The following is a 132,812-nucleotide window of genomic DNA, read 5'->3' on the forward strand; positions in this document are numbered from 1 at the left end:
ACTGACTCATATACCTACTGTTGTTCTTCATACTAGCAGTGTTGTTTCTGCCTTTGACGTTATGTAATCAAAATTGTCGGCCTTCAAATATTTAAAGTGTTCTTTTAAAAAGTGGCAAATAAGTGTTCCCAAGGTTGATTGCTATCCAACCGCAATTCCTGCTTGGCTATTTTTCTGATTTAATCTTAGTAATTATGCAACTTTACTTGGAAAGAAAGTAAGGTTAAAGGAAGTCCCTTACTTGCCGTGGGTCAAATTATTCGATACCCGACAAGAGATTATTATGATGGCCATGACACAAAAATATTGCCAGGGAATACTGGTCCTCTTTTATTAGTCACTTAACTGCATTCGAATTCCGCACAATCCTCAACCTTCATAATTCTATTAAACCAATGCAATTATTATTTCATTCTAGTTTTTATGTTGAGAATTTTTGTTGACTTGTTGTACCATCATGACAAGGTTGTCATCTACCAAAAACAGAGAAACAAGTGAAAACCGCAACACAAGATGGCTGTTTGCACCTTGCAATAGAGAAAAGAGACACACCGAACTGCCGAAAGCATCATGATCTACATTCTACAAGACATGCATGTACATAATGATAGTACAATGAATACATTATACATATAATTTGGAAAAGGCTCTTCTAAATAAGATTGTTTTCAAAATAAGCAGCAAATGTTAGTAAAATAAGTTATATGAATTAACTGAGTATGACATGATTGGTGTATCGTACATTTCGAAAAATTATATAAAAAAAATGATTTAAAGACTATGTAAATATGGAATTATACAATTCAAAATAACTTAAAAGAATTAATTGAAACCACCTATACCGATAAAATGTATTTACTTTTTTTAGTCTATCACGTAAGAATTTCACAGTTAATTGTATTTGACTTGCAGTAATTAAGAGATAGGTGACCTTCTTGAAGGTTTTACAGATAGCATATGAATAAGAACAAAATACGCTGTTGGTTAAATTCTCATGTTGGCTTGTGAGGACAGTCATTGATCCTAAAAGTAGATAGAACTGATTGTCAAAATAGAATGCAAACCATTGAAAAATTGACAATCAAGAATATTATAATTAGTAAATAACTTTATTTCTTAAGTGATTAAGACTTGATCTTAATCGATACGGCTAAAAAACATACATTTAAATTTAAAAAATATCAACCCTTAAATAAATATCAAAAAATTAATCTTTCGCTTTCGGTCAAAGAATACTAGTTCACCCAAAAGAATAAGATAATATATGCATTTTAAATTAAGTTAAATGATATAGTTTTAAAAATATAATGAAGAATGTGGCTAGGCTACTTTGCTTGCGAAGTTCAAGTTACATTCTCTTGGACTTGAGAGTTTCGTCTGGTATTACGAATTAAAATAGGATACTTTTAAAAATTTTCTTTTTTTCTTTGGAACTCATGTTTATTAATCGTGTTCATAATTTCATTAATTTGTCAAGAAAGTAAGTATAACTTGTATTACACTTACGGTCAATAATGGTCAAACTATATATTGATTAGACTGTAATCGACATAAATTGAATGGATTGCATACAACCAGAACTACGTGTAACTGATTGTTGGAGTTCTTTTGGGTCGAGTTTGATTTTCAAGATTAATTAGTGCCAAAATTGACTCATTGCCATTCCATTTGGGACAAGAATGTTACAAGTCCTGAAACATTTAATGAATGTATGCGAAGTCATTATTTTGGACATTTTTTTTCTGTAAAACTTTTTAAAGAAATTAATAAAATCAAGCGATTTTTTTTAAATAAAATAAACTGAAAGTTAGATGATATTGATGTTTGGATACATAGTCATTTTCGTTATTGAATATGTAAAGCGCAGATAAATTCGTCTTTGAAAGATAAAAAAAATTCAAATTTGAGTATCGAAAGGTAAATAAAAAAAGTGCGACAAATTCGATCATATGTTAACTTTCCTTTGTTACCCGTTAATAAAAGAGCCTACATCGCATAGAAAGACAAAAATATTGCAAAATAATATTTGTCAGTGTTGAATAGATTGGAGAAAAATGTCATAAATTTCAATGGGACTAATTCATTAGATCTTAATTTTTATTTCATTTAAAGGCATAATATAATTTAATCTTCATTTTCTCCCCTTTTGTTTATTTTGAAAATTTTCTATTTTGATAACATTAGGTAATGATAAAATCAAGTTAAGTCTCATTTTTTGTAATGACTAAGTTAATGATTATGTATTTTTATTTAAGTTTCATATTTTGGATAAAGTACTCTCACATTAGACATTTTAGACTAACAGATAAATTATGCTTATTAATCAATATTATGTTTATTGTTATGTTTGTTCTAACTTATGCTTGTTTTTCTATATTTTTAAGTGTTTATTGTAATGTTATGCTTGTAACAATAAAAAAAAAAAGAGAAAAAAAATGAAGATTAAATTATATTTTACCCTTAAATAAAATGAAATTTGAGATCTGACAAATTAGTTTAATGAAAACTTATTGATATTTTGGTCCAATTTATTCAGTCATGTTGGTAATCATTTTTGTGATATTTTTGTTTCTTTGTACTATATAGACTCTTTCGTTAACGATAATAGACGAAAGTTAATGGATGATGGATTTGTCGTATTTTTTTTTTTTACTTTTGAGACTAAAATTTGAATTTTTATATTTCAGAACAAATTTATGAACACTTTACACATTTAAAAATAAAAATGACTATTTAGCTATCATAAAACATGATACTAAAGAATTTACTTAGTCAAAGTAATGGCAACATAATGGAATAGGGCATCTTGTAGTTGTAAAGCTGCTAGGAAATGGTTTCTGGTGACCCTTTCTGACCATGGTCCCTCACCCCATGTGTGCAATCATAGCTAGCATTCTGAAATTCGTTGTTGTAACTTACGCCATCATCAAGCTCTTAACCACCATGATTATTGATTCAAAATGAGTTGGCATCGACTTAATTGAACACCAACAGAAGTGTGCAAGATTGGGAACTGAGAAGGTTGATCACTCGGTACTTGATCTCAGCCTCATTATTGTTCTAACTGAAGTCGGATTGTTTGATGAGAATTGAAAGAACAATTCAGCGAACACAATGAACTAACAATAATTGCTAAACTAAACCTACGGTACACTAATTGATGATTACATATTTACATTAACATATCCCAAACCAAGAGGTACATAATAACTTTATAAAGTAAGACTTCATGGGTAATACTTCGAACTAGATGTAACTACTTGGATACGATGAGTACAGTAGCACATATGTAGGTCTAGAAAAAAATTAAACGCAATCTCCAATCACTCACAAAATGTTATGAATGACACTTTACAACACATTAAATTTTGGTTGATGATAACTGGGGGGTTGGGGTCCCAATTTTAGTTTCATTAGTAGTTCTGCTGCCTTTTCCTTTATTTTTTCTTTTTTCTGATTTCCGCCGTTAGTAAAGTGCATGCATATATAATGCATGTATGTGGCATTCATATGAGAAAAAGCTTCTGGCCCACCAAAGAACTGACGGACCTTTAGGCCATTTGCTTAAGAAAGCACATGCAGTAGTTGAGGGTACTGCTTCATTTCCATATTTGTTTATCTTTCCCTATCATTTTACCCTCCATTCACATGATCATATAAAATTATAAATCAACTCTTTGGGGGCATCATACGTGAACGAGTGCAACTGAGAGTAAAAATTAGACTGATTATTTTGTCACATCTATTCATTAAAGAGATATAAAGTTGATTAAATGATTAAGAAAAAAGAAAAGAAGAGAAAAGTGATAGGTTTGATTCCTATTACGGGAAAAAAAAATTAACAAATTAACAATTATTATTTGTCAAAAAATAAAATATAGTAATTAAAAAAAAAAGGAAAAGTAAGTAAGGAACCATAGAAAAGCAGGAAACAAAGAGAGGAGGGTAACACTAGCAATGTAGCATGCACGTGCACAATCGTGCTAACTGGAATTGACAAACAAGTTGAGTTCCAATCTGTTCCAAAGAGACAAAAGATGCCAAAGGAAGAAAATTTTACAACAATTTACTCAAGTTAAAAATAAATCTCATTGAGGTGTTGGTCTGTTCTTCTGAATTTCAAAGTAGTAATTGACATCCAAGTAGCATTTTCGATCGTCGTCTACAAACTGAAGCAAGAAAATTGAGTTAGTTCTTCTCTTCCTATTTGTCAAACAAGAGTATTCCACTCAAAGTTTAAAAAAGAAAACAAATAGCTGTCAACTTTCTAAGTTTGACTGAATATTATTTTACCTTGGTTCTTGCTGCATAGGTTCCCCTGACGAACATGCCAGAAGGGATAGTTTCTTCTTCCAATTCAAATGTATATGGTTCCTGCTGAGGACTAAAAGTTCCCAACATCTTTTTTCTGCTGTCCACTGTAACAAGAAAAAATAAATTACAGTCAACATTATGTAATCAATTAAAGTAAATTCCACCCAGAAAAAAAAGAAAAAAAAAATCAAAGTAAACACGACAGAGTATTCTCACCTCTAACGCCAGTTTTCCAAACAACGTTTGTGTATTTGAGACCAGAAACGATGTTGTTGGAGACAGTGAAGGTGAATTTCATTTGGCATTTGCTTCCTTCCTTAAGGATGAAAAGACTCTTCTTAGGATCAGTAGTAAATGGAATTGGCAGGGTGAGGTCAGGCTTATCTGGGCTTGTAATAATGAGGCTCAATATCTTCACTTCAGGGTCTTTGCATTCTGGATTAGTGAATTCCAACACAAACTATGTTCAACATTTTTCTTTGAAAATTGTCATCTTCAAAACAATTTGACATTTATCATAAACGTAAAAAAAAGGCTGGGGCCAACCTAAGAAAACAGGAAGGCTATGCTAAATTAAGTTTATTTCACTTAATGTTTCAAAGCAAATGACTTATCTTGTTTTTACTTTTTTTTTTTCTTTTTTGAAAAAGCAAAGCATCTCAGCTGTGTTTAGAATTGGTTAGGTGAAATAATGAGAAGAGGACCATCTTCAGCAGCTTTCAATAAAGAGGCAATGTTCCATTCAAGTTAAATGTCACGTTATCTCAGTTAAACAATCATTAGAGAATTGGTAAACAAGAGTTTAGAGAAAACAAAAATGAGACAACCGGAGAAGTTGAAGAGAAAAACCAAGTACCACTTCCAACGACAGACATGTCAACACTTCCCAGAAGTTGCTCCTTCCATTTTCTCAAACTTTCATCATCCTTTGAATGCAAAAGAAAAAGGCTTTCATAAAAAAAGGCAGCTGCAAAACCAAAGGGTGTGAAGAAACATTTGAAAAATAAAAGGAAAAGAAAATCTTACTTTGTCTTTCTCAAGCTGTTCCTTGAGAGTGAATTGAGGGCCAAGATCCAAATCTTTGTTAGATTCCAACTTGGAGTCATCATCTTCCTCTGGCTCAGTTTCTTCAGCAACATCAGAGTTGGCACCATCATTGTAAGGGGGCTGGTCTGATTCCCCACCAACGTTGTTCTTCTTCTTGTTGTTTGTTGCTTTGTTTTTGAGCTCTTCCTCTAAATGAGGGGTTGTGGAGGACACAGCAGCAGACATTTTTCAACCTCAGAATCAGAACCCTCCCAAGAAGAGAATGTGTGAACCCTCAAGTTCAAGGAAAAAGACACCAAGGGTTCAGAGTTGGTTGGTAACTGGTGCCAAATTTAGAACTTTCTTCTTTGCTAAACTTGGGAGGATAGTTTGCTTTGTTGTATTTGTATCCCTTGGCAATGACCAATGGAATTGATATAGACGCCACCACGGGGTTGAGACTCAAGACTTTGAAATGTAATGCATCTATCTGTATCACCATGACAATTTATAATGAGACTCCAAGTTGTATTTAAAGGGACACATGGCCAATGTGGGCCTGTGAATGTTATAGTAACCTAAAGCAGTTGAAATAAAAACCGCTGATGGTGGAGGTCAGATTTCATAGAAACTTGGCCCATTTTTATGAATCAATCATTTACATTTCGTGACCATATTTATTTTGTCCTAGGTAACTTGCTCATAAATCACAAATATATAGAATGAATGAATGAATGCTTGATGTGAGACTTTTTATATTTGGTCACATTCGGATAGGGGCTCAAAATTAGAACAGCACAATTACAAAAATTCCACAGCCTAGATTACGCGCCTTTAAATAGCACGAGAATCCGAATCTATAATTCACAAGCCAACTTTGGTTTGTGTGAGAAATATCTAATCTATGTGCTACCTTTCTGATTATGGATTAACCTATGCTTAGGAGTGGATAATATTGTAGTACTGAACCACGTGGTTCAAGTTGTTAAAAAATAGTAAGATGAAATGAATGGTTGAGACTGTAAGCTTAGGTTTTACCCATACATGTTACCATCACTTTCCTTTATCATAAAAATAACAATTTTGGAGTCCCAAGTTCAAGTTGGCCTCATCTTCTATCCGTTTTGATGTTTAGCTCAGTGATGCAAGTTAAAGGTCTCTTGCTTGATGTTTAGCTAATCCCCCCAGCCTTTAATTTGTCTTTTTGAAGGCTGTTTTAGGAGGGATCTTAATTCCTGATGCTTCTGATAAATTGTTCTATCAAAATGAACAAAAAAATAATGCACATCTTATTCCAGTTCATTGTGTTCATTTATTACGAGTTGTGTCCTTGATGCTCTTTAGTATGCCTCAACCCAACTTTTTTTATTTATCCACCTAGAATTTATGAATTTCTTATAATGATTTTGAAATTTCAGATTTCAGTTTATTAAATTTCTCCCGAAGCACCGGCCTCAATTGATATGATATGGCATTGATTAATAAACATTTTAATGATGCTAAAATTAAATTATAAAATGTAATACTAGTTGAACCTAGATGGCTAGATGCTGAAGTGTAAGAGTAACGAGAACTAAGCAAGCTATTTTTTTTTTTTTTTGTTATATCTGAAGGCAGTGTAAGAGGGACATATTTGCCTTAATAAAATTTATAAAGCATTAATACGGTAAGTTTGACATTTTATAAAATCAGGTACATGAATGTTTTTAATTTTTTAATAAATTAATTTTACAATAAAATTTATATCTGAAACATATTTTTTTGGGAGTAAGTTAGTAATTAGTTTGATATGATAAAAATATTTAAAAGTGAATATGCTATTCAATTTGTTTATTTATGAATCCAAGAAAAATAATAAAAAAATGTTTATTTATCTTTCTGACTCAAAGTGTAAGTGCTGTTCCGACAACAGAGGTGAAAGAAACCAACTATGGCGGCCCCTGTTGTAGTGTCTACCTCTGTATCTGTGTGTTCCAACTATGGCTATCATCGTCGTCCATCCCTTTCCGCTCTCTCTTATTATTCGAACTCAATCTCCAACGCAAACCTAAAACTGAGTTCGCAATGTTTCTCCAACTTGCTTCGTTCGAATTCAAAAGCCCCGATTTATTGTCGCAAGTTTGTTGCTCGCACTTCAATTGGAGAGAATGAGAGTGAGAGTGAGAGTGAGAAGGATTTAGGGTTAGTAGGGGAGGACTCTGCGGCGTTTGAATTGGGCAAACAGAAAATATCTTCGTGGATTTATTTCACCGCTATTTTAGGAGTCGTTCTCTGCGTTCTCAACGTCGCATGGATTGATAATTCAACTGGCTACGGCAAAGCTTTTATTGACGCCGTTTCTACCCTTTCCGATTCTCACGAGGTCGTATTCATTTATTCCAACCATTCCCACTGTTTTCTACTGTATTGTGTTCTATTTCTATGAATTAGGTAGGTCACACTCACTCACTAGTGTTCTTAGAAATAAAGACGGATAATTTGTTTTTGTTTTTCTTTGAAATTTGGTATGTTTGGCGGATGGATGAGTTTAGAGTGACCTTTCATTTTAAGTTAAAAAGAAGGGTGGGTTGACTTGTCATTTTCAATTATAAGAATGAATATAGGATGCCCGAAGTTTAGTTTACATCATAATCTTTCATTTTACTCAAGGTTCTTTTTTATAAAAAAATCCCGAATAATGATAATGATAATTATATAAAAGAAGCCCTGCCATCCCTTCCCCTACAAACATAACCTTCTGGTGGTTGTAATGGATATGGCAGTCTCTTTCCAAGGAAAACCTTTTGATCCCTGTAAAGTCATGGACCATGCTATCTTTCTAGCTTGGTCTTGGTTAAAGGCTAAGGATAAAGATTTTAGTACTAGTTTCAATCATTGGTCCTCTAATATATCCAGTTTTGTTGCTTAGTGGGGCTGGATCTGGTTGTTCCTTGACTGTTTTGCTGTTTTTTGGAGGGTAGCACCTTGGTGCTTTGTATTCTCTTGTTATGGTACCACTGGTACTCGTTCTCTTATTAATAATATATATATTTTCAGCCTTCCAAAAAAAAAAACAGGGTTTGAGCAAGGTCCATAGGCATAGTCCCATGTTAGCTGTTTGTGATTTGTTCTGATTGAGACACACGGTTCCAATTATTAACTTTTAGTGGAATTGGATTGAATTTGATAGCTCTTCCCACTTGTTAGACGTGCTAGGCTTGTAGTACTCAGCTTTAGAGCCAGTTTGGATAGAACTCCTTAACAAGCACTTAGAGAAGAAGAAAATAAAATAATTCAAGGATGTAAATGAATCAAACTTTTTTCTGTAAGTTAAAATCAACTTATGTTCCTCAAATTTTCAGAAGTTCCTTCATTTAACTTCTTCATAAGTTGAGGTGCATAAGTTAATTTTAACTTATGGTAGAAAGTTAGTTGATTGTATTTTCTTCTCCTGTGAGTGTTTGTTTAGTTTATACAATCTGGCTTTATTCTTCATCAACTGGTAATTCTGTTTATCCTTAAGAAAAAGTGGAAAGGTGATTGTTGAAAATATGCCAACTTGCCTGGGAAAAAAAAGAAGTAAAAGTAAAGTGTGTCAATTAGAAGGGATGAACTTCCCCAAAAATCTACAACATTCGTCACGTGAAAATGGTATGGACTATGGAGTACAAACTTGATAGGATCACAGGACTAATCATGGCCAAAGGGAAACAACATAGGACCAAAGGGTAGGACTGGGACCATGTATAGCATATAGTGGTAACTCTGGTTTTTTCCACAATGGCTTGAGATCATCATGAAGGTGCTTGTTTTGTAGCCACACACCCTCTAACATAATGCATATGCAGATCATTGCTTTTCTTTAAGCAGGATTGGTTGTCTAGTTCTGTGTGTCATTCAATTAACTTATTTGAAAGAAGCAATAGTATCTCTTATCATTTAAATAACATATTTGAAGGTTGCAATAGTGCTTGGTTGGTAACTGACTCTTGATATGGTATTCTGCAGGTGGTAATGTTGATTCTAATTCTTATATTTGCTGGTGTTCATAGTGGCTTAGCTAGCTTCCGGAACACTGGCGAGAAACTCATTGGAGAAAGACCTTTCCGTGTAATTTTTGCAGGGATATCACTACCTTTGGCTGTCAGTACTGTTGTGAGTTACTACTTTGTATCCCCTAATAACTGATGTCATCTCTCCTTCTACACAAACAAATGTTTTATTTAATTTGGATCTCTGGCATTTTGTTGTGACAAGGGAAGACTTGAAGCTGATTCAACTAAATTACTTTGCCTTGTTTGGCGTCATGATGCAGGTGTATTTTATTAACCACAGATATGATGGACTTCAACTCTGGCTGCTCCAGGATGCTCCTGGGCTTCATCAACTTCTGTGGCTTTCGAATTTCATTTCTTTCTTTTTCCTATATCCTTCAACTTTCAATCTTTTAGAGGTTGCAGCTGTTGACAAGCCTAAATTACATCTATGGGAAACTGGGATCATAAGAATAACCCGGCATCCACAGGTATATATCTAATACTCTAACTAGATGTAGTATGATACTGATGAATTTGGCCACCTTCATGATTTTTGTGGTCTTGATAACTTGGATCAATAAATAATCTATTTTTGATGCAGAACTTTCTCTTTTCTTTGGTAATGCGTCTCTTGTTTTTCTTGATGCATAGGCTAACTTAGTTGAAGTAGTAATACCTTACTATCTTAATATTAAGAGTAATTTTATATCTTCTAAAAAAACCCTCCTAATTCATGTTTTATACACACTGTAACCTCTTGCCCCATCTGCTTTTACTTCAGACATATTTCTTGCACTTGACATTTGCTCTTCAGATGGTTGGCCAGGTTATCTGGTGTCTTGCTCATACGATTTGGATCGGAAATTCCGTGGCTGTTGCAGCTTCAATTGGCTTAATTGCACATCATCTATTTGGTGTCTGGAATGGAGACAGGCGACTGGCTATAAGATATGGGGAGGATTTTGAATTAGTCAAGAGTCGAACAAGTGTTGTCCCTTTTGCAGCAATCCTTGATGGCCGACAAAAGCTACCTAAAGATTTCTACAAGGAGTTTATTCGACTGCCATACTTGACAGTTACTGCACTAACTTTAGGTGCTTACTTTGCACACCCGCTTATGCAGACTGCTAGTTTCAATCTTCATTGGTAGGTTGAACACAGCAAATCCTGTTGCTTTTGTGTAAAATCTACTGTTTGTCAATAGGCGGAGATGAAGATATTAAAGAAAAGAAAATAATATGAAGCAATAGGTTATTATCACAAAGTTGCACCTGGTGTTTTGGATGCGCATGTTATATCAGTTTTTTACAGCAGCTGCAACTTTGTGACACCCACACATTACATTCTTCAATTATACGGAGTAAATGTACATGTTGTTAGCAGTGCTTACTAAAGTGCTCCTTTAACATTTCTCCCCAAAATGTATTAATATTCTCAAAGTGAAATCAGAAAATATCTATGATTGATTTTCTGAAATCGGTTTTTTTATCCTACGTAGTAAGTGCATTAGTTAGTGAACTAAAAATAATAGAAAGGGTACGTACAATGCAATAAATGATTGTTGGCATTTTTTATTTTGGACCCCTCAAACTATATGTCCCTAGTGCAAAGGATAGAAAAGTTCTAGTAAAATTGATTATGATAGTTAATTTTAGGATTAATTGTGTAATTTTGATTCCCTAAAATTTTGATTCAATTTTAAGTTTCTCTATTTTCAAAACTAATCAATTTTCAGGTCTTGCTGTCAACTTTGTTTTTCCTACAAAACCGTGAAAATATTATTATCTATCTAAATATGTAAATAGATTTGGAATACAGATAATTTAAAAGGCTTAAAATAAAATAAAATAAAATAAAAACAGTGGAATTTTGATAAAAGTGTGAAGTTTTTTACGGATATGAGATTAAGAATGAAAAAAGGGGAAGTCGATCATAAGAGTGAATTTTTAAGTTTTAGTTGAAAATATTAGGAAGAAAAATAATAATAATTTATTGAAAATAATAAAAATTTATAAGTCCCATATCATATTTAATATTTTTCTCTCTTGATCTTATAGTTTTTAATAGATTTTAACAATTTAGAAGAAAAAAGAATGTAAAGAAGTGTGCTTAAAAAATATGTTTGAATCATTTCAGTACTGCACTAAAAAAATGTGAGTTCAATCATTTAGATTATATCCTGTAAAAGTTGAGAGGCATGTTACTGGGATGAATTCCATCATTTCAGTACTGCACTAAAAAATATATCAAAAAAAGTAATGCACTCAAAAAAAGTTTGATGCGCCTGGGTGGGGGCGACGGTGTTACAAAGAAAAATTATTATACGCATGTCATAATAACATGCGATCAGCATCCAGTTCTTTTCAGAACCGTTGAGGACTTAACACTAATTATTTATTTATTACTTTTTTAATCAAAATATTTAAAGTGTTGTTGGAATTTGTTCAATGAATGACAACTCTTAAGATTAAAAAACACACCTGTTGGAATTTGTTCTTAAGTTGTGGAGGATCGATTCAGTTAGAAATTAAAAAAAAATGTGTTATGTAATATCTAGTACGTCATGAACACTTACAAAATAGACATGAACACACACAAAAAAAGGAGTATAAGTTATTCCATTTTCAAGAATAATCACTTAATAAATTCATATTCATAATTCATAATATTTACAAAGAGAGATTATAGGAGACTTGTTTTGAAAGGAGGCGTAATTACTGCGTGCGTGCATAAAAGTACTGTTTGTAAGTTGTGGTCTTTTTCTCATTTTATTTTATCTTGGTATTGAATTGATTACGTGATTGGCATTTTCTTTCATTAGTCCACGTGAGATTCTGCGACGGTGGTTGAAACATGGATATATATGGTAGTTGTAACTTCTTGGCATATTGGAATTTATACAATAGTCTTAAAGTGAATTGGAGATCTTTTAATTTGTGTGCTAAGAATCTAGAACTTTATATTCAGTTCTTTTTCAGATTTGCAGAATTTGGCGTGGAATAAATTTTGTAAACTTAAAAGCAAAGTTCTCTGGGATTCTTCCAATGACGTTGACGTCCCTCAGATAAGTTGGAATCGATCGACACAAAAGTATTAGAAGCAATAGAAATCCAAATCCAATACTTTTGTTTCGGGGTAGAATGGGAAACCAAATTAAGAAATAGAATTCCAATATTGGATTTGGATAATTAACTGGAGCATCTAATCCAATATGCCCAATATTTTTTTATTCGTGAAAATAAAAAACAATATTAGGATTTCCAATAACTCACTTATCCTATTAAACCAAATTGCCTTAGACAATATATCTAACATTTGCACAAACAATTAAATACATATGCATTAACTGTTTTAATCATAATTAATTTTCCAACGTCACACCAGCAATGCACAACGAAGTTGTTTTCATTAATTATCCAAGGTATCATATCCATACAGAGTCACCAGGTACAAGATTTACTAGTACATATGTATATATACGTATACAGATCTCATATATAGAAAGTTCAAGAAGGGGGATGCGTATGCTGCTGAATCATTCCTTGTGCCTCAAGTTATGTGATTGAAGATTTTTGAGTAGTAACTGTGAGGAGGAAATGGTGCCCATCACGGCAAGAACAAAGCCGAATATGATGAGAAAGAGGTTTAGGAGTAAGAGAGGCTTTGATATCTGACCCCAACATATCTTAACGTAGAAAGCACAAGGCAAAATTAAACAAACGGCAACACTAACAAGGGAACCAGTGAGACTTAGTACATGCTCAAAATATGGAACCGAGAGAGCAAGGGTTAGTATGACCAAAAGTGAAAATGAACCTATGCAGCCTCTAATTATCGTTTTGGTCCTGGCACTCATGGAACTTGGAAGTGCATGCTCTAGTTGAATTGCAAATGGGGTGAATTCTAGCGCATATTTGGTCATGGGTGCCACCACGGTTGCCCACAGAGCAATCTTTGTTACGATGTGCTCCGGTGCCATGCTAAGTGTGATCTGAGACTTCACATCCTTACCAAACATCTTCGCACCCATGAACCCCAATGTCGTGTAAATTGCTGTAACTACCGCGAAGCTCACTATAGAAACCTGAAATTTCCAAACAAAAACATTTTATTAATTGCTATAATGCTTTAACATTATAAAACAGAACAAATTCTCAACGTGCACGGGCCCTCGCACAAATATAATATGTACAGAGTTAACATACCATTTGGTCCCTGAATGTGTTACCTTGATCATATTTTAGTCTTTTTAGAGACTAATTAGTCTTCAAAAATGTAAATATATAATCTCCAAATGTATTCATATTGCTCATATTTATTCACATTCTGATTATATATTTGTGATAAAAGGACTAAACTATGAGTAAGTTAATACCTTTGAAGTTTGAAGACTAAGTGAGTATTTAGATTATGGTTGGTGATCCATATATCTCACTAAACTATCATGTCAAAAAACACACGATAAATTGTTCACATAATTAAACACTTTTAGAGACCAAAAATAAATATGATGTCGATTTCCGGATCAAATTATACTTATTTAAAGTTTTGATTAAGCAAATAATTAAGTTTGTAAAATTTCATGAAGTTGGGTACCTTGGTAAATTTGGAGGGGTCTTTCATGGCTGTATATAATTCAGGGAAAACAATATGTCCTCCATAGCCGAAAACGTAAAGGCCAGATACGGATGGAATATTATGGAGGTGGAGGACAGGTATGGTATGATTAGATTGGACATATCCTAAGAGTGCAGTGGCTGCTACACACAGGAAAATGAGCAGAGACATGAGAATGCCAACACTTGAAAGGAAAGATATGGAAGAAAGGTCTCTGATCCACAAACTAGGCATGGCAATCAAGACTGCCACCACGGTTAGGAGCTGGGATGAAGAAAAGTTAGGCAAGTGCAGATTCAAATTTGTCCCCAAAAAGACTGTGGTCAAATTATCATGTAGTGAGATGGTGTAGGAAACGAGGGCCATGAAGATTTCCATGTAGATGATTGTTGCAGCCACGTTTCTTCCTTTTGATCCAAATGCATGCTTCCCAATATCCACGAAACTTGTTAACTTGGGATTCTTTCTAAGGCATATTCCAAGTATGTGAGAACTATAAGCACACATCATCCCTAGTCCCATAAGCAAGAATGCAGATGACCACCCTCCATTTTCTACAGCATATGGAGTTGACAGTTGCCCCAAACCTGAAAGATATATATCAAGTTGAGCACACATATTCTCCATTTCGAATTAATGTAAAAATTTCAAAAACGACAACCAAGTTAATTAGAATCTCCGCTATGACCTTATGCAAACTAATCAAACTCCTTACCATTAAGCCGATCCTAGTAGGTTATAAGAGTAGTAAATTACAATATTGATTGTGATTATGACTAATTTAAATTGGTGGCTATGTCCAATTTTAGACGTGCCAGTTGGATTTAGAGACAGAATTGGTGATCTAGCAAATCTTAGATGCACCACCCGAATTGGAAGAGTTTTAGTATATATTCTAAACATCTCGTGCTGATGAAGTTGGGTAAAAGTAAATCAAGGGAATAACCTCACGCATGATGGTTATGTTAAAAAGTAAACTTACTAAAGTTAATCAAGTCCCTGGTCATTCTCATATTGGAAAATCATTTTTTATACTGTTTAATACAAAAAAAAACCACATGTTTCAAAATAAATTTATGAATAATGCTAATAGCATACTTTCTAACATACTTTTCACACATTCTATTATTATTGGTTGAAAATTTTTGAAAACTATAAAATTATGAGAAAGAGAGTCATTTAATTTAATAAGATGTGACCCATATTTTTTATATTTTTCAATAAATTTTGAGTAATAAAAAAAGGTGTGTTCAAAGGAGTGTATTTGAATAGTTACTAGCATTTCTCTAAATTTATAACTGAAACTAATTTGAACATATACATCCTAATTATTGCCCACCCAACAAAATATCCATCCTAATTATGTTAACGGTTCAGAATTAATTTTACGAAAACTAATTATGTTGAGGTTGATAAGGAGTTGAAAGTCAATTTTATACGAGGGACAGAAAAGTAAAAAACCAAATATTTTTCAGTTTCTGCAATTATCTTTCAATAGAAAATATTAAAATATTTTTTTTTGAAAGACACAATCATATATACATATATATATATATGAATTTTGTTTACTCTTTTGACTAATTCGAATACTGTAAATAGAAAAAATATAATTAGAATTAAAATAAGGTAATTAATTAATTTTTTTTGGAGATTAGTCATCAATAAAATAAAATAAGTAAATATTTTATATAAATATCATGGTTAAAAAAATTACTCTTTTGAAATGATGGATGCATTTAAGAAGATAAACTATGCATTTAAGAAGTTTTATATCTATTCATGGAATTGTATGCAATTAAGCAGCATAAAAAAAGCAAATGTTAGTTAATATCCTTAAAAATATTGGTTAAAAAATTAAAATAAAAAATATTGTTATTAAAATACTTAAAATTATATTGTTTATGATTTTTTTATATTCTTATATGATTTTCATAATAATTTTTTTTCTTTTAATTCCTTAACTACTCTAGGAGCACTTGTTAGTCAAGAAAAAAAAAAAACATGCAAAAGTACGTTTACCTATGAGCATCCCCACCATGTTAATGACAGCATGAGTGAAAGAACTGTTGGCGTTAGCATCACGCTGGGCGTCGACATTACTTGCGCCTTCTGCGGCATTAATGTGGTCACAATTGCTTTCCTCTATGCAACACTTGCAATTTGCCCACTGCACACCATGCACTGACACACTACTATCAACTTCACTCTTTCGAGAATTCATACACTTCTGTTGAAGGCTTATGAGACTTTTCCTTATGGATTTCAATATCTTGCCCCACATGTTAATTAATTATAAACTTTCAAGAGGAAACTGATCAATATAATTAACAGTACCAGTTAGCTAGCAGGCACTCAAGCAATGCAAGGTGTCTTGCTAACCAAATGCCATGCAAGACACGTATTTATAGTTGGATAAATAAAGATGCATGGCATCAGCCAATATTCGTGAGATTCCTACTTAGGATATCAGAATTTCACTGCCAAAGTATATATATATATATATATATATATATATATATATATATATATATATAAGCCACTGCCATATACACTGCCAAAGTATATGAAAGTGAAAAACATAATGCTAACTTAATTTTAAGTTACAGGAAAAATATAATTACTGCATAGTTATCAAAGTGAGAGATTGGCGCCAATTATTTGATTCAAGATTTTTCTACAGAGACACCTCAGTGTATTTTATCAGTTCATTTGTATCAATAAAAAAATTCAAATAATGTGCATCTTAAATAAAAGAAATTTAAATAACATAAAATGAAATTTGAATATGATGGAAATTAATTAAATTTTAACAAAGAACTTGAAACATAAAATAAATGAATTAGTTTTTTTTTTTTGAAAAAAACAAATTGAAGTAATTAAAATTTTATACTTTTTAATTTCTTATAAATGTTAAAATCTGTTATCCAAACAGTAAATTTACTACAGAGCTGGGGAATTTGGGTGAAGTTAGTTGGATGGTACAAGGTATTCCATTCTTTTGGAAATATTTGGAATCATATGCTCAACGTACTCTCCCATCCCCGGAAATCACAGTCATCAAATTAAATTACAAATACGACTTCAAAGTTCTGACATAAATACTGTACAAACAGTGCACAACACAAATTTAAGAGTATGTGAAAACTGAATAGAAAGTCTTGCCAAGTTGAATGGCAGCATTTGATGTATACTTGATACACGTATCTGATCAGTAGATTAAAACATTTATTAGGTTGATCTGCATCTGCTTCGAATATATGGCATCATAAGTTGGTGCCAAGAGCACAAAAACGCTTCACCTACTCGAATTTCATTTCACGTTTGTTCCCAATCACGTATATATGATATTCTTGTGGGGGAAATATTCCACGTAGTACCCTTCAGAAAGAACTTTATTTTGTTAATGGAAAATGCACCACTTATTGGGGTATCTAAATACAAATGGATTGAAAATTGAAAATTAAAAAATCAATTAATCAAATTGATTGGTTTTACATTTGTTTGGATGATTTTTTTTTCTTAAATCCACCGGTTAGGTTTCATTTAAGATTTGTATTTTTTAAATAAAATCAAACCAAAATACTAAAACTTATATTACTTTTTATATATATATTATTTGAGTTTCACAATATTTTATAGTGTTATATATATGAATTTATATAATGTATATCATTTTTTTAGGCAATTTTATTAAGATATATTTGATTAAAAATTGATAAAAATTTGACAAATTTTTATTGTAGAAGACTTAGCATATATATTAATAACTTTTGTAGATTGTTATTAACAATTTTTTAAATGAAATTTAATTTATAAAAATTGAAAAGAAAGGATATAAATTTTAATAAAATAATATTTTAATAAAAATCAAACTAAATTAGACAAAAATATTAATTTGGTTTGATTTGAATTTTATTTTAAATAAAAATTACACCAAATCAAACCACATATTTTTTTTTTACGTCTGATTCAAGTAATTTTTTTTATGAAAAATCAAACCAGAAATCAAATTAGAATTTCTCCTGCCACTGTACTGTTGGTTGGTTGAGAGAAGGAATTTTATTTTGTTAATGGAAAATGCACCACTGCTATAACACATGACGTGACGATACCCATTAATCATAGCTTTGTGCATGTACGAATATACCGAATATATTGATCTAGTTAAAATCACTTCACAATTTATTTATTCTTTTGAACAAATGACTAGACATTTATCCAATTAGAATTGTTACAAAATGAGTCGAGTCAGGTATGTTTTAGACTTTTATAACTCCGGGTAATTTTTTTATATAGTCATTTGTTTATACTTAAATTGGATATGACGATGATTTAATAATGAGTTTTTTTCCCAATAATAATATATGAGATAAGATTAGATCAGCTTAATTTATAGACATAATATGTGATGAGTATGGTTGATCAGCTAACAACACAGTTTGAATTTATGAGGAAAAAAAATTGATTCCGCATAATACCTTTTGAGGAGGATAGTACTGTAGTTTAAGTGTTATAAAGTCTCAAACTGAAAATTAATTAGTTTGTTTGAATTCAAGCTAAAAGAACTTTTGAGTATATATGTGAGAATATATTAAGATCTCATCGAAGAATCAAATGCTTTAATTTAAAGACATAATAGTATTAATTTTATCATTGTTATAATAGATTGTAGAATTAAAAAATTGTAAAATTTAAATTTAAATATATTTTTAAGTATATAAACATAATATTTTGTTATATAAAACGTTATTCATATTCTGTCATGAAGTCTTATTATTAATCTTTATATAAGAAAGTCTTATTATTATAAAATTATTATTATTAATATATATATATATATATATATATATATATATATATATATATATATATATATATATATATAACTCACACAATAACTCAAAGGATAATTAAATTCATCTTTTAATTATCAAATCTAATTTTTAAAACTCAAACTCATCAGAATAAAATTCTAAAGTTAGGATAGGTTAATAGATATGGACAATAAACACCTGTTATGTCCAACTCATTGGTAAGCGAAAAGCCGAAAAGGTAACTTCACGCATCCAACCAAATGATACATACGTGCTATGCTATTTATTCTTGCCCTAGCTTGGTGGTTTATTAATATAATGAATAATTATGTACATCATCACCAGAAGAAAAATAATCATTTTATTCTAAGTGAAAGTTAATTAAATAACAATAATATAGCTAATGCGTATTGTTTTAGACGATAATTTTTTATGGTTTATCATATTGTCTTCATTCTTGAACTTGAATTTGCTGTGAGATGTTTCTTGAAGTTTAATCATGAAATGTAAAATCTTCAAATTTGCTGGGTGTCAAAACTGATATATACCTATCATAAAATACAGAAAATTACAATAGAATTACTTGGACACAAGGGCTCCTGGCCTAGGTTTAGTTAGCCAGTTAACCCATTTTCCATTGACCAAACCGTCGATTATCATGATTTTTATGTTTGTTAGAAGATTTTTGTGCTAGAAGATTTCTGTGACTACGTAAACATCCATTTCAATTTTTTATCACTCAATTTCATCTTATTTTTTTCTCTATTTCTCTCTATCTTTTTTTTTTATCACATCACATCATGTATTAAATCTATCAGTTTATCTCTCTATCTCTCTATCTCTCTCCTTCATCCACCCTAAAATGGGATGGATGAATATCATTGCTCCTAGATAAAGGTATATAAACATTGTGAACTATATCTGTTGAAGTATAAGTGTGAGATAAAGTCACATATCATGTAGGAATGATTTCACTCAAGGGGGAGACTGTCATGTGTATGAGATTCACACACCTAATAGGAATATTGTTAGAGTACAAGTATGAGATGAAACCTCATACCGTGTAGGAATGAGAATGTTGAATATCATTTAAGTAAAGACAAGATCCATAAATTTGAGTCTTAAGATTTTAAATTAAAATGTAGTGTCAGATTCACTTATGTAGTTGTTCAAGGCTCAAGGTTCACTTATGTGCTTGCTCAACCTTCTCATTCCATCTAATGTATGATTTCACCTCACACTTGTATTTCAACAATATTCAATCTCAAATGCTAAAAATCAAGCCTTATGTAAAAGCATGTAACTTGTGCTAGTTACTATATTTATATAAACCATTGACTCGGACCAAATTCATCATAAATCAACCCTCCACTACTGGACAAAACACTTTCTATGTCCGTTAAAAAGTACATTCAAGAAAGTCTTCACTTTTTACGATGATTCTATAAAAATTCATCTTAGAATGATAGACTTTCTAAGATAGTTTCTTAGAAAACTGACTTAGAATATATTTTTTTAATTATAAATTATAAAATACATGGAAAAAAAACGTAACAAGGGATGACAAACACACTAACCATATAGTGCATCTCCTTTTTTCTCATGGCCAAACTCAGAAAGAGGCATCACTATGGATTGCAACTTCACTTTTCCACCTCGTTTGTTCTTAAAATTACATTAACACACACACACACACAAAAATCTCAGTATCACTTTCTAGAAGATAAGATTCAAAATTTGCATATTCAATTGACACATGCAACATATTCTCGAAGATTGAAAGCTGTAATTTATACTTGATATTCCATTAATTTCTCAGCATGCACCCTTTCCTCTTCGCTTGACTCCTTGAAAACCCTGTAATAATCACAATCATTAATGAACTTCACAAGGTAAATCAAAACACTACATAGCAAAATCCATAAATATATAATGAAATCATTACTTGGCAAGACCCTTGAGCGCGACATTATCCCTATCAAAGTAGGCAAATATCACATGATAAACATACGAAACATTGTACTCCACGCTGCAAAGTGAAAAAAAAATTAAAGACCATCAAACAAGATAAACCCATAAACTGATAAAAAAACCTTTTTCATCTCACACCCATAAAAGTCATGTTAATTTATAGCGACTCATGAGTATAACCAAAAGGAGACTTAATTTGTTAATTTTTTTGAAGTGAGAAAAGAAAAAAAAATAAAGAGGAGAAAAGTTAGAAGCAAGGTAACACACCTGATTTGTTCTTTTATGGTAGCCTTGTAGTCATTGGTGTATTTTTTACGAGCAAGGGAAGCTTGTGGGACGGTGGGAACAAGGTTGAGCTCCTTCTTGACCTCTTCAAAGGGTTCAAAAATGACATCGGTTAAGGGGTGGTTGTTGGAGTCCTTGGTAGCGCATGGAACCAAGTTTTTGCCCTGAGACTGAGAATAGCAAATAATACCAGAAAAAGAAAAGTTGGGGAGAGGGAGTATATGGTCGGTGTTGGCTTTGAGGAGAGAGAAAGAGGAAAATATTTACATCAACCAATGCTTGTCAAGCTTCCTGCAGCTCATCATTACTCTCACGCTCTTTAATGACTATTGTTTGGTTCAATGCATCTAAGTCGTGAGGGTGATAGGGATCGGATCTTGCATGGTAGAATCTTGATCTTGGTTAGGGTTGGGGGAATTATGATTGGGGAGGCTTAGGGTTTCAAGGAATTGGGGATCAGTCTGTGGTGGTGGTGGTTCTTGTTATGGGTAATGTTCGGTGGTGGTGTTAGGATTTAGGATTTTGTCGAGGATTTGAGTCTTTGATATTATGTTGGTCATGGTGAGAGGGAAGACTTTTTCAAAAGGGTGAGAGACTGAGGTGACAGAGAACAAAGACACGGGTTTGATATTTGGAAGAGAGAAAGAAATGGAGTGGATAGTCACTTTTGTACTCTTTGAACCTCCTTTGGAAGCTAGCGACGACCATGGCCTTTACAAGGAAGAAGATGGACTGAGTGGAAGATGAAAAGAACAAGGGGTCCTAGGGTTTGTGAATGAAAATGAGGGTCGGAGTGAGAGGGAGAGTAAAAAGAGTAGAGAGTACTTTCAATGAATACGATTTTTACAAAACCGTCTTATAATAATAATTTTCTAAGACGGTTTTCATGAAATCGTCTCAGAATAATGGTAGTTTCTAAGACGATTTTTGTAAAATCATTTTTGTTGAAAAATCTGTTATTTACAAAATTGTCACCGCCTTATATACTAAGATGATTTTCGAGAACCGTAGTTGAAGGTGCGTTGTAAAAAAATATTTTTTTTAGTAGTGCTCCAAAGCTTACCATAAACATTGATGCTAAGCATCACCTTTTTTTTTTTGTTCATATGCATCACCAAAGTTAAGAAAATTGGTGAACAAAATATATTACAAAAAAATTATATTTTTCGTCAAAGGAAACAAAAAAGTATAAGGCTTCACAAAAGACAAGACCCACATGGCTTGCTATTTGTATATGCAATCTTAACTTAATTAGAAAAAACAAAAATTGGGCTTTTTTTCTTATATGTTTTTGTAGATTATGTCCAGCTATAGTTAGATATAAGATTAGGATAGTTTATTGCTAGTTTGTTACTGATTCTATTGCCATACCGTTCCATCGTGTATATAATGGCCGGTGTATATATAGCATTCTCTAACATGAAATATATTGAGATATACTTCTCTAAAACTATTAGATATCAGATTATTTTTTCTACTGGGGTTTATATTTAATTGGATATAGTTTTAGTAAGAAATAGGATGGGTTTTCAAGTCATGTGCACTAACAGCTGTAGTCACTGTTAATACTCCGTATTTTTTCTTTCCCATGTGTAGCATTCTAAAATTACGAGTAATTAGCATTCTACTTATACACAACACTGACAATAGGGCTACTTTAGTTAGTAATTTGAGATTTCTTCTCTTAAAAACCCTTTTTTTTTTCATTCAACTTAAAGTAGAGACCTTACTAAAAAAATTTAAACTTAATTTCATCCGGACCAACATAATGTTGGAAATTTTTAAAAAATCGAAAACTAATATCACGAGAATGTTCTTAAAATTTGTTGATCGAAACTGATAAATGTACATGATGACACCAAAAACTAATAAATTGTCAAAATATAAAATGGATTTATAAAATCAATATTTATTTTGGTAATCAAGATATTGATTAATCTTACTAAACGACTCTAAGTTTTCTCAGAAAAAAACTTGATGTTGAACTCTTTCTTTAATGTAATATTTTTGCTTAAAAATATTATTACATTTAATTTACTTATCAATTTTTAATTTGTTTAAAATGTTTCGTTGGTTCTAATAAACAATTGTTGGGGGAAGTGCAAAGCCTTAAAAATGTCTAGCCAAGTCGTATTTGTGTTTGTAAACCCATTGGAATTGACAAAGAAGATTCAAGTACAATAGAGTTTGGACTCATTGAATTATTGTGACACTTTTACTCATTGATTACCGAATTCTCTTTGTGGGTTTTCTCCTAATTACGGAGAAGCTGAGAGTGACATGCATATGACAGACTCATAGGGATTGAATGTGTCATAAGTAATGCATATAAATGTGGCCACATGATCTTATCATCACCTGCTTTACCGTGCAATTCACCTCTTGTCGTTTAAATAGATAATACAACGACGGCCATATTCACCTCCGAGCATTCATATAAGTAATACCGATTTGAAAAGGAAAAGAAAATGAAAAAGGCAAGTCCTATAGTACCAGTAAAAGATCAGCAACATGGGGTGCTATGAAAATTATTTATTTTTTGAATGTGAAAAGGTGCATTATAGAGGTGAAATTCATTTTGAATGAAAGTCTATATAAGTGATGGTTTAGTGCGTCATTGGTTTTATGTAGAAAAATTAATTTCTTATCCAGAATTAATTTTAGATCAATTTTATATGTTTGGTTTTATGTTAAAAAGTTTACGACTCATTATGTTAAAAAGTTTACGACTTCAACAAGTAATTTTTACATTAAATAAGAAAATTTATAGTAAATTTTACTTTAAAATTAATTATAACCAAAATCATCCAATCGAATACTATTACTTCAAAATCACTTCTAATTAAAATTAATTTTACAAAATCAATTTTATTTGAAATTAATTTTGTGAACGCTCACTCATCTAAACACACACTTGATGAAATTGATTTTGAATAAATTGATTTTGGTTAAAACTAATTTTGAAATTGTATGATTTATGTTTAGATATTTTTATTATAATATTAATTTGGAGTAAATTTTAGTATACATTTTTTTATCTAACTCATAAATTATCTAAAGTTATTTAAACTCAAAATTAATTATGAATTCATAATTAATTTTAAACTCTTCTTTCATGTGAAGTTAAACATGTAAAATTTATCTAAACTCAATTTTAGACTCATTATCAAAATTAATTCTTTAAGGTGACATCAAACATATACCAAAAGATGTCAAGAATTGTTCACAAGATTTTTTTCAGTTGTATATGAAATTATGAATCATTTCTATAATTTTTTTTTATAAATAAACCAATGCTACAATTATCAATCACAATTTTTAATAAAATGAAATAAAACGCTTTATATATATCTATGTTCTTCAGACTTGAGCTCATGGAACGTAATATAAAAGAGATAATTTCGTGTATATTTGGATTGAAGTTGAAAACAGTACGAAATTAAAAGTAAAAACTCTGATTCTATAGTGAAATTATTTTTGTTTCAAAAGTAATTTTTTAACCTTAAAATCAAGCATGCAACTTATATCAGATGCAACATGGAAAGTGTGGGGACAAACAAGCTTCTTTTCGACAAAGCTGATTTATATATGTTCATCGCATGACTGATATAGACGAGTCAGTAAAATTCTTTCTTTTAATCACAGTTTTAATTTTATCATGGAGTCTTCATGGGGGTGAATGTGTGAACAAATTTGTTTAAACATTTAGAATTTTTCCCTAGTGATTGCCCCACAATCTCTAATTCAGATCTGAACCTCAACTACCATTGACTAATTAGATGCATGTTAGTTGCATTTTAATTTGCAATAAGGATTGAAATTCATGTCAAGAGTTCATTAATTGAACAAGAAATTACATGCATACCCATGACTGAAATATAAATTGGACATATTTTGATGGAAATTAATTAGCTTTGCCAAATTATAATTATTGTTGTGGATCGGATTCTGAACAAAATTGGATAATTTAATTATGTTTGAAAGAAGAAAAAAAATACATAATAGAGCTGAATCGGGTGGGACATATGCAGTGTTTTGACATTCCGCTCTTTGGTTTGTGTGGTGGTTGAGATCTTTAGATGGCCTCAATAATTTCTCTCAAAAAAGAAACTAGGATATGAATTAACAAATGACCGGCAGTGAGAGGTTTTAAACCGGATGAAAAAAATGAAAATTATATTAAAATGATTAAAAATTAATAATCATTAAAAGTTTTAACGTTTTTTTTCCTCTTTCTCTTTTATTTTTTCCGTGAAGATCCATTCCATGAAATTTCCTCCTCCTCCTCCGCTCAACCCAAACCAAGATCAAGATCTACGATCTGTGATCAAGATCCATTCCATTGAACATTATAATAATATATCCTACGGTTATTTTTATTGCTTCATGGGTGTACCAGTAAATTAGATACTTCACTTTAGAATTCACCCAAGGTTGAACCCTCTCTAATCTTGATTATTTTATTTTCAATTTTCAATTTTCATGTGGATGAACCACCTATGACCTATGTAGAATCTGCTACATCTTAAAAAGGTAATGCCAAATTTGGAATAAGGTTGTCATTATTATTGATGCTGATGTTGTTCACCTTAAAATGGTAAAGCATCTGACATCTCTATGCGTCTTTGCCACGCTTCCTTCGACATTATCACTCCTTATTGGTTGGTCCCCACCTTCAATTTCATCTTTCTCTCTTCTCATCAAATTTCTTTCCCTTCATCCACATCAACATTAATCAATCAAGTTTGTTTTTGTTTTTCTCTGACTTCTCCCACTTCATCTTTCAATTTCGATTCTCATGTATTTATGATGATAAATAAAAGGATGAAATTCAAATACAATATCGTGCATGATTATTATCAATAATTAAAATATTTAGAGTCATGTAATTAAGAAACCCCGAACGAACTAAAACTAAATTTAGCATTTCACTCTCACATTACATTTTTGATGCTGTCATATTATATTATATATATGAATTCTTAACCATATTCATTCATTATTGATTGTGCTTATCTGTAATGTGTACTAAGGAACAAAAGTGAACTCATGATATATACTTGGGTGGTGCCCATGATGCACAGAATGCGAGTGCAGAGTGCTGGGTCCCCATGATGTTTGTATCTCGGATTTGGTATGAGACTTGAGATTGCTCACTTCACTGTTCCTCCTCTCCTCGATCAACCGCAACATTCATATACGATTCATTATGCATGCCCATATATATGCAGTTCACGTCAATCCCCCTTTAGGATTTATCACATACCACTGAATCTGAGTGAGTGAAAGATAGATTGGTGTGGTGGAGGATGAAATGGAGAGAGATGGAGTGGAAGGGAAGTTATTCCTTTCATTTGTAAAAATTGAAATGAAACATATATAATATTGGAAGATTTTATAGGTAACTATGATAATGATATAGAATATTCATCAATTTTTTTAATGATTAATTTTTACTATAAAATTTAGTTGATCTTTTTAGTAAGGTGTTTTTTTCAATCACTTTTTTTTTATCCAATTTAAACTTAATATCTTATTTAAGAAGATTGAATCTAAAACAAAACAAAAGATAATGATCATAATTCATTCCATTCCATTATTTCATCCTAGTTTTCTTCCCACAAATTTGGGATGTCCTTAATGAAATAAAGCTTTTAGATTATAACATATAACTATTTTATCTTTATAATTTTTATTTTAATAATTAATGTCTTAAAGATAATATATTTAAATAAAGATAATTTAGGAATCAAAAAGAACTTAAATACATTTTTCTTTCTCCAATTTTGTTCGATATGTAATTTTAGATTTTTTATTTTAAAATAAAAACATTTGATCTCTTTATTTTAAAAAATCTATAATTTTAAAATTTATCTCTATTTTATTTCTTTTATTTTGGTTTGAACCCTATAGACTTAACATTAATTTCATTTAAGGTGTCATTAAAAAATTATTTAATTAATTAAAATGTAATAAATAAATATAAATAAAATTAAGGATTGATCAAAATTAATAATTTTATAAAATAAGAGAACCAAATATAACTATTTTAAAATAATGAAACCAATATTATTAATTAAAAAATAGAAAAATTAAAATTGTATTTAAATCAATTAAAAATTATGACTAATTCCGTTCCAAATAATGGAATGAAAATTTTGTTTGGTTCCATTATAAAACATCCAAACAATATAACGACATTTTTATTCTATCTCATTCTATTATATTTCAGTTCATATTTCATTCACTTCCACCGGTCCAAACATAACCTTATCATTTAAACAACAACCATCAGTCCATTTTTTTTCCAAAAGAAATTGTCTTCGTCGCTGTCCTAAAATTACTGACTATCACTTGCCACCATCAACTTCAAATGGCTTACACATAGCATAGCATTGTTTTCCTTTCACCGAGACACAAATACCAATTAAAATGACAAAGATAGCAATTAGCATGGTTTGCGACTAGCCTAATTGCAAATTTCATGAACACTGATCATTAGAAAAGAATTAAAACCAAAGATTAAATTGAGAGAATTTTACAGTTTAAGGATTGAATTGAATATTTGGCTTTAATTACTAGTCATATTGTATAAATTATGACATAAAGTATAAATTAAGGATTATTGGCAAAAGGCAAAATTGGCTAGAGTTTTCATACTTCAAGTTAAAAGAGTTATTATTGTAATTGCTTTATGTATACAAACACCACACATACACTGGTAACCTTCTGACAAAACAACTAATTTGGCATGTCATGAATTAGAAGCATGCTGGGTTTCCAAAATTTTCCACAAAACAAGGTGTCAAGAACTATAATCCTAGAAACGCGTGTTTTGGCTGCAAGGGTAATAACATGTCTAGTTGATAGGAGTACGTTTTTCTCTCCTCATATTAAACAGAACACGATCTCGATCGTACCGTTTTAAGAATTGTTCTAATTCAGTTAAATGTGCTATATATATATATAAGTCGATCGCCATTCGGTAAATGCCCCTTCAAAGATAGGGCATGCATGGTGGAATTTAAGGTTTTATTATTAGCAGTTTGCAATAAAAAGTTAATATGGCTATTGAGGCCTTTTTATCTTGGGTTTCAGAAAACAGGGTTAATATATTCATTACAATGGAATTTTGAGATAAAAATTCTGGAAAGGTACGCAATTGCGTAATACGCAATTGTTATGTCATTTTCTTATGACTCCAGCAAAATGCCAAACTGGTTTGCAATGGTGAGAAGCGTATTTCAATGAAAAAGAAGAGTCTGTTATTAAATTTAAATTGACGTGCTGAACTGACATTTCGATTTCAAATTGACCTCAAGAACAAGAGAACGCGTAAACATTATTTGTTCTTCATTTATTTCTATGGTTGAAGTGATCTTAAGATTTGTTCTTGAATAAAAAAATATTTAATGTTCATTAAGTATCTTCCATAAAAATATCTTTTTCGCCTCTTGATTTAGTTATTTATTAATATTATTGTAAGTGTTTACATAAGTTCGTGATTTATCGTAACTTTAGAATTATTGAATCAAAGTTCTATGATCCTAAACATGTTTACACCTAGCTAGTTGTTAAAAAAATCAACTTTCATTAAGATTCCTTGTTTACTTTTAAAATTCAACTTTTAAATTTTTTATGTCATTCACTTTAATATCGTGCAATACACATTATTAATCCCAAATTATAGTCTGTAAATAATTGTAAGGAAAGTATAAAATATTATGCAACGACAATTTTCATTGAGTGTTAGACGTTTATTTATAAACTTACCAAAACAAAGGCGTTTATGGTAATTAAAAACACAAGAGTTTAAGTTTTATATCAATTTAAAAAAAAATTGTTTCAAATATAACTCTTAAAGTAATTATTATTATTATAAAAATTATTATTCTCATCATATATATAAGATAATCTATAACTAGATGAGAATATAATTTTTTTTTAAAATATTAATCCATTTTTATTAAATCCAAATATATCTATGAAACAATTGGGGTACTTGGGTAAATGCATCATGTAACATACGAACTACCTACGACTATGAGGGTTCACCTTCTTTAAGGTTAGTTCCTGAATCCGTCAGCAGAAAATCGAGTCCTCTCCCACTTCACATTTCGACACGTGGCACTGTTGTGACATATTCTCTCCAATCATCGTTAGTCATCAGTGACCCTATTTAGGGCTTCTCCCATTTTTCTTCCAAATTTCCATTACCAACCCCTCGTTAATCTCCTTTGCTCTTTCTTTATCCACCGTCTGATCCCTTCCTACTTTTCTATCAACTGTGCTCCCACCTATGTGTTTGAATTTAAGTTAGAAATACAGTACATGTGATTTCATGTAAATTTAATGGATAAAAATAAGTTGAAAAGAAAAACTAGAGTAATGATGCTTCTCCAAAGGTATGTTTGTCTCGAAAGTACGTTTGTAATTTTCTACTCAAACACACTTTTAATATCTATTTTATACTTAATTTTGAATTTTAAGAATAAATAATTAAATTTGTTCTTAAAAATATGAGATGTTAATAAATTAATCCTAAAAAATAAAAAATTTAAATTTAATCTATGAATATATACAAAATAAGATAAATTAGTTATGTAGATAATTTAATGACAAATTAATTCCTAAATTTTATAATTTAATGTTAAACTTTTAAAAAAAATATTTTTTTTATCAAATTGATAAGTGAGTATTATAACTTAATAATAAAATAATCTTACAAATTTATATTAATTTATCATACTTTTAACATGAATAAATTTATATTTTTTATTTTTCAACAACAATTTGTTACCGAATCAAATTTTGGAAAACAAATTTAATTATTTATTCAAATTTTGATTTGAGCAGTTTCCTTGGCCCGGTCCTTATCATTAATCAAAGCACAGGCCACAGGTGATGTATGAAGCAAATTAAGCCAAGAGAAAAAGACAGGTAGAGAGAGAAATTTGATTTTGGTTTTGGAGTTAGCATCCATTACCATTCCCATTTGACCTGATAAGGATGCTTTTGCTGGGATTCTTAATTAAGGAGGTAGAATACAATTAATTAACAATACACGTACCTCTTAGTATCACACTTTAGACTTAACATTTTCAAAATATATTTCTAGATACATGTTATATACAAGGCCTACATATATATATTATAGAGATTTTATACATTCTAAATTTTGTGAGTGTGGACATACTCTGAGCGTGAGAAAGAGAAGGGGAAGAAAGAGAGAGAGTGATGGGAAGGGGAAGAGTGGAGTTGAAGAGAATTGAGAACAAGATCAACAGGCAAGTGACCTTTGCAAAACGAAGGAACGGGCTTTTGAAGAAAGCTTATGAGCTTTCCGTTCTTTGTGATGCCGAGGTTGCTCTCATCATCTTCTCCAATAGAGGAAAGCAGTACGAGTTTTGCAGCGGTTCAAGGTATTTTCCCCCCCACCAAAATGCAAAAACAAAAATGGATAATTATAAACACATGGAATGGACACAACATAGCATAACCAAGAAAAAAAAAAAATCCTTTCTCTCTCTCTCTCTCTCCTTTTGTTTACTTCTTCAAACACATATGGTTATATGTGCACATAAAACATACTATCACCGAAAAAGGAACCGCAGGACCTTTCTAGTTCTCATCCACACCTTTCTCTCTTCCTTTGATTTTTGCTGTTTTCAGTGATTCAAGACCACCAGCTAGCGTTTGCCACCTTCTCAATTTTTATTTTTTTTTATGCAAACAACATGAAAAAAGTTGAGTTTCTTTTTTCACTGTTTTGAGTTTTTCCGTTTCTGTGAATGTCTCGGCGTTTTTAGCAGGTTGAGTGTTTCTGTGGTCTTGTTGATGTTAGATCTGCAACTGGAAATGCAAAGAAATATAAATACAATAAAACAACATGAGAGATTATTACTGTTGTATTGACTGTTCTATTCTATGTATGTGCTAGTTTTTTTTTCTTCCTTCTTCTCTAATTTTGTTTTCCCCCAACCCTTTACCACCATTCTCTTTCTTACCCTCTTTTGGCTCTCAACCCAGTGATCCAAAATTTATTTATTTTTGCTTCATTTGTGTTAAGTTTCAAGCAGATCTGGTTTTAAAGTTTTCCCCAAAAGCAATTTGGGATCTGCTCATCAGGCTTCTGTTTCTGTGCAATTAAGTGTTGTGTAAAGATGCACATCATTATTTTTTTTTCCATGTCAAGTTTTAGCAGCCAGTGTCTGCTTTTGGCTTCAGTGTTTAAGAATCAGTCGAAAAACCTAACCCATGTCTCCTTTTTCATTTTCTTATTTCACCCAAGGCAAGGTACTATCGTTTACATATATCTCTGGGCCTAGCTAGGGTTTCTTTTATTTCTACAATTAGTTCTTAGTTTCCTCAGTATATATATCTGTCCATTTCTTCCCTTTTCATGTATTATTTAAAAGTTATATTTTTTTATTATTATTTGCGTTGGCTTACTATTTTTCCTATATTATTTATTTACTCATCAAGCTTTATGATGGTACTAATTCTCTGCCCTAATTTACTCATTTCTTTTTTTTTTTTCAGTTGTATACATATGTTATGTTATTGAAAGCAGATGTACATTTGATATGTTTTTTCAATTGATAATTATCATGATGAATTTAATTATTACAGGTTGATATGCTTATGCTACTAAATCAGGATTAGATCGAATGGTCTTTTCTTATAGGGCATCTAGTATAGTATAGTGGATAATTTGACCTCTATCTCCTTAAGCATAAACGCACTGCCACATTTTTCAATTCATTCAGTTGTATATGTTTCGATGCCTAGCTAATAGCTAGACATACCAAGATTTTCTTTCTGGATATATATTGGCTTCTCAGTACAAATTTTCTTCTTCCAAAACTAGCTGCTCTCTCTCTCTCTCGTTCAGAAATCAACAGTGGTCCATTAGGTCAGGATCTCAATGTACGGTAATCGAACAATGATATGTTCCCTGTATCTACTTCTGGGCGTTTAAGAAGTGTCACATAAATTAAATGAGCTATATATCTCATTTATTATCCATAGGATATATATCCGATCGATTTCTTTCTCTTGCCACATTTAGTTTGTTACTAGCTTTTATCTAGCGATAGATGAATAGTATGTTTGGGGTGACACTAAGATCAACCAAAATCAATTATCAAATCACAGTAAAGTAAATGTGAAATAATATATAATTCTTTTGGAAAAATCATGGTGATATTGCTTGTGTGAAACGGGATTTCTATTTGATTCCCAAACACACTAGAAAGGGGTCTCAATTATATATTCACATCTTAAACTACTAATTAGTTATCGATCCTGCTCACACAAGGTGTATTCTGACGTCTCTCTCCATTTATTACCGGGTTAATTGGTTTCTCATCACTATAAGTTGTTCACCGCTTGAGAAAACATAATCTTTTGGCTAGGTGGAGTTGGACTTACAGAAAATTTGAAGTCAAAAGATGTTTCAAGAGAAGACACAATTTATACTTAATAATATTATTAATTTTGAAACCCTTACTAAAGAAAGTACGTTAATTAATTATGCAGTAATTAACTTACTATAGTTTTCCTTTTTTAAAAACTTTCTTGGATGCGTAAGTACTACTGATTGTGCATCTGTCCTGTAGTAATGGAATTATACATTTAATTGGTACTTATATGATATTCTAAATGTTTGTACATAATTTTATATATGTCAACGTGCAGCATGCTCAAAACGCTGGAGAGGTACCAGAAATGCAACTATGGAGCGCCTGAGGACAATGTGGCAACAAAGGAAGCCTTGGTATTGGTGATAATCCCATACGCCCTAAATATTTAATTAATTGAGTATTTGTGCATTTAAATTGCCGAATTTGATCACAGCATTTTTTGTTTAATTTCTTTTTTGTCTCTTGTACATACAGCGGAATATGGATCTATTTAACATATATTTTTTTTATCTGAATAAAATAAAAGGGAATGTGGAGCATAACCATAACTGTTCTAGTATCCTTTTTTGCATAAAGCTATATTTGCAGTAGTGTTTGTGTTAAGAAAATCAAGTTGAAGCAATGCAATGATCCCTTTAATCTTCAGGCATTGTTTGGATGGAATGGTTTTCAGCGAGTGGCCGGGAGGGGGTAATTTTTCATTTTCATATTGAGAAAGTTATAATTTATAAAAATAAACAAAGAATGTTTATTGATATATAGGGTCTGGAGCGAAACATTTATAGCCTAATTAACTACATGTTTATGGAAACAATTTGTTACATGCCTGCTTCAGGGAGCACCAGTTTATTATCAATGCACAATTCATTCAGCTTTTGTAACAGCTATGATTTTTGCTTCCATGACTATATATAGGAGTTAAGCAGTCAACAAGAATACTTGAGGCTGAAAGCACGTTATGAAGCTCTACAACGTTCTCAAAGGTAAAGATGGTCGACTATGTCTAGAATTATATGCACATATATAATACGAACTGATGAGTTATTAATATATATTTGACTGATTGATGATCATTAGGAACCTTATGGGAGAAGATCTTGGCCCTCTAAGCAGCAAAGAGCTTGAATCACTTGAAAGGCAGCTAGATTCGTCTTTGAAGCAAATCAGATCAATAAGGGTACTTTCCAAAGTTGCCAATTTCCATTTTGAAATAATTTAGAAAAATCGGATCACACATTAATTCCCAATCACGAATCACCTCCACAGCTAATTCCATTTTAGACATATATATATATATATATATATATATATATATATATATATATATATATATATATATATATATATATATATATTTATTAATTGAGCTGTGTCCAATAAAGAATAGAAGAAATTAATTTATCTTTCTCAAAAAGTTATAAGCTATATGATCGATGGTCGATATGTCAACTTTTCTCATAACATTCTATATATACAGACCCAATTCATGCTGGATCAGCTTTCTGATCTACAACGTAAGGTATGAGGTCAATTATCCTTTTTCTTTAATTAATTTGTCAATGTTTAACTGCTATTCTTCTTCTTCCGCATATTTCCCTTGCTCACCGGTTCAATTATGCATGTCACTTGTGAAGGAACACTTTCTAGGTGAGTCAAACAGAGATCTCAGACAAAGGGTAAGAAACATTTCAACCTACTTAAAATTAACTAGTCACTCAAATTACGGTTTATAGCTCTACCAATTGGAATATATATATATATATATATATATATATATATATATATATATATATATATATATATATATATATATATATATATATATATATATATATATCACCAAATTAAACAATTTGCATTAAGATATATATGATTTAGCAATTCAACTTTGCCCTCCTCAACTACTACAAGTGAAATCTTAATTAAGAGCGAGTTGCGCTGCTGTTTTTTGCAGTTGGAAGAGTTTCAAATAAATCCACTCCAACTGAATCCCAGTGCTGAAGATATGGGGTATGGACGCCATCCAGGTCAGCCCCAAGGCCATGCTCTCTTTCAACCATTGGAGTGTGAGCCAACCTTGCAAATTGGGTATTATTTTCCTCTTCATTCAAATATTAATTCATTCATATATAGTTGTGGTTGTACATATATTATTTCGTAACTAGCATGCATGCAATATGAAAGAATTAATGCATGATTTAAGAGATTGTGTGGTGTACATAGTATATATGGGATTTGATACAGACTATTAGAAACTACAAATATTGCGTAACAATTTAAAATTCCCAATCATGAATCATGTTGATTAACGAGTAACGGGTTTTAGATTTTGATAATAATTTTAATTTGTTTGATCGCAGATATCATCCTGATCCAGTATCAGTGGTGACAGAAGGCCCAAGCATGAATAATTACATGGCAGGATGGTTACCATGAAAGAGTGTCAAGTGTGGAGCATAATTAAAGATCCTGCCGTTTAATTTCAAATTTATTTGAAGTTAAGGAAAACGGAAATTTGTAATAGCACGTAATGGACTTACACTAGACTCTACCTTCTAATTAAGCTAGGAACAATATAAGCAGTGATTTTGTGTGTGAGCTTTCATAAACAGTACCTAGCTAGCCTCTTCCTTGTTTCAATAATCACTTCTTCCTTTTCCTAATTAATAAAACTATCGTATGCACCCTTTGCCTTTACATTACCTTGTATTACCTACCAATGACCTCACATGTTTGCTTTTGTCACTCTATAAAATTAGTGTTTAATTTTCTCTTCCAGGCATAGCCATTATTTGATGGGGTGAAAATGCTTGTATTATGAAAATATACATTTCTCAATTGAAAACTTATCACATGATAGTAAACTAAGTGGTTATAGAAAAAAAATAGTTAAATGCACAAAAATAATGAAAGGCTGCTAGTCACTCAAATTTTATAAAGAATTTATAAGTGAGAAGTCTACAAACACTTTTTTAATAAGGTGAATTGTTTCGTAATTAATTTCATTTCGTTTAAAAAAATAATTTGTAACACGTTAATTAATTTTACTATTAAAAAGATTAAATTATATCATAACTAATTAAATTTCAATTAAAACATTTATTGTATCATAATTTCAATTAAAAAATTTATTGTATCATAATTAATTTTAATATTAAAAGGATAAATTATATCATAACTAATCATTTAGTTTTGTTAAAGATTATTAATGATAAATGCTCCTGTGTCTCGTATAAGTTATACAACGAAAACAATTTTGTTGAAAAAAGACACATTAAAAACTTATTTTTATAAAAAAAAAATTGTCCAAAACAAAATTGAGGTGTAAATTTAGAGAAAACATTTGTTTCCAGCACTCCGACTATTATATTCTGTATCTCTAATTATATATTGGAAAATCCATTTTGACATAAAAATTTATATTTTAGAATAAACTTTTCAGCGTGCAATTATAGATACAAGATGCAATAACTTTTAGAGTGTGTTTGGATGAGATAATTTTAAATTCTAAAAAATTTTAAATTTTAAGAATTTCAAATACTTCGATTTAAATTCCCATTTTTAAAATTTGTGTTTGGATTCAAAGCGTTGGTTCAGAGTATGTGGTTCCACACGGTTAAAAGTGATTGTTGCTGTTGATATAAGAGGTTGATGGCGCACAATTCTGATTCCTTCATTCGATCATTGATGGAATTGAATTTGAAGGAAGAGGGTGTTGAGAAGAGTTGGTGGAAATCAATGATTGAGAAGAAGAGGAGGAGGAAGAAGAAAGCGAGCCGAGGATTGCGATAATGTACTTCTTTTGGAGCGTGAAGCTCACGCAGCAGAAGCTCGAAGAAAGTTCTTTGACGTAGAATGTGGCGGTAGGGGGAGGGGACGATGGCTTGCGGTGGTCGTTGTCGACGAGGTTGTGGTGATCGTCTTCCTCGTCGGAGGAAGAGTCCATTTGTAATGATTTGTGGTTGATCATAGTGGAGAGTGAGTTAGGGATGAATTCGAGTCACTAACTCGTTCGCGCGTGTGTGTCGGTTGGGTTTGTGAGTGACACTGGGCGAGTCATGACAATGATAAACAATAAAAAAACATGTGTGCAGAGAAAAAGATACCAACAAAGGAAGCAAAAATGAGTCGTTAGTTAAAGATAGAATTTGAAATTCTATTCTTTCAACTAACTAAAATCATTTTTAAAATTCTAAAATTTTAAATTCATTTTACTAAAATATCCAAATAATTACGTTTAATAAAAAAAATTTAATTTCCTATAAAAAATATATTATCTAATTAAATTACCCTATTCAACTCTTAGAGAAAAAGAGAATGATAATAACATGGGCCTCTTCACACCGTGCACATGCCTTGGATTTGCAAGTAATTGTGAATCAGGGTTAGCTGAAATAGGATCCTCGGGACAACGGGCCTCAGCAACTGTATTGACGGACTTGATCGTAATGATTTATTAAATTGATGAGAAACTTTATTTATAAACTATTTTATTTGAGTTTAAAATCTTTGCAAAAGAAAATTTATTGGTATAATTTTTAAAAATATTATAATAAAAATCAACAAAATAACTACACATAACAATTTATAATTGAATAATAATAAAAAGAAGTTCTTGTGAGTAAATACATTATTCACTCATTGTATTATTCTCAACAAATATTTTCAGTAACAAATAACAACAATAATAATTGTTATAGTAGATTAATGATTATGTAAGAGAGAATTTTAATGGTTATCGTGACACGCATACTCTGCATCAAACAATATTTTGAGTTTTGACTATCGAATAAGGCCAAGCAGACTTCACCATAACATGCCAGACGCCTGGACCCAAGCCAAGACCAAGAGCTCGCAAACATTGTTTTGTTTTTTTTTCAACAAAATCAGTAGTTGCTGCTACCACTTCACCTTCATGGTTCCAAGCATCTCTTGTCATATGCTCCTTCATTTTGATTCTGGACATGTGATCACTCCATGTTTCACAACTGGGAGGATTTCTCCATTTTGCCAGAGCTGCAACTCTCCAAATCTTCAAGTAAAATTATGAGGGTTCTTAAAGTTAACAAGTAATAAAAAGTGTAAAATGATAAATAAAGAATTAATATTTATTTTTTAAAAAAAATTGATAAATATATTAAAAATTAAAAATTAACGTTTAAAAAATATTAAAATTACTAAAAAAAACTTATTTATCAAATAATTAAACTAGACTTTAATTATTAAAAAAATTAATTAAAATATTTTATCAAACATAACTCTTCCATACCATAAGAATAATATTTGTTTAGTTTATTTTTACATTTATCGGTAATATTCAGTTTTAATTTGATTTTGACTGTATTTTATTATAGTATAGTATAGTAAATGAAGGGGTTACAAATAAAATTAAGCTGGGTGACGTGTATCCGATCTGAATGATATGATCTTGTAGAGTTGTTGGTTCCTTCCAGACAAAGTAGTCTGTATCGAAATCATCCACATGGCTATTGCTGTTCAACGCAACCAATCCAAAACCATTTCTCTTTTCCATTGATTCGTATATATCCGCGTCATTCATTTTTCTCTGACCCTCAAACACAACAAAGGTCAATCCAATCACAACAACTTTATCCAATTGCCTCGTTTCTACCAATAGCCCAACACAACCAACTCTTTTTTATTTATTTCCACCAATTCTTTTCTTTTTTTTGTTTTTCATTCTGCTTCATCGGATAAGCATAAGACACCATCTTATTCATATGATGAGGGGAAGAAGGAGACATCAAGATGAGCAATCTCGCGCTTTGTACGACCTCTCCTCTCTCGTTCTCAACCTCCTTCGCTCGCCTCTGACGTTCTCCGACGAGGTTCCGCCAGCGTCACGGCGTCCGGGCCAGGCTCAGATATCCCCGGCGGGATTCGCGTCGTTGCTGCTGGGAATATCCCTGGCGTTGATGCTGTGTGGATCTGTGACGTTCTTCATCGGGTTCGTATTGATGCCGTGGGTTCTGGGATTGGTCATGCTCTTCTACGTCGCCGGAATCCTCTCCACCCTCTCCGTCTTCGGCCGCTCCATTCTCTGCTACGCCACCTCCCCACCCTCGCCGCGTAAGGACATTCCCGGTAAGACTACTTATCTCAATTCCAAGTTTTTTTTCTGTTCATGTAAATGGGAAAGTTATTTTTGTTTCCAATCCACCGGATTCCCATTATTAATATGTATATGTTTAATTCCAGAAGATTGATGATGAACAAAGTCAATGTATAATTGGCACTTATAACATATTGTAGTTAACAAATCCCTTAAATCCAAAATTGAAGGATTAAATTCTTAAAGATTAATTTATAACTTTTGAGTTAAAACACGTCCTTGATTTCAAAAAAGAAAAAAACTCAACAACAAAGTTCTTTTTTTGACCGGTTTTTGCTTGGTTCTAAGAACGGATCTTTAAAGGTTTGGATTTTGGTTGGTTGGTTGGTTAGTTGGGCTGGCTGTCCGCATATGGGGCCCACCATTTGTTGGAGGTTAGGTTTGATTAAAATTGGATAATTTTGATATAATAACTTTTAAATTATTTAATATAATAAATATGTGTGTTTTAATTTATTTTAGTCATAGATTTTATATTAGAATATACGTCAAGGGATAGCATTAAGTTTCATTATGTTGTTTTCTTGAAAAATAATTGTGGTGGAGAAACATTGTCATATTGATGCATGGTATCCTCATTCCCCGCCACAGCAATTGTAGATTTCTCGTTAACTTTACATTCAGGCAGGGGTCTCTCATAAGCATGAAAACAAAGGATGTGCAGTAGTATTAGTTATTTTTTAAATTATTTCGACTTTGAATATACATTGAGTAAATCATATCTAGCTAGTTTCTTTTTTGGATTTATATTCTTATTGGGAAATCATTGTTAATTTGTTATTCAACTTACGACAAGAAGATGGCACCATATGGTGAGATGTTAAACATGGCTCTTATACAAGACTGTTAGGAGTGTGTAATATTTTTTTTTTATATATGGTAACACCACTCACTCAAATTCAAGACTCATTTACCTGAACAAAAATATACCAAGTTGGAGAAGATTTGGATGTCACCCGCAGGCCAGAGCTGGTCCCTGCCTCAGCCTAGCTAATTCGTTAAATTTGGCGTGGCTTGGAGTATTAATTTATTTTTCTTTTTAACATACATACTTTGTTTTATGTCCATAAATTGGTTTTGATTCATAGCCTACATAAACTGCAACTATAATGAGCTTCCCCTTGGAAAAAGAAAATTTTGTAGTAGTTTTGAATATCATGTTCTTTTCGTAAACTTCAATTTCAATGTTGCCTGTTCTGAATTCACCCCTTGTTGTGGAGTCGTGTTTATTTACTTTTATTTGGCATTTATCTGCATGACGGCTTAATTCTAAATTTTGGTTGTTGCATGCAGCATGGAAGCTTATGTGAAGTGACCAAATGAAGAATGAAAATGAGTTGTACGATGGTGCATGTGGGGGTTTTGTGCTGCCTACAGATGCAGGAATCGTAGTTAAATGGGTTTTAAGCTACTGAAGTGAACTATGTGGATATGGCTTCTTGTGCATTAGAAATAGCCAAGTAAAATTCTGAAGAACTACTTACTACCTTGGTATTGAGATTGAGGGGTTGTTCTGTTCCCAGCTTCCTTCTTCCTTCCGTTATCAATTATTTTATTTAACTCTATCGCACCTTGCTAAAATTCTTAAGCTTAGGCTGTTGAATTTCCTTTTGTTCAATTATAGAAAGAGAAGGAAAATATATTGATTTGACTCCTGAGAAACAGGGGTTGTACCGGATCAAGAAAAATGTTTTGGAATCGGATGGTTGTTTGTTGTGCCTAATTGTCTATAGCAGCTGATATTATTTATTCACATATCATTTCTGCTGTTGAGTTGAGCGTGGTAGATGAATGATGAGGATTCTTATTGTGGCCCATATGCTATGGATTAATGCCTTGTCGCTAGTGTCACTAATTCATACCAATTTTAGTTTTTTTCTTGTTAAACAAAGTTAAATAAAAAAAGCTTTTTGTATAAATGATGTGGAATCTCTGGTGATACGAGTATTATAAGATGCTTAAAAATATTAGTCTAGACTAAAGTGGTATGAAAAAAAATATTCAAGAGTATTATTTGGTTGTATTCGATGTAAATTACATTTAAAGGTCCGTTAATAATCAGAATAAACATGTCATTTATTATAAATTTCTGGTTTAGGAAAAATTTAATCTCATCTGATGATTATGTGTAATTATTATTATTATTATCATTCTATATAATGAGCATCCGTTATATACTCTGAAACACCATTTTCATTCAATAATTCTTATGTTTTCTCCTATTTTAACCGTCTAAAATTAATCAATTAAGACTTTTTGACAAAAAATTGGTAAAAATAAGGTTTATTTACGTAAGGTGTAGTATGAAAGCTACTCATATGACATGAATAATTGTCTTTTTATTTTAAAAAAAATGATTTTTTACATTGGTTGAAAATATAACCGTAAAAAGTGACTTTTTATATCAATAATTATAATCAATTTAAAAAAGCAAAATCACTGAATAGTTTTCATATTACATTATGCAAATAATTTTTATCTATTTTTTGCAAAAAAAAAATCCTAAAATTAATTTTACCAAAATTTAAATTAAATGGATCATAAGTATTGGATAACTGCACTTGATTCCATGTTTTTTTAGCGTCAAAGTGGATATCCATTACCCAACAACTAGAATAAAGTTCTCGATTTAGGTGCTTGCTATATATACTTTTATTATAAAAAAAATACTTAAGCAGAATAAAAGTAGTTTTTTTACAGGAGGGATAAAAGTATTTTCGATGATAAAATATAATTATAAATCCAAATAAATAAAAAAGTAATTTAAAATGAGTCTTTTTTTTTACTATGCATAAAAAATTGTCTTTTGTTAGTCCTTTTTGTACCCAAAAAAGTGTTTTATGAAAGAAAAAAAAAAAAGAGAGTGAGAGAAATTGATGTGGCATTCGTATGAGAGTTAATTTAAAACAATTATAGGCATTAAACAAAAGGGATTTTAAGGGTTCAGCTTGAGAGTCAATTATAGTTAATCAAATCACCACTCATATAATTAAATAACACCAGATTTTGTTCCTTTTTTCTTCGTTTTCAACTACACGCATGGGAGGGATTCAAGTATGAAAAGAAAATGAATAAAATGATTGGTCAGTACGTAAATAATTTGATTGAAGAGAACGACCATGAAAGCATAAAACATCAAGCCATGTGATATGATATCAGTGTGTGCAGTGCCAGTGATTCCATTCTATGACTCTATACTAACCAAGGTTGTCCTAATCTTGGAATCTCAAAGACTAAAGAGAAGTAGAGTTATTATTCGATGAGGACATGAGAAATGGGAAACCACAATCAACTAACCTTAAAAGAATAACAAGATAAAAATTTACTAAACCTTTAACCAAAAAGAGAATAGAATAAAGCCTAGCCAGTGTAGATATGCACACCAATAGCAATAAGAAAGATGGTAATGAGACCAAAGAAGATGATTGTGTGGACCAAGATAGAAATTGCACTGGTTTGCATGTTCCCAAACTCTACCACTCTGCTCCTCCCTGGCAATTGAAACAGAAGACCAGGGCTAAGCAACACAAACAGCACCACTGCTATCACCACTGGACCCCAATCCGCCATTATATATATGTATTATGAGTGATTACTTGTTGCTTCTTGAACCTTAATTTACAACACAGACAAAGGTGTATTAGACAATAGAAAGCTAGCTAGCTAGCTACAACTTCATACACATTATCTAGTGTTCAATCAATATTGCTAGTAATATACTAATATAGGGAATTGAAGATGATCGATCTTAGAATAAAAAAAATAAAAATAAAAAGTGAATGGAAATTAAATAGGGATAACTCAAGCAAGAAATAAATTAAAAAGAGCTACCTAGCTACTAGCTAGCATCAACTAAATATAGAAATAGCTTAATTTCGTTGTTTCGGTGCATGTCATAGTCATGGTGGGGTGCCTTATTGATGGAACTTGCTAGCATATACGTGCCAGCATATCCAAAATCTAGTTTTTGGTGTGGCTTTTCATTAATGGAACTTGCTAGCAAGATAAGATCGAATCAATTATAGTTTTTGTCTCGGTAGTTGAAAAGCGACGAATGAATAACAGATTGGTGTTGAGTAGGTGGACACGTTAGTTACCCTGTAGCCTCAGCGAGGAGATTAATTATATTATTTTTTTTGTTTGTATAAGAGAAAATTAAGTTTTTGGACATTTGGTGGATATCACAGTTCATGTATATTTTTTTAAGAAAAAAAATAAATAGAATTTGATATAAAAAAAATCTTATTTTATCTTATCAAAAGGATGTAACTAAAACAACATGTAAATACAACAATATATGTGCATATATATATGGTATATTATATTATCACAGTTTCACTATAAGACCGTTAAACTCTATTATTTTCACGAGAATTTTCTTAAATTTAATAGAAAATAAAGCAAAAACACTCCCAAATGAATTTAACGTTTGAAATGCTATTCATTGAATAACATTTTGATACTTGGTCAGATATATACTTATGTACAGTGACATATATCAATGAAGATCAAGAATAACGAGCATCGATCAAATCAAAGGTATTTTTAATTTAACGCTTGAAAAATGTTTATAAATATTAGGCGTGAGTTGAAGAGCTCCACGCATATATACAATAAAAGATTATGAAGTTTGAGTTGTAAAATGCCGCTTCCATGCGTTATTATACCTGTAGCACTATGGATAACGGTTGTGTTGGGGAAGCTTGTAGGGGATAATAATAGAAAGGTTTAATTTAATCTCAAGCTCTCAGCAAAAAGATACACGTCCCAATATATTTATTATGCAGTACAGGCAAATGAAAGAAAATACAAAGGCTTGACCCAAGCCATATTTATTTTTTTCCCCACAAATAAGAACATGAACATAGCAATGGATGATTATAAGAAAAAGGAAAAAGTGAAGCAAACATAAACGTACAACGTAGCTGGCCGATGTAGTAGTGGAGCTTAATGGCAAACAAAAAAAGAGAAATGAGAGCAAAGTAGAGGAGGCACCACCGGAAAACACGAATAACACTTTTCTACTCTTCCAATTTATGTGTATTGATAATAACACACAGCTAGCTCTTCCCTTGTTCTGTGAATCACTGGGGGGGATTTGAGATCTTATGTTCAAACGTCAGGGAGACCATAGAGTAATATATACTATGCATGTAAACGTGGGTGATTAAGCTACGTTTGGATTCACCGCCATTGTGCACGTGGTACTTGTGATTCAGATTTGGATTAAGGATAACTTGTTTCACATCATAAATTCTAACTATTATGCATGTGCTTCACCTTTCACCGATTATTTCATGTTCAAGCAAGGAATTATATAAATTAAATTAATTATAGCCAGACATATGATACTTTTGCTTAGAAATTAGGAACTTGACTTGGTTTGGGTTTGGGTTTGGGTTTGGGTGGTCTGGTTGGTGCTCTGTTCATTTATGTTCAGTTCCATAGTTCATAAATCTTCACTATAAGGACAAGAATAAATCTTTTAGAAAAACAAATGATATACTTTTTTTTATAAAAAAAATTGCTGTAAAAGATCGCAGGGAATTTCTTGCAAATCTCAGCTTATAAGAAATAAATTATTCGTGAAGATTAAAAAAAAAAGTTTCCTGTGAATTTTCATGGAAATTCCATAGTAAAATTCACAAGAAATCAACAAATTTAACAGTGGGTGTTAATTTTTACAAAAAAAAAGAGTTTGAAACTATTAAAAGTATAAAAATATTTTTTAAAATTTTGTAAAGTTACGCATATAATTGATTCTTTTAAGTAGAAAAACTAATCAGTTGATACAAAATTATTTCTATTTTTAAAAAATAAAAAAGATATTTTAAAACTGTAAAAATATACTCCTATATTAAAGACTAAAATACAAAATTTAAAGGACTGAGAATTTCACTCTCCTAACATTTATAATTGAACATTTTTTATATTCTTGATCTCTTTCGTCTCTCTTTTGGTCCAATTCAGACATTGTCTCTCCAATCAGCAAAAACAAAAATGTATCTATTGCATCACTTAAATAAATTGAAGCGTATGCATAATATTAAAAGTTTTAGTCAAGTTGATCACTGAGGTGGCATCTTCTGTTTCAATTCCTATTTTCTTTATTTGAAAAAACGAGATAAAAATAAAATAACAAATTAGTATTTTAAGTTTTAACATTAATATCTCAATTAATAATTGTGAAATTGTATATCAACTAAGCTCAAATAATCAAAAGAAGATATATCTTAATCGTTTAGAAAATATCTTTGATTTAGTTGAGTTACAAGTTTGTGAATTAAAAAAAATTGTAAGGTTATAGATTGAAAAGATGTTTAGAAAAAAATATAGGATTTATGTCAATATGCATTAAAATATTTAATTAAGGATTAAATTAAACAGCTAGGTAAGACTTAGATTAATTAACAAAATGAGTTGAAACAAAAAAAAAAAGTTAATAAAATGAGTAGGAAGGTACTGGAAGTAGAAGTGGGGAGTGGGGTTGCAGCGAACCAAGAACATAGTAGTAGACTCGAGTTTGGGCCTTCGAAGAAAAAAAGTTGTAATGAATCTTAACTATTGGGCTGAAAAAAATAATTAAAGTCCACTTCAGTAACTTACACAGCCTTCAGAAAAAAAGTTGCAATAAATCTAATTATTTTTTAAAATAATTTTTGTTAACCATTTTAAATTGAATTGTTTATAAATAATTTGTTGCATATGATCCCTACTTAAGAGGTGCTTGGTTATGTTCGTAATTCCCAAATTCCTGAACTGTTACCATTGCATAGTTCAGCCATATGAAGTTATGAACAGAATTGTGACACAAAGACTTCATCAATAGTTGAGCGTTTAATTTCTATGCATTTGTCAGTATCAAAATAATTAGATTAGTAATTATTAAAATTCATAATTTATATCACATTTAAATTAATTATTATAAAAGTTAATAAATTTTTCATACATAAATAATTATTCTATAAAATATTTTCTCATAATAGAGAATATCTAATCTAAAGCACTCAAGGGAAACATATTGCTTAACTTGTCCTAGGTTATGAGAGAGATATTTATTGTTATTCATTGCATGTCTTCCCACCCCCCCCCCCCCAATGATCACAAGGGATCATGGCATTATAGCATATCAAAATGTTATGTTATATCCCGTGGATTTTGGTGTGTGATTATGCATATGTCAGTTATATATCGTGTTTGTACCTTTGACAATGGTTGAATTAGACATCAATCCCCTAAGTAAATGATCATTATAAGGGTCGACCTAGGGGAATCTTGGTTATAAGGATCAAGTTCCTACTTGATCTGGAGGGTACACAGTATTTCAGTCTCAAACATTTGGTGTGTAAAACCTAAGTACTAAGGATCTAATAAAATGTAGAGATTGAGATACAATCTTATCTAGAGGGTACATAATCTTTCAACCTCAAACATTGGATATATAGAACCTAAGTCATAAGGATCGAATATAATGTAGAGATTGGGATACAATCCGATCAGAAAGCTATATAGTCCTTCAACTTCATGCATTGTGTGTATAGAGGCTAAACTTTATGGATTGGGATATGAAACGTTTCAGAGGATATACAACCCTCCAACTTCAAAAATTGGATGTGTAAAAGCTAAATTATATGGATTGGGATATGATTTAATCCAAAAGGTGCATTTTATTTTTTTTTGCATTAGTAAGTGCATACACTTTTTAAAAAAACTCCCCTCATCCCCTTAAGCTTGTTTGACTTTATTTTGCATATAAAATATTGCAAAATTCTACGAGGTTGCCCACCTATTCTCTTTTCGTACTTATTTAGTCTTTATAACAATTAAGGATTTGGTTTTATTAGGTATAGTTGTAGTGATAGCGAGCAAGTTGCAATTTTCTATTTCATTTTAAGTTAATAGGAAATTTAGTCTCTGAGATTGTATCCATTTTGCATATTAGTCTCTAACTTAATGTTAAATTCAAAATAGTCTTTATCTTTTCATAAATGTTGTAAAATAGTCCTTCCGTTAAATTTTAAAGTAACGTTATTAGTGAGATCAATTTTAGTGCCACGTGGACTATCCAACGTGACACTAAAGGATGATGTGGCATGGCACGTGGATGTGCCTCTTAAAAGATGTCACGTCATTTGATGATAACAAAACGAGTAAATAAATAATTTAGTCTCTGACTTTGTATCCTTGTTGCATATTAGTCCCTAACTTAATGAAAAATTCAAAATAGCCCTTATCTTTGCATAAGTGTTGCAAAATAGTCTTTCTGTTAAATTTTAAAGTAACGTTGTTAGTGAGGTCAATTTTAGTGTCACGTCATTTGATGATGATAGAATAAGTGGCTTCTTCAAATCTGATGGTTCTGAACCAATTGAGGCATATATAAGAAAAAGAACCCACATACACTTACACAAATAAAAAGTATCAAAAATCCACAACAATAACCTTATCACTGCAGCCGTCAACACCAATGGACGAGGTCTGCATAACCATTTTCTTTTCTTTTTTTTTCTTCAATTACCATCAATGTATCATTCCAGGTTCTGATTTTTTTTTTGTGTTCTGAATAGGAAGAGAAAAAATCAGAGGAAAACAAAGTGGAGGAGAAAAAAGCAGAGGAAAAAGAAAAGAAAGAAGAAGAGAAAAAATCAGAGGAATAAAAAGATGACAAGGAATCCAAAAAGGAATCTGCGTCGCTAGAAATTGTGCAAGGCATAACCTCCGCAATGCATGAACATTTTAAGCATGATTTATGACATCTTTTAAATTAGGGACCATTTTACAATACTTATGTAAAAATAGAGATTATTTTGAATTTTTCATTAAGTTAGAGACTAATATGCAATATGTGTACAAAGTTAGAGACTAAATTGCATATTTACTTGTTTTGTTATCATCAAATGCGACATCTTTTAAAAGACACGTCCACGTGTCATGTCACGTCATCCTTTAGTGTCACGTTGGATAGTCCACATGGCACTAAAATTGACCTCACAAATAACGTTAAAATTTAACAGAAGAACTATCGTGCAACATTTATGCAAAGATATGAACTATTTTGAATTTAACATTAAGTTAGAGACTAATATACAAAATTGCTACAATCTCTCAAACTCAATTGTCTATTCATTCATTTTATTTTGATTGAAAGTCGTGTACTGTATGTTGACATGTTGACATGTTGACACAGACAGGGAAATCAAAGGCAAGTGGAGTTCAAAACGAATGATTAAACGTCATCCACTAACTATGTCTATAGGGAAGAAATTCAAAAAGCAAAGAATGGTACATGTTAACTAATTGTCATATTTTCACACGATGAGGGTGGAGCCTTGGATTTTGACTACTACGGTGGAAGATGAAGTCAAGGTAAGCTCAAGAAGCAAAGTGTGACACTTACGACTTATTCCGAGCGAGGTCATTCTCAACGAGCTCATGCTATTATTCTTATTACTGATTCACGTTACTCACGGGTTCTCTTCATATGTGGTATGAATCTTCATTTGTTCACACTGCAAGTGAAGTGCTACACAACAACACTTAACTCTCCGTCCTGGTGAACTCGAACGAAATTTCCTCCGACAGTTTCAAAATTCAAAACATTCATACTTAAGTTAAAAATGTTTTTAACAAATATTCATAAAATTTTCATAAATAATAACTAGAATACATTGACATTATAAATATTCATTATACTACCATCTAATCCGCCTCGAGCAAATAAGACTACTAGAAAGTAGAAACAATTAGACTCTTTCTGGTTATTTAAGGTAATTACAAACTATTACTTTTATTTTTCAAATTTTTAGTATAATTTTGAGAGTCAGAATTAATTTATCCAAACATATTATAAAACATTCGATGTAAATGTAAGGTAGTGATTGATGAAAGAATTTTTCTTTTTTATTTTTAATCCTTTGTTTCATCATGAAAAAATGATCTAATTCATTTGAAGTTCGATTGCACAATAAGGAAAGTCTAGACTAAAACTATTTCCGTCAAAAGATCATGTTTGAAAATTCAATCTTTAACTTTAACGAATTAAAATCACTTGGTTACTAAGAAAAAGAATTAGTAATGTGTGTTTAGAATTAGACAAAATAAAAGTGTAGGTAAGACAGAAGGAAAAAAGTAAACAAGAAACATTCTGGTTCTCTTAGGTGATTGCAAATGCTCAGAATTAATTGGGGGTATAAAATAATGACACCAAACCTTTTTCAACCAAGTTATCTCTGTCTGTCAGTGGGCCAGTTCAAGTCTGAGAAAAGGCCGGTGCTTGTGTTGTGTGTTGTGGCTTGTTTAACTCTACAATAATATATCATCATCAACTTTTTCATTCCTTAGGTTTGTGTTTGTGGAGAAGCTAGTGCTATTTCTCCAATTTTAGTTCCCCTATCCTCTCCGCGATTAATTACTATGCCACCTGGTAAGACCTTTCTCTTCATATTGCTCCCTTCCGCTTTTCAGTTTTACTGGGGATTAGCGATGCTTAATCAAATCTCAATATTGTTGTGTTTGGTTTGACGATAATACTCTAGTAGAACTCCAATTGATGGCCAAATAGAAACAAACTTTTGTTTCTGTGAATCTAGACTTAATTTGATTGTAAATTTATGCTTGTTAATGCTTCACACCTTTTTTTTGGAAAATACGGTTGGGAGTTGGGAATCGAGAGTTAAGACAGTACTCTACAGTTCACTTTTGCTACCACACAACTTTTACTTCATGGACCCAATTTTTGTCCTTCTTACTCACACGAGGGAATAATTGATTGGACTGATATTACAGAGATAGAAAAGAGGATTATTAAGTTCTTACTTCTTAGTGTGTGTGATCACACTTAGGTTCTGCATGATTCCCTTGTCCCTACCAACCAAGACAGAAGATAGGAAGTAACAATAGGATGAGTTATGAATTGTTGGACTAATTTGACATTGTCATGGCAGGTTTGGAGTACAATATCGATGATCTGTTTCAAGAAGCTAAGAGGAGATGGCTCAAGCCTGTGGAAGTGCTTTACATTTTACGGAATCACGACCAGTGCGAGTTCACCCACCAGCCCCCTCATCAGCCAGCTGGTAACACCCGTGCTCTCTTTGTTGAAATTTATGAAAGAAACGAAGGACAGTTTTTTCCGACTCTTATCTGCTACTGGATTATGGGTTACTGATTGTCGAAAATGTTGCCAATTGACTTTCTTAACAGGTGGATCCCTGCTTCTGTTTAATCGAAGAATCATGCGTTTCTTCCGTAAAGATGGTCATAACTGGCGGAAGAAAAAAGATGGCAAAACTGTGGGAGAAGCGCATGAACGGCTTAAGGTCTGTTATTAGTGTCTTATGGTGTTGTGATAATTAAAATTACCTACAATGATCATTAAATTTTTTCACACGAGGGTGAGGCATGGTGCAACTGTAAGGTTACTACCTTGTGACCTTAAAGGTCACAAGTTCAAATCCAAGAAATAGCCTCTTCACAGGCTACATGCATCTACCCTCCCAAAACCTCTCCAAGCGGGAACCTTGTCTGCTAGGCTGTCCTTTTTTTATTTGACATCTATTTGTCTTGCTGCAGCTCATGTCAGCCACTATCATCTGCCCACTTTTGACATGCTTTATGTTTTATGCAAATGCTTCAATTTGCCCTCTAATTTGGACCAAGCTCCTTCCTTTCTTTTAGTCTCAACTGTCAAATAAGAACAACGCAGAAAAAAAGAGAAGATGAAACATACAATAATCATACCATACTAACAGCTTGAAATTTTCATACCAAAGGAAATTAGAGCTTCTTCTACTTCATCACTTTCTTTATACTTGGATTTGGTTTATTTTCTTGCTTTAATTGCAAAAGTCTGCTAAGGTTTCAAGCAGGTCTGAGTGATTAAATTATAGTTCATAAATGTAGTAAATTATTAGGAAGAAGTATTCAAATTTCAGGCATATTGAAACAAAGTATTATTCGAAACTAATTAATGATCCTCATTGGAAATTTCATTTTCAAATCTATCTCCTAATCTGCTCTGTGCCATATATAGCTTCCAAAAAGCTTTTGGAAAAAATAGTAAGTATTTAGTTTGTCCAGCACTCATTATGTGCATGAGCTGTAACAGAACATTGAGATACAACCAATTTGTTGTTTAATAGTTTTACTGGTATGGAGCTTTTTTCTTTTTTAATTATAATTCACTTATTTTTGCTATGTTGATGCCTTTGTGCCAACATTTGTTTTGCCATAGAATTCTATGTATTGATTTTCTCAATCTGATTGATCATTCTAATCTGCATGGTTAGGTTGGCAATGTTGAAATCCTAAACTGTTACTATGCACATGGAGAGGAGAACCGTACTTTTCAGAGACGGAGCTATTGGATGTTGGAGCCGTGAGTAAATTTTAACTATTAGCTGGATACCAACCATATTATTATGTTACCACTACTTGTATTGTATCTTTTAAGATCTACCTACACACTTACAAAGCTATATTAAAAGGCAACTTTAATTACCAAGATTAAATTATCTCGACTGTGAAACAAAATCAACTTTCAGTATATGTAACTTGTATTAAGATGGGTTCATTTATATGCCAATATGTTATTGTAGTGCATGTTCATATTTGCTCATACACTATTGTTTCTTGACAGGGAATATGACCATATTGTTCTTGTGCATTATAGAGAAACTAGTGAGGTGAGTTTCCAGAACATGATATCAGATAAACATAATATGGTACTTGCAGCTTATTATGAGTGTGAAAAGGTGGGAATCCCTTTTGTGCAACACATCTCACTGTCCTACACTCCTACCCTGTTTCTGAAAACTAAAATAAAACTTTAAGCACATCTTCCCTTTTCAGTGTTCAGATTTGAAGCTTCAATTAAATAATTTTGTTTGTTTGTTTTTCTTATGAAATTTCAACCCTCTTTAGTATTTCTTATGAATACTGCATTTCTGTATTCTCTAATTCTTTACTTTGTGTAAATGACTTACAAAGTAGTCCATGAGCTGTTTATATTTCTTCCATAAGTTCAACTCTCTCTCTCACACAATCACATTTTTCAGTTCTAAAACTCTCCAATAAATTAACATGTGTATTTCCAAAGTAAATTAAATTGTGATGAAATAGACATTTGCAATATCTTAACTTCTTGAAACTTTGTTTATATCCTCCTCTTGAAATGTACTTTTCTTTATGCTCAGCGGCATTACTCTCTAACTACATAGATCTCCTCGCTACAGTCTACTTTCTCAGTGTAAAGGGCCATTTCCTCTTGTATTTGGAATTCTCCTCTTGTATCTCGTTCCTTAGATAACAGTTTCACTCTTCCTTTCACATCTGTTCCTATCTCTCTCCTATTTCTTTATTTTGTTCGTTGCTTGAGAATTGTATCAGCAACCTAAGGTTGAGTTTGACATTACTGTTTACTCTCATTTTACAGGGGAAATCCAAATCTGAACATGTCACACAATTGTCATCAGGTTCCTCTCCTGTTTTTAGTCAGAGTCATAGCTCGTATACTACTCACAACCCAGGAACAGCATCCATGTTTGGTGATTCATGTGAACCTAATCAGAAATTTTCTAGTTCTGGGTCTTTAGAAGATACATCCGAAGCACAAGCCTTGCGCCAATTGGAAGAACAGCTGAGTTTGAATGAGGACATTTTCAATGAAATTGCACTTGATTTAATCCCAGGTCAAGATCAAAGGGTGGTTTATAAGCAAGATAACTCTGTAGCTTTGTCTGGACCAAATGATCCAGGACAACCTTGTGATGGATATAATGGAAGAGAAGGTAATTTAGACAAACTTGAGCTGTTAATGTTTTTTTTCGAGGGGGGAATAAAATTAATATATGTTTGAAGTTAGTGAAACATTTGAATTATTATTCTATTTTATGCTTTTATCTTGTATTGTGTTTTGATTTGTTCAGTTATAGATGCTTGTCTTCTACTTATGCAACATATGAAGATGGCTTCTTCAGCCCTCACAGCTAATTTGCCGTGACTGTTGAGTTAAATTTATAACATAACTGCTTATTTTAAGTTGTCCAAGGCTATCATAGCTATATATATCAGTATGACCATACTTCTATTCTTCTAATTTGTCTATGGTACCCTTCTGTATGATAGATTTTCTTTAAGTGAAACCTAATTCCCCAATTGTTATATGCTGGTTGTTTCATTTGAATCTATCATCCACTCAACCTTTTTTTTTCAAACTGTCACATTCAGCTTTATATCAGACTCAAATTTATTTCATAAGATCTTTATAGTTTGTTTTCGCTACTCCTTATTATAATTAAACAACAACTGTAGAGAGAGGAAAGCAAAATCTTCTGAAATTATTGTATTTTCTGTAGATGACAGTGGTACATATTATCATGACTTTCTTGATGATTGTCCTGGTGGAAATGAAAAAACTATATACTGGACTGAAGTGCTGGAATCGTGTAAGCCCTTATCTGTGACCAAATTACCAGATCAACATGCATATGACGCGATTGAAAATGTGAGTATTCCTAAGATATACTTCATGTCATCAAGAGTTTATAATTCATTTTTCTTTTGCAACTTGCAAAGAAATAAAATCTCTATGCTTAAAACAGGGAAAGTCATTATTTTCTTCAGGAAGAGGAATGATTGCCAACCGGGAAAAAAATCAGTGGCTAAACTCCAACAGTAATAATGTTGAAAACTGTATGACTTACTTCTGCCTTAACTTGAAAATTTCCCTTTTTGTTGCATATAATGAAATTTCTTCCATCTCTCTTTGATGTTCCATATCACCAGCTGTTTTCTTGTTTCCTCAAGACATTGGAGTCAAATTTCCTCCATATTCTATGGTAGAAACTCCAGGAACTAACTATGACTACTATGAAACCTGTTTTGATCAATTCCAAAATCAAGAACCTCTGGGTGTAGATTCAAGCTTCACTGTTGTGCAGAAACAGAAATTTACAATTAGGGCAGTTTCCCCAGAATACTGTTATGCCACTGAGACTACAAAGGTTTGGGCCTTTTAATTTCAACACTTGTTATGTCCTATGTAATGATTTATCACTCTTTGCACTAGGGAATTTATCTGCTGCTTCTTGGTGCTTATTACTCAGCTTTACCTATGTTCTTGAAGAGCTTTAAAATGCATACACAACATGGTTCAAATATGTATGCATTTTTTGTATAATGTAATTATATATGTAATAACTAGTTATATATATAATAACTAGGGAGTTAAAAATGAAAGCTCTTAGCTTTTGATTTCAATACCATTTGGGGCATATACATTGTTTCTACTCTCTTTCCATTTGAAATTTTAATATTTTATATGATACAAATACTGTTGATGTTGTCTATATTTGAATCCTAATTTCCCAAGTTATATGCATAGGTGATCATTATTGGGTCATTTCTATGCCATGACTCGGATTCTACCTGGGCCTGTATGTTTGGTGATGTTGAAGTTCCTGCAGAGATAATTCAGGATGGTGTAATCTGTTGTGAAGCTCCATCTTATCTTCTTGGGAAGGTTAATTTGTGTGTTACTTCAGGAAATAGGGTGCCATGCAGTGAAGTGAGGGGGTTTGAGTTTCGAAATAAGACTACTAGTTGCACTCGCTGTAATTCATTGGAAACAGAAGGCAGCAAAAGTCTAGAAGATCTGTTATTACTTGTTCGATTTGCAGAGATGCTCCTTTCTGCTTCAACTACAAAGGATGACAGAATAGAATCTGGAAGTTATCTTTCAACAGAACAGAAAGATGATGATGATTCATGGAGCCATATTATTATAGACACTCTTCTAGATGGCACCAGAACATCATCTGATACTGTTAACTGGCTTCTTGAAGAGCTGCTGAAGGATAAGTTGCAGCTCTGGCTTTCTAACCGAAGAGATGAAGGGACAGGCTGTTCTTTTTCCAGGAAAGAACAGGGGATAATACACATGATTTCTGGGTTGGGTTTTGAGTGGGCCTTGAGCCCCATTCTTAGTTGTGGTGTGAATATAAATTTCCGTGACATCAATGGGTGGACCGCTCTTCATTGGGCTGCTAGGTTTGGGAGGTAATAGAAAACTGAGTTGTTGATATTGATATGCAATTGTGATAGCATTTTGTTTGAAAGCCTTGAATAATATACTTGATAAAATCTGTTTAGAAACCTTTACAAATCCTTGGGAGAAGGGAATACCAATGCAAAGAAATAGAACAAGAAGGACAAGTAAAGCCTTTAATACCTACCCAGCAAACATTAGAAATTGATGGCTGCATTTAAGGAGTAATAACCACATCTAACAGTATGCTTCACATGCAACAGGATGTTTCAATCATTCTTGAACATGTATATAAAGCCTAATCAATCAAAGCCAAATGTTTAGTTTTTTATTTGAACAAAAATGCCTTTTTCCCACCATATGGGATCAGCTACATTAATTAAATTATGACATTGTGTTGGACCAAAAACTGAATTTTAAGAAATGTCATTTAAATCAAAATGTTTTTAAACGGTTTCTCTGGAGTTCTCGTTGGTCTTCCGCTATCTCTATTGATCAGACTGCCCTCCATATAATTAATTCGCCTTACCTAGGCCTCTATTGGTCTTCTCACATGATCAAACAATCTTATTAGACCAAATTCTGTCATAAATGATCATATCAAGGTTGAAACTCTTGCTTTTAAAAGCCTTTATAAATGATCTATCCATTCTAATTGTTCTGGGAATTTGGGCCACTGAAATATTTTGTTTCATGATAGGGAAAAAATGGTTGCTTCGCTTATAGCTTCTGGTGCATCTGCTGGAGCAGTGACAGATCCAAGTTCACAAGATCCAACAGGTAAAACTGCTGCATCTATTGCAGCTAGCCATGGCCATAAGGGACTGGCAGGTTATCTTTCAGAGGTAGACCTAACAAGCCATCTGTCATCCCTCACATTGGAAGAGAGTGAGCTTTCTAAAGGATCTTCTGAGCTTGAAGCCGAGTTAACTGTCAGTAGTGTCTCTAAAGAAAATCTTGTGGCCAGTGAGGATCAGGTTTCACTACAAGCTTTCCTGGATGCTGTTAGAAATGCAGCTCAGGCAGCTGCACGGATACAAGCTGCTTTTCGTGCACATTCTTTTAGAAAACGGAAAGAAAGAGAAGCTGCTGCTGACGCTGGTCTAGATGGATATTGTATTGATGCAGGTAGCATTGATAATAACATTTCAGTGCTTTCTGCCGTGTCAAAACTTAGTTCTCAGAGCTGTCGTGATTACAATTTAGCTGCCTTATCGATTCAGAAGAAATATCGAGGCTGGAAAGGTCGTAAAGAATTCTTAGCATTGCGCCAGAAAGTAGTTAAGATACAGGTAACCGTAATAGAAATTGTTAATACAGTTTTACTATACTAATTGAATTCCAAGAGTTCTGCATGTACCTGTATATTGGCAGTGTAGAAGTGTAGGTACTTTGTAAAGTGAATAAATAATAAATTTTTTTATAAATTGGAATGAGGGGGGAGATAAAAGATAGCTAGACATGCACATGCATACATCAAGAACTTACTTTTAACTATTTACTAGTATTAACCTTGGTTTTTCTAAATTTATTTGGGCAGGCTTGTGTAAGGGGATACCAGGTTCGGAAGCAATACAAGTTAATATTATGGGCAGTTGGAATCTTGGACAAGGTTGTGCTACGATGGCGCAGAAAACGAATTGGTATACGAAGTGTCCGGCAAGAAATGGAATCAAATGAAGAAGAAAGTGATGATGAAGATTTTCTCAGCGTGTTCCGGAAAGAGAAAGTAAATGCAGCAATTGAAAAGGCTTTGAAGCAGGTGCTTTCCATGGTCCATTCCTCTGGTGCTCGTCAGCAATATAGGCGCTTGCTTTTGTTGTATCGTCAAGCCAAGGCCAAGGTAAATACGCTAATAAAAGCAAAAAATAAATTATAGGTCTGGGATAACACCGGTTAACATCTCTGGTATCTGTTAGTTATACCACTTTTTGCATTCAGATTGATCAAATAAGAAGTAAGTGTTGAGCATAGCTTTCATAGTCCATTTCTAATTTTCTTTACTGAGTAAGATAACTGTAACGCTAGCAAGTAGCAACACGATATTCTGTTTGGACACACTATTTATTACTAGATGAAACCCAATTCTAGTTTCTCATAAAATGTTGAAAATCAGAATATAATCTGATCCCATTCTTTATTAGTGGGGCCAGCAGCATAAGGTTTTACTCAACAATAAAAGTGTCAAATAGTGGGTTGCTAATCATAAAGTAATTAGGACCTAATTAAACATGCTAAGCTAGCATTTAGCAATGTTTTTTATGTGAGGAGAGGTTCCCTGTTTTGTACAATGCATAACTTGTTGATTCTTTTACAGACTGAACGTGGCAGCACGAGTGATGAAGCACCCTTATCAACTTCGGAAGAGGAAGTTTCCAATATGGAAGATGATGATTTGTGTCAATTTTGGGAAACGTTCTGGCCTTCCTAGTTTTATTTCTCTTTGGGGATAAATTTCTGACTTCCCAGCTTATATGGTGTGAGTATTTGGATGTGTAGAATAAGCTTGATTGAGCTTTTAGTTTGTAAATCAGTCTAGGTTGTATAGTGATAATGGCGATGGACACTTTCTCTTTTTATGTAAAACTGGCCTTCAATGCTCTGGTGGTATATAGGGTTTCAAATACAGTGAAGTTTTTATTTCTTATTTCTTGTCTTACATTTCATCAGAAGAACTAGACAGAAGAAACCACAAAGATAAAAATGTTATATTATTAAGATATTAATCTGGTTTAAAATGATTAAGTACCATTTCCCATTTTAAGGAGGATTCAAATTAATATAATTTATCATTGAGTATTCCTTGAATGTGCAACATCATTTTCTTTTTATCAATTTTGTGTAACTTTAAATTATTTTTAAAAAATAATATTAAAAAATTTAGATCATTTGAAAAAGTTTAATATAGAATATTACTATTTTTTAAATAAAATTATGGAAAGGCGACGCGGTTAAATTAAGGAAAAATATTTTTTATGCATTATATGTAGTTTAAGAAAATTGCTTATCTAAAGAGTTTGAATTATATTATAAAACTTTAAACTTAAGCTAGCTTTTGCAACCATTCTTTAGATATGTAATTTAAGAAAATTGCTTGATAAAAGTTTACACTCTAATCTACATAATTGTGCATTACTAAATCATTGAATATGAAGCTGTAATAGATAATTTGGTAACAGCGTAATGATTTTCATATCAATAATAGCATATTAAATCAAAAGAATAGCATCTATAATTACAACATGTTAAAAAAAAAAAAAAACTAACTGTAGTGGATGAACAATTTTTACGCAAGTACTATACTCTTCTCCAAGATAATTATTTAAATATAGATATAAGTTAAGAACCACATATGGAAGAGTCAACATAAGGACCCCACTCTCCCACTTATTATGTGGTGAGGCTAAGTCATCGTGTTGTGTATAGACAAGTTTCCCATGAAAAGGTAAGAAGCACTAACGCCACTTCCCAAAGTTGGATGATGCTAGAGATGAGGAGAAGACCCAAAAAACAAAACCAAAACGCCACGTCTCTTGTGGTTTTCATTCAATAATACACCTCTTGTCGGTGGCCGATGGGTGAGAACAGAGAAAGACCCTTTTATTATTATTGAAGTCCAAACAACATACAAGCATGGAACAAGATCGAAGGTTTGAGCTCATCGACCAAGCAATTCAGAAGCTTGTACACGACAACACCAACAAAGTCCAAGAATCCCTCCATAACAATGATGCTCAATACCAACACCCTCTTTCCCACCTTCTCTCTGTCTCTCAGGTATATTTGCAATTCATGCATATTGATATGCTCATATGCAAAAACTAGTTTCAAATTTTATTCTTGCATATGGTGTTTGTTTATTATATGCATAGTTTGTCAATCTTCCTTAAAACTTTATTTTAATATTAATGGTATAGGTAGCACTGACACAGAAGTGCTGAATTTATTGGCAGTTGAAAATGTTGAAAGGAGAAGAGATACTTGAGCAATTCGAAGCTTCTAGTTCTTCTGAGCCGGTGGCTTCTATAACTCAGGAAACAGAAAGTGAAAATGAGGATGCTGGGGAAAGTAAGGGAAGTGAAAATGATGAGATAATCAAAGAACTGAAGAAGTTGAAGAGGCAGAACTTCGTGACTCATTGTCTTCTTTCGGTGATGATTGTTCTCACTGTGGCTTGGCAACTATCGGAGGTTTCTCTTATTTTGAAAGTCAAAGATGGAATAAGCCACCCTTTTAGATCATTTGGAAATATGCTCAAAGGGATGGTGAAAGTCCCTAACATGAATGGCCAGGAAGCTGATGACAAAGAACACCCATCTGAATCTCCATCCATTCCTTCAATGATCATTCCAAATATGTCTCATAATGGAAACTAGTGAAACTTGCCATTTTCTTGTGGTGTTTAATCTATTCTAAATTGGTTGAAAGTAATATAACAAAGGAAATGACCTTTGCAAGTGCGGACAGGCGTTGTGTCTTATTGTAGCACACTCATGAATCATACATTACCATTGTATCCAATTTGCCATATTTCTCCTGTAGATTTAGACGGGAACTGATAGGAAGCAAGACCTTCATGTCAAAGTCACTTGGTTTAGAATCTTAATCGGATTCTGCACGTAGTAAGAAAAATCCAAATTCCCTGAAAGTCAAATAGGTTTGTATCTTTATTTTGATTTTTTTATTTTACATAGCCTTATTATTTTGTGGTTGGCGTAGGTTAGTCATTCAATGGAAACGTTCAATTTGGACCGCGCAACTGGATTTTATATGAACCCTGACGAAAAGTTGGAAGGGAAAGGCCGAAAGGGAAAAGAGCCCTTGGGGTCACAATTTAGAAAATGTCCAATGATTATCTTCATCATAGTTTTCACCAAACTAAGAGGACAGGACCTAGTTGACATTCCATTATCCTAATCCATGACTAATTCTAGTGTTGTACACAAGTTTGTTGCATCTCATTATCCCGATTCATTGATTCCTCCCTGACCTGTGCTTCTCTTAGAAGTTTGAACTCTGATTCGGTCAGGGTAACAGCATGAGAAATCTAAGAAGGCAACAGTGTAACTGATATTCAACATTAAGCACTGAGCAATGCATCTGACACCAAATTTGATTCACATCACTGACACCTGCAACATTAGCTCTTCAGCACCTAGCAATGCATTCTGTTTAATGGGAAGGCACTTTTTTTTTTTCTGGGGGTAGAGGAAAAAGGTAGATTTGCTGGAGACTTCGAAATGACTGCTACTCATTTCCGTCATCTATTGGCATTCGGTGTCCGGAGCATGGTCCTCAAGTAACTGATACCAATACGTCCCACAAGGAACCAAAAGGTATACCGGTGTAGCATCTATAGTCATCAGTTGATTACTTTTAAAACCACTTAACCACGGTTATTTGAAAATTACCACACATATATGGCGATTATAGTTGTTCACCAAGTATAAATTTCAGTACAGAAAAGAAAAGGAAATTCGCCCCTTGTCCATCTTAGAAGGATAATCAAGCTACTGCTAGCTCACACGACATCAGAGATGGAAAGTGAAAGCAACATTTAAATTTGACAATAGAATCAAATACAACAAAAAATATAAGACATGCATAAACAAACTTTCACGGGATTTTGGAAGCAAATATATAAAAGTTTTGACCCTCCAATTTGCATAAATCTTTTAACAATTTATCCTTGAAAGCGTTTTGACCAATCGCAACAGAAAATTCTAAACTGAAGAGGCACAATTATGCGTTCAACACGAACCAAGATGGATTCATTCTCAAATGCAAAAGTCTGAAGCAAAACAGCTGTAGGCAAAGCGAATATGGCCTTTTCATGTCAACATACTCAAAGGTCTGTCTTCACGCATAGTTCAACCGGAATATGTCATTCAACACATAATAGCTTCCCTGTGGTGTTGGTATCAAATGGAACATCTGACAACAAAAAGATCAACAAGTTTAGTCCTCATGAATAATAAATAATAACAACATAAATTAGGTAATTAGTAGTAGATTAGCAGACAAACTAAAGCAGCCAAGAAATGACATTGATGACCAATTGACCATCAAGTTACCTTGATGCTTCTACAGCAAATAATCGCAGTTCTATCTGAGCAATAATAATTGGCAATTGCAATCATATCAAAAATCCTTTACTCCACTCCTTTACATAATCCAAAGACACGTGTCTACATAGATACTACTCCACTTAGGTTTTCAAACTACGCGAGACACCCCTAAAATAATACGTTTTGCCTCGGAGGAATTAAGAGGAACGCAAAAGCATGAGTCAACAAACACATCCAAAAACCAGTAAGTGTTCAGGAATATCGAGTTATCTGTACCCAAGACCCAAGAGGAAAACCATTGGTACAAGAATTGTTTATCAGAGCTCAATTTATTTACTCTTAATTCAACTTCACTCACGCAAGCCAAATCTTAACAATAGAAAATAGTACAAAGTAACACACCCCAAAAGCCTAATTTAGCAAAAAACGAAATTTTTATTTAAATCGTAAAAGAACATTATGGAACACAGCCGCAAGATCAACAAGCTGAACCAAAGTGAGTTTGGTTATGTTTGGACAAACTTCCCAACAAGCACTTATAAGAGAGAAGAAAACTAGAACATGAAATGAATTTTAAGCTTCTACCATAATGTAAAGGTGAAATTATGTATAAGTTGGGTGTAATAAGTTGAAGTAAATAAATTGATTTAAACATAAGTGAAAAGTTTAAGGCTCTATCTAGCTAAAAAAAGAAAGACAAAAAAATGAACTTGTTCCATTAACTAAAATTCAATTAGGAGATAAAGCAGAGATACGAAAGATTATTAGATAGATTATGTACTTGGCTAAACTTAAGGGAGTGTTGTTCGCCGGCGAGCTGGAGGTTGCCGCTGACGAAGACGAGCATGGCGGAGTTGACAGCGGAGGGCTGGGAATCGACGGTGGTGATGGAGTGCTGGCACTGTTGGAAGGGAAGGGAAGTGAGTTTGGCGAGGATGTTGGGGGCGCCCAGGATCTTCTGAGCCTCGAAAGAGAGCATGGAAGATTGTTGCGGTTGGTGTCGAAGGTGGAATAGTACTGCTCCACGAATGCCTTTGCCGACGCGTCTGGATCCATCTCATTCATTTCACTTTTTCAAAATTGTTATTGGATTCGCTCCAATTTTCATTTTCATTTCAAATACCATTCCAAATTCAACTTAATAGTAAAGGGTTTCGTTGAGAGGATATAAATTATTGTAAATTAAAACTCCTGCCATAATTTTCTTATTTCTGCACATTTAAAATTGTGTATGCTAGGATATGCGAGTGAATCAGATAAAAAAAATAATTTAACAGGATATAACCTTTTAATCTTGTCTAATAAATTAGTGCGCATCAGGTAACTATAAGATATAATATTAGTTATATTCAAATAAAAAAAGATACCTTTTCATTAATATTACACATAATTCTTTAATAATTAACTCTTAATTTTGTTTTTTATAAACTATGAATTTATTAAAAAAATATAATTTTAACTAAATTTTTTATCCAAATTATATTTTATTTATTCAGTTACTTTGCTTATAATTATAAACAATTATATCAGTTTTTTAAATTATAATTATTATTCAAATATTTAAAAAATATTTGAAGAATAATTTTTTTCTTTTTTCTTTACAGCGAAAGCTTTTTTCTTTTTCTTAAGAAAAAAGCTTTTGCTATATAAAAAAAATCATGAAATACTTTTTATCATTTTTTTAAAAAAAGTATTACTTAATCCAAACTACTATATTATAATTGTAATAGTGAATGCAACAGTGGTTCATAAACCCGAGCCTTTTGTTCGGCAGGTGCTAAATGTGGGTTGAACCTTGAAGCAGGTCTGTTTAAGCCTGTTCGAAAAGAAAAAATGAAACTGCAAAGGTAATAAAATACTTATATTATGACCACATTTAATCAACAGCGTTGGATTAGGTAAAAAAGATTAGTTTTTCATACTGTAATCAAAGATTAAATTCTAACTGGCAAAGCTGTCTACATTTAATGTTATGGCTTAAATAGGATTGTCTTATACAGAAAATAGTTGCATGCGTGAAAAAAGAAAAAAAGTTAGCCACATCCAAGATTAAAAAAAAAACTTCTAGAATCAACATTCTTTTGAGTTTTAAAGTGTGATTTTTATGTAAATTATATTGACGAGAAAGAGAATATAATATATAAGGCAAGTGCTGATAGAGTTGCTTAAAATTACCCCTATTAAATAAAATAAAAAAGGCAAAAATCATTTATGGTAGGTTCAGGTTGACAACAAATTTGAGGTTTTTCTGGGTAGAGGGAGTTGAATGTTGATACTGTGTAACATAACTTTTAAGTCAAGGAACAGGTTTAATAATGCTGACCTAACATTAAAATAGTTTGTTTCTTGAGTCTTCCCTCCGCAGTTATCTGTTTCTTTTATTTTACCCCGAACCTTGAAGGCGTGAATAAAATCTATCTACTACTAAGTATGAAACTCCTATTAATTCAACTATTTAAGTGATTGGAATTAATTCTTTTTTAAGTAAAATCTAAAGCTCGAACTTAATTTTGGTTAAGAAAAAAATAGATACTCTTCTTGGATGGCTAAATATTGAGAAGTTACTACGTAAACCAAAATACACAAAGTTATGCTACAGCATTGAAAGGCTTTTAGAGGTCACAAATTCGCCAACAATGCAAGGTTCAACATCGAGTGGCCGAATGACACCAGAACATTTAGTGCAAATTCTTATTATACGAGTATAATATATAACGGAGGCACCAAAGCTTGAAGCATATAAGAATCTTCATACTAGGGCCTAGTTTCGATGACTGACACCCAGAAGAGTGTGAATTTGGTTTCACTGATTTTCACAGCCTAGAAGAGTTGTAAATTAGCAATCAAATTGTTGGGTAATGGAAACAATAAATATGAAAACTATATTTACTTCCATCCATAAGACCTCATCAAGGATCCTCTCTTGCTCCTCCCCATAGCACAAACAAATCTAAGAAAAAACCATTCACACTCTGAATACAGAAAGAAACTGCAGTTTTATATCACCTTTTACCAAGGTGTTCCCCAGGATGAGGCATTAATAACACAACCAAAGTAATGTTTACATGTCTGAGAGCATGAAAAAACGTGAATTACTACAAACCAATATTATTTTTCATCTACTTTGTTAAACCAGCAATGAACATTAGGATTACGTACAACAACACCAAAGGCCTGCAAATTGCAAAAGAACCGAGACTGGGGGGGGGGAATGGCAGGCCGTTGCTAGGCCATTGCTGTTAGAGATAGATGTGAAATCATGCCACCGCAGTCAGGCATGGATGAAATGCAGTACCACATGCTATCCACTGTCGTTTTCTCCCACGTGGCACCACACACCCAGGAACCTTCAGCCATTCTTTCTTTGCTATGTTGTAAGTAACCAATCGGTTCATTTGTTTTGATCTCAAGGACAACATGAGCAAGCCTTTGTTCCCCAGGCAAGTCATTCTAACGTGCTTCCCATAAAAGTCCAAGCACCATATGTTTGGCATTCTGTCAACCTCCTTCCACAAGAGAGTCATTTTCTGCAACTCCCATATGCATACACAAGTGGCTGCATTCTTCGTGAGCAAACCCACGAGCATGATCTGGCCATCACACTCAGCCAGAGTGTGATCAGTCAGATGCAATGGCGCTGGGATTATATATTGTTTCCAAACCCCAGTTGCCATATCATAGGAAACAATCCCTTCTGGGTCTGAACGCATGAAGTAAAGTGTGCTGCCAATAGAGACAGCTTGAGACCTAAAGTTGATTGACAATGGCAGCTTCATACCCGCAGGCATGTTTCCCGGACGACTCCAAGAATTTCTGACTGAGTCGTATACTTCATATTCTCCATCACAACCCACCCATAAGATCTTGTAGCCTGAACCAACAGAGTTTCCATTTGTAGTCATCCCTACAGCAACACGAGACCAGACCTTAACTGATCGAACTGGCAACTCCTTGAAGGATTGAGTCAGTGGGTTACAAACAAAGAAGTTTCGATGACCAATGTCAAGGAAGCAAACTAAACCGCCAGCAGAAGCCACGGGTAAAACAATCAATTTTGTGGGCGGTGTTGATATAGTTGGGTGATGCCATTTTTTCAATGAAGGGTCATACATGGCTCCCGAATTCACATTTTCATGGGTAATGGTGTAAAACCATGGGCTTTCTTGTGTGACTTGAGTACAATGCAGAGAAAAACTTTGAGAAGTCAGCATGGAATTCCACTGCCGGCAGACAGAGCGGAAGCGGAAAAATGTGGCAATGGGAAGTCGTGCAATCACAGCCTCAAATAAATCTTCAGGAAAATCTTTCCAAATTTCTTGTTCCATAACTTCAGTTGTGCAAGATCTTCCAGATGATTTGCCCCTGCTTCTGTCTCTTCGAGACTTCTTAGAAGGTGGAGGCTTTACAGGATCTGACATCCTGAAACTGCCAGACTTTCTAGCTGTCATTACAAGGCCACATAAGTCATCTACAGAGCTATCCTCAATGTCAAGGGAGGTCGTCCATCTGTAAAAAGTATAAACAATTTCATAAATCATATGCTTCCTGACATTAAGTAGAAGTTGAACCAACATTCCTACAAAGGTCAACAGTATTCACAGATAGAAAAGTGTAATTGAAAAGCAAATCACAACCATACAACTAAAATACAAATTTATATTATAGACCAAATTCAGACTGAGCCCAAATAAATTATAAAATAGATAAACACAATTGCACATACAAATAGCCTGGGATTGCGGGGGTAGTACACAAATTTGAAATTTCTAGATTTGTCAGAATACCAATCACACTAAAAAGAAGTTATATATGCAGTAGCAAAAAATGAAACTTAACCTTTGACTACAGGATTGGGACTATTTACACTAAGGGAAATTGTATGTAAGTTTAAAAGATATCAAAGTAAATAGTCGGTGAGATGATACAATATATTTAAAGGATCAAGAGGATTCAAAAGAAGCATCAATTCAAGCAAGTGTTTCATAAATTTTCACAAGCAAAACTGCCCTGCAGTACATACCTGAATGTGTATAAAACAATAATTAATGTACAACATAACAGTAGAGGACTCCACTTAGGTCATGTTTGAATAAATTTCTCCATAAGTACTTATAGGAGAAGAAAACAAGAAGGTAAAATGAATTAAACTTTTCTCACAAGTTAAAATCAACTTATGCACTTCAACTTTTATAAATTTTCTCTCATCTAACTTCTCCAAAAGCTGAGGTACATAAATTGTCTTTTTTTATAAGCAAAAGTTTTATTGACAAGAACATAAATTGATTTTAAATTATAGAAGCAGTTTGATTCATTTTTCTTTTTATTTATTTTCCTAAAAGTACTTATTGGGAAGTTTATCCAAACAAAGCCTTAAATAACAACAACAATAGTTTTATCCAACTAGGTAAGATCAGCTACATGGATCACCCAACGCCATTGAACTCAGTTAAAAAAAAATTCTCAAAAGAGCCCTAGGTGCCAAAACAGACATTTTCAAAACCATAAATTGTAAAAGAATTGTACTTTCACATCACTATATTTAGTGTGTTATTGTAGCAGATATCTATATTCTCTAGCATCTAGGGTTTTTGGCAAGTAAACAAACAGTGCTTCTCAAGAATCCAATGTTTGCATGTTCATTTTCATGAGATAAAACAATTTCTACTAAATATGGTGCCTCTAAGGCTCTAATTATACTTTGCAAAAGTGTTGATTAAACCTGATGGTAAGGATATAACATACAAGTAGTAACCCTCACAGTTGTCACCACTTCATTACCATACCCATTTTTCTGATGATATGCATCCTCAGGTCAGAAGTTACTAACTATTTAACTTTAGTTTGTCACACCAACAAATTGAAAAAAATAAAATAAAAAATGGTCCATCTGCTGTATTTCCATCAGAAAATTTCAAATTATTAGTGTTTCAAAGAAACATCATTAAAAAATAAAAGTTTCAAATGGAAATCCAAGCAACAGTTTAGCTTTTTCTCTTATTCCTTTTCTTACTTTCTTAACGCCAACAGACTTGAATTTTTCCAAAAAGTTTACTAAAAGTTCCATTCAGATATATCTACTTAACCAATAAGGATTAAGGAATGTGAGTAAGGTATGAATTGGCAATACAAAACCTTCCTTTGTGTGAAACTATAACACAGAAACAACGCACAAAATCCAGAAAAACGCTGCTTATTCCATAATGAATAGCTGGAAACTCACTAGAAACAACAGGTGTTCAATATTAAAATACTCAATAGTTAAACCAAGCAATCAAGTAATCTGACTGTGATCATTGCATGGATTGCTTACTGCTAATATTGCCAAGTATGATATGCAGTTCATTAAGGCCTTGTTTGGATAAACTTTTTCACAAGCACTTAGAGAAGATGAAACTAGGAAGGAAAAATGAAATAAGCTTTTTGCATAAGCTAATTTCTAGGATCTCTCATTTAGCTTATCCAAAAGCTTATTTTATCTTATGCAAGTATATATTCCTAGTCTCTTTGTTAATAGTCAAAGGGTTTAATAGCAAGAGAATTGAACAAGGTTAGAGAGAAGGAATATATCCTCCTTGCATGTCTCCTAGATCTCTCTAATACATACATATATGCGTGCGTGCCTACGCAAGAGAGAAAAATAAATAAATAAATAAAACTAATTGGCATCCAGTGCAGCTCTTCCCCTTTGTCTTTTATTTTATTTTTTTCATGTGAAAAACTGCTCCAAACCCAAAAACAAAGGAAGTATTTAACCAATAGAAAACAAGGAAAATTGCAAGAATGTCAAATTTAATCTGAATATCGCACTTTACATATTTTTCCTTATAAGAATATAGAAAAGGAGGGAAGGAGCATGAAATGTGGGAGAATTACGCAGAAACTGCACACGGAGAGAGACGATCACGGGAGAAGAAAGGTTAGAGAGCGTAGGAAATGTTGGAATTTAGGGTATCGTTACGTTTGCGTTGGAAATGAGAAATTGGAGTGAAGGCAGTTAATTCGGACACACACATTAGAGAACAGAAAGGACCTAACTTACCTACCTAGCCGGTTAATTCACTTGAAAGATAAACAATAAGGAAAAGGAGGCAAGAAGAAGTGAATAAATAGATCTAAGAGAGAGAAAGAGGACCTGGGGTGTTGTTGTTGAAAGAGGAGAGTGTGAGGAGGTTGAAGAATGAGAGTAGAAGAAGAATGAGATTGAGACTGGTAAGTGTCCAAGAGCTGCTGAAGCTGACCAATGAGCTGCTTCAGCATGCCCAGCCCTTCCATGCCCCAAACCAAACCACACACAATTCGCCTGATTCCTCCTCTCTCTCTCTCTAAAAACACGCACCCTGCTTTCTCTCTCTTATCCTTCTCTCCCCTAACACGCACGCACGCAACTAACAGGGTTATTATTATGCTTCTACTCACTACTCACCCGTGCGCCACTTTTCTTTTCTTTTTTATAACAACAACAACAACAATAAAATCCTAATGGAATATGGGATGCCATTTTCACTTCTTTCTTTCTCTATTCTCTTTTCTTAACCACATACCTTACCTTCATCTTTGAGTTTGTTCCTTCGTTTTTCTATTAAGTCGTTTTGGCGAATGCTTGTTTGATCGCGCGGATTCTAGTTTATTTTGGGGGTTGTTCCCTCTCTAAAATAAACTACTCCCTCCCTATTGAATCCTTTCCCCCTCTCTTCCAAATAGTTCAATTTTATTCTTACTTATAAATCGTGGAACTATAAAACAGAGTCAAGTTATGAAAAAAAAAATCATTATACACCTTTAATTTCAAAACTAGCCTTCGAATAGTTGGTTTTGGGCCAGAACAAATATTAACAAATAATATGATAAATTCTTATTAGTTTTATGAGTTTCGCTTTGATAATTATGTTCCATGTAAATAGTGGCTCTAATTGGTTGTTATGAGATGATAAATTATAGCATGATTTAGAACCATCATCGTCTCAATCAATCTTCACATCACATTTAGGGTGATAGTGATTTTTCTATTTTTTTTTTTTTTTACTTTGCATATGATGCATGAATGATGCCTCGGAAATGATATTTCTCCTCTTCTTTTTCCTACAATTTTCTAGTTTAATCATGTAATCCAAGATTTGTCCCAATTTGACCAAACAAAACCAAGTAGAGTCATTTTAAGTTGAAATTGAAAAAAAAAAAAAAAAAACACCAACATGACTCAACTTGGCCTGAGCTTCTTGGCCTAATTTGATTTTAGATCGTGCTTAAACCTATCCCAAATTGAATTATGCCTAACCATAATGAACATGTCATGATCTTGGATAATATAATATTTTTTCCGGTGTGATCATTGTGAAAATGAAATGAAAAAAAAAATCAAAAACATGTTCACAATTTTTCTTCTTGACATGTTTTTTTAGTTAGAAAATGTTTAAGTTATGAAAAACACTTTAAGACTTAGAGTTTTTTTTCATACCATACAATTGTTTTGTTAGTACACACTAAATTTAAGGGAGAAAATGACTCCTCAATCTAAGATAATGAGAATTTTCAAGTTTAACGAATACTTTCAAAAGTATTAACACTTATGATTTTTCTCATCCAAGAAAAATGAATACAAACTCAATCCTACAATTTGTCATATGATATGCTTTATCTTTCTCCACCCAACCAGTCTCTCAAAGTTTTATACTATCTCAATGTGATCCTATACATATATAGATTTGATTTTGCTAAATGAATGCATTTTATAAGCAACATAAATTGGAATAAAGGTTTTTTTATGTTATCTTGATATTAAGGAATAAGATATAATGAGGTTAAAAAGAAAATTTTATTTGGCTCAATAGCTTAGCCCTAGGCAACTATCATAAATGTATGATTTTTGTCTCTCAAATTCTAATGATGTCAATTAGATCCTCAAGTATCACGAATGTCATGTTGATAAATTTCAATTGATGGAGGACTTGAAATTACACAATTATAAAATTTGAAAAATTCAATTGGTGCAATTAAAGATCAGATGACTAAAATCACACATTTACTATATATAAGTGCAATTAGGTCAATTCATTAATTCTATTTGATGACTATTCTTTAATACAAATATATCATATGACTGAAATATAAAAGAATATAACACATCTTTTATTTTAGAAGAATCAAATTCACCCAAGCTATAAATTATTTATAGAGCAATAGTAACTTCATATAGAAAATTTGAGAAGATTAACCATGTTTACTTGTTTAATATGTAATGATGTAAATGCTAGACAAGTCACTGGTTCAATATTAGTATAGTTTTTTGCGTGAATAACGAGTATGGTTTTTTTTTTTAAGGATTAGAAAACCTGATATATAATGTATGAGATAAAAAAAACTTTAATTGTTTAATTATAAAAAATAATTAAAGTTGTAAATTGCTCAAACTTTTGCAACTTTATATTTCTATATTAAAAATAAGGCTAAATTACATTTTTAATTCCCTTATAATTTTAAATCTATGATTTTGATTTCTTATTTTTAAATCAAAATATTTAATTTTCTCGTTAGTTGATCATCTCGAGTTAAATTTTGATTTTAATGTGATATATTAGTAATGACGTGATACTTATGTAGGAGGTTCACATGTCACTTATGTGCAAAAAGTTAAATAAAGTAAAAAAATTAAAGAGTTCTAATAAAAATTGAACTCATGATGTTTTATTCAAAAAATGAGATAATAAATCATTAAAACATTAGTGTATGGAATAACTTGGAATATTTAAAAAGTCTTATGAAATTATTTAACTTTATAAATATGATTTGAATAATTTATATATATATATATATATATATATATATATATATATTAATAAAATTTGCAAATAATTGCTTGAAATCATGCATTAAATTCTTATTTAATAAATGAGCCATCTAATTTTGTACCCAAAATATGTCATTAGTGTATTTCTATTGCTTAACTAATACTAATTAGATAATGTTTAGAATTAGTCGTTGTAATTTCATTGTCTAAATCTAGCTAGGGATGACAATAGGATAATTTGATTCCCTATTTTTGTTTTATTGAGATGGTGGAAACTTCACCTCCAATATTTTTCTTTGTACGACTTTCTTAAAAAATATATCGGAAATCAATCATATATATTTTAAATTAAAATGTATGTTTTCTTTTTCCCGTAAGACAACAGACAAGGTGCATATGACGGTAATTTCAGGTTGTGCATCATTTTACTGAATTCCAAATTCCTTCATACACTAAAAAACGACAACATTTATCATTAGCCTTTTCTTCATAGGTATTTTTTTTATCAGCGTAAGTTAAACATTTAATATAAATATTGTAAGTTTATACAAACAATACGATATATTGTATTAATAAATAACCTGGATAGTATAAATGTGGATATATACTTTCAATTCATCAAATGTTAGTATATCACATCCTAATATTAGTATAAACTTTTAAAATTTATATTAATAGATTAATTTTTATTAATAAAACTAATATTAACGAAAATAATTGTAATGCTTGACAATTTTTGTTTATTATTAAATGAAAAATTATTTTGTAATATGAATATATGAGCGCGTGAGCAGATAAGTATGTCTTTTTAAAAGTTATTGATCGTTTAACATAGGCGTCCTTATCATACGCATTGCTTAAATTTGAATAAAAAAATTATACTTGTTCAAACTTAATTTTCATTGCAGATAATTAATTAAATAGTACATTTAGACAAAAATAAGCCTTAAAAATTGCGAGAAGCTTATGAAACAAGTACATGCATGCCACTATTTTTCAAACTTTTATATTTTGATAATTTCATTCCCTAAAAAAAAAACTTATATCTAAATGAGTTAGATATTATTGTAGTCAATAACTGAATATTCCAGCAACTTTTAAAAAAATAAATGAATATTCCAGCAACTTTTAAGTAAAAGATAAAAAAATATATATATATTACAGTGAATTTGATTTCTTTTGTTAAAAACTTGGCAGTTTCCTAATCCAAACTGGTAACCCTGTATTGCCATTCATTATCCAAACCACTTTAATTTTCCAGCAATTATTTATGACTTGATAAAAATGAGTAGCTGATAAAGACTCATGAGCACCTTTTCCCATGGGTTAGTGCTTATCAACGCCATAATTCACTTTGAAAATCAACGGACCATATTGTGTATAATGCATCCTTGTGGCCCCTTCTTCAGCACACACCGCATGATTTTGTCTTCACAGTCTTTTTCTTCGGGTTGACGGAAATGCCCCTCCAAAGCCATATTCGATATCATTTCATTTTCCATTCAATGGTTATAAGTGTCACGCAATGAGTGGGAATAAGTAGCAGTAATTATGGATGCTCACGCTTTCCTGTTTTTATTTTATTTTTAAAATAACTTATCCACTTTTTTGTTTAGCAAGCAAATTAATAATGTTGCTAAACTACACTTAAAAAACGTATTTTCATTCAAATTATGTTAATATGATCTCGACTTTAGTATTTGGAAATATAGTTACATTAATAATTTGAAAAGAAAGTTTTTATCCTTCATAATAGTCTTTTATATTTGACTTAAATTATTCAAATGTCGTATATAATATTAAGATATCGATGATCTTAAAAATAAAATAAAAAATTATCGAATCACTTTTCATATTTTGTTGAATATAACTGTTTCCTATAAATAAAATACATTATAGACTCTATTGACTAATAACAATGCGGGTTAAAATACTAGGAAAATCGACAAATTCGTACTGGGGTTCGTGAAACAATCAATTGCAAATTTGCAATGAGTTAAGGTAGCCCCTACTGCTCAGAATTTTGAGTGCTATGCTCATATTTAGCTGTCATTTGAAAATTACTATATGATGATGCTTCACTCTCAAATTGCAATAAGATAACACTTTTTTCTTCTAATACTTAAATGAATTCATCATAATTTTTTAAATAAAATTAACTTTATGAAATAGAAGTGGATGCAAATTTGTAGAGTAGAAGCTCTAAGCTAGCCCGCAATTGAAGCATTATGCAATAGAATAAGCATCAACATCCAACAACCTAAAAGGTGGAAACCAGTGGTGAATGGAAATACATGTTGAAAATAAAGGGAAAAGTATTTGGGAATATGATTTGCAAATTAAGGAAAAAGAATTGGGAGGTTCCTGATGAAAGAGATATTGGAGTTTGGACTTAGGGCTTTTGAATTGAATGATTACCAAAGGGAAATGAGATGCATATTTTGCGGTGAGTAATGATTTGGTTTTGCCTGGGGAAAGGAAGAGAGACATTTGGTTACTATATTTTAGTTGGTTTGGTGGGTATATAATGTATCATTACTCATCATGGATTCTCCTTCTTTAACGTACGTGTGCATCCATCTACTGTTTCACTTTGCCTTTTCATCTTATCCATCCTTCTTCCGCAACACACTACCTTAATTTCTTCCTTCCTATTCATTATTCCACAATCTCCTCCCTAAGACAATTCAATTCAATTGACTAAATAAGGGTGTGTAGACAAACTAAAAATCACAAACACGTTTATATCATGAATCAATTAAAAATTATTATTGATATAATTTTTAAATATTTATTATAAAAATTCATAAATTGTGATTCATAATAATATAAAATTATTTTGTACTATCAATGTATTAATTATTTTATTTTTCTTAAAAAACTTATTTTCTTTTTTAATGATTAAGTTTTATTGAAAATTATATAATTATACAACTCATTTAAAATTCAACACAAAATTGTGATTTTTAATAAAGTTCATTTAATAGTAAAGAAAATGTTAAAAAAATGTGTGTTACTGGTATTTGTAAAAAATTAATAAATACTGGATACGTGCGTGTGTAAAAGAGATGTGAAATATGCTTCATTGGAGTTTGAATAATGCGCTTGATAATTTGAAAAACACAATCAAATTGCAATTTTTAATATTGAATATACGCATCGACAAAATGCACCGACATGACATAATTTCGTGTAGGCAATTGAAAAATTTCTAACAAAATAAAATAAAAAAATATTTATTCAAAATTTTGTAGGTTGTTCAAGTTTCAATATCATTGCAAATATACATGCGTATCTGACAAGTCATGCACATAGGCTATATTCTCATTTCGAGTCCCATACGCAGCTCAGCTTTTTGCTTCTATTTTGGGTCATATTCTTCACGATCCAGTGCTCTTTTTGGCACTTCAAAATTCAAATAGTGAGCCCATTTTTAAGTACTGAAAAAATGAAGCCCATTTTTTAACCACAAAAACATAGACCCCATTATAGTGTGTATTCGAGCGAGGAAACGAAACTAACAGCCAAACAATGAATATTATTGAACAGTATTATACACACCTACACAAAGTATTGGCTAGTCAAATTCTCACTTGAGCATAGTTAGTCATCTAAATAGATACAAGAATATCTTCAGTTATCAAACAACTACTAGTAGAAAGGAGTTTCAGACAATCGTTAGTAAGTCTTTCTCTGGGTTCAAATTGATTTGGAAGTCCTAATTTTTCGGATCGATGAGGTTATGTAGGAAGCCTTGGGCCCATGATCACCACAAAAATTTCAAAATTTCTAGAAAATTATACACTATAAAAACATCATATGGCGTGATCACCTCATAGTTTTTGCTCAACATAAGCAAGCCAATATATAGTTATCTGGTCATAGCTAGAAATTAAAACTATAGTTGATGTCTTCAGAACTTGGAGCATGAATTTTCTTTTTCTTTGACACGGTACTGATAACTGATTATAAGCATTTTAAATTTCATTATTGATGTAGCTAGCTTCTCACATTTACTAAAGTTGAAAGTGACATAGGAGAAAGTTTGCGAGCCACGTATATATAAGTATGCTAGATAGCCGATGAACCTATTTCAAAGCAAAGATGCTATAAATTTGAACTATTGCATTGCAGCAGCGGTTAAGTTACGAAATTAAGGAACTTGATGAACAAGACGAGGCATGCAGCAAGAGAATGTTAAAATGTGAGGGTGGACCCAACCCAACAAAATGTGGTGATAAATCTAAGTGACTTAGCCCCACACTACACTTAGCTAGGCTCAGTCCCTTTTACCATATACATATTTTGTAGCATCACATTGGAAGTATGTTGTGCCACCATCAACAACAGAGATAAAGTGGTGGGGATGAGAAGATTCCTCTTAAGGGAATACTTCTCAACGTGTTATCACAAATTCATAAATAAAGTCACTTATGCATCAACATTGAATAGCGTGCTGCCCTCTCAATGATATGATTCTTATTCCATCGTGACAATAATAAGATGGTGATGGATTTCATCTCACTAACCTCTAAACCTGCATGCATGCCATTCTCACTACAACTGCACAATAAGCAAATTATCTAGACTAGTTAGTAGTAACTACTTATGAGCCTGCTCATAGGATTCGGCATATCCACCTAGAAATTCAGCATGGTTCTTCAATCTTCCGAAATTTGGGAATCTCCTTTATTAATCCTTACTACACAAGTATGCCTAATTAAGTAAGAAGCCCAGCGAACTATATTTTCTTTTTTATCAATCAATATTACCTGTTAGTTTTTGTTAGAATATTAATGAAGAGATTTCAATCCACCACCTCTACCACATTCTCCCTTCAATCATTAAACGCCTTTCCCAACCACCTAGCAAACTATGCTTAATAAGGCAGTGAGCAATGCAATCGGTGAAAAAGAGATGAACATGTAATTTGTCCTAAAATCATGTAATTATATGTATGAGCCTAAAAAATTGAGCTTGATTAAAGTTTTCCCATCGCCATATATACTTAATTAATGGGTTTTGTACCACAGACAATAAACATGTGTCATTAATTACTCCCTATTCAGTTATTTAAATATCATTCCTTCAGTATCAATATCTTGTAACATGATACACGTTTAATTTTGTCCATTAAGCAAATGATCATGAATTTAATAAGATTGTGTATATAAAAAAAATTTGTTGAGAGAAATCAGTTCTTCAAATAAATCCTAATTCTTTAGAAGATTGATCCTTAGCTTTTATCTATAAAAACAATCTAGCTAGGGGAAAAAAATAGCATGTGTATCTCAAAATTTTCATTAAAAAAAAGGTGTTTATCAACATATAAAAAAGGTTAAGCCTGAAAGTTGTCGTAATTGATATAGTCTGTGTAATGGAAATTAAATTTTTATTGGGGTCTTTGTGTTCAGTTTTAGCAGTTTGTATTTTAATTTAGTTCTCTTACGTTTGGCTGGTATAATAAAAATTTGACAAGTGATTAGCAGTTTAAATATATGAAGTGAAAGATGAAAGTGTGGGAAGTGTAGGGGTCTATTTGAATAAGATTTTCAGTATTTATAACAGCAAAAAATAAAATATATATTTTTTGTAAGTTTAATTTAATTTATGCATAAGTTAAAATTCAGTTTTTTAAAGAAACTAATAATAAAATTTATGCAAATTAAAATTAATTTTACCTTGTATATATGGTAGAAGGCATCATTACCATACAAGCATTATTTCCTTGAAGTGTTTATAGGTAAAAGGTAAGGAGCCAATCAACTTTATCTTCATCTTCATCTTCAATCATTCGGATAAGATTGAATTAAACTCAATATACTTTCCAGATCCACAATAATAGAACTAAATTCAAGAGAAGTTTTAATATCGTACCTACAATCATTGGATTGTACACAAACGCTTTTTAAGATAAAAGCTTGTTTGTGGGGATCATATATAGTCTTGTATATACAAAATATAATTTTTATATACCACAATCTTGCAGCGATAATTTTATTATGTATATACTTCACAAAAATCTCCTTAAACAAGCAAAATTTAATTACCGAAAGCGCCAACTCATTCACGTTCATAAGACATGGAAGCTGATTTCATCGACTTCTCTTCTACAGTTTCCCTTAGTCCATTCTATGTAAGAATGACCTTCATTTGGATTTACCAAATAGAAAAACTAATTTTCCATTAGTTAAACTTCTCAATTTGTAATAATAGACATCTTAAATTCGTAATTGAACAAATGCGTGAATACCACTTGTTACATATTATACAAAAGTACACAAAAAATTATAAAGTTAACTTGATAGTTGATGACAAAAAAAGAATAAGAGGTCTTGAATTCAAATCTTTCTAAAAAAATAATAATTAATAATATTTAAAATGGGTAATATATTAATTCCTGGGTATGTGAAAGTACATTATCAAATTTATTGGAGGACCAGAGATAAACAAGTAGAATGAAAATAACACGACTTCACAATCAAAGACAAATTTTTGGACCATTTAAAGACTTGTGGCTCAAAAGCGAAACATAGTTAATTTTGACCATTGAAATTCAAATATTCAACAGTTTAAATGCTCAAGAATTTGAGCCACCCAACACACATATTTAATAATTTAATATAGAAAGTAAAATGAAAAAAAAAAACTTACTCCTAAAAGAATCAAGCCTTTAATGGAGGGAGAGAAGAAATATAAAAAATGAAGAGAAAATAAATTAAAGTGAAAAATAATTTTCTCTTTAATTATTTAAAAAATAAAAATAGAAAAAATAATTAATCGAAAGAAAAAGTAATAAACGGAAAATATACTCATATTAAATATTTTTATTTCATTTTAATATAATACAAATGAATAAATTTATTTGAAAAAAAATATTTTATCTCCCTCTATCTTATTTCCATTTTTGTGAGAAGATAAAAAAAATATTTATGTGGGTCTTTTTCCAATTAAATAAGAAAAAAAAATTCTCATTTTTTCTCCATTCAGATCTTCTTATTCTATTTTTTTTGTTGAATCAAATAAATTAAGAAATTGCTTAAAAATTCTGATTTTGACCACACTATGTATGATATGGATGAGGTTGCCCACTTTTGGTTTCTTCATGATCACTTTAATCGATAGGTCCTATTCCATGGTGAAACTATATATTAAGATATACATCATGCAAAATTAGCCACAACTCTAATAAGCACTAGCCGATTACTGATCTTCTTTAAACGTTTAGCTACTAGCTAGCCTAGGACCTATGTAGGGACATACATACCTACAATGATTAAACTTGATGAATAATATAAGATATATTATGAACTTAATGAAATATTAAGTCTATCTCTCGCAGGTGCAGAGGAGATAGTTGAGCTTAGAGACATCGCCAAAAGTGCTCACGTGAACCTCTTGCTTTAATCATGCATACGATTGATCTTACAATGTTTCTTTATAATAATAATAACTCGAATTGATGAGCTGACTAGGCCACTCAATGCCAACCTTTGATTGCACAATCTTGTAAAAAGTTTGTTTCAAACTTCAAATAATTGTTAAATATACATATATCCCACTAAAGTCATATATCTACTATATGTCCACAGTGAAATTGAAATGACCCACCACTCAACAAGGTCATGTAAGCAAGTTTGTGATCCTTTGCAAATCATTATCCTTCCCATCAATAATATAATCCAATGCACGTAATTAACCTAGGACTTCCTTTACATTTTCAGCGTGATCATATCAATAATTAGTGAATTAAATCATTGGAAAAGAAACAATTTCCACACATTATACAGAAATTTCTTGTCCTAATTAACAATTCCCTATTCATCATTTCTTTCCAATAACAAGTTGAGTTTTCGTCTGATACCTCCATTATTCTAAGCATTAATTAATATAGTCAAAGTGAATTGGTGGTAGACCACTTATAGTTATGGCACCAATGTTACTCCAATTTCAATTCACATTAGACTAACACTTGTCTTCAATCAAAGCAGGTGCACATAGGGCTCAACAACATCATTTCACACGCCTGTAACTCTTGCAATTTGTCATATTATAGTAGTATATTCGTTTACTTCGCTGTGCACTAATTCTTCTTTTGTTTTGCAGTTTACGCATAATTAAAAAATTATAAAGGCAAACGGGAAAAAAAAAATTTAACACATTGTACTCGGTTTGACCTAATCCGTAAACTACAGTAAATATTTGATATAGATGAATTTAATAATAGAAAAGATTTAATAAATCATGTCTAACACTCAGTCAAAACAAAATTCATATCTGAAGTAAAAATAACATTCCAACTTTGGTATAAGCAAAACTAAATTCTGGATATTTTTTAAGTAAAATCTCTGATTTTAACTTTATAAATTGAAAAAATGTGATTGATAATTAAATAAAGATGATTACTATGAAAAACAAAAACACAAATACTTTCTTCGTTTTTTTTATAAGATTCAAGTTTAAAATAATATTTATTTCTTTTTATAAGATTTTAATATTTCTTGCATTAATTATTTTTAAACTAGAAATATTTCTCATTAAATTAAGAGAAAAAATATATTAACAAATAATTAAAAAAATAAGTATTAATAATAAGAATAAATTTTTAAAAATTATAAATTTATTTTTATAAATTAAATTAATTATTTTTCTCAATCTTAATAAATTAATTAATTGTGTCTTATATATAACAACAAAAAGAATAAATAGTAAAAAATAAAAGATTTTGTTATCACCAATATCGTGAACATTATAAGAAAACATAAAAAAAAGTCATATACAACATAATTTTATATATTTCAATAAAAATATTTTTCGTTTTAATTACTTAACTAATTTTCTGATTAACATTGCCAAAAATAAAATAAAACTTCGTTTAATGCCACTGATTTTTATGAAACTGAAGATACATACAGCCAGCTTGTCTGATTTGTTTTCTTTTTGATGAAAAATGTGTCGATTCTTATGCTGAGTCTGAGCTGTCCCCTTCTAGAGCAGAACGAGAGTTATTTGTTTCAGAGAAATTATACTATTTGAATTAATATTAATATTTTATACAATACTACTTTAAAAAATAAGATAAAACAATTAATGTAATGTAAAACAAAATTATGTTACTAAACATTATTATTAAATGAAAAATATATATGTGCGTGTGTTTACTTGAGTGCAAAAAGAGCACACTGGTTGTGTTGTGTGAGTGCGAGAGACACGAAGAGAGGTCCTTGGATAGTAGTACGTGGAGTACGTTTTCAGGTTCAGCCCTTTGTTTTACTGTTAACGGTAATCAATGCTAATGAAAAATGCTTAGATTCAAGTATTTCAAATCCAAAACCAAAATGCTGAATAATTTCTCAACTTTGTAAGTTTATTTTATTGTTTTGCCAATTTCACTAACCATACCAATTTCTCTCTGTTTGTGTTTATTAGTCTCCAAAATTTGGTTTACAAAAGCAAAACGCCATAAGAATCAGAAAAGGAAACAAAGACCACTGGTTTTGAGTCTGTTATCTGCTGCTTTACCTGATTTAGCTTACAAACACACACCTCGAGCTCTGTGTTGATCGGTAAGAAAACCCTTTTGGTTATTCATTCCACATCCCATTTATGGTTCATCTTTTCTTCTGTGTCGAGGAAAAACCACCGATCAAGTTGGTGCATCACTGTTCATTGCAGCTTTTCCCATTTCCACTCTTGCGGTATAAAGATGAGAACTTGGAATAAAAGTGATATCAACATGAAGGTTTTCTTTTTTGGTATTTTTTTTTAGCGATGGGTATTAATTAGTGGTGTTAATGTTAGGGTGATGATTATAAGTGTTGTTGTTGTTCCTGCTGTGCTGTTATTGCTTTTTACTGTAATTTCCTTTTGCGGTAGAGTCAGATTGCAACATTCTTTTTCTGAAAGCTTTCACAATGTAAGGCTGGACTTTTGGCTTAGCCCATGAAAAAAGATGCCTTTTTTTTTTTTGTGGGGGGGGAGAGGGTTTCCCCGTTTCTTCATCTCTCTTACTCTTTACACTTTTGGGGGTTTATCATTTTCTTGGGAAAGTGGGAATTGTTGAATGCTTGTGATAGATGCCTCTGGTTTTTTTTTTTTTTTTTTATGAAATTTCTCTCATGCAAAAACAAAAGAAAAAGAAAAAAACTTGTGCTTTTTGAGGGAAAATGGGGACCAAAGCTTTTTTTAAACGTACTAGCAAAGTCCCAAGAAAAGAGACCCCTCCTACAACCTAATGAATTGACATTGGCTCCCACCATGGCTTAGACTTCAGCACCAAAACCAGCATGTAAAAGATGCTTTTTTATGGGGTTTAGATTGATAGGTTTCTGGCACTTATGATTGGATAAAACTCCGCTGCGGTAACATATAGTAGTAGTAGTAGTATGTTTTTGGTGACGCTTTCCGATTAAAAGTGGAGCTTCTTGCCTTTATGATTTGGAAGGTTAGGTTGTTGGCCTTTATTTTTTGTTAACGAAAACAAGGGCCTAAACTGTGGTGTGTTGGCGAGAGTATTGGAGGTTCTGATAAGTCAAGAAGTCATGATTTGTTGGGTTGTTGCTGTTGTGGGGTCTCATTCAATGACCGACTCCTGACATTGCTGTTATAAAATGTGAATTATTGGAATCTGAAGGTTTCCCATGTTGAAAGGCAAGTTTTGGCGGTAAGTATACACTTCTAGGAAGAGTTAAAGAGTTAAACATATCACATCCATAGGGGCAATCCCTTGCATATCAAATCAGTAGGGATTGGTACCGTTTTTTGTTATTGCCATGAATGAATAAATTATAAAATGCCCTTGTTTATGTTTATGATGGAGGTTAGATTTTTTTGGGGGAGGAGGTAAAAATAGTAGAGAAAAGTAACTATATATAGTGACACAAATTGACTATGTGGGAAGTTAGTACACACTTTTAGGTTTACCATGGCAATATATAAATGACTCACCCTATTATTATTATTATTAATGGTAGGGACTCCTTGATATCAGCCTGAGAAATCTTACAACACTAAAATACAGCCACTCATCTGTCTGTAAAGTTATGGACGGGATTTGCAGGACACTGTGGAGTCCACGGATTTGTTTGATTTGTGTCATTATTTTCTTTGTTTTGGTTACTCTAAACAAGATAATTCCCCTAGGGGCATCTCAGGTTGGGAATTTGCCTTTGGTAAACGATATGGTCAAAATAATTTACACTTACTTACCACTTGCTATTTGCTAAGTACATATTGTCTTTGCTTGTTTAAGTTTTTGGTTTGCTTCTGCATCTGGTCTAACAGGAAATACAGCTGACATAGGCCTAGAACAAGTGATTTAATGTTGTCTTTGAAAGATTAATCGATGTTTTCCCTTAGGAATTAGCAGTTCATAGATTCTGTAAAATTTGTGGCTGTTTCTTAAACTCTAGCTTCTTAATATGTGCTTGTCAATCATTGGTCTACTGCATTTATACAGGTATTCCTGGTGCTCTTTTGCTCCTGCCAAACACTATCTCAGTTTCTGTGATTTCTTTGACTTGTTTAATATCTCTGATAGGATCTCGTATGATTTTTCTTTGCTTCTGGAGAAACTAAAGCAGTTAACGGTTAACCTTTTTTTTATTTGAATTGTAGTTTGCAGATCACAGTGACCATTAGTATATGAATTTCTAAGGTCTTGTCATGGAGTGGAATGCAAAATCTCTCGGGCAATGGGACTGGGAGCACTTATTCTTCAATACAAAAGCAGCTGAGAATCCAAGGTTACAACCAACTGATTGTAGCAGTGAAGCAGATCCAGAAATCAATGTTGGACTGTTGTATCCATCAGGTGGTAGTGCTTGTTCTGGCTCTGAACTAATACATGCTTCTTCATCAAGGAGCTCAAAATCAGCTTCCAACAATTCATCATCAAATGGGGATAGCAGGGAATCTATATTGACTCTGGAAGGTTCTCAGGATGATTCCACTGGGAAGAAAGAATTGTGCAATGGAGAGCCGGTTGAAACTTCTCCAGCAGCAGTGCCCTCTCCTGTCTCTGGTGAACCATTGCTCACTCTAAAGCTTGGTAAACGATTGTACTTTGAGGATGTCTGCACCGGAAGTGATTCCAAGAAACCATCTTCCTTTGAGGTTCCCATTTTATCAGGGAAGAAATATAAAACAAGTAGTCAGACTGTACAGCATCCAAGCTGCCAGGTGGAAGGCTGTGGCCTTGACCTCTCATCTGCTAAAGATTACCATCGCAAACACAGAGTTTGTGAAGCTCATTCCAAATCCCCTAAGGTGGTTATAGCTGGTTTGGAACGTCGATTTTGCCAGCAATGTAGCAGGTAAATCTCAATAAAATTCCGATTGTTCTGATTTAAATGGCGTTGAGTAAAAATAACATTTTTCAGGCACATATATGTAAGAATAAAGATTAGTCAGTCAGATTGAGTTTCCTGTCTTTGTGGGTCATGCTGGTTATAGATTAGTTAAAGTTTTTCACTTGAATTATCATGTTGAAGGTTCCATGCTCTGTCAGAGTTTGATGACAAAAAAAGAAGCTGTAGGCAACGACTTTCAGATCACAATGCAAGGCGCCGCAAAACTCAGCCTGACTCAATCCAATTAAATCCATCAGCTTTGTCTTCATCTCCCTATGGTATAACAGGATCATTCCCCTCCCTTGGAAAATCTATTGCCTGTCTTGCTCACTGGTTTAGTTTCGCAGTTTATTATTTTGGGATGCATATTATACATATCATAATATTTCCCTCCCAATTTTGAATGATCATAACTGGTTCCAGCTAGTGACTTTGTTTTCCTTTAGTTTTGCTGTCGAGCTGTGCTTAGTATTTGCAGCTTATTTCAACTTATGCTTGGAAACGTGTAACCTGTGAATAAAGAGAATTCTAGTGCACTGTACAATGCCAAAACATATAGCCAATCATTTTATTTAGTGAATTGCTTGGTCGATTTTTTTTATTTTTATCGGTAAATGTTAGTTTTGTTAGCAGGAGGAATCGAATCTGCGACCTTGTCCTCCTTTCCTTTTCCCTTAACCATCCAAGTCATCTTATATCTCCTTTGCTTGGTTGATTAATATTGAGGATTTGCATGGAGATATAGGCTATGTTTGGATAAACTTATCTATAAACATTTATTGAAAAAAAATATAAAATGAATTAATTTTCTTTATAAGTTAAAATCAACTTACATATCTTAACTTTTAGAGAAGTTAAATGAGTGGCTTCTATAAAAGTTCTAGTTGATTTTAATTTATGAGAAAAACTTAATTCATTTTAACTTCTTATTTTCTTCTTCTATAAGTGCTTATAAAGAAATTTATCCAAACAAAACCATTATTATTTATCATCTGGTAAAAGGCATAGACACAGTAGAGTGCCCAAGTCATAGGAAACTGGATAGCACACACATAATTGAAGCAAAGCATGTGCTTGGTAAACATGGAATACAGCTACTTAATCTCTTTCTAGAACTGAGCGTTGGCAGATCAAGAGCATGATTTACATCTTCGTATGAGTACGATATTCAAAATTTTGTAAAAACACCACTTTGAATTACTTTTCCCATATAAAAACTCAACCCAACAAAAGCATAGTTTAGTTATTCACTGCTACTACTTAGGTTGTAGTTTACTGGAAATCATTTTTGAAAAAAATTGTAACCAGATAATTCAACACTAGATATACATTATTGCTACTGACAAAACCAAGCAGGAACAACCAGTGATCCACTCTGCAAATCAAGCAAAATCATTTGCATTCTTTCAAGTGCCGACAATGAAGTATTGACGTTCGGTTGTGATGATAGCACTAGAATTTCATTTTATAACAAGAGTACTACTATATCCATCTATCTAATTTATGTTTACTTTGCAGATGGGAGGCAAATAATGAGCCCATTTGCATTTTCAAGGACTGCTACAAATTTAGCTTGGCAAGATATGCACAGCAGCAAGCACCCCCAAACAAAAGAATTCCTCCCGAAGCCTGCCAAAGCCTTCAATAAGATACCGAGTATAGTCTCTATGCTTTCTGATGATTCCAGTGGCCTTCTAACATCTAGAGGCATAGCAACGAAGAGTATTGTTCCAGGTTACTGTTGACCTCTTAACAATTGAGATTTAGGATGCTGATTCCAAAATTAGTAGAATACTAGTAGTAGTGATTTTTAGTTTATACTTATTATGAAGTAGCGAGGTAATTAGGATGTAGAAATGCAAAATCTACATAAAACATTAGCTCAAGAAACCTCCCAAGTACATGGGGAGCAATGATTATTGAATTTTGAGAGAATTATTGTTGCAGGTATGGAAGTTCCAAATGGTACACAAGATGTTAACCGTGCTCTCTCTCTTCTGTCAACGAATTCATCATGGTGTCCATATGAGACCAAGTCCCTTTCTCTGGAACACTCCACTCGGACAACACACTCAATCACTCAGCATCGTTTACCACTTCCTTCCTCGGAGTATTGGCACACTGATCAACAAAATTCAAGCATGTGTATCTCATTCTCGGATTGCGATAGCAGCAATCGCTTTCAAGACTTTCAGCTCTTGAGCTCACCCTATGAATCAGGTTTTCCGTGCAACCAACTGGATTAACAACACTATGCTTCTACTACAACAAGATTTCTAGTCTGCATGTTATTTTTAAATGGAGATTAACTAAAACTGCATGGAACTCGCTCCATTTCCCGAATGGTGTTTGTACCAGACTGCGCTCATTTAGTTTCTACATAACCAACCTACCATGTCTCCACTGGCAACAACTTTTAATACCTTAGCTTCTTACTATTGTTACGCACATCTCCATGCTTCATCATACTACTATTTACCTTGCAGGCTTATAATAAATAAATAACTTGTAAAATTTAGGCTGTTAGAAACACATCCCATATCATTCGTTTCCGGAGTTTGGAAGCTTTACATGTTTCTACTTTCTATCTTCATTATATTATTGGTTAAATTGATCCGTGGGTCCTCATTTATTTCCTAAATTTTCAACTAGTTTTTTTTTTTTTTTTAATTGGGTCTCTGAGCTGTCGTTATATAAAATTAACTGTAGAAATTTTTAAAATTGACAACGAACTTCAAAAATATCAATTCACACCTCTAATTAGGTGCCTCCAGTCAATTTTCATAACAGCAATTGGAGGTGAGAATCCAATTGAAAAAATAATTAAGGATCCAATTATAAAAATTAGAAATCTAATTAAAATTTGATAAAAATAGGAAGACTCCTAGAATAATTAAACCTATATTATTAGACACAATATTAAATAGGACGAAATATTTTCTTTTTTCTTGGGTTCTTGCTATATACATAAATTTATTTATAATCCTTAACTGAATTATAATATTTAATTTCAAACCATAGTACACGTGTTACCATATATAGAATTAACTATAATCGGATTCTGTGTTGCCATGACCCATACGCGTTACATTTTTCTATTAAGAGGAAGATGCAATTTTAAGGATTGCTACATGCCCAATATCAATCAACACTGATGTTTGATAAAATATTTACCCGAATCTAAACATAGAAAATTACTTACAATTTTTTTAAGCATATATGTATAATATGTTACCCAACATTACTGGTACTTCTAAAAACAGAACACTAATCATACCTATTATATATTATATTATATAATTTTAAAGAATTGTATTTATAATACTAACTTATAATTAAGAATTAAATTACCTTTTAATATTTCCTTCATTTGACTTGTATATTTTACATATTACATGACGGTGAGTAGGGTGCGTAAGGGAAACTCCTTACGTACCGTGGGCAAGTTTTGATAAATAAAAAAAAATGCATCACGTCCGTCCAATTTTAAAATTAAAAAATTAAACGGTTAAGATCGATTAAGATGCGATGAAATTGTTTACACCAGATCTTTTTTCTCTCTCCTACGAGCTTCTCCCTCCTTTGGTCATCGGCGACGAGGACCACCGCGACGTCTCTGGCGGCGAACGCCACCGCATCTCCATTGGCACCGACATCATCCATGACCCCATCACGCTCTTCCTCAACAAACCAACCTCCGGCCTCGACTTCACCAGCACCTTCATGGTTAGTCATCGGCGTCATCATTGCCGGTGGGGTAACATGATCGGAGGAGAGACGTTGTCCACGTGGCAGGCATTGATGAGGTCTTGGATGGCGGCAAGTGAGGCAAGGATATCGGGGAGGAGTGCATTGAAGTAGAAGTCTTCAGGCTGCTGGAGGAAGCGGAGCTGCCAAGTGGACAGCGCGGCGAGGACGGAGCGCAGGCAGCTGCCGAAGCTACCGCGATGGTGGTAGGAGAATTCCTCATGGATCTCGGCCTAAAAAATGGTGTGCATGTCGTGCGGGAGTTTGGGTTTCTTGGCGGTGCCATTTCGGTGGGTGGTGTTGTCGTTTTCCTTCGACGGTGACCTTCCAGATAAAGTTTCCGCCAAAGTTTGTGACGAAGGCGTTGCCACAGTGTTCGACAGCGACGTCATTGGCGACATCAATCTCTTCGGAGGGGAGGGAGGAGAGGAAGAGGCGGCGGCGGGGGCAGAGGTCATAGGCAACGGCGGCAGCAAAGGTCGTAGGAAGTGAGGCCGTTGGACAGAGGGATCCGAGGAGGAAGTGCTGCGATGGTGATAGTGTGGGTGATGCTCTGATGTAAACAATTCTATCATAGCTTAATCGATCTCCACCATTTGATTTTCTTATTTTAAACACGGACAACGATTGCTTCTTTTTTTTTTCCAGCAACTTTCGTTGGGTGCGAAAATAGTTTCACTTTCGCAGGCTAGAATTCACCATAATACATTAGTATTCAAGTTTTATGAATATTTGATCGACAAAGGAAAGGTGGTAACCCTAAAAACATTGCTAATCGTTTTCGTAAAGGGAAATGCTAATTGGGACGAATCTAATTTCATACTAATCAAACAAACTATTGTTTTTTATATAAAAAAAATCACTTTTTTAATTTCGGCTAAAATATTTTTTTTTCCTGGCAAAAATCTAATTGACGAATAGAATTGAATCTCAAATCTAACTTCGGGCCAAAATATCACATTTACATTTTATGAGAAAAAAACTTACTATTTCATGGGAATGAATTTCAAACATTTTAATATTTATAAAAACAAAAAATGTTTTAACCTTTAATTTATGATAATTTTTTAAATAACAACCTATACCTGATGATTTTCACATTTTGTGAATTTTTTTATTTCCATAGTGAATAGCAATAATACTTTTTCATATAATATTATTCTTGATTTTATAACTGTAAGTTTCGAATCCATTTTAATGAATAAAAATACTTTCAAGTGTATTCCTTTTCCCAAATCGAGATTTGATTTTCTTATCAATAGACCATTCATAAATGCTACTAAAATCATAGATTCTGGTATAAGGTTCTTCAGTAGCATCCTCCAAAGTTAAATGAAAATTATATTAGATAAATCAGGTAGTCTTTTTTATTTTTGGTATAACTAGGAGGTGTAATTTCCCTCCCATCGGATCAGTCCATTTTTGGGATAAAGTAAGCCGAGAATCAAATCCTAGGCCTTGATTAAGGGATTCAAATGTCAAACCTTGTGTCAACAACTTCGATTATAGATCAAGCAATATTGATTGAAATTTGATCAATCTCATGCACGTCAAAAGTTACAAGACATTTTTACTTATCGGTAAAATTTAATCCTATTGACAAATAAAATTATAGCTAATTTTCAATAGAAAAATGCTGCTAACGTGATGGGCCCCAATCATGACGAATCCCTAGCAAACTTTCTACCAAATTGTTCGTCAAGAAAACCCACTGCTTATTAGGTTTATGCACTTTATCTTCGGACTACAATATCAAGTAACCTCATCTCTCTTCCCAATCATCCACTGCTTATTAGATTTGTGCACTTTTTCTAAAGTGCATTCTACTAACTTTAGAGGAACCAAATCCAAGATTTATAGTCCGAATTCGTACGGAAAAGTACCCAAGTGAATACTTAATATTTATAGAAATCAAAGTCTGTCCCTGAAATCATCTGCAGCTGGGGTCTATACTAAAAGATACAGGAACGACTAATGTGATGCTAGTTTCATAAATCAGAGACTGACTCGAAAACATAATTGAACGACTATTCTAGCAGAGAATAATTCCAAGAACTAAAATGCCTATTGAAATGATCCATAAAGGACACAACAAATACCCCCACTTGTCATCCACATTTAAATATTCAAACTAGAAATTTTCGACAGAACTTTATGGTGGACAAGCAGGGAAACAAAATATAAGAGTTAGATACCAGAAAACTCAAGATTAGCACTCAAGGTAATGACCCTATAAAGACCACCCCCAAAAACCTATTATCAGCAAGGAATGGTCATCTAAATGAATCTAAATAATCTACTATCAACTTTAACTCAATGGCACGACATGAAACATCCATGTACAAGCAACAACACAAAAGAAAATGGCTTTTGAATGCTGATATGCACATCCTAAAAGTGGTATGTTAGGAAGACACTCTCAACTGCCCAGAACCAAAATGTTACCTAATAAATGTAAAAAACTAGGAATCTTCACATTCTTTTAAGTCATCTATTAATCTAGAATTATACTTAAACACAGACAGTCAAGAACCAAAAGAAAACTTAAAACTGGAACCTGCAACAACCTTTATGCCAGGGAAGTTGGCTGACACATGCATCATAACAATCCACAAAGACCAAAATACCATCTCAGTTAATACAACAACTTGACACATATTGAGAAGGTGAGTGACTTGACAACTGCTGCAACATAGAAGACGACAAGACTGACTGTCAGACACCCAAACTGAGCAATGCTTGATGACAACTCTGGACCTTCTCAACCCTCAAACATGTCCTAGTACTCACTGGAACAGTAAATAATTGCAAATTAAAGATTGCAACGGATAGATACGGAGGAAATTAAAAGGGGGTGATAAAAGGTTCCAAATGAAAGGAAGCAAAACTGAAGCTTTTCCTTATAATCCACTTAAAAGACAACTTTACAACAGATTGCCATATGAAAATGTTCATTATGTTACAAAGCTTCTCTTGGAAAACCAACTGTAGCAACAAGGAATGAAGGTCATCATGAAAATATTTAACACAACAAACCTGATCATTTTGATCTGCAGCTGGTGAAGGAGATTTTTCAGACTCGGCTGGCTTGTCAGCACCACAATTCTGTCTGTTGCACTTGGTTCTGAAAGGATAGTTTATGTTGTTACACTTTTCGCACTTCCAGCTTCCCTCAGGCATCTTTTGCTCTGAAAGGAAAAATACATGTAAAGAAACATAATTACCAACTGTTGTTTTGTATCAGGTAACGACATCATTTATGTGACAGATTTGTCATGCGGGAGCCTGGGAAGCTACTTACTAGAATTTTTGTCCGACTTTGAGGCCTGCGGCCAGACATTCACATCCAACAATGTTAAACATTAAAAAGAAAAAAAAAGTTAGACAGTAAATGGAATTTTTTTTCCATCATAAAAAATTTAATCACAATATGCACAATAGAAATAAAGGCAGCAGACCTGGGATCCAGGTTTGGGTGTGTTGCACTTTCTCATGTTGCAGATAGTTCTGAATGAAAAATTGACATTGCCACATTTTGGACATGTCCAGTCATTGTCACGTGTTGCATCTATTCGCAATAGGGGATGAGAAAAATAAAACTGCATCAACTTCCTTTTGAACAAAAACAGACGTAAACTAGAAATAACAAACCTGTACCTTTTTTCTGTGACTTGTCATCATGGAAAAATCCTGGCCTAGCACCCTACCCAGGCAAGTATGAACTATTAAATTCCACTTAGCAACAAAATCCATGAAATTACACAACTTACAAATTATAGCTTCATTAACTTACGAGGGATAATATACAACTTTGATGATGCAAAAATGCATATATCTACACTTAATTTGTTTTAAAATAAAATATAAAATATGACTATAGGTATGTATGATTAGTAAGCTGTAAATGCAGATTGTTAAGAGTTAATACCTTTGACAGTTTGACTTGTCATTGTGACACAGACACTAGAAAAATAAATCTAGCTTATAATATTGAGTTTACTATGAACAAAATTAACTGCATAACTTGACAAAAGATTCTTCAAGTGTTGTCATGAAATAATCAACAAGTAATTAAAAAAATGTTCATCTTGGCATTAGAAGTTATAAACAATTAATTTTAATCTTTTAGCTTAAAGACTCATACCATTGTCCCAGGTCCAATAGGCACGCCCAGGCCATATCGATCCAACAGTTGGGGCATTCCATATATCCCACCTGTAAGAATACCAAATCAAAAAAGTAAATATTAACTGCAACATGAGCAAAGCAAAAACAAAGATAGTATAACAGAAAACTACAGAAGCAAGAGTTATGTAACATTAAATCAATCATTACCAATACAAAAAGAAAGTTGCAACTTCCAATAAATTATTCATTTTTCACCTATACCCTTTTCTTTCATTAATTCCAAAAAAAAGTGAAAGATGAAGCATAACATATCAGATTGAAGAAAATTCAATGACCTGACAGAAACGAAGAAACAGAACGTACCATTTCCCATCACTGGTCCACCAGTGTAGGGTGTTGGTCCAGATAAATGCAACGGTCTATAAGGACTCCCAGCAGAAAGGCGACTACCATAGTTGTAGTGATATGCTGATCCTCCAGAAAATGGAACATCATAGGGAGGAACAGATGATCCATTGAACAGAGAAGACCCATATGGTGGCACACCAAGATATATTGAAGAGGGGGTATTAGAACCTAAGTAAGGAGCTGAGGATGAATAACCCTGTGGAGCTTGTAGAGGCTTGGCAGCAGATTTCTGGATAATGGTGAATGAATACATAAAGAGATTCAATGATTAAAGTAGCTTTAAAGGAAGCAAAATATAACTACATGTCCGTCCTTTGTAATGCATGTATGAACATTTGATTTCCATACCCTCTACATTCCCCTTCATTTGGGAAAAAAAAACTCATGGGACACAAGTGAACAGAATATAGGAATATAAAAGAAAGCACAATAAGAAACACAAGTAAAAGAGAGAAATTGATAACATTTTTTCATCAAATAAATGTACCTTAAATCATTAAGCAGATGAAAACTACATTTTAAAAAATAACACAGTGGCATTACACATAATATCTTACAGAATTATGATCAGCCGGCCTTGGTTGAGTGCAATTACGCATGTTACAAGTTGTCCTGAAAGAGAAATTAACATTACCACAGCTGGGGCATGTCCAATCATCTTCCCTACGACTACCTACAGACAAAAACCAATTAAAATGCATCTAACTTTAGGTTCAACTCCAGATCATCCACAAACACCAAGTAAGAATTTGAATTACAAATTAGTAGCATAAAGGTGAGTGTGGAAGCTAGCGAATGCACCCACCAGTGCATGGCCTGATTGCAGAATGTAAAATAGCACGCACGATAATTTCAAGTATCAACAACAATGTTGGAAAGTATCCATAAACATCAGAAAGTGAAAATCAAAGAAAACAAACAACAACATAAAACGAAAGCATGACGCACCATCAGTCCTAGCACGCTTGGTGGCTGAGGAATTTCTGTTATCAACCTGCAAAACCAAAGAAGGCTAAGATTCCAATTTCACCGGGCATATAAGCAAAGAGAACTATACATGATAAATTAAATACATAAATCCGCACAGAGAAGCTGATTCCAACAAAAAAATGACCATAAAGGATAGGAATCAAAATTACAACGTTAATAATTGACAAAACCCTAAATCCACCTGATTGAGCCGAGATCGATTCAGCTAAAATTCAAAAGCGTAGCTAAAGAAGAGGATGAATTGATAGAAGCGAAGGAAGGAGATAATAAGAGGGGGGTTTACCCGAGACATGGCGATGAGCAGTGACTGTGACACGGATCCTTCTTCTTATTCTCCGGCGGGGCGGTAAATATTGAAGGTTGTGGAAAAAAGAATAAGCAACACAATAACGAACCCCAAATAACAATAATCTAATATGCTTTTTTTTTTTAATTCAAGTATTTTTTAGGTCTAAACTGAGAAGGGTCCAAGACACGGTTGGCCCAACCACAAACAAAGAGGACTTAGAAGCCCTAAGCCCACACGTAAACAATATGCAACTATAATTCTAATCTATTCTAATTAGCAATAGTAATTAAATCCTTGACTAAAAACAAAAATATCATTCGGCTTTTCCCTTTTGCATCCCTTTTTTTTTTTTTCTAAACACATATTTTGTTTTAGATTTTTTTTCTCCCCAAAATACCCTTCTTTATCAACACATGGTTGGGATACTCTGCATCCTCTGTAGTGACATTTTCACTGCATGAGATCTCTACCATTAATTTTTTTTTATTTATTTTATAACAAAATATTACAGAGTTGTGTTTAAAATTTATCGATGGATGAGATGAAAGCATTTTAGTCTCTCATGTTAACTTTTAATGTAGAGAATCCATGTCCACTGAAACACAACACATCTATTTATATACACTTGGAATTAAACTTTTGGTAGACTATTTATATATAAAAAAAATGGAAGTTTATTTAGTGAGTTTATAATTTTTTATTTTTTAAAATTTATATTTTTAGTCCCTAAATCTAAATTTTTGCTTGTCAAAGTCCCTAAACTTCATTGTCATCCCTTTTGGTCTTAGCTATCAAGTAACTAACAATGTTAACTATTAATGTAAACAATAACATTAACAACTCAATGATTTGTCATATTAAGAAGTTTTAGAAATACATTAATATATATATATATTAACGTATTTTTAAAATTTTATAATGTTATAGTATTATGTGTTTTGTGAGATAAGGTGCTTGCTCCCGGAATATGATATAAATCCTCATGGATAACCAAAATACAATACGTCCGCACTAACTAACTAGTTTAAACTCTAGTACTCCAATAATTCAGCAACGAAAAACGCATGTCAATTTCCCAGCGATAAAGAATGCATATAATTGGGTAAAAATCTAGCAAATCACTTATCCACATCCCAAAAAAGATAATCATGTGTATATTTTCTATAATTTGTGTTTTAAATTTCTTATTAACTAGTTATGAATAAATGAGAAATTAAAAAAGATATTATGAAAGGACAAATTTTGCCATATTTTGAAAAGTGGAGTAAAACATTCGAAAAAATTAAGGTACAATTTGCAAGAAAATGATAAGTTAGATGTAAAAAAATACAATTAAACCTAATTAGAACTAGAGTTGAATATACATGCCAGTTCACTTGTTTAAGCCTTGTTCGCCTAGTTTCGTAATATAAATGTTATGCATGTATTGCTATGCTTATTCGAGTGAAATGACAATGAAAAGAAGAACATAGGTAAAAGGTGGGATTTTTATCCCTTCCATCAGTTCGTAAGCAAAGTGTGGAACATTTGTTGTGGAATCCTTGCTCAAAACTGCCTGTGAAATATAATAACAATATTATTTTCATATTTTTTCTGAAAAATATTTTTAGAGAGAGATAAATTGGTGATATAAGAAGATAAATCGAAAAAAATTAGAGATATTAGTGAGGTGTTTGTAAATAATAAGTGTCTAAATATTGGATTTTATTCTGGTTTATTTGACTATTTATTTTTATTCTCTTCTCTGTCAAACAATCTTAAAAATATTTTTTTTTATTTTCTTTTCTTTCACTTTATTCCATGAACTATACAGTACTACTACTACATAAAAGTATTGAAAGTGAAATCAAGTTTTAAGAGTATTTCTTAGCATCAAGTCTCAACTTTCACCAACTATCCGTTAACATTAATTGTGGGAAGCAGAAAAGAAACAAGTCCACAATAAAGGCAAACATTACAGCGAGGTCTCAAAATTCGAGAAACCATCACAGGCCACAAATGCAAACTAATTCATTAATTCAAAGCTGCGAAGTCCTATGGCATAACAAAAGCAGGAAACAAAACGACAACCCCAACTGTCTTCAACAGTGCATAATGCCGCATCATGTATAAATGCTCACAGTTTCGGTTGGAACTGCAACCAGAACAATGGCCAAAGCCATCACCATCACATAGGTAACGGTACTACTAGGTTGAACCATGCTTCCATGAGAAGCGTTTTGGCTCTGCGGGGTCGTGGTTTGCGAGTTTGTTGTTGTAGGTGCTGAAGGTGTTGTCTTCGAAGAATTTGATGTGAAGATAGCAGCATCGGGGGAACTTGGAGATAGACCCAAAAGCTCTGTCCATATTGGAATCATAGTATCATATAGTATTAGTATTAATTTATTTAAGGGAAACCCATCATCGCTAAGAAAAATTTAGACGTTAGTGGTTGAAGACATGTGACCAAATCTATTAGTGTAAGTAATAACCAACCAAACAAACGAAACAATAACAATTGTCCACCTATGTTTCATTTCTGTTCCATCAAACACTTAAAAGCTTCTATGAAACAACTGGCAAGTACGAATTCGTGTCTTAGAAATATAAATACTGATACGACCGAGTCAGTTTTAAAAGAGGTTCCAATATAATAATATTATTGATGGCAATAAAATAGTTCAATTTTTCACCTACGAAAGTGTCGACAATTATGACTTATGAATATAGACTGTTATAGTACTTCCAAGTGGTGGACGTGACAAAGTTAAAACATCGTCAGTTTAAAAACCAATCTAATTAATATGAATAAAAATATGTAGACAGTTCAGCTCTTTGGATTGCCCTTTGGTCACATATCAATTTAATTAACGACAAGAATCAGATTCTAGTTAATAAACACAATCTTATTGAAATTAATGGTAACGCCCTCCTAACCAATCTAGATGAGAGGTCTGCATGTAATTTTGTCCTTCTACCCAATCTAGATGATGGGTCACCTCCTAGTATGTATTTGATATTAAAATTATACGTAAAGTTCAATACAATTTGTTGGAAACTTAACAAGAGACAGAGAAAAAATGGGAGGAGAATGATATTACATGAATCACACATTTGTCATTAAAAATTAAAAAAAAAAAAGTAAAGTTTCAGAAATATTATAAAATCTGGTGTAATAAGATGAATTGTAAGAACTTTTGAATTATAAAACCTTGTTATTAAAGACATCTACATAACATAATAACATGAATCTATATTATTAATAGTGTTTCTGGATTGATCATGAGATATCTGAAATTTTGGTGTCTAGAAAACAGAAATAACTGTGTTGTTTGTACGTTTACATGAGTAAAAACTACACGATTTGATGTACTTGTAAAAAGCAATTAGACAAAAGAATAATTGACAAACCGAGGCGATAAACAACAGATTGTCCCTACCGTGGTTAATGAGGAGCATATCTATATTTGGTGAATACTACAAAAATGCAAAAGTTGAATGGAAGGAAGAAAATTGAAGACGTGTATGGTTCTCAAGACAAAAGAAGATTTAGAGCAAAAGTAATTTTGTGAAGGAATAAAATAAAATAAAAATTTTGTTATTAAAAGAGTAATTTAAAATGAAATTAGCAGTGGAGTAGTTACTAGGACAGTTGGTGATGCTGGCGTTTTTGACGTTGCAAACAGAAGGGAGCTGAAGCAGCTTGGCCTCTTGAATGCCCAAGCTTTTGACCTGTGGGCTACCCTTGTGGGTCTCTTGAATGATGTAGCACAAGCACTCTGGGTTGCTCTCCTTTATGGCCGTGGCGGCGTCGCAACATTCCTTTTTGGGCATTTCTTCCTTCCCCGTCGCGAAGTTCAGACACGGTATTACCTTCTGAATCACCGCCGAACACTTGGTTGCCAAGTCATCCGCAGCAGTCGCAGACCCACAACATCCCATCATCACCACCACTAACAGCCCCAGCCCCATAAACTCCACTCTCTTCATCTTCTTAATCGCAACAACTCTGCTCTGCCTTTGTTTCCAAAATCCAATGCCTGCTCCTCTCTATTTAATGCCATGACCCCGCTCTTCTAATATTGGACGGTAGCTAAACGCCGTTACTTTAATTTATTTTTCTCACCACAATTCTAACTATAGCTATTACTATTACTTTCAGTTTAACAAATTACTGGTACGACTTTTATATATGTATTGTTTCTTTCTAAAAATCACTAAAAGTTTTCGTTTTCATAAGGGAGTAGTAGTGACAGTTACCGATACTTAATAGTCTTTAATATCCGGGCAGGCACTATGCCAATGGAAATCTTGGTATTCAATTTTCTAACACGTTCCTTAATACTACTTGAAGTTAGCACGAGAGATATTAGTTACTATTATTAATTATATAAAAATATCATATATGTGCTCTCTGATATCGAATTATATTTCCATCATGCACGCTTAACTCATACATCTTTTGCGTGAGGTTTAAAGTTTGTGTATCCCCCAAATCGGTATACCCTCCCAAATAGGATCATATTTCGATCCCTACACATGCTGTGCTTCAAGTTATGGTGTAGTGAACCCTCATATTATATCATATTTCAATCCATACATAATTTCCACACATTTCATGCTTGAGGTTAGGAATTGTGTACCTGGATCAGTTGATGTTCATGTCTTGGTCCACAACCCTCTTTATAGGGACTCACTTGATCATTTTTTTTTTTATATCAGATCTAATCCAATTACTTTTAAGAGTGATTGTGCCATAAAATATCATGATCCTAATTATGTATTGAAATTCCCAGATATGATGAAACAATTTGATACACCACAATAATTCAATTCGTGGGTAGTAGAAAAGGACATTCAATAAATAACAGGACATATCTCACTAGAATGTTATGCATTAGGTTATCTCTACTCAGGAGAATTTTTTTCGTAACAATATTAAATTTAAAAAATATATAACTACTATAATTTATATTAATTTGAAAAATACCTTATATAATTTGTAAAGTTTAAGATTGAATCATTTAAATAAATTATTTTTTAAATAACTTTACTCATTTATACTCTAATGGCAAATGTACGTCATTAAGGTAACTTTTTTTGGGGAAGGAGTGGCTGTGATGGTGCCGTGAAGCATAGGAACGGAGACGGAAATAATTAATAAATGAGGGAAGCAGGTAGTCGTTGGAATGAAATTAAGAGCTCACTGTTTCAGCTTATGACATTGGAGTTTATGGGAACGACAGATACTATAAATAGCATTGTTTTTCAACCACTACGTGTCATGTCGACCTCGCTATTTAATTGTCCACGTGGCATAATTGTGGGGTACTAAATTACATGCAACATACTCTAAAGTTTGTTGGATGTTGAACTTTCCTTCTAAGTTTTGAATGCGTTGGGGTAATTTATTTGGACTTATATTACTTCTATAATTTACAATTTTACTCAGCTATTGTAAATTATTTTAATAAATTTTTAAATAATTTGTGTAAAATAGTTTATTATTATTTTATAATATAAACCTATGTAATAAACACTTATTCGCGAAAGTATTTACGCAGAAGAGTGGTTGTGCTTGTAAGATGACGATCGACTTTCCGAGTATAGAAACTAAGCATATGGATGAATGTAGTTTGGATTTAGAAGGGAAGCAATTAAAAATAATTCAATTTGTTTTGATTTAAATTCTAACCAATTGACGCGTAGGCTTCTGGTTTATTGTCCAGTTCCAAATCGACACGAGCCCCACGCCTCTGTCCCAGCCAACTCAGTGCTATTGGTCGAAATTGGAATGCATTGATGACTATATGGGGTTTGGGATTTCTGTACTAGATACATTTCTTTTTTGAGACTAGTCAAGAAAACTATATTTCACCTTGTATTTTTACTAGCGTAATTAGTGTCTCTTGCACCAATTCTGAATGATAAATCATGAACACTGACTCAAGTGGATTGGTTAATAAATTTAAAGTATAAATATTTTTATTGAAAGATAAAAAATTATATATATATATATATATATATATATATATATATATATATATATTACACTTTCTTATGATTTACATAATAAATATTTTTTTCTTTTAATTTTTAATCAATATATCATAAGGGACTGGTTAAGAAGATTCATATTAAATTTATAGTAGATGAGGTTTGGTATTATGTTTTAATCAAATTTAAAAATTTATTTAATTAACCATTATTGATCTTTAATGAGGAAAATTATTTGATAAATTATTGATATGAAATTCATCGAGGAAATGATTATTTTGGTCTCTAAGTTATAAATCAGTGACAATTTAATTTTTAAAATATATTTTTTTCTCTTAAAATGACTACAGATTTAGTTTTTGAAAAAAATTCAAATTGATTTATTTTCAATGAGATATTAAAATATTTATTATAATTTTGTCCTATAATAAATAACGTTGTCTTTAAAGACTTAATAATACATTTATTGAAATTAAGAGAGAAATCATTAATATTTTAGTAAAATTGTTCTCTAATAAATGTTAATTCTTTTTTAATACTTGTTTATTTTTTTGTGTAAAAAAAACCTTAAATATTAGTGATTTTGAGATGGAGGGGTAATTTATGATTTGGGTTATGTTCAATTAGTCATTTTAGTTAGTTTCTAACTTTTTATAGTAATTAAAAAACTTGTTTGACTGGTTTGTAAATAATTAATTTTTTCTTAATAGTTTCTAATGTCGTTATTTTGAAGTAACATTTTTTAAAACTCCAATTTCTAGTATTCTTATATTTCTTACATTGTTATTCTCAACATATTTAACCAATTTCTTAGTTACCATTTTTAAATGAAATTATAATTATATTTTTTTATCATTTTATATTTTTCAGTTACTTCAACAATTAAACTAATTTGACCGAACACTTGTAATTTAATAAGTTAGTTGTTCAGTTTCCAGCTTTGAATTACTAACTAACTTTTCAGTTAATTTTGTTAAACATAATCTTAATCTGTTAAAGTATAAAAAGTATAACAATTACGTCACTTCATTAAGTTTCGTGAGACTAATTTATCATTAAGTTGTAAGACATAATACAATTAATGTCATACTTTTTATACATTTAGAAACTAAATCAAAAAATTTCATTCATTCATATACTAAATTATCACAAGAAATGCTAACACCACACTCTTTTAAACATATTCTCTATTATTGGTTAAAATTTATTAAAAATCATAAATTTGTGTAAGTCTCATCTCTCATTTAATAACTATCTCTCCTATTTTATTTTATTTTTTTGTTTTCAATAAGTTTTAGCCAAGGAGAAAGCGTGTATTAGGAGGAGTGTGTTGTTGACACTTTTCAACTATCATTAGTTTACACATTCAAAATCCAAAATATCATTTATCCAAATTTTATTTTTAAAAATTAACACTAAAATATTTCAATTTATGTGTGCATTTAAAATTTCAAAACACTATTGATTACTCTATTTTGTTGTTAATTTATTACTGTCTTGCTCCTTCTATCTCAAAATAAGTTTGTTATTTTACGCATTAATAAAAACTAATAAATAAACAAATAAAATTAATAATTTTATAAAATTGACTTTATTATTGGTGCTCCATTCAAAAGTTAAAGTGACATATATGCACTTGTTAGTGAAAAAACAATTAATGCTAGTATATTACCTTGAAAGTTTGAGATGACACTTATTTTGTGATACAATGTTTTTCTTCGTCTCAAATATAATATTTATTTTAAGATGGGTGAAGTATTTTTTTTAGATAAATATTATGCAATATCTTAATAAAATTAGTTAAGAAAGTAAAAAGGAAATATATTTTATTGAAATGTGCTAAAATACATTTTCCTATGATTTTTAATGCATTTTTTTAGTTCAACACATTGGTTAAAAAATACCCTACACCATTATTATCATTAAAAATTGTGTTGTTAGTAAAAAAAAAAATATATAAATCACAAGTGTCATTCACAAAAGACAATAATTTTCGATGCGGATATAACTATCATAAAAGTTCTCCTTTCGAGTTAATTGTATCTGTGTATCTAAGATTTCAATATGAAATTATTGATTAATTTGGAACAAATTTGTACATATGTACTTGGTGGTTTTTCTTTTGAAGGTAAGCTACTACTTCCGCAGGACCTAAATATATATAAGCAAAACCTAATCAATTATTACGTTAATTAAAAAATTTAATTTATATCATTTAATTTTATTATCTGTATTTAAGAAATGATATTTTTTCTTCTGAATTTACCTTTATTAAAACTTGACATCAAAAAATAAAAAAATATAAACTTAATTAATTGAAGAGTAATTTTAAAATAGTTTCATTAAACATGCTAATGTAGTTAAAATTTGTTTGTATTTGAATTTAATTTTTTTCTTATATTTAGATTGAGATTAAGTAATTCATAAGTTTCCTTTTAATTTAATCACTTCTATAAGAAAAAATTTATTTCAATTTATCTATACATCTATTTTTTTTATAAACTAATTTAATTACCAGTATTTTTCAGCCATACCTTTATCTCTACTTTTTTTTAAGTATTTTGAAAAATGATCGTAAATGAAAGAGAATCATTAGTAAAAATTAAGCTGGGAAATTATAATTAACTTTAATATTAGCAAATATATTAATTACATTATTAACTTGTACGTTCTTTTTTTTTTTTTGAAGAAGCCAACATAACACTTGTGCGTTATCTATCAAAGTAGATATACAAAAATAATATAAAAGAGTGTTTTATTCATAATTAAAATCAAGAATTTGGAAATATAATTTATTTAATAAACAGCCAGTTACAGTATTACACGAATTCTTGATTCTTAATATATTTCGTGTTTTACGAAGTAATAAAAATGCACATTTTTTCGGTGAATTGAAATATATTACATTTAAAACGGTTTATCGATACGTTTTTTTTTTTTATAAAAAGAATAATATAACAAATTAAAAAAAAGAAAAAATTAAGTAATAATATTGATAAAAAAAAACACGTGAAAATAAATGTAAAATGACATGATACTACTATAAGATTAAGATTAGTGAATTCCAAAATGTCTGAATTCCATTCTTATTGGCATTTGCCAGTAGTGGCCCCCACACCCCTGCTACTATACAATTGGTATATTCATGTAATCATTGTCCTAACCCCAATATTTAGTCATAAGGTATCACTCAAAAAAGGAAAAATAAATTAAATATCTCATATTCTCAGTTTTTGTCTCCTACGTACCTCGCATTATATTGGTTGCGCTGCCAATTCTCCTCATTACATTTGACAAAATCAAACCACCTTTCCTTAAAACACAAAAAAACTCCCTCTTTCCAATCACTGCCTCCTCACTCCGTGCTACATGTTCCATAACACAACACGCACATACATAATTAACACCATATCTCACCTCACCTTATCACACACATGCAACAACACAAAGGTAACAAGGAGCTTTAAAAAACAAATGATGAAGAACCGTTATCCGTTGCCGGAGAGACGGTGGTTCGTGGCTATGGCCGTCGTGGGCTTGATCGCCACGGCGATGTTCCTCACCAACGCGATCCGAACCTCGGAAACCTCGTACTTGTGCCCGGGCGCGCTCGGGATCCGAAGCAAAACCCGAACCGAATTCAGCTACGACGCGTCACCGATCCAGCTCCGCGCGATTCTCCACTACGCGACCTCGCGCGTGGTTCCGCAACAATCGGTGTCGGAGATCAAGATCAGTTTGGACGTGATTAAATCACTGGGCCGGCCCATTAACTTCCTCGTCTTCGGGCTGGGCCACGACTCCCTCATGTGGGCCTCATTCAACCCGGGCGGCACCACTGTGTTCCTCGAGGAGGACCCGAAGTGGGTCCACTCGATCCTTAAAGACGCGCCGGGCCTGCGGGCCCATACTGTGCGTTACCGCACGCAGCTACGCGACGCGAAGGGGCTTCTCACCTCGTACCGCTCCGAACCTTCGTGTTCTCCCACGAAGGCGTACCTGCGAGGCAACGAAGCGTGCAAGCTGGCGCTGGAGAATCTTCCCGACGAGGTTTACGAGACCGAGTGGGACTTGATAATGATTGACGCGCCGAAGGGGTATTTCGCGGAGGCGCCGGGGAGGATGGCGGCGGTGTTCTCCGCCGCGGTGATGGCGAGGAACAGGAAGGGATCGGGTGTGACGCACGTGTTTTTGCATGACGTGGATCGGAAGGTGGAGAAGGTGTACGCGGAGGAGTTTCTTTGTAGGAAGAACTTGGTCAAGGGTGTTGGAAGGCTTTGGCACTTCCAGATACCTCCTTCTAACGACACACATGCTTCTCGTTTCTGCTAGAAACTTTGTGTTCACCTCCTCCGCTAACAATTTCTATGATGCGTCGTCATCATTTTTGTTTCTTTCTTCCCTTGTTAGGGTATCATGTGGTGTGGCATGCATAGGAACAGTATATCAGATACTACATTATATATTTACTCTCTCTTTATATATATATATTGCCATATTATATGCTTTCTTATTTTTACTTTTTAGTTTGTTCGAAAATTACTAAGGTTACAGTGATCAATTGACACTCGTTGGTAGTATTAAGTTTGAGGTTTCCGTGTTTAGTCATGTTACATGTTTGGAGGTACTATAGTTTTATTGTGATTATAATAGTCTTCTGCTTGGTGGTTTCTCTTGCTCGAATGAATAATGAATGGAACCATGTGCTGTTCTGGCGAGTGGTAAATGGAAATTATTTTAGGTAGAAATCGTAATTATTTACTAGCTAGGGTTGTATTCTGTACTCTTGCCCAAGCAGCCCAGCGGTTAAAAGGAAAGAAGTTAATGACAATGGATGAATGCAATAGTTTAATAATTAAATATGTAAAAAATAAAGTTTTCTTAATTAATTTATTATAAACTATCTTACAAAAATCACAAATAACACTTTTTCCGTAAAAATAAAAAAACAAATATAAAAATATTTATAACATTCCGGCATCCTAATCATTAATTGAACTAAACCTCTTTATACACTTTTAAGACAAAGAATGTCAATGAATACAGTTAAATTGTTAATAACAAATTAACAATGATTTCCCATTTATTGAACTAAACCTCTTTATACACTTTTAAGACAATGTATCTAGTAATTAATAATATGAATTATTAACTTTTTTTTCTTCTAATAAACTTAGAATTGAAAGAAATAAAATATGTCAATGAATACAGTTAATTGAAATAATTTCTTAATGATTTAATTTCTGATTATATATTTAATGTAACTAGTGTAATAACTTGTTTCTTACATGGATGTTATATATATAATTCAAATACTAGTTTCATATCAGACATTATCATTGGGCATTATTTTTAATAAAAATTATAATTAGAATTTTCCTGACTAAAAAAACAACATAAAAATTGGCACACATTATTGAGGTGAAACTCCTTTATTGATTAGATTAGATATGTGCCATTCACTTGTTTGTATTTTCATTTAAGGAACAATAACTCAAATTAGTTCAAACAAAATGATTTAATGTGAAAGAGAAGTTACAATTGAAAGAGAGTTGACAAAAAAAAAAAGAAGACAAAAGAATAAGCAAACAAAATTACTGGTTAAAGATGCCAATCGTTGCAAAGAGCAAGGTATGGGATTATATTTGAAAGTTGGAACACACCCGTCAGATTTTCCTACCATCCACTTCATATTTATATTCCGCAATGAGTTTTCATTTCGGGTGAAAAGCAGAAAAGATAGATTACCTAAAGCAGAAATAAGAGAAACATCAATTTTTCCTTTAAATAAATAGTTCTCAGTTCAAGTCTTCAAGACAGTTTCCCTTTAAGTTTATTACGTAGTAAAGATTCGAAAATTTCACTCAAGAAATTAGAATAAGAACTTGAAAATAAAGGAATGAAATTAGTATATGGCGGTCTAGCAGAGTGTAAATCCAAATACGAGCCACATCTCCACGCTCCATTATCATCTTGTGATAGGGGTGGACGCACATTTCTACATCTCTCATCAAAGTATAGATATTTCATAGCGTGTATCAGTATCACCTGTCATTTTCCAATTGTTTCGTACACTCAATAACGCGTACAAAAATTAAACTAAACTAATATGCAGTCAAGGCACCAAACTACGACTAACCAACCCCCTTCAACTCCAAACACTAGAATATAATGCTTATAATGTTATAACTATGGGTAACAAATCATACTAATTACATACATCTTCGCAAAATACGGAAGAGATCCAATTTGCATCAGGATTACATCTGACTGCAATGACATAATGGATTAATCAAAGAACAAAATCAGCCTAACCACTCGAAGGCATACGCGTTAATTCATCCCTTGGTAATACTGTATTCTATACAAAATCTAACAGACTACAAAAAATATTTCATCCTGTCATCCCTCCTCATGGCATTATATACAGCTTGGACCTGAAAAAAACCACAACATTGCATATCAAAGGTATATTTACCAAGAATCATTTGCAGGGAAACTCATTCTAGTGTATATATATATATATAACACAAATGGATGTTGCATGTTCTTTTACGAAAAAATCCATCTTTAGCAAAAGAGAAAAGTAAACAAGACAGACAGACCTGTTCACTGGATACAACTTGGACAGGGCCAATGTTTACAGATACATATTTGCCCCTTGCTGATAACTTCTGCTTCACACGTCCCTGTAACAAAGATGTTAACGTTCTTAAAATATGAACATCAGCCACCAAATAAAAGTGTAGATGTAATATATTAATAGTTATTGATGCAATTTTCGACACTCTTCCTGTATCTATCTCTTCAAGGCAATCACAGCATGCAAGTTTACCATATAATTTGGGAGCATTTGGATGAAGTTATTTAGGGCTCGTGTGAAAGTGGCTTATGACCTTCCTATTATAGCTCTTTTTAACTTAAATAAGGTTCCTAGAGATGCTTGTGAAAATAAGCTCTTTTTAGCTTTATTTCAATAAGCTTCACATTTAAACTCATGAAACTTTCATTTGAAGAGCTTATTGAAGAAATGTTAAATCAAGTTCTAAATTCTAATGAACTCAGTCAGTCCATTTTGTGAGTACTTAGTCACGATGGACTACACTTTTCCTTGAAGTGTTAGGGACTTGGTGTGAGACAAAGGAGCAATCAAATTCATTGTCACTGAAAAGGGCACAATTATCAATTTTAATTATTAAATGCTTCTAAGGTCATATTGGCACTGAATTACTGTAGCAAGTAATTTGCACAATGCAGGTAAAAAAGCATCTTCCCATTGTTTTTTTTTTGGGTCGGCATCTTCCCATTGGTCATCCAGTCCCAAATTCCCAAACATCTTGAGTAATAGGAAACTGAAACACAATTAAAGGCTAGTAAAGTTTGCTTATTTTGGGAGAGTAGATCTTCAACTACCAACCAAATATTAGAGGATAAAGGCAATTTCTATATCCAGTCACAAGATAACAAGAAAAGGCATCTAACACATGGCTGATGCTAACTTCTAGGTTTATGATTTAAGTCAACAAAACTAAGTTTGTGTGTGTGCAGGTGTGCCTACACACAGTAAGAGAGAGGAGCAATATACTTTTCAGACCCATACATAGATGATGATTATTCAGTATGAGCTCTATCTAGATTAATGGTTTCGATCAAGAAGATTCCATGTGTTAGTGTGTATGAGTGTGTGCTTGCACACATGTAAGAGAGATGAGCAAGATACTTTTCAGGAGTATTACATAACTGATGATTACTCAGTTTATAGCTTTATGCCCCATCTAGATTTAAATTGTGTGTGCGATTTCCTTCCCTTTGAGCAACTACCAGAAAAGATTTTAGGGCAGTAAAACTCATATTGGAAATTTCGAGCACATGTTTCAAATTGTGTGTGTTTTCCTTCCCTTTCAGCAACTTCCACAGGAGATTTTAGGGGGAATACTCCTCATATTGTAAACTTTGGGCACATGCTGGATAGCGCGCACAAGTTGAGTAGATGCTTGAAAGTTTGGGTCCAAATGTGGTCAGCACATGCTTAAAAGTCTGTGTATGTGTGTTTTCCTTTCCTTTGACCAATTTCCACAAAAGACTTTAGGGGGATGACACCTCACATGGGAAACTTAAAGCATATGCTTGAATGATTTTAGAGGCAATACACCCCATATTGGAAACTTTGAACACATCCTTGAAAGTTATGGATGCATTTCTATTTTCAAGCTTCTTACCCCAATGGTAAAATGTCAAAGCGAGTTATTTAACAGGTCAACATAGTTAGTAGTTTGGTATTGTTATAACTATTTGGAACAGCTCAGCAACCTACAAGCCAGAACTATTTAGTAGATAAAATAACAGATATTCACATGTGATCTTAGAACCAACAAATGAGGAACACTATGCAAATCAAAAGTTGCAGCCCACAATGAACTTCTAAAGTTAGTTGTGTAGATATTGATTATTGATTATTTACCCACAATGAACTTCTATTCTAAAGTTAGTTGTATAGATATACTATGTATGGCTCCACCTTGGAATGATAATTTACAAGCCTAACAAACAAAACTATGTTACCCATCAATAATCATGACGTCACAGTTGGACTGAAGCAAAACTTAGTAACAAAATTGAAAAAAACTTTAATTTTTTTTATTAGACATGCACATGTCACAGTTCCAATTACCATTACAATTAGCACAGGCCGTATTGTATAGGAAAAGAAGCTAAGTTCACAAGGGAAGGTAGTTTAGTTATAAAGAAAACAGAGTCATTTGGATCATAGTTCATACTATATATCAGTGCATCAATTTTCAGATAAATAAGTCCAATTTCCAAGGTTCTACGAACGTGTTGAGGTATGAATACACACCTGAGGAATGGGCTGCTGGATTACGGATTCCACAGCAACAACCATGGCTTGAACGAAGTCCTCCCCTCCAGTTCCTATTGCAGTGAATCCCCGAACAGTTGGGTATGAGTTCACCTGCGCAGCACACATTAATAACACAAAAAGTATTGCCATAACAAGACACAACAAAAACATGAACACAAAAAGAAACTGTTAAAACCAAGCAAGCGAACAGTTAAATAATGAATGAATTAATGAAATAGTACCTTCTGGTCCAAAGTAAGCCATTCATTAGAAGAATCATCCGACACGGTGCCTCCAATAACCATGTTTGTTGTTTGCCCAACCCTCCCTTCTGCCTTAGACACCTCTGCAATGTAACCACTTAACCAATCAATGAAATTTTCAATTTCAATTTATAAAAATTAAGCATAGATTAAATTAAATAGTTGAGAAGATGGAATTACCGGAAATGGCCTTCAACACGGCCTCTTGAGGTGGACCCTGATCGTCCTGAAACGACGGCGTCTCGTTGCTGGAGCAACGGAGGGTTAGTCCTTTGCCACGGCGAAACGGATAAGCCCTAACGGGTCTGTTACTAAAATGAAGAGGTTGCAATTGGAAGGGTTCCACCAGAATCGATGAACGAAGCATGCTCCTGCACGCCATTTTTTCCGTCTATTTTCCTCAACATACGATAAATTCCTGGTACTAGTATATAAGCATCTCCATTACCCTCGGAAAACACAGATTTTTTTTTCGATAAGGACCAATGTGAATTCTCACTAATGCCCCTGTGTATAATCATTCATATGAGGATCTTATTGACTTTTTCATATTTTATTTAAGGTTTAATTAGCCATTTAGTTCCTATAATTTCCAAATTTATCCATTTTAGTCTTTAGTGGCTTTTTTTATTCCTTGTTGTTTATCTTTTAATTCTCAATAGGTCCCTACCGTTAAAATTATTTAATATCGTTAAATGATTGTTACCACTACCGCATCTCGCACCGTCGACGACCCCTAGCCTCTTCACTCCCTTCCACTTCTTCTTTGTCGACGGAAAAACCTTGTGCGTCGCCGTCGACGGCAGCCTGATGATGAACAATCCGATAGCTGTCGTCACGCACGTCCTCCACAACAAGAGCGATTTCCCGTCGGTGAACAGCGTGGAGGATCTCCTCGTCCTGTACATCGAACATGGAACAAGAAGTAGCGAGGAGAATCTAATTTCATTTTCTTTTAGCTTTCATATTTTTTCCCCATTTGTTAGAGAACCAAATAGTGTGATTAATGGCGTACTTGAATCTTGACATAGTTCGTACAGTTCCAACAGAAGGTATTTTCTAGCATCTGGTCAACAATCTCGAAAACGTCGTCGAGCGCAATGTCAACCACCGTCGACGTCGAGCACTCGCCGGTGTTGTTCATTCTCTTTGCCTGAGCTCCGTTTCCGATGGACAGGACTGAGAGATCCTCCACGCCGTTCACCGACGGAAAATCACGCTTGCTGTGGAGGACGTGCGTGACGGCAGCTGTTGCCGGATTGTTCGTCACCAGGCCGCTATCGACGACAACGCACGAGGTTTTTCCGTTGACAGAGGAGAAGTGGAAGGGAGTGAAGAGGCCAGGGGTCACTGATGGTGCGAGGTGCAGTCTTGGCAACAATAATTTAATAGTGTTAAACAATTTTAACGGTGGGACCGATTGAGAATTAAGAGGTAATCCAGTGGGACTAAAAAAAACCACTTATTAACTATAGGGACTAAAATAGATAAGTTTGAAAACTATAAGGATTAAATGGATAATTAAATCTTTATTTAATTTATAAAAAAAAAAAGAAACCCTAACCTCTTCTGTGAGTTCGGATCCTTTTCCGATGTACGGAACCGAGAATGACCGAGATGATTCGGAACGAACGGCGTTCAGAAGAGCAGAGAAGAAGTACAAGCTCTACTACGACAACAATGCTTCTTCCAAGAACAAAAGGTATTTTACTATTTTATTTTATTTCCTTTGAATTGAACGTTGATTCTTTCAGATTCTAATTGAAATTCCCTTTCTTAACAGGAAAAAGCTACCTAAACCCGTGGATTTAACGGAGGTCCTTGACTTCAGATCTATTCTAGAATGCTATCTCCAAAACGATGTGCTTCCTCCGGGTGTTATCGTTCTTCACGACAACTTCACTTCTCCAGTTTTTTCTTTGCAAAATCGCCCAGGTATTTTCTTCTTTCTTTTATTTGTCGTTTATCTAAGTAACCAGAAACAAATGGCTTGCATTGCACGTTTTCAACTACTTGCATGACAGGGATAACTAATTAAAAACTAATCCCAAAGTGCATTTGTAACTAATGAACTCAAGCACACTTGGTGATACTTAATTTGCAGGCTTTTATTTTATTCCTGGGGCATTAAGCATAGAGAGACAATGTAGTTTGATCAGGGAGAGTTTGACTGATTTTCCGCAGCCACCGAACAGAACAAATCACAATGCCATGTATGGTCCTATTCAGGATGTGTTTGTTGCGGCTAAAGAAGGGAAAGTTTTGGTTGAAGACAACTCTCCAATTACTTCATCTGAAACTGATACTGATATAGATCATAAAGATGGTAAGGAATGGAAGTTTACTACTGAAAAGGACGCGCTGTCAAGAAAGTGCAGATCAGCTTCTGCTTCTGTGTTACTTCGAAAGTTGCGATGGAGCACCCTTGGCCTACAATTTGATTGGTCCAAGGTAAGATATGATTCGCCAAATCAAATATTTTTGGTTCGGTTTCTCTCCATAACAATTAAATTTTAGTTATGTACTTATTTTTGTGTTTGGAAATTGGAATAGCTTTGTGTCTACTGAAGTATATTAGTGCATTTTTGCTATGGGGACCTTGTAGCTGGTTATTGATCCTGATCTCACATGATCTATTGCTTAGCATCCATCTGGTTTTAGCTAGAAAGGAACTGTTTTTATTGTTGTGTGAATGAGATATAAGACAATTGCTTTAAGAACTAGCCCAAGCTTTAAGAACTGCATTCATCTTGATCAATAAATTTCTGTTATTCAAGGTTCTTATTATAAGGTTGCTTAACATATATCTTAAATTTTGCTAGCTAGTAGAAATTCTTTCTGCTCTGTTACAAAGATGTCAGACTAAACCTATTTTTGCTGAAGTTATTATGGCTGCATCACTTACATGCACACCGGTCTTTATTAGGGGGTATATTTTAATTTCAGCTTCTAAAAAAAGTCATACACCTATTGGACATTCACAGAAACCTCTAAATTATTATGTTTGTGTGCAGCGGAATTATGATGTGTCTCTCCCACATAACAAAATCCCTGAAGCATTGTGCGAGCTTGCCAAACAATTGGCAAAACCTGCTTTGCCTACTGGTGTTGAATTCAGACCTGAAGCTGCAATAGTGAATTACTTCGGCTTAGGTATGCTTAAAGAAAATATTTATTATGAACCTTCTTGTGTGATAGTTCCATGTGTCCTGTTTTACTCCCTTTTAGTTGAATTCTGATTCAATGGCAAGTGGCAACATGAAATTCTTCATACCATTGGTAAGCGAGAAATGTCATTTTCTTGCAGTAATGAATGTTTTCTGGTTCTTGAGAAAGAAAACCCTTTTAAACAAATTTTTAGAACAGTCTGCTTCGTTGTTTACTAGTCAACCTCTCACTTTATCTTCTATATTATTCCAGGGGACACATTGGGTGGCCACCTTGATGACATGGAAGCAGATTGGAGCAAGCCTATAGTTAGTCTAAGGTATTATGTTAATTTCTTTTGAATATTTTGTTTTTTTAGATTCTAGATATCAACAGGTCAAAAGAAAGATTGAACGTATACTTGGATCCTAATTAGTTTGTTGTCCCCATTGCCTCAGTCTGGGCTGCAAAGCTATATTTCTTTTAGGAGGAAAATCCAGAGAGGATACTCCCCTGGCAATGTTCCTTCAAAGTGGCGATGTTGTACTTATGGCTGGAGATGCAAGGGAATGCTTTCATGGTAAGCATCACCTATAAACTTAGTCTGTGAAATATTAATTCAGAGAGTGATTTCATATGATCATTTGAAGTTTTAAAATTACCGTGATTGGCGTCACTTGGATAAAGATTATCATTTGGAATTTTGACATGTTTGATTAATAATTGAGTTATGTCTTATGCTGACTTGTGCAGTTTCAAAACTCTGTCTAACTACTGGAAATTGGGTTGATTTTGATCTATGTTGCAGGGGTCCCTCGGATCTTCACAGATAAAGAAAATGCTGAAATAGGCCATCTTGAGACACAGCTGACGCGTGAAGATGATCTTTGTTTCTTACAATACATTCAAACTTCTAGAATCAACATCAATATCAGACAAGTTTTTTGAGTTGTATATTTTATTTTCTTTCAAAGTGAAATTTTGTTTTATTAGCACAAGAAACAAAAAATGACGTACCGTTTGCATTTAACGTGATTATTGCTTCATTATTGTTTTATATGACAAGTGAGTCCCAACAAACCTCAGGCTCACATTCCTAAAGTACTTTTCCTTTTCAGTTATTTCTTCGCCTATTGTTGAGTCGGGGAATTGGGAAGTAACACTTGATAATAATAGCTTTTTAGCCTGTTTGATCTGGTTTCACGTTACTTCAGCTAAGATGCACGTATGGTTTCCACGTTAAGGTAAAAGCTATTTTATATTGCTTCTTATTTTCATATTTTTGATCCACGTTTGTGGGTTCTGGATGCCGATCCAAAAACACATTTTGTTTGTTTCGCGGTTAGCTCAAGCATGCTTTAATCCATTTTCAATCAATGGGTAGTAGTGATAGGGAGGGTAAAGCACCGAAATTAGTTGGTTGGTTTTTTTTTTTGTTCTGCAAAGATAAATATATTAGTAAAAAGGGTACCATAGAGAATAAATAATCACTAATCAAGGGTGCATAGAAAACCAGCTAGCAAAGAATACAATAAAAATAAAAGTATCTGCAGAGCTAAACCAACACAGCAACGATACTAGAATACAAACAAAGCTGAACTGTTAAATGCTTATGATGTATCAAACGAAAAATCTTGTTAAGAATACTACGTTAGTTGGAATAAGCGGGTATCTGTTTCTAGCGCATAAAATAGTAAAAACATTGTTGTTGAGAGTGGGATTTGAACCCACGCCCTTTCGGACCAGAACCTTAATCTGGCGCCTTAGACCAACTCGGCCATCTCAACATTTTGCTCAAATCAACCAAATTGTTTAATGTTATAATTTGTTTGGTATTCCAAACGGCATTTAAGAGACCGAAAAAGTGTGTTTAAGTTGCATTTTCGCGCATCTAATCCGTATGCATTAAATCTAAACGAACTATCCAAAATTTTCTTTTGTGCGAACTATTTAGATTGATTTGTTGACTGTAATTTGTTACTACACTTTTCTGTGATCCTTAAGTTAAAATCAAGAAAGGTATATTTACCTTTTATTCTACTTCATGGGAAAACTTAATTTGACACCCAGAATTCTTTAAAAAAGAGAATCTCAACTTTCATTAAAATTAAAACAAGTACCGTTTCATACGAAACAATTTGTACTCTGAATATGCCTTACCACACGTGAATGAGCTGGAATATAAATCAATTTTCAGTAAAATTGAAATATCTCAAGTTGAATAACATTGGAATAAACTTGGAACATCTCAAATTCGTGCCATTTCACAAATAACTTTTCGTATTATTGATCAAATTACTAAAAAAACCTATATTATAGGATTACTAATAGCATTTCATGGAAAAAATTAATAAAATTAACATACGAATTCAATTGCTGAACTTGACTTCATATGTGCAGTTATATAAAAAATAATAATAATAGGAGAGTAGGAAATTTAGCCACTAAAAGCCTATTTCTTTTTTAGTTGACATATTGCATGTTAATATGAATGCACCATTTCAATGGAAGCTCTCTCCCCAACCCATTTTTTTTTTAATATTCACCTAGCCTTGGGACGCAATAATTGGAAAGCCACTGTGAAAAGAAATTTAAACAAAACATACATCATAAATAACCTTTCATTTACCATTCAGCATGGTTTTCGCCACATTGGACTACATGAAATATTAAAAAAGAATACTAACTAAATCATAAATCACCCAACAACAATTTACACGTGATAACTCATAAGTTTTTCCGAAGGTGATTAATTTAATTTTTTATGTGTACAATGAGAACAATGAAATTTAAATTTAGAATCTTATAAAAATTACTAAACTTCTACCACTAACTACTAAGTCAATCATACTGGATTTGGTCGTCTAACTTTTACAACACATGAATATTGAAAGAAAAAATCAAAATGACATAAATTTGTTACATTCTATTATTAACCTTCGAGGTTGCCAATATGGTCCTAGAAACATGGCACGCAGATGGCAAGAATGATAGCCATCAGTCACAATATGAATTGCACAAAAGGAGTCAGCTTCTACCACAGGTGGTGAATATGTCTATTTGTGTTACTTCAGGATTTTGGATAAACAATTCTAAAAATTTTGAACGTTAACTAATTAATTATTTTGTCTGAGACGAAGAAAATGGTCCCAAATTTTATCCATTGTTTTGCTCTTCCCCTCTTGCTTCCTTGTTGAATCGTTCGAATATTATGCCAAGTGGCAGAAAAATCTTCTCAATGAATCTCAAAGTAACTTCTTTCATTAAAATACCTTGTCACAAATCACAATTTCATAAGCATGCGTGCCAACGAAATGCCATAGCAACCGAGCTAATTGATAATGTTTTTTTTTAACATGATGCCATAAGGTAGGAAATAAAAAAATTTAATATTAAAAAAAACATTTTTTTCAAACAATTAAGATGACTTAATAGAAAACAATAAATAAGTTTTAACATATGCATGTTAACAAAATTCTAATTTAAATCATAAAATTTGCAGTAAAAAAATTCAATCATAAAATCAAACCAGTTTTTTTTTACTAAAACAAAAATGCTTCGATAGTATCATATTCTTAAAAATAATTATAAATTGTCTAATCACTAAATAATTTTTTTTACGAAATCACTAAATACTTAAAGTACATATTATTTATTTTAAGTTTTAAATAAACATTAATTTTATTTAATAATTTCTTTTGAATACATATTTAATATTACATGAAGAAATACACAATCACGCAGTGTCAAATAAGTAAGCATAAAAAAACTAAATGTATGAAATTGTCATTCTTGAAACAGCCTAGGGAGCCAAAGGGATACAAAAATATATAGGAGTAGTTATTTTTTGGATTTTACAAAGCAGTATCTTAATGTGGAAGAACACAATTTAAAGGTTGAAAATATTAAATAATCATGTTAACAATTAAATCGTTGGAAATAAAAAAAAAATGAATCACTCCAAAGTCTTTTTTTTATTACAAAACAAAAAAAAAGTTAAAAATGGATGGTAAAAGTAAATAATTTGATCTAAAAAATAAAAAACTTTAAATTAACCTAAATAGTTGAAAATTTTAGATCACACTGGCATTCAATGTGGTTTTTTTTAATTGCATCTAATACTCCTAATTTATTTTACATTATTTTTACCTCATTCTCTTAATGTCGATAACTAATGTCATTTGAAATATCTAACCATATGAAATTGTTCTAACATCTTTGTTACAACACCCCTTGTGTTTTTTCTCAATTGCACTTGATATTCCTCCTTTTTTCTTTTCCATTACTTTTACCCTTCTTTTGATTGAAATATTATATCAAACACCTAACTATCAAAAATAAATATTTCAAAGAAAGGAGTTCAAAACACAAATGCATGAATAAAACACTACAATTTGAAGCAAATGATCATATTCAACCAATACGCAGTGCTAGGAACAAAAATGTAACAACGAAATGACCCAACACGCAAAAAAGTTAAACTAAAACAAATAGTGTTAACACATGTGTACCAACAAGGTGAGTTCAAGTCCAACAAAAAACTGAATTTGTCTAATCAAAAAAAAAAAAAAAAAGAGTGTTTAAATATTTTCAGGTTGAAAGTAGTACATGTTTTTTATGGAGTTAAGAATAAGAAAATAAGAATATTTTAAACATAAATTTTGATTAAAAGTTATATGATCAATATATTTCTGTTAAATTAATAAACAATGTTTAAGAGGAAGAGATCCTAATACATTGTGAGTTAAATAATTAAGAAAATTTTTTACATTAAAAAAAGAAGGAAAGTCGAGTACCATTTAGAAAAAAAAACACAGAGTGTAATTTACTTAAAAATAAAAATGATTTTAATTAATTAATTATTAAAATCTGTCCGAATTAGCGTTTGGAATGAGAAACCAAAACGGAAATGAAAAACATCTTCACTACCCTACAAAAGCCAAAGCTTCTTCCAGCCACCAAAAGCAGTGTCGTCAACGTGTACAATTCCACAACCACTTTTTATTTATTTACACAAATTTTTCTCTCCTTACCTATTATTCATTCCACACTTCACATACATAACATAAAATCTTCCTCCGTTCAATCTTCATCTCTCTCTCTCTATTCATCTCCGTTAAGCAAAAATCATGGGTCCGATGGTGCTGAGCCAACTCGCCACCGGTCTTAGCGTTCTAGCCGGAGCGGTTCTGGTGAAATCGGTTATGGACCAGAAGCCCATGGCAGGCCCATTCACTCGCTGCCCCACGTGCAACGGAACCGGTCGAGTCACGTGCCTCTGCTCGCGTTGGTCCGACGGCGACGTCGGATGCTCCACGTGCTCCGGGTCGGGTCGCATGGCCTGCAGCAGTTGCGGCGGCTCCGGTACCGGTCGACCCTTGCCGGCGAAAATCGCGATTCGCCCGCCGAACCGCCCAATTAATTAGTTCACCAATTCGTTGGGCTCGCTTGCTCGCTTGCTACTACTCCTTTTATTTTAGCGTCAGTATAACATTTTAATTTTATATAGCTTTTTTATTTTATTTTATATCGATCAATTATTATGTAATATAAAGTGCACGTTGACACTTGTATTGAAATGAACAGAGAGGCAAATTAATTATTAGGTTCCAATCATATACTTAGTATTACTGTAGTAATTCAGATTCTTGATTTCTTATACAAGCATATATATAATTTTGCTCCTCTTTTCGTTTGAAGGCATATTTTGTTGTTGTTGCTCTAACAATGAAATTGAAGAAAGCGCGTAGTGTAATTAATTGATTGATAATGCGATGAATCGAATTGAGTTGCTCTGGCTTGTTGTGGAATTTACTCACATGGTTGTGGTTGTAATGTGAATCATTTTTTTTGTATTTGAATGAATTGCTCTGTCTCACTCGCAGTCATAGTGAAGTGTTCAAACTTGAAGCTACTGTACAATTGTTGAATACAAGGCCACACTTGTTGCTGAGCTTGACTATGGCCTTTTGCAATCTGTATCACCATGCTTGACTCAATCAAATTCGACTATTTCATTGTGTCACAGTTTTTAAATTAAACAATGACTTTGTATTTGCTATTTATAATAGTTTGGCTTGAACAAGATTATTTTCGGTGAAGGATACATTTAGTTTAGACAAAAAATAAATAATCACTTCATACTTTTCTGTGTAATTTTTTTTAATAAAAAGGAAGCATAACTACCGTTTATTTATTTATTTATTTCAAAGTTTAATAACAAACCAGAAAAGAATTGCGCATGTCTTTAATTAGTTGTTAGTACCAAAACATAAATTTGGACGGGTCTTATTTGCTTTAAGCTGTTAGGTCATAGTTGAAAAATTAGTTAAAAACTGTAAGTTAGAGATTAAAAGTTGATGAGAAGTTGTGATTTTATTTACTGCTGACCACTGGTGCTCATTTCTCGAGCATTAGACGGAAGGCATGTATGATGTGGGTTTGTCGAATTGTTTAGTTTGGTAGTGCGCCTTTATATATGTGATGTAATTTTGTGCTTGTTAGCTGGCTTCCAAGCTCCGATTGAGTAGGTAATCAAATCAAGTCTTTTATATTTCTTTTTTTGGTGGGGAGTTAAATACTTAAATCTACCCCCATCAAACCCAATACATATAAGTGGTGGAAAAGACCACGAAAACAGTCAAAAGAAGAATACTATGATCAAACAATAGCTTAATGCTTATTTGACAAATGGTTATATTATATCATGAAGTCCATTCCTCTGGAAGAATTGAATGCTAGGATATCGCCACAAAAACGTACATTTATAATGTTCAAGCAAAAATGGTTGACGGATGTCAAAACAGTGAAAAAGTAAGACCTTCCACAGCTTCCACAATAGAAGGAAAAATAGTTTTAAAATGATAATTTGGTTTAACTTTGAAAATTCTAAGCTAAAGATATTCCAATATTGATTCAGCCCATTATAATAATCAAGCCAGCGTGAGATATCTGCTGATGCTTTCTCAAGGAAAGACTCAATTCAACTTTGATTTGGCCTAGTTAAGTCATTATGGCTAGCAATATACAATCACGTGGTCAAAGGCTCAAATAATCGAAACCAATTGGTCTTCTTCGAGCCCAGACAGATAAGAGCCACCGTGTAATTTTTAAGCGGTTATTTTAGCATTTTCGGCCACTTACCCATTTACGCCACTAATTAAGATCGAACAAATGAGAAATATTCACTCTCACAACCACACTCTTTTCAGTCTTTTGTAGTGCTTAATCATTTATGCATGAACGATTATCATGTTAAAAATCTCTCATACAAGTCAATTTTACGTAGAATTCTTCCAACGTATCCATTTATAGTAATTGGTGATGAAAACATGTTACAATATTCACATTTCAAGATCGTGCACGTTTTGTATATGTTTTAATTCTTCTTTAGAACCATTCTTTTCCCTATTCTTCGTAGTTGACTTTTATTATATATGTTAATGATATACTATTTCATTATTAATTTCTGATGACAGTTATTGCATCATGCAATGCTTATCCGATGCACTACTCAAAAGCAGTGATGTATTCTCGTTGTTGTTTAATTTTCCTTAAACTATTCCTTGTCTTAAATAATAAAGAGGTAACAAGGTTACACAACTATCAGTATCCTATTTCAGCAGTCTTAGTTGCTTGATCGTACAGCAAAACCGTGGCACGACAAGGATCTGTTAAGTGGGCTGAATGAGTACTGTACGTTAGATTTGTTAGAGAAGTAAAAAGCATGGTTGAGCTTGCAGAACATGCGTTTGATTTGGTCAAAATATTTGGCTTATTGAGTTACAAATTAAGGCTGCGCTTGAATTTTTGTTTGATTACCAATGACTTTTAGACTGACATTCAACGTGATTTAGAAAGTGAGATTGACATAAAATAAACATATTGAAAGTAGATTGAATTGATGAATGGGAATTAAAGGAAAGCAAATTTATTAATTTATGCACTAGGAGGGTCTTAACTTGAGGGGTAAGAGCAAGAATAGGCAATTGATTAACACGAAGCAGCAAGTATCTCCTTAATTTCATTGGCTCACCTTGAAGCAGTTTCACAGTCCAAAGTTGTTGCTGGATGTTGCGTTTGCATTCATGGGTTAATGACGTGAGGCATGTATCTCTTCCTTTGGAGATAATTGTGTTTAACGCATGATTGGACACTAAATATAAACATTTCTTTCGGCGAAAATTTAAATTTTGCATAAATCATAGAAAAACATTAAAAAAATGATAAATGATTAATTTTTCATCTCCTAATAAAACATTTCTATTTAAAAGAGCAGCAAACAATTGCCCATGAGTTAAGAAATGCATGTTCTCTGGCGCAGAAGCTGACCCGTTCCACCCTTATTGAGCTTTACTACTTATAAGCCCACAACTTATCTATTCGGTCATGAATAGCCCTATTTCCTTTTTTATTTGCTAAAAAGAGGAAAGCAACTTGTTACTGGGCTTCTGGTGTAGATTAAAAAGAACAGGTTTCTTGTCTTGTTGTTCTTTGTTATGTGGACCAAATAAAACGCTAAACAACTAAAATGGAAAATACATTTAGTTTTTTTATTTCTCTCTTAATTGTTCTTTTCTTCTTCTTGTTCTTGTTCTATTTTTTCAAGTCCCCTGAAATTTGTGGTCATTCTCCTCTCCCCTCACCTTTTTCACTTCCTCTCTTTATTCTTGTTTGATCCAAATGGCTGAGCCCAAGCTTCTCCACTCGCTGCCCCTCATTTGGTACCTAAAAAAATAAGTAGACCCTACGATTGCAGCAATGCCAAGGCCCATCTTTGTTGATAAATTACGTAAAGACAAGGAATAAGTAAAAAGTAGCACTAAACCTAAACCTCTTTCTCAATTTTTTTTTCTTTCTTACTATCCTTCCTAATTAAGAAATTATGAAAACAAATTAGGGGAGAGGGGAAACTTCAAACTTTTTCACTCAAAATACTTGGCATCAAAAGACACCAACATTTGTGCATCATATTCGAATGGTAGGGAATGTCGTAAAGATCTGCCACAACCTCATTCTTATCTTCATGTGTGAGGCAAAATCATAACCTCCATTTTCAACACTATAAGGTGGAAAAAGATAAAAGACCAGGCCCACATCCACATATTCCTTGTCCTTCTTTCTCTGCTGGGCCACTCCACAGAATCCTATTCAGCCAGCCTCTCTGCACTTCTATATGCAAATCTATTCAAGCCAAAAATCCGTATACTGTCCATTTCCATTGTATATAAAAATAAGAGTAAAATATTTTTTTATTTCTAAAAATATATTGAAATTTAGCTTTATTCTCTATAAAAAAATCAAATATATTCTATGAGACATTTACTATGAGAAATTTTAATAACTTTACAATCAATTGGTACAAGAAAGTTTTGTTCGGTTAGAGTTTTATTCCATTTTCAAAGCAAAGGCATGAAGGCCTGATAAATACCTTAATGTGCAATCAGATAGGTAGTACATTAAGTTAGATTTCCATTTCTAAGCGTAAGCAGGAAATAGGAATGTAGAAGAGAAAGACTAATTGAGTTCTATTAAGCTCTAGAGAAGATAAAAAGAAAGAAAAAAAATTATCAGTAACTGTTAGTTGTTAGAATATTAATTTTATTAGCAAGGGAGATAAAAAAAGTATTAAAGGCAATAAGAAAACGTACTAGTAAGAATTATGTTACATTCATATAAAAAAAAAGAAGTTAAATACAATGACAGAAAATAAGAAAATTTATGAGTTTAATATTTATTTATTGATTAGGCACAGCAATTGTGCACATCACGTAAAGAAATATTTGAAATGACAATAGATTGTACAAATCCAGCAATAGGCCAAATTAGATCTGAATTATCCACCACAAATTGCTTTAAGCTGTAAAATACCGACCAGAAATATGTAGTTTGGTGGAAACGAGAGTCCTTTTAAGGTAGCAAATGGTGGTTAACAATAATAGATGTCTATGGCCATCAGTAAATGTTTGAGGTCTACCAACAACATCAAGGCCCTTCATAATAATAGATAGGATTTAGCTAGCAATCCTTGTAAAGAGACCATGATTTTGATTTCTCTCATGCAACCATGTGCTAGCAATTAGTGTTGTTGCTATTATGCCTAAAAGGAAATTATGTTTTAGCCCTGAACCAATCTCCTAATTATGTCTCTTGTGAATTAGAGTAATTCTAAGAAACTCCTTCTCCTTCATGCACACTTTATCTCTAACCATTCATATGGTGATGTGGGGTCTCTCTCTCTCTCAGTTTGCCACACACATACCCATTGCTTATGTTTCCTTTGTTAGTTGCGGAGTCAACAAGCAAAGTTGCAGTCCTTTGAATCATTGACTTGTGTTGTGTGGGGGAAAGAACAACACTACCTGTGAGTAATTTTTTGTCTTAATTTGATGAGAAAAAATAGACCGTGATTAATCTGGAGTTTGGTCGAAAGATAAGTAAAGCTGATCAAGAATTACTTCCGGCAAAAATTGAACTCAGATAGTACCTAAACAATTTAATATTGATTTCAGTATACTAATCACTTATGTACGATCACTTGATTCATGACTTGTGAGTGTGATTAAGGAGGAGTCACTTATCTGAATCTGAAAGTACAAAATTATGCAACACTTGGTTGGTTTATAGCTTTACCCAAAAGCTGAGAATCTTTTGTCGGCTTCTTGGTAGTTTGACCCCTCCAAAAAAATTATCATTCTGTTTTTCAGTTCGTGTTCATAACAGGGTCACATGCTGGTAGGGGCAACTTTGCTTCTAAAGATTTGTAGCTATTAAGATGTGACCTTGATGCTAATAATGAAACAAATTTGAAGTTAGCGGGTGCAATGCAAGCATGTCAAAAACTGAAGAATAAGATTTAGCAATTTGTTCTTCAATTTGTGGACACAATTACTCTAATCTGATTGCCCCTGCCATACCCTCACTGTCGGACACTTTTTTCGCTTGTTTTTGGATGTGGGCGCAATTCTTGGTAGCGACTCTTCCCTTGTGTTCGTTCTCCAATTTGTTTCTGCTAAGACCATAATTTAGAAAGCTAACATTAGGATAAAATGTTGCCCAAGTCTAAGACAACCCCTTCGAATAATTAATTCATCAAATTAAAAAAAAAACGCAAAACACAATATCTTTAACATGCATAAACTATTCTTATACACTGAAAAAATAAAGTAAAATTGGAGAAAGGAGAGTTAGCCATAGTCTTGCACTGGTTTGTGATCCTATATCCTAGCATGGCATTGAGGTAAAAAGATTAATCTAGCAGCTTTTTTACTCTCCAATCATTGAGGTCCTGAACAGCAAAGCTTTTTCAATTATTAGCACAATTGCAACTCTTGCCACAAGATTTTGGGTGCAACAAATTAAAGAGAACTCAAACTGAAGTGTGATCTTACTTGCACATCAAGCAGCCAAGTGCTTTCAATCAAATAATGTTTGAAGTCAAGACTTGGAATTACATTCAGAGAAATGATTTATCATATTTTTTAAATTGCGCGTATCATTTTATTTTAAATTTACGTCTATATATATACTCTATAGTATACTACGCCTTTTATTTTCCATTGACTACGTGCTAAGCTTTTTATACTCTACTGCGCATTATCAATAAAATTGTGGATTTGATCCCTTTTTGTTAATCATATGTCACTTGTAAGGGTATAATGTATACTCAACATCGTTAACGTGTTCGATTTAAGTTTCAATACACATCCTTTTTATATAATAAGAGAGGTTAATGATATGTTTCTTAAATGTTTTTTAAGGCATTCTTAAATGTTGTTAGAGTGAGGTTTTTATTTATTTATCATTAATGCTTAACGCTTCAATATTGTCGTCTTCCACTGTAATAATATTTTGAATGTTATTTTTTTAAGATAATATTTTTTTTTGGGTGCAATTGAAGATAATATTTTGAATACGTTATAACAAATATGAATCATGAAAGATTGTCACATATATAGGTGTTGATTGCGAACAAAACTTCAACAGTAGTCTCTGATTGACCATACAGATAACTGAATAAGGTGTTAGGCAATTGATAATATTGAGAAGTGGGATGTTAAGCTAAGGCACTAATCAACACCACCATTCAAAATTATAATAATAAGCCGTCAAACAACATATATGGTTATTGTTGAGAAGAGCATGAACAAGGGTGTAGCAGGTATAAATTGATGTGATTATGTATATACAGCATCATTTTGATACTTTACCATATTTTTAATTATGATGATCACCAAATTGGGTACAACATTATAGTTCATATGACTAAAATGATGTACTTATTATGAATTCCCAAAGAATATAATATGTAAATATAATGTTAATCGACATATTCAAACCAACAATCAATTGCCTAAGTCATTGAACTTATTATATTTAAAGTTACAAACAATAGTCAGCTAGTAATATTGTGATAAAGTTAGAGGTAAAAATGGGTGGAGTTATATTATTTTTTTAAAGTTATACTAAGCTTTATATGATCTGAGTATGGTCTATTTTTTAAATTTAAAGTTTTAAGTATGATTAATAAAATTAAGTTCTCTTTTAAGGTTTAACTTTATTTTTTAAAAATAACTTACATTTAAAACTGTGTCAACAACTTTTGTTACTTGTGCCAATAATTTTTGTCAAAAACTTTTGATTAAAAACCAAGATTTTACCCGCATTTGGACTCATTTTTCATTGCTAATGACTCATGTGCATATATAGTTTGGATAATATGCCGAGCAAGTATCATCATTTTGTTTATATGAGCCTAAATGATGCAACTATTGTTTGCAAATAAAACCTAACCCATCTATATAATTGTCTCTCTACAAAGGCGTAAAGGTGTGTTGGTCCTTTGGACGGCCAGGTATCATCGTCATGCTGATTATGTTATATATTTAAGTCCATGCCACCTTCAACTTATTATCAATTACTACACTTACCAATTACATTATTTAATATTGCAAACGAGTTTGTTGCTATATACAATATGATATTTTAGTACATGATGGCTAATCCTTTGGAGTATGGAGGCGCAATCAGATAAGACGTAGCACTCAAAGATGACGTATAACTTGTTATTGGTCAAGATGCATGCATACATACGATACAACCAAAATCTCAAGGCCAATTCTAGCATGAACCATTAAATCATGTAGTTTATTATGCACCATTTTTTGTAACCATTAGATACATCAAGTTGTATAGTATTATCATAGATCCTTCCACACCGTAACATTTTCTTTTTCCCCTCCTTCCTCACCGTTCTGCCACCACACTTTCAAAGGTCTGCATCACCCTTTTTCCCATCCACGATCGAAGCAAGAAACCACCATCGCACAAAAGCGATATGTTTGTAATTGTTGTCTGATATGAACTGATTTGCACCCAAATAATGTCAACACCATGGAAGCGGGAAGAGCTTATTATCCTCTTGGGTTTTTGCCGTTGTTATGCTCCCATTGAGAAACCCAGATGGCTATTAACAGCGGCAGTGATGATGAGAATGATGAAGAGGGAGAATGTTTGTTAAAGTATTTTGATTTTGGTTTCATTGGAAAGAAAAAGATGTCGCCGCCGCCGAGAACCGTCTCCAGCGGCGAACGGTGGTCGCTGGGGAGAAGGAAATAGGTAATCCTATAGTATAGACATTACACCATAACACTATGAATATCAGATTAATCTAAAGATCACCATTAATGATCCATAATAAACTACCAATTAAGTGATCCACCCGAGCAATGGCCTCTATTCAATAACAAAATACTCGATTGTTTAGTTTGTACAAAAGATATCTTTGTCTTTTTAAATTGTGGTTGGCCTTTTTTAGTTTTCTTTTTATTGTTTAGGTTGGAAAGCATGCTACATCCCTTTCTCTTTTTAGTACTTTATATTTATTTTGCATATAATGACATTGGGGTTTCATGATCATCCGTCCAAAAATAATTATTCTGGAAACTAAACTTTTTATATATGCTAGGTAATTGGTTGTATTATTTTAATTTTGATTGTATTTAATTTTGCTCTCTTAATTTTCTGCAAGTCAATTATTTCTTTCCATTTATAAAATCAATCTAATTTGGTCCGATAATAAACTTTTTTCCTATTTAAAACCATCATATTCTCATTATCTATTTAATAATTCATATTTTATGATGGATTTGAGATATGAAATGAGATGATTAAAAAGTTTAGAAGTCAGATTTTAATAATTATTCCTAGGTTAAACGTATAATTTAATTCCTATATATGTTGTTGATTCTCAATTTGATCGCTATAAGTAAACAAATTTATTAAATGGGATATCTATACATGTAAATGTCACCAATTTAGTCCTTGGCTCCATTAACTCTCTCAAGCATTATTAATTTGATATTTTATGCATATTGAACATTCTTAATTTACTCATCGTACTAGTGTTATTAAAATCACATACTTCATCGACCTCATCAATTAAGATACTAAGTTGATGAATTATTAGTCGAATCAATAGTTGAATTGCATGAAGTAATTAATATGTATTAAATATTAAATTACATACTAAAGATATTATACAAAAGTTATATTTTTCTTATATTAAACAAATATTTGCTTTGGTCTGGTGGTTATATTCATTTAATTCTCGTGTGCCTTCTTAATTTGATTCTTATACATATACTACAAGATCAAACTCATAATGTTTGCACAAATTTTAGATAAAGTCTTCAATAAATTTTTCACGTCAATTTTAAGTGATGTGGCGTAAAAAAAATTGACATTAATGTCAATGATATATGGTAAGATATGAAAGGGAGTAAAATAGAGTGAGTATGTACCTTGCATATATCATTTCTATTTTATATCCTTTGTTCCTTTACACTTTACTGTTAATTTGGTGGTGTCATCTGTGTATTTTCAGTTTGTATCAAGTGTGACGCAAGCGTATTATCCATTTCATTATGTTACAATGCTCATATAGGATAACCCTAGCTTGTCTTAAGTTTAATTAATTGGGTTGCTCTTGTTATTAATGCGTGGATCAACATGTTTGTTTAATTTGTAAATTCGGGCCGATGTATTAATCTTCAAGAGATCCGATGTGTCTATAGAACATTTATTCCATAAAATCTTTAATTTACATTAATATCTAATTTTATAAAATGTTTTTACTTTAATTTTTTTTAATAAAATAAATAATAATAATATTTTGGGAGGTTACAAATTAAAAATAAATTTTATAATGCATGACTAAAGTGACAACTAGACACTTATATAAGGACTAAATGGAAGTTTATTCTATAAATATCATATCAACTTCGGGTTTTTAAAATCAATTTAGAATGGGCGCTATTAATTAACACTTGAATCATAAGATGATTGAGGTGAGGTTAACTTCACTTACCGTTCACGTAAAGAGTGTTTCAAGAATTTGCAGCAATACGCAATTCATTTCACGACACATAACATTGGTCTTTCACTTGGAAGACTGAGTAACTGCCAAACTTTTTGCTTATACTTGTTTGAATAATGTGACAGACACCTACGAACAAATAGTAGAATCCCTTGTAAGCGAAATTTAATTGAAATTCTTTTATCAAAATTTTCCCCTCAAAATACTTTCTTTCCATAAGTTTACTTGACTCAGCTATCATTATCTATTGAACTTTCAGTTGAATATGAATGATGGCTGTTAAAAGAGAGGCATTAGTGGGAGCAGGTATCCCCAAAGCCAACTTTGTCTATCTGACTTTTGACCATGGATCAAACAATGTTTTTTTGTTAAAATTCATTTTTGAATATTCATTTTTTTGTTTTATCCTCTCATTAATATGAGAGCTTTATAAAAGTAACAGTAGGAAATGAAATAAACTATATAATAATTTAATTAGGAGAAGTGAAAACAAAAGAGAATGTTAGATAGCTTGAAAATCACTCAAAAGAGAGGGCCAGCACATGTGGGATATTTGCTCGATAAACGAGGAAGGAGGGTCCACAATCCACAAGCTAAATGACCCAAACAATGGTTCCCTCTCCTTAATCCCATTTATGGTTCGTTACGCTAAAATCTCGCAAATCCCAAATACTTGGTAGTTTATACTAGAATATGGTAAGAGTCCATTTAGGAATGAGAATGACATAAATTTACGCTACCTTTAGTTGCCATCACGTTTTAATTTAACCATCCATTCATACTATTCTCGACGACTATAGTATATATATAACATCATCCGCTCCAGCCTCAAGGCTTCGGTTCTTCTCATGTTTTTTTTTTCTTTCTTTCATTGATTTCTTCTATTGTAAATTTGTAATAATATGTTTACTATTAGACCGGATAAGCACTAATAAATATTTTAGCAGTAAAGGGGTGATAAAAAGATTAAAATCATATGCGTGATTGTCTCTGTAAGAGAATAGACGTGACTATATATATATATATATATATATATATATATATATATATATATATATATATATATATATATATATAAATACGTGTATGGCGATCAAACAATTATTAGTTAGGGCTTTTAGAACTAAGAAAAATACTATAGACAATCCGGATCTATGAAGATTTTTGAAGCTGTGAAAGTTAATTTACAGACAAATAGGATTTAATTAGGATTTAAAACAAGAGGATGGGGGTGTCATTACCCTTAATTACAGAATGTTTAAAATTCATAACTATGAAAAGAAAAAGAAATTTCACCAATTAAAAGTGCATTAAAATTATCAAACTTGATATTTGATACTATTTGGTAAAGGGTATTTAAATTTCACAAGTAGTGCATTAAAATTTCACAAACTTAAAAAGTACTGCGTTAAAATTTCACAAAGACTGTCATACCAATTATATGCAATCCCTTTATATTTGGTAAGGGTTAATCACCGACTATATATGTTTTACGACACATTTTTAAAATTGTCAAACTTAATCTACTCGTATGATCCAGCATAATTTGCTGACTAAAAACTGTTATTCATTTATATTTATAATATGTTGATGAATGGACTGCAGCTTTTGTTTGTATAGCTAAAACCATGCCAAATCGAATCCCACTTAGTTCTCGCATCAATGTTGTCGTCAATTATGTATAAATCTATATTGCAAAACACTTTAATTTTTGCAATTGTAACTATATGATTAATCTATAGAAGTTTGAGACTCGGAGATTTGTACATGGACGAAATTTTTTTCTTTATATAAGCGAGGAGCTATGAACTAGCTAGCATGAAATCCTGAGTTGCTAATGCATATTTAGCTATCGGCAGAGGTTGACACCTATCCTGTGTGGGAATGAGGTTTGAAATGCAATGCAATGATTTGTGTACCACCAACTCGTTATGTTTTTTTTTTCTTCTTTTTAACAGCTAATTATCATTAATTTAAAAAGAGTAGTACAATAAAAGGATATAAGTTACCAGGAATACCCATCCCAGGTAAGCAACACATAAACCTGCTACCTATAACAAAAGGAGATGATATATCCAATCTTATTTTCTTCGGCTAAATTCCTGTGGACTAGAGTGGATTAGAACATTCAAAGGTTGGAAGTTGCGCATATAGCCTCAACTGGAAATTTCTAACAAAAAATTGTTAATTTGTTATTCATTGTAATCATTGTAATTTTAGTAGTTTAACATAAAAAATATAAAATTGATTCAATGATACAAGAAGAAAGAAGAAATACGAGAAAGATTCCAAATTCAAATATTTTCAAATAAAATTAACAAACTAGCATTTAATATTTAATCTGACGATAAAAAGATAATTTAATATATAAACAATATTTCTTTAATGTTCAAAAATTTAAAGACAAGGTGAAATACACTCCAACGCAGGATGAAAATTTGGGCGGAACAGTCAAAGGGCACTGTTGAGGCGAATATTTAAAGCAAAATGGTAAAGTCGTGGGTTGATATTGAGTAGGGTGAGTCTCACTCCTTTGGTTGAGGAGCAGCATGGCAGGTTCCAACTTTGAAGTTCGGGTAGACTTTTCAATTTTATTTGTTTGATGGATGTAATTATTGTTCTCCCTTTTTTGGTCTGCTGCGTGTGTTTGTAGTTAAAATTGGCCAAGGGTTCACTTACCATGCACGTAAAGTTGAAGGGAAGCAGAGAGCAGTAGTTTGTCCCAGGACCGGGACGCATCAAATAACCTACTCCTTGCTTGCACGGCCAAGTAAGTCACCATATATAAGATGAATTGGCAACAAACCCTTCTTTTTCTATTTAGTGCATTAATTCAGGTAATTTCATCAGGGCATGTTTCAAGAATTTGAATCATTTTAATTTTGTGATTGGAAATACTACGATAGTTTCTGATTCACTTACTTACGGCACAAAATGGAGGTATACAATGGGGTTAGATGATTAAACTAAAAGGATAGATTCTTTTCTTTTACTAATAAAATTAATATTTACCGATAATTTTATTTTTTTTACACAGAATGTTTAAAGGAGGAAAAAAGTTCTACTCTCATTTGACATATCTTTTCATCTCTATCAAACGATCACTTTTTTACTCTTTTTCATTTTTCTTTCTTTTCTCACTGCGAAGGAATGAATTGTGAGATTCAAACCGGCAAAGGCAACGAGTGAAAGAATTAATTAATGTGTGAAATTGATAGGTGCTAAGTGCCAAATGCTACTACGTAGGATACGATGGCGTGCTCATCCACTCGTTTGTAACTTTTCAACACTATACATACAGGGCATTGGCAAGATTCACATGCCATATATATAAATTGAATTAAAGGACCGTCCCAGTCAAAAATCTCTTGTCCCTTCCATCTGACTCAACACTTTCTTGGGAGAGAAAGTAGGGTAACGTACGAAACCTCATTAGGTAAAGGATTTTATATTTACACGTTTACTTTTTCTTTTATTACCATATTTCTATCCTCTCTTCATTTTTAATATCAAAACTGGGGTAGAGGTTTATCATATTCTCCTCTATTAAATCATATGCCGTGTCAGTTATATAAGCAATACTACCTCAATGAGGCCATCTTAACCCTCTAGTGTGCCTCTCAAAGTTACACCACAATATGTTTAATGCATGTTGTAGACTGGTAGAAGTTTTTTGGCATATTTAAATTAATATTAATAAGGTTGGCTTGATCCATCTTTTAATTCTCAGCCTGGCTTAATAATTAATTCAAAGTAGTTAATAGGTGTTTTATAGCTTCGATTTAGCACATGTTAAACTTAGACCATACTCAACTCAATCTATACCGTAGATTATTAATCACCACGTGGACGCGCTCACACCGGTCACGACTCACGAGCGGCATATAGCAAATGCGTTAAGCAACATCCTCTGCTCTTGTCTCGTTCAAATTCTTCAGTCGGGTATATATGAACATGAACACGAACACGAACACATATTTATAGATGAAGTAATCTTTTGCAGTTTCAGTTAGTTAATTAATTCAATCCCCCTTTTAAATTTCTCGATAAATGCCTGCGTAAGGAAGTGGGAAATGAGATTGATATATTTGCACGTAAACCTATCCCCTTCGTTGAATCTAAAATATCTCAACTTCTTCTCGATTCTCACTAGCATCCGTGGCAACAATCATAGCACAACTTAACCTTATATATATATATAATATAAGATTTGTGTCTTATTATAAGTTTGAAGGTAGTGCATGCATGCTACGAGTGGCAATGATAAGGGCACGTAGCCAAGTTAACTACTTAGAAAATCCTATCTGGAATGAATGAGTTATATTAAATGGAATGGAACACAAGTTGCTAATTAACGATTGTGCATATATATCTTGACATTTCTTTAGCGCAATCAGAAATTCTGCGTCCCATCCCCATATGACTTTTCATTCACTTTATATACCTATCATCACCACGTAGCAATCATGCCAATAAACCCCATCTAATTGCAGTTTTTGATATGGCCATGTCAAATTCTAGCATTAATCATCAAATTAAATAAGCAAATTGAGTTAAAGCGAAATGAATTAAGAAATGCTCTGAGCCGTGAGAAGCAAGTCAAGGCTGTTATGAATCAATATTGTCACAAAAAGTAAAGTATATTAATATATATCTTTATATAATAAAATAAGCATTGTCACTTATGAAAAAAAAAACATAATTTTATTATTGAAAAATGCTTCTTTGTTTTTTAAATTTCTAAAATAAGCATTTTAAAAACTTTATTGTTATGTTTAAAACTTTCTTTCTCTTAAATTAATTTTTACTTTCAAATTTATCATTGCATATTAAATAAAAATATTTTCTTTTGAGAATGATTTAATTCTTAGTATACTTGCTTCTGAAAAACAACACACGCGATCTTTTCTATTTTTATCTTTTAAATGTATTTAAATTAATTATACATATTTTTATAATCTTAAATACTTTCTTTTGTAATGCGTATATTTTAGGCTTATATTAATGATTTATACTTTATTTATAGTTACACAAAGCAATCACACAAATTAAAAATAATAATATTATTATCATAAATCCTTTTATTATTATAATTAATTTTTTAACTGTAAATATTTTTCTAATATCATGCTAACAAATCTCCTAATTTCAAAATAAAAAATATTAAGTATTTTATTTCAAAAATATTAGTTAATAAAATAAAAATAAAATGCTGTAAAAATATTTATTGTATAAAAATCTAAAGGTTATCTAATATTTTATTTTCTATGTGGTTAAAATTATTTTAGTAATTTATTTCTTGTTTCTTAATTAGTATTCGTGTTAGCATAAGATAATATCCTAAAATTTTGGTTGGGAAATAAAAACAAAAAATATAAACAATATTTATTGGGTAAAAATATAAAATTTATCTCATGCATATATATTACGTAATTAAAATTAATTATATAATAAAATTATTCTTTCTTAATTAAGAAACAAATCAAAGATTTGCAAACTCTGTAATGATTCAACGCTAAGGATTGTCGTTCTAATTATTCTGTAGACATATAGTGACGTATCCTTATTACTAGTATTATGAAAACAACAACTTAATTACACAAATGTTGTCCAAGGTATACGAAAATTGTGTTCACAAATTGTTTTGCTTGTTTAGTTGGGTTTCATTATTTTATATATCCGTCTGCGTGCCTAGCTACCAAAGAGACAGAGCATACAAATTGTTTTTCCTCTTGCAATACAAGGAGAGGAGACATTATCATTTTTCACAAGCAAGGTGAAACCAATCATTCAAGACACAAATCTCAACATAATTCCTTCAAAGTTTATTTTCAATTTCACATAATTGCCGGCATTGCGACACTTCCGGCAATGGTTTCAAGCTTTGGACATTTATTTCTGAAAATGTCATTTTCAAAATTATATAATGATAGGAATGCAATTTAGGGTATATTTTTATAAAAATGTATTTGGTTAAATTTAATACTTCACTGTTTTTTTTTTATAAAAAAAATCAAATGATAAGAGTTAAAAGTTTGAGTGAAAAAAAAAACATATTCCTTACTCACCATATGGATATAAATGTAAAAAAATAAATACAAAATCACTTTCCTTAAACAATATTTACTGATTTTTTTTTCTAAAACTTTACTTTTGAAAAAAAAAATGTTCTGTGTGAATAGAGACTGGTATAGCCGAACAATTTTTTATATTTAATAACGGTAAGAAATTTTGAATATAGTATTGCATGCAAATTATCTAAAGTTCTAAACTATTCGTTAATATGTTATTTCTAATTTTTCATTACAATATTACCTGATGGATAAATGTTAGCTCTATTTTGTTTGATAATTTCTTTCTTTTTAAAGACATTTTTTTTATAATTGGTTATAATCTATTCAAAATTATTAATTTTTGTAGTTTTGTTTTATATTTAATGATTCTCTCCTCTAATTTATATTAAATGAGAAACAAAATTATTAAAATTAATAATTTTCAATAAATTCTAATTAATTATATAAAAAATATTTGAGGAAGAATATCTGAAAAAGTGTCATTAGCATTTTGAACTTGTTTGACATTTTGAATTATTTTTTACATTTCGTAATACATGATTTTATTTTAATGTAAATTTATAATTAAAATTAATTTAAGATACCTTTAATGCTTAAATTAATTTTATTATAAATTTAAATTTTAAACTATATGCAAACTAGAAAACGACCCACGTGGCAGAATTTGACAAGATCCGTTCTCACTCATAGCACATAGGATATACA

The 132,812-nt window shown here is 32.3% G+C and overlaps 18 protein-coding genes, 1 long non-coding RNA gene, 1 other non-coding gene and 1 pseudogene across 31 annotated transcripts; 10 read left to right on the top strand and 11 right to left on the bottom strand.

Annotated features, from left to right (window-relative positions):
* Positions 1-3,940: 3,940 nt before the first annotated feature.
* LOC114395531 (rho GDP-dissociation inhibitor 1-like) lies at positions 3,941-5,868 on the bottom strand. Its single transcript, XM_028357333.1, has 5 exons — positions 5,341-5,868; positions 5,171-5,240; positions 4,531-4,749; positions 4,294-4,418; positions 3,941-4,169 (listed from the first exon to the last, which is right to left on the bottom strand). The coding sequence occupies exons 1-5, from the start codon at positions 5,584-5,586 to the stop codon at positions 4,089-4,091; spliced, it is 741 nt and encodes a 246-aa protein (XP_028213134.1). The 5' UTR covers positions 5,587-5,868; the 3' UTR covers positions 3,941-4,088.
* A 1,352-nt stretch (positions 5,869-7,220) lies between these two features.
* LOC114394693 (15-cis-zeta-carotene isomerase, chloroplastic-like) lies at positions 7,221-10,832 on the top strand. The gene is made up of 4 exons (XM_028356363.1): positions 7,221-7,702; positions 9,328-9,474; positions 9,635-9,844; positions 10,171-10,832. The coding sequence occupies exons 1-4, from the start codon at positions 7,271-7,273 to the stop codon at positions 10,504-10,506; spliced, it is 1,125 nt and encodes a 374-aa protein (XP_028212164.1). The 5' UTR covers positions 7,221-7,270; the 3' UTR covers positions 10,507-10,832.
* A 1,911-nt stretch (positions 10,833-12,743) lies between these two features.
* LOC114396062 (amino acid transporter AVT1H-like) lies at positions 12,744-16,294 on the bottom strand. Its single transcript, XM_028357955.1, has 3 exons — positions 15,993-16,294; positions 13,953-14,560; positions 12,744-13,440 (listed from the first exon to the last, which is right to left on the bottom strand). The coding sequence occupies exons 1-3, from the start codon at positions 16,252-16,254 to the stop codon at positions 12,892-12,894; spliced, it is 1,419 nt and encodes a 472-aa protein (XP_028213756.1). The 5' UTR covers positions 16,255-16,294; the 3' UTR covers positions 12,744-12,891.
* Positions 16,295-20,336: 4,042 nt separating this feature from the next.
* On the bottom strand, positions 20,337-21,294 carry LOC114394783 (ferritin-3, chloroplastic-like; the record flags this gene model as incomplete). Its single annotated transcript, XM_028356455.1, has 3 exons — positions 20,337-20,644; positions 20,733-20,816; positions 21,026-21,294. Coding segments are annotated over 3 exons (420 nt in total), but the record flags the coding sequence as incomplete, so codon positions are not given.
* An 8,791-nt stretch (positions 21,295-30,085) lies between these two features.
* Positions 30,086-35,171, top strand: LOC114395455 (MADS-box transcription factor 1-like). 2 transcript variants are annotated; one of them, XM_028357241.1, is made up of 8 exons: positions 30,086-30,465; positions 32,744-32,828; positions 33,385-33,452; positions 33,547-33,646; positions 33,947-33,988; positions 34,104-34,145; positions 34,424-34,557; positions 34,830-35,171. In XM_028357241.1, exons 1-8 carry the CDS (start codon positions 30,281-30,283, stop codon positions 34,903-34,905), a joined length of 732 nt encoding a protein of 243 aa, XP_028213042.1. In that variant the 5' UTR covers positions 30,086-30,280; the 3' UTR covers positions 34,906-35,171. The 2 variants fall into 2 exon arrangements, with proteins under 2 accessions (XP_028213042.1, XP_028213043.1); XM_028357242.1 differs by having other exon boundaries at positions 32,744-32,822.
* Positions 35,172-37,942: 2,771 nt separating this feature from the next.
* Positions 37,943-40,419, top strand: LOC114397713. The gene is made up of 2 exons (XM_028359890.1): positions 37,943-38,574; positions 39,896-40,419. Exons 1-2 carry the CDS (start codon positions 38,211-38,213, stop codon positions 39,910-39,912), a joined length of 381 nt encoding a protein of 126 aa, XP_028215691.1. The 5' UTR covers positions 37,943-38,210; the 3' UTR covers positions 39,913-40,419.
* A 1,263-nt stretch (positions 40,420-41,682) lies between these two features.
* LOC114395621 lies at positions 41,683-42,422 on the bottom strand. The gene has a single exon (XM_028357450.1). The coding sequence runs from the start codon at positions 42,170-42,172 to the stop codon at positions 41,963-41,965; it is 210 nt and encodes a 69-aa protein (XP_028213251.1). The 5' UTR covers positions 42,173-42,422; the 3' UTR covers positions 41,683-41,962.
* A 6,274-nt stretch (positions 42,423-48,696) lies between these two features.
* On the top strand, positions 48,697-57,294 carry LOC114394873 (calmodulin-binding transcription activator 4-like). Its single transcript, XM_028356547.1, has 13 exons — positions 48,697-49,025; positions 49,546-49,677; positions 49,805-49,920; positions 50,890-50,978; positions 51,240-51,285; positions 52,035-52,389; positions 52,957-53,105; positions 53,203-53,293; positions 53,387-53,604; positions 53,985-54,658; positions 55,348-55,939; positions 56,188-56,490; positions 56,965-57,294. The coding sequence occupies exons 1-13, from the start codon at positions 49,016-49,018 to the stop codon at positions 57,076-57,078; spliced, it is 2,889 nt and encodes a 962-aa protein (XP_028212348.1). The 5' UTR covers positions 48,697-49,015; the 3' UTR covers positions 57,079-57,294.
* Positions 57,295-58,071: 777 nt separating this feature from the next.
* On the top strand, positions 58,072-59,375 carry LOC114397513. Its single transcript, XM_028359583.1, has 2 exons — positions 58,072-58,424; positions 58,601-59,375. The coding sequence occupies exons 1-2, from the start codon at positions 58,281-58,283 to the stop codon at positions 59,021-59,023; spliced, it is 567 nt and encodes a 188-aa protein (XP_028215384.1). The 5' UTR covers positions 58,072-58,280; the 3' UTR covers positions 59,024-59,375.
* Positions 59,376-60,185: 810 nt separating this feature from the next.
* On the bottom strand, positions 60,186-61,863 carry LOC114397514 (annotated as a pseudogene).
* A 1,803-nt stretch (positions 61,864-63,666) lies between these two features.
* LOC114396395 (F-box only protein 6-like) lies at positions 63,667-68,415 on the bottom strand. 6 transcript variants are annotated; one of them, XM_028358348.1, is made up of 2 exons: positions 68,262-68,415; positions 63,667-65,221 (listed from the first exon to the last, which is right to left on the bottom strand). In XM_028358348.1, exon 2 carries the CDS (start codon positions 65,161-65,163, stop codon positions 63,973-63,975), a length of 1,191 nt encoding a protein of 396 aa, XP_028214149.1. In that variant the 5' UTR covers positions 65,164-65,221; positions 68,262-68,415; the 3' UTR covers positions 63,667-63,972. The 6 variants fall into 6 exon arrangements, with proteins under 6 accessions (XP_028214149.1, XP_028214146.1, XP_028214145.1 ...); XM_028358345.1 differs by having other exon boundaries at positions 68,257-68,412; XM_028358344.1 differs by lacking the exon at positions 68,262-68,415 and adding an exon at positions 67,848-68,243.
* Positions 68,416-79,662: 11,247 nt separating this feature from the next.
* Positions 79,663-85,481, top strand: LOC114396665 (squamosa promoter-binding-like protein 12). 6 transcript variants are annotated; one of them, XM_028358757.1, is made up of 7 exons: positions 79,664-79,781; positions 79,929-80,065; positions 80,175-80,241; positions 82,116-82,813; positions 82,991-83,127; positions 84,368-84,583; positions 84,797-85,481. In XM_028358757.1, the coding sequence occupies exons 4-7, from the start codon at positions 82,164-82,166 to the stop codon at positions 85,093-85,095; spliced, it is 1,302 nt and encodes a 433-aa protein (XP_028214558.1). In that variant the 5' UTR covers positions 79,664-79,781; positions 79,929-80,065; positions 80,175-80,241; positions 82,116-82,163; the 3' UTR covers positions 85,096-85,481. The 6 variants fall into 6 exon arrangements, with proteins under 6 accessions (XP_028214559.1, XP_028214558.1, XP_028214556.1 ...); XM_028358758.1 differs by lacking the exon at positions 80,175-80,241 and having other exon boundaries at positions 79,663-79,754; XM_028358755.1 differs by lacking the exon at positions 80,175-80,241.
* Positions 85,482-89,020: 3,539 nt separating this feature from the next.
* Positions 89,021-92,523, bottom strand: LOC114394418 (ranBP2-type zinc finger protein At1g67325-like). Its single transcript, XM_028355990.1, has 10 exons — positions 92,406-92,523; positions 92,081-92,126; positions 91,690-91,805; positions 91,088-91,361; positions 90,741-90,811; positions 90,254-90,299; positions 90,055-90,164; positions 89,898-89,922; positions 89,633-89,784; positions 89,021-89,385 (listed from the first exon to the last, which is right to left on the bottom strand). Exons 1-10 carry the CDS (start codon positions 92,412-92,414, stop codon positions 89,383-89,385), a joined length of 852 nt encoding a protein of 283 aa, XP_028211791.1. The 5' UTR covers positions 92,415-92,523; the 3' UTR covers positions 89,021-89,382.
* A 1,729-nt stretch (positions 92,524-94,252) lies between these two features.
* LOC114394478 (non-specific lipid transfer protein GPI-anchored 1-like) lies at positions 94,253-96,430 on the bottom strand. Its single transcript, XM_028356061.1, has 2 exons — positions 96,035-96,430; positions 94,253-94,749 (listed from the first exon to the last, which is right to left on the bottom strand). The coding sequence occupies exons 1-2, from the start codon at positions 96,378-96,380 to the stop codon at positions 94,514-94,516; spliced, it is 582 nt and encodes a 193-aa protein (XP_028211862.1). The 5' UTR covers positions 96,381-96,430; the 3' UTR covers positions 94,253-94,513.
* Positions 96,431-101,634: 5,204 nt separating this feature from the next.
* On the top strand, positions 101,635-102,948 carry LOC114395642 (probable methyltransferase At1g27930). The gene has a single exon (XM_028357472.1). The coding sequence runs from the start codon at positions 101,757-101,759 to the stop codon at positions 102,717-102,719; it is 963 nt and encodes a 320-aa protein (XP_028213273.1). The 5' UTR covers positions 101,635-101,756; the 3' UTR covers positions 102,720-102,948.
* A 1,444-nt stretch (positions 102,949-104,392) lies between these two features.
* Positions 104,393-107,921, bottom strand: LOC114395111. The gene is made up of 5 exons (XM_028356815.1): positions 107,691-107,921; positions 107,490-107,593; positions 107,245-107,358; positions 104,993-105,076; positions 104,393-104,824 (listed from the first exon to the last, which is right to left on the bottom strand). Exons 1-5 carry the CDS (start codon positions 107,890-107,892, stop codon positions 104,768-104,770), a joined length of 561 nt encoding a protein of 186 aa, XP_028212616.1. The 5' UTR covers positions 107,893-107,921; the 3' UTR covers positions 104,393-104,767.
* A 297-nt stretch (positions 107,922-108,218) lies between these two features.
* Positions 108,219-108,867, bottom strand: LOC114396160 (probable inactive patatin-like protein 9; the record flags this gene model as incomplete). Its single annotated transcript, XM_028358055.1, has 2 exons — positions 108,219-108,410; positions 108,526-108,867. Coding segments are annotated over 2 exons (534 nt in total), but the record flags the coding sequence as incomplete, so codon positions are not given.
* Positions 108,868-109,051: 184 nt separating this feature from the next.
* On the top strand, positions 109,052-111,778 carry LOC114395440 (alpha-ketoglutarate-dependent dioxygenase alkB-like). Its single transcript, XM_028357223.1, has 7 exons — positions 109,052-109,212; positions 109,294-109,445; positions 109,615-109,961; positions 110,525-110,663; positions 110,931-110,997; positions 111,116-111,237; positions 111,466-111,778. The coding sequence occupies exons 1-7, from the start codon at positions 109,103-109,105 to the stop codon at positions 111,603-111,605; spliced, it is 1,077 nt and encodes a 358-aa protein (XP_028213024.1). The 5' UTR covers positions 109,052-109,102; the 3' UTR covers positions 111,606-111,778.
* Positions 111,779-112,363: 585 nt separating this feature from the next.
* On the bottom strand, positions 112,364-112,444 carry TRNAL-AAG. Its single transcript has one exon. It is a non-coding gene; the product is annotated as a tRNA-Leu (tRNA).
* A 3,199-nt stretch (positions 112,445-115,643) lies between these two features.
* LOC114395043 (chaperone protein DnaJ-like) lies at positions 115,644-116,360 on the top strand. Its single transcript, XM_028356730.1, has one exon. The coding sequence runs from the start codon at positions 115,787-115,789 to the stop codon at positions 116,081-116,083; it is 297 nt and encodes a 98-aa protein (XP_028212531.1). The 5' UTR covers positions 115,644-115,786; the 3' UTR covers positions 116,084-116,360.
* A 12,087-nt stretch (positions 116,361-128,447) lies between these two features.
* Positions 128,448-128,954, top strand: LOC114396060. Its single transcript, XR_003663202.1, has 2 exons — positions 128,448-128,589; positions 128,687-128,954. It is a non-coding gene; the product is annotated as an uncharacterized LOC114396060 (long non-coding RNA).
* The last annotated feature ends 3,858 nt before the right edge of the window (positions 128,955-132,812 follow it).

This window comes from Glycine soja, chromosome 18 (assembly GCF_004193775.1).
Source record: "Glycine soja cultivar W05 chromosome 18, ASM419377v2, whole genome shotgun sequence".
In the NCBI taxonomy this organism is placed as follows: domain Eukaryota; kingdom Viridiplantae; phylum Streptophyta; class Magnoliopsida; order Fabales; family Fabaceae; genus Glycine; species Glycine soja.

What these genes read in the sequence shown, in the direction of transcription:
- LOC114396062 (XM_028357955.1), bottom strand. Translation starts at nt 16,254, where the DNA reads ATGTGGGGCAAGATATTGAAATCCATAAGGAAAAGTCTCATAAGCCTT. An exon ending in CATGGTGGGGATGCTCATAG is followed by an intron (nt 14,561 to 15,992) that starts GTAAACGTACTT and finishes TATATCTTTCAG; the next exon opens with GTTTGGGGCAACTGTCAACT. An exon ending in ACCCCTCCAAATTTACCAAG is followed by an intron (nt 13,441 to 13,952) that starts GTACCCAACTTC and finishes TGGAAATTTCAG; the next exon opens with GTTTCTATAGTGAGCTTCGC.
- LOC114395642 (XM_028357472.1), top strand. Translation starts at nt 101,757, where the DNA reads ATGTTCCATAACACAACACGCACATACATAATTAACACCATATCTCAC.
- LOC114395621 (XM_028357450.1), bottom strand. Translation starts at nt 42,172, where the DNA reads ATGGCGGATTGGGGTCCAGTGGTGATAGCAGTGGTGCTGTTTGTGTTG.
- LOC114394418 (XM_028355990.1), bottom strand. An exon ending in TGGACCAGTGATGGGAAATG is followed by an intron (nt 90,812 to 91,087) that starts GTACGTTCTGTT and finishes GTATTCTTACAG; the next exon opens with GTGGGATATATGGAATGCCC. An exon ending in TGACAAGTCACAGAAAAAAG is followed by an intron (nt 90,165 to 90,253) that starts GTACAGGTTTGT and finishes TATTGCGAATAG; the next exon opens with ATGCAACACGTGACAATGAC.
- LOC114395043 (XM_028356730.1), top strand. Translation starts at nt 115,787, where the DNA reads ATGGGTCCGATGGTGCTGAGCCAACTCGCCACCGGTCTTAGCGTTCTA.
- LOC114395111 (XM_028356815.1), bottom strand. Translation starts at nt 107,892, where the DNA reads ATGGCGTGCAGGAGCATGCTTCGTTCATCGATTCTGGTGGAACCCTTC. An exon ending in CGTGTTGAAGGCCATTTCCG is followed by an intron (nt 107,594 to 107,690) that starts GTAATTCCATCT and finishes GTTACATTGCAG; the next exon opens with AGGTGTCTAAGGCAGAAGGG. An exon ending in GGCTTACTTTGGACCAGAAG is followed by an intron (nt 107,359 to 107,489) that starts GTACTATTTCAT and finishes TGTGCTGCGCAG; the next exon opens with GTGAACTCATACCCAACTGT.
- LOC114394873 (XM_028356547.1), top strand. An exon ending in GCCCCCTCATCAGCCAGCTG is followed by an intron (nt 49,678 to 49,804) that starts GTAACACCCGTG and finishes CTTTCTTAACAG; the next exon opens with GTGGATCCCTGCTTCTGTTT. An exon ending in AGCTATTGGATGTTGGAGCC is followed by an intron (nt 50,979 to 51,239) that starts GTGAGTAAATTT and finishes GTTTCTTGACAG; the next exon opens with GGAATATGACCATATTGTTC.
- LOC114396395 (XM_028358344.1), bottom strand. Translation starts at nt 67,987, where the DNA reads ATGGAAGGGCTGGGCATGCTGAAGCAGCTCATTGGTCAGCTTCAGCAG. An exon ending in TTTCAACAACAACACCCCAG is followed by an intron (nt 65,222 to 67,847) that starts GTCCTCTTTCTC and finishes TACTTTTTACAG; the next exon opens with ATGGACGACCTCCCTTGACA.
- LOC114397513 (XM_028359583.1), top strand. Translation starts at nt 58,281, where the DNA reads ATGGAACAAGATCGAAGGTTTGAGCTCATCGACCAAGCAATTCAGAAG. An exon ending in ACCTTCTCTCTGTCTCTCAG is followed by an intron (nt 58,425 to 58,600) that starts GTATATTTGCAA and finishes ATTTATTGGCAG; the next exon opens with TTGAAAATGTTGAAAGGAGA.
- LOC114394478 (XM_028356061.1), bottom strand. Translation starts at nt 96,380, where the DNA reads ATGAAGAGAGTGGAGTTTATGGGGCTGGGGCTGTTAGTGGTGGTGATG. An exon ending in CAGCATCACCAACTGTCCTA is followed by an intron (nt 94,750 to 96,034) that starts GTAACTACTCCA and finishes CAATATGGACAG; the next exon opens with AGCTTTTGGGTCTATCTCCA.
- LOC114397713 (XM_028359890.1), top strand. Translation starts at nt 38,211, where the DNA reads ATGATGAGGGGAAGAAGGAGACATCAAGATGAGCAATCTCGCGCTTTG.
- LOC114395440 (XM_028357223.1), top strand. Translation starts at nt 109,103, where the DNA reads ATGTACGGAACCGAGAATGACCGAGATGATTCGGAACGAACGGCGTTC. An exon ending in TTCTTTGCAAAATCGCCCAG is followed by an intron (nt 109,446 to 109,614) that starts GTATTTTCTTCT and finishes CTTAATTTGCAG; the next exon opens with GCTTTTATTTTATTCCTGGG. An exon ending in AAGCCTATAGTTAGTCTAAG is followed by an intron (nt 110,998 to 111,115) that starts GTATTATGTTAA and finishes CCATTGCCTCAG; the next exon opens with TCTGGGCTGCAAAGCTATAT.
- LOC114395455 (XM_028357241.1), top strand. Translation starts at nt 30,281, where the DNA reads ATGGGAAGGGGAAGAGTGGAGTTGAAGAGAATTGAGAACAAGATCAAC. An exon ending in AGCAAATCAGATCAATAAGG is followed by an intron (nt 33,647 to 33,946) that starts GTACTTTCCAAA and finishes CTATATATACAG; the next exon opens with ACCCAATTCATGCTGGATCA. An exon ending in TTTCTGATCTACAACGTAAG is followed by an intron (nt 33,989 to 34,103) that starts GTATGAGGTCAA and finishes TCACTTGTGAAG; the next exon opens with GAACACTTTCTAGGTGAGTC.
- LOC114396665 (XM_028358758.1), top strand. Translation starts at nt 82,164, where the DNA reads ATGGAGTGGAATGCAAAATCTCTCGGGCAATGGGACTGGGAGCACTTA. An exon ending in TTTGTCTTCATCTCCCTATG is followed by an intron (nt 83,128 to 84,367) that starts GTATAACAGGAT and finishes TTTACTTTGCAG; the next exon opens with ATGGGAGGCAAATAATGAGC. An exon ending in AACGAAGAGTATTGTTCCAG is followed by an intron (nt 84,584 to 84,796) that starts GTTACTGTTGAC and finishes TTATTGTTGCAG; the next exon opens with GTATGGAAGTTCCAAATGGT.
- LOC114394693 (XM_028356363.1), top strand. Translation starts at nt 7,271, where the DNA reads ATGGCGGCCCCTGTTGTAGTGTCTACCTCTGTATCTGTGTGTTCCAAC. An exon ending in CCCTTTCCGATTCTCACGAG is followed by an intron (nt 7,703 to 9,327) that starts GTCGTATTCATT and finishes GGTATTCTGCAG; the next exon opens with GTGGTAATGTTGATTCTAAT. An exon ending in CTTTGGCTGTCAGTACTGTT is followed by an intron (nt 9,475 to 9,634) that starts GTGAGTTACTAC and finishes GTCATGATGCAG; the next exon opens with GTGTATTTTATTAACCACAG.
- LOC114395531 (XM_028357333.1), bottom strand. Translation starts at nt 5,586, where the DNA reads ATGTCTGCTGCTGTGTCCTCCACAACCCCTCATTTAGAGGAAGAGCTC. An exon ending in AACAGCTTGAGAAAGACAAA is followed by an intron (nt 5,241 to 5,340) that starts GTAAGATTTTCT and finishes TTGCATTCAAAG; the next exon opens with GATGATGAAAGTTTGAGAAA. An exon ending in CATGTCTGTCGTTGGAAGTG is followed by an intron (nt 4,750 to 5,170) that starts GTACTTGGTTTT and finishes TCACTAATCCAG; the next exon opens with AATGCAAAGACCCTGAAGTG.